Here is a 144,179-nt window from a genome sequence, read left to right on the forward strand (position 1 = left end):
ACAGCATGTTCAGAAAGTTGGGAACAGATGTAAACTGTTTGTAAACCGAGCTGCTCGAGAGGGAACGTGGACGATTCTGAATACAAATGAACTACAATGCGAGCGTCTGCCTCGGTGGCTCTATCTCTGTAAACCAACGCTAATACGAGGTTAAGTAGACACACTTTCCATTCAAACATTTGAAAAGAATAAGAGCAATGGAATCACGTCCTCAGAGGTAGAACACGTCTAGTGAATGAACGCCAAAAAAATGTGGTAAGGTTGGATATAAGTGGACAAATGATGAGAAAAAAGCTGCTCGCAGGCAGAAGGCTGTAATGAGAAGACTGTTTGTATGAACGAGACTTTTTGAGATAGTTATTTATGAGCCTTCAGATTACACTACTGTACATGTTGTATAAATCAATTATATATAAATCTAACACATCCTGTTACTGATAAATCAACATCATCTGGTCTAGTTATTCTCACAACCTCGATGTGTGTTTTTTATTGTAGGCTTATTTGTTTGTGTGTGGGTGTGAAACATGATCTGAAGTTAGTATATTAGATAAATAAGACTGATTATATCGCTTTTCTGTTTGAGGACCTGTCCATGGTGCTGAAAGAAGAGGTCTGGGCATCTCTCACTACGAACAGAAGGGGGCGCTGTTGCTCATCTCACGAAGCTCGAGACAAAAACATCACATGTTACAACTCACTGCCAGTTCCAGCCATTTATCTGGGTCTTGAAGATAGTATTTTCATTTAGAGATGTTGATTTGCGAAAAGGGGCTCAAAAATGAAAAAAGTACAAAGATGTCGCCGTCATAATGCAAAACGGGGAAACAATACGCACTGTTTGTACCGTGGAAACCAAAAAATATGCCCTGTATTTAGGTATTCAAGCTAAATCTCATGCAAATGGATTCAAGCTGGGGGTCAAATTGCAGCATTGTGAGCGCTTAGCTTATTTGGCACAAAGATAGATGCAGCAATTCCAAGACGATGCATTGAAATGGCTGTTAAAGCCTCAAACTTTTATCCTAATTTAAAACAGGAGGATTCCACAATTTCACGGAGGCAACATTATGCATATACATTAATAACCTAATGTGTGCTGTCTATGAATACAGAGCTGTTGTAAGTGGTTTTCGTGGTGGGTGGGTGGGGGACTCTGAAGACACCACCCAGCTCTGGAGGGGAGGGGGGAGGGTCGTGTGGGAGGGAGGGTGATGAGAGAAGGGGGGGGTGAGATGCTCTTTTCAGCACCGCGGACAGCTCCGAGTAACAGCAGCCAGCAGCGGGTCGGTCCTCTCCGCTGCTCTGGAAGAAAAGAATCTAAACTGAGGTTTGATTAGATTTTTTTTTAAACCTCTCGAAGACAGAGAATACGATACGTTTTTTCGAGGAGGAAAAAAAAAATCGGGCGACATATTTGTAGTGGCGGGGTAAAGGCAAAGCCATCACAGGACTCCCGAGGTTTGCGCGTCCAATCTCGGCGAAGTTTGAGAGGGATCCTGCCTCCCTCTCTCCCCCACCTCACCCGCTGGACTGAACAGCCCGGAGGATCAGCTGGAAGTTGAAGAGAAAAGTGACATCATATCAGCGCCTTCTCCACGTCTGGACTAAAATAAGTTGTCGGACTTTTATTTTGGATTTGTTCTCGTTTGCCCAGCTGCGTAATTCATCTGTCTGTGTGTGCAGAAGGATCTGTTTGTTGGATACTTCTAGTAGCAAAGAGGAGAGCAAGTTTCTCTTCCCATTCGCTGCTATACGCCCCCCCTCCCCACCTTTACAATGCTCTTACAATGTACCACTGACGCAAGGCTTACAGCACGGATACTCCACAGCTGATTATTTCCAAGTCGCCGATCTCAGCCTTTCTTTTAATTGAACATTCACAGAGGGACGCCCCGGACTGCCATCTCCCCCCCCCCCCCCATGTCCGCCCACTGCTAAACACCGGTAGGTGATAATGGCCACGGATCGATGAGTAATGCTCATTCAGATTGTTGTAGGATGAAGTTGGAGGTCCTGCATCAGCGCAGAATCACCGAGGGCGCAGCTTAGGAACTTTTGACGTCCCGATCCGTCTGGTTCTCACATCTCCTTCCCTTTCTGAGACTCTGTGCGGAAAGAGGCGCGCAGCCCGTTGCGTCCATGACGGAAACGATGGCGCTGAGTGGGAACTGTAGGACTAACCCCAAAGAGCAAGCGTCCGTCCAGAACAGTTTCCCAGATGTTGTTGAGCTAAACGTGGGGGGGCAGGTGTATTACACGCGTCACTCAACTTTGGTGGGCACTCCGAATTCGCTACTCGGCAAGCTGTTCTCGTCCAAAAAAGATGCTTCTAACGACTTGGCGAGAGACCCGAAGGGCCGTTACTTCATCGACAGGGACGGGTTTTTGTTCCGCTACGTGCTGGACTACCTCCGAGACAGGCAGGTCGTCCTCCCGGACCACTTCCCGGAGAAAGGGAGACTCAGAAAGGAGGCGGAGTACTTCCAGTTGCCCGACTTGGTGAAGCTGCTGACCCCCGACGACGTCAAGCAAAGCCCGGACGACTACTTCCACAGCGACTACGAGGACGGGTCTCAGGGCAGCGACCACCGGCAGTGTCCGCCCTCCTCCCTCGTCCCCGCGGACAGGAAGAGCGGCTTCGTCACGGTGGGCTACCGGGGCTCGTGCACCACGGGCCGGGAGAGTCAGACCGACGCCAAGTTCAGGAGGGTGCCGCGGATACTGATATGCGGGCGGGTGGCCCTCGCTCAAGAAGTGTTCGGGGAGACCCTGAACGAGAGCCGCGACCCGGACCGGACCCCGGATCGCTACACCTCCCGGTTTTACCTCAAGTTCAAGCACCTGGAGAGGTCTTTTGACATGCTGTCCGAGTGCGGCTTCCAAATGGTGGCCTGCAACTCGTCGGTCACGGCCTCGTTTGTCAACCAGCACACGGAGGACAAGGTCTGGTCCAGCTACACGGAATACGTCTTCTACCGTAAGTGACACCTTTTTTTTTTGTTGCTTTTTTTTACGTTCGCGTGCGCAAAGTTGGAGTCGCCGCTAGGAGGCGCGCTTGTTTTGCCCGTACTGTGTGTGTGTGTGTGTGTGTGTGGAGAGAGAGACAGCATTATTGATGCAGATGGGCGTTTCTAGAAGAGGACATCCCATCTTTTTGAATGAAGTGGGCGTTCTGAACACTTCGGGGTGATCAAAGCTGCTGCCACCTGTTTCTTTGGCCTCTAGCTCCTGACATTGTGCATTTTTTTTCTTCACTTTTTAAAAACAGCATCGGCTGCAATTCCACCAAACACTAAAAGTCACACCTGTCCGTACCTGTGGGTATAGCCTGTATCACCTCAAATGCAAACACAAATCGCATTTACATGAGCGTTTAAAGATGTGCAATTAAACCAATTCGAGATCACGCCTGTTCATTTGGCCCAAGAAGGTGTTGCTCTAGTTCTCCCTGAGCAGCGCTCACATAAACGACAGGCTACTTCATGTTCTGATCACAGTGTGTTCCCACGCATTACAGCGTGTTGCAGCATTCGCCACTCTCTTGCAGGCTAGTTTGCATTTCAGAAGATTTAATCAGATTTTTAATACATTTCACTCCCATCCGAGCCATAGCAATCGTCAGAGCAATGATTTATCAACGCTTCCCATTCCTCATCTCGGTGCAATTTTCTACTCCACCTCCTGTCTGCTTTCATCCATCCCATCCTTTCAACTTCTTGCATTTCCTTCTGGCCTTTCTGATTTCTTACATGTCTCCATCTTCGCTCATTGGCTGGTAGGATTCTGGTAAGAGTGAAGAAAGGAAATTCGAAAATGTGCTTCTGAAAGATTTAATAATACATGACAACAGTCCACATTTTGTAATCCAGTGGTGCGTAATGTATTCAGAAACTCTTTGATAGTTGCCATAAAAGAGACACTGTGAATATGCTTAAGTTCTTTGTACCTGAATAAACGTGCAAGTTATAAGCTTTCCTTTTAATAACCAGTCAATCAGTCACGGTGGCCATTTTTTGAGATGTCGTGAAAAATTCAGAAACATATAAAAAGAGACCTCTGAATGAAACCAAACGTTTTTTTTCCGAGACACAGCATCTGAGCACATACTGTAGGCCATATCACCACAAAACCATAAACTGTGCCTCTGAATCTCACCAACACAGCTGCAGTTCTTTGTTTTATTTTCGTTAAATGTCTCCTTTTGCCCACACAAGCTCTTTGAAATGTGTTTTTTCCCTAGCATGTATACCATGGCTTGATCCTGTTTTCGTAATAGCTATAGTTCCCTCGACTTCTACAGTCAAATCGTTTGGCAAATATGTGGACATTTGTGTTAGTTTTCTATATTAAATTGAATCAGATCCAGTAGGATGAAGCTCGAGAGGCTGCCAACAGTACAGAGATCAATGTGTCAAGGCAGCTACCATGATTCTGCTAATACCTAATCGTTTTTTGTCATAGTTACCGTGGTTTGAAAAACATGGTTTATTTGGCCTGTAAAAGATTATCATTCCAAAAGTGATCTGTGACACAGACTTCTCTCTCTAGCAACACTTCTATTACTGAAAACCTTTATCTTCTGTATGTGTTCCATTTGTCTTTGAATACTGTATGTAGATACTTGATGTAACTTCCCTTCCCTGTACTTTTGTGTATAGATGTGGTGGACACCGTTTCACATCCAGGGAACTGTTCCTTCCAGTCCAAAGAGACCCAGTTTGGTTTTTACTAGCATTGCTGCATTATTTCAGTGCCCACATGTCCAGATGTTTGGCAAGTTATGTTGTAGATGTAGAGCATGTAAATCAAACAATTGTGCTATCCTAGCATCATCTGTAAAATACTCACCTCCCTAATATATATTTAATTCCTCCTGATTCAAAAGTGTTCTTGTTAGGACTGGGATGAGGGCCAGGACCGCTGGTTAGAGACCACTGAGCCATGCGTTCCCCACCGCCCCGGGGAAAGCCACTGCCAGACCCATAAATCTCATAAGTCAAATGATCACATGGCCACAGAGCAAACAGGAGTAAAAAAAAGAAAAGAAAAAACACATGAGAGTGACTCGCTGAGCTGGCTGCAGGGAAAATGAGCTCTGCGTTAATGGCCTGGATGCAGCAGCTACAATGACTGGATGGCTCTTGGCTCTTCTAACCCCCAGAAGTAGTGCTAACAAGCCAAATCAAGTGGTGGTGCGGGCTATTGACACACACACACACACACACACACAGACACACACACCTTGCTTAAGTAATATCTGGCAGTGTGTCTGCTGGCTGCCTCTGCAGGCCTATTCCTTGCTCACTGGCAAACAACAACTGCTTCCTGGCTTTGTTGACAAATGTTCAGCTTGTTAGAGGGCGCCGCTCTCTGAGGCGAGGGCGCGGCGGCAGATGTGCTGCGCCTGTATCTCAACGAAGACTACAGGGGCGTTCACGCGAGCTAGTTGGGTGTAATCACGGCGGATCGTGCTGGAGTTTGTTAAACGCTGCAGTCGCCCAGTGGATTAAAAGTAGTCACTGACAGCCTCTTGTTTATCCGCCTGTCACATTATTTTTGGGGTGCGCACGTCTCTCCCCTTTCTCCCCGATCCTCCTCTCTTCCTCGTCTCCTCTCTCCCTCTCCTCCTTTCATGTCTTCTCATTTTCGCTCTAGTCAATCACGGCAGGCTTTTCTCTCCCCCGTCTCGGCCCCAGCCCTCCCTCTCTGTCTCCAGCTTTTATTTTGCTCCGAGCGCCGCGGGGGCAAGGAGCAGCGCGGCGGCACCAGTTGCCTTTACATGCCTCGCTGCGCCGTCACGCCTCCCTGTCCCGCTTCTTATTCATATCTCTGTATGTCTGTCTGCCTGTCTCCATGATTGTTTATTCACCTTCATCTTTTGGTGTCTGGTCTCCCTTTTTAGGCACTTTGTGTTTGTGCCTCTGCTTACAATTCATATGCCAGGGAGTCTGTCTTTCTAGTTTGGTAGCCCTCTGTTGGCCATGTTGTACATCCTTAGGAGTTTGGCATGTTTGAGACAACATTAGGATTTAAAGGTAGTTAAGAGAAGGTCTTTTCCTGTTCCAGCGTGACAATGCCCCTGAGCACAAGGAGAGGTCCTTAAAGAAATGATTTCCCCATCACTCCCTGACCTCTACCTCACTGCACATCTGAGGATTAATTGGAACGTCGGCTGCGAGCCATGCCTTATCCCACCATCAGTGGCCAACCTCATTAATGCTTTCGTGGCTGAAAGGGAGCGAATCCCTGCAGCCAGATTACAAAATACTGTGGAACGTCTTCCCAGACAAGTGGATGCTGCTTGGTATCACAGTAATGCCCATTATAATGAGATGAGCAACAACCACATATGGGTGTAACGTGCATCCGTCCAAATACTTTTGGCCATGTGTGTATCGGCCTTTTTGTGACACCTTTGGTTAAAAGTGGATAACATCATCTGCAAGAAGCTAACATTAGCGTTAGCGGCTGTGAGTCATTGGCTAACCCTAGCGTTGCTTTGCTAAAGTAGCTAGTACAGAAATAAGGAGATCCATGTTTCAGCTACGTAAACGTGAACATCAATAATCTGCACAATCAACACAACAAACTTTTTCATCTCATTATTTTATATTTAACACACTTCTATGTCTTTATGTGGCCTCTATAGCTATGTTTTGGGTAAAGAGCTGAGGGGCACAACAACAGCAATTCACTTTATGTTTCCGTTTTGATTGACACAACTTTCCCAAATTCCACTTTCAAGTTTCATGTTTTCTTCACGCCAGAAGCCTGAACCACCTCCATCGCCATGCTCTTTTTCCCCCACTTGTTATTTCCTGCCCTGGATCCTACACTCCTCTGAATGGACCTATCAATCTGGTTTTCTGTTTGGGGCTATACAAATGCAGGATGGCTTCTAAAACCCCAGAAGGCAATTCTATTTACCAATTTGTTGCATGGCTGAAGTGACTGATAATTAATCTCCGCTGTTGACAGTCGGTTCTGTGGTTTCCACCGCAGGGCCTGACAAACCATCGGACAATACCGCGGCACCCGTGTGGCAAATATGGGAGCGAATATGAAAGTCTGCTGAGAGGATAATATCACATTTTTGAGTTAGGATGTATTTCCCTCGGCAATATATATATACATTTTTATACCTCAGCTGAACATAGTAAAATGTGTGTCATTACAAATGGCCATTTTCATAAGACCATGTGTGCTGGTGTGTGACACACTGTGCCATTAGCTTGTTACACACAGATGGGTAACTCCTTGTCTAGAAAATGTGTTCTGGCAGGTGGGAATAAAGGGGCTGTGGTAATGGTGATGGTGTCTGCATGTGTGTGCGTGTGCATGTTAATGTGTGGCCCATGTTGCACTACCTGAGGCATTTGCACGCCCGTTGAGCCGCTGGCTAAACACACCTGGAGACCAAGCAACCCCTCACACACACACACACACACACACCGCCGTATGAAAATACATCACGCTCATCCTCTCGGCCCAGTCGGTGACGACATTAACAGCGGCGGCCGGGCGCTGCAGGCCTGTAGGAAGTGATTAGCCGAGGAGCAGACAGGCCGTGACAGCTCTGAGGAGAGACTTGATAGGGACAGCTGCTACCCTGGCCTCGGCTCCACAGGGGAGTCCACCGCCACACACCTCAACGTTGTATTATTCAAGCGGAGACAAAGAGGAAGGGGAGAGGAGCAGGTGAACACTGTTTGATGTATGAAAGACATCAGGATTATCAGTGTACCATTATAATGCTGCTACAACCGGGGGTGCTTTGTTAATCCAAGTACTGCTATATTTAACGCTGCGCTAGATTGCTAAAAGTATTGCTACTGCTACAGGACCATTAATGTAACAGTACTACTACTACTACAACAAAGAAGAAGAAGAAGAAAAAGAAAGAGCCCAGAAAACGATGGCCCCTTCCCCATGTCCTACGTCCTTGCTTGGACCACACCCATCTTCAAACTTCACTTTTATCTCAAGTTTGTGGTGGAAAATCGGGCAAGGGGCGTACAAAATTGGGGCATTTATGTGAGCGAACGGTCCCTTTGCCTCCCTTTCTTCGACCATAAAGTAGAACTTCATTTTGATCCGATCGAACGTTTCACAGATGGAAATACAAACACTTAATTATTGAAAATGCTAAGTGAGAATTTGCAAAGATGACTCATATTTAGCCTTGTGAGTGTGTGCTTACCATGTAGATGCTTTGGTACGTATTCAGGTAGTAAAATCCTTTGGATCTTGTTGCTGATACATCGTGATATGTTGCTAAATACTAAAACTGGTGTGAGCTTCACTTTTTTTTGTCCAGTAGGAATCAGACCTGCTGCATTTTGTACAAGCAAGCAAGAACATACTTTTGACTCCTGGGTCAAGAATAGAAAGAGTTGTTCAAAAATAAACGCACAGATGATCCTATCCCCTTCTCGAAAACAATATAAAACTGTTTTGCACTGGGAATATTCTTCAGATGAAAGAAACTACATTTTATGCAGTAACAGTTAAATCCTTTTTTACGTCAAGGACACCTAATTTCGAGCAGCAGTAGTGATTGGAACGGAGAGAGTGAAATGAGATACGATCTGTGGCTGGGAGCAATGGAAGGTGTGAAATTGAAACTCTGAATGTTGTTGAGTGTAAACAGAAAATGAACTCAATTTTGACTTTTGAAATAGAGTTTACTCACCTTTTCATGACGATAGAAAGTAAGCGACGGCTAAAGGAACAGTACGTACAATATTGGCAGTAATGGAATATCATGTTGACAAGGTGGTGTATAATAACCTGAAAATGAGAATCAATGTTTTCGTGACCTTAGAATGAGCCTACATGCGGATGGTTCATTTTCAAGGCCCTGGCCACCATATTCCTACGGTAGTCCAGAATGAACAAACACCGGCTCTACATGAGGCCATTCTCACATTTCCATGTCGTTCCTCATCTATTCAGTAACCTTATCCTGAAAAGGTGTGATTGATTTTGTGCAAGAGCCCAAGGTAGGAGGTGAAGGTGGGCTATGGAACTAAGGGGAGGACAGTATGGAAGATATCATGGATAAAGGGCAAGTGGGTCATATGGAAAGAAGATGGACTTGGCTGTTTGTCTAGCCGCCAATTGACCTTCTCCCTTGGATGCTTAGTGTAGCCACGTAGAGTAGATTCATAATCCCCGGTCTCTGGAGGCTATGGGGAACCACAGAGCTCTGGGAGGGAGGGAGGGAGAGCGTCAACAAGGTCCTTGAAGCCCTCTGCGCCGTCCAACAGTCCATTTTTCTCTCTCTCTCTCTCTCGCTGTTTTCTCTCTGCGGTGGCAGGCACAGTTGATATAATGCTGATGCTCTTCCCCCCGTAGTGTTGGAATAAGTGCTCCACAGTGCGACGAGGTGTGGAGTGTTGCCATAATGACAGAAGCTGCAGCTGGAGAGCCTCTCCACTCGCTCAACCCACCGGCTGGCTGCTGCAATGCATCAACGCTTTAATAGCGGGCCCGCTACGCGCGCGCCGAGATTGGCTGGAGACACGGCGCAAAAGGAGTGCCCAGAATTCCCCATCACATCAGTAATTGCATCACCCGATCACGGCGGCGGCTGTTTCCGCCACGGGAGTGCATGTCACCGCTGGGATTAATGCCTGCTTTAAGTTCCTCAAACAGAGGCTCTGATGCTACATCCTGTCTGAGAAATGATTTCTCGTTTCTCGTCCCCTTCATTCATCTTCTTCAGTCTGAGGACATTGTGACCGAACGTGAAACCCTATTCAGACTATTCATACTTAAACCCCATGATGGTTGGATCATGTTTTTGTGCGTATTCCTCGGTGGCTCATTAGGGTCGCACGTTGTCACGTGTGGTCTGATCGAGCATATGGTCATACGGCTGTAATTTTATTCCACGGTGCTTTATGGCTTCCTGGGGCAGAGAGTCAGTGGCATTTCATTAGTAAGTGGCAATGAAGTCCTAATGTCCATTAAGAAAGCTAGAGGCACTAATATAGAAAACTCTAGAGGAAATTAACTGCAGAGGAAATTACTGACACCGCCGATGGTCACACATAAAGTCCTGGTGTTTCGTATAAAATATAATATCATGTTTTATCACATGTTGTAACGGGGAGAGGACCGTCATTTTTATTTGTACAGTATTGTATTTTACAGGCAGGGAAGGGCAGGGTGATGGAAACATCGGGGGTGGAGTTGGGAAATAATTCAAATAATTGAGACCTGAGATTGATAATTTGGTATTACAGTGTAATATTCATCGATGACACTCAAAACTACTGTTAAAAACAAGTTAATTAGTCTTCAGCGTGATAGCAGAAAGTACCTAAAGTTATGCCACTGCAGAGGATTATTCACAACTCCAATGGTGCGACTCATTAGTAATCCCTCGGTGTCATTTCAGCTACTTGCTAGTACTCAGCTGCTTGCTAGAGCGTACCGTCATCACCATTTCATTCTTAAGTGGCTGTGAAGCTCCCTGTCCATTAAAACACACAGAGAGAAAAGTTTCTAGACCTATAAACAGACTATCTGCAATGTTAAGGTATCACCCATATCTCTCATGAGCCATTTCTTACCCTGGATTTGTTTAATTCTTCTGGATTCACTATTATTCATTATTATTCTATTCATATGCAACATGATACCCACGAGTAGCTTGGATACAAAGAGCGTTCACGTTGGATCACTTTAATAGAAAGGAAAGAAGACATCTGCAATATTTCATTACCCACATGAACCTGGAAGTGCAGGTGAGTTAAATCTACCGCTGAGCCACTAACCTTGGAGCGGAGGTCTCCAGAGGTCTAGTCGGCTCACTCCTTCCCAACATCACACACTCCCCTTTTCTAACTTGTCGTCTTCAAACCCCACTGACATTCTCTCGAGTCACTTCAGGCAATTTGTCACATTCTGTGCAGCTCTCTCTGTGAAGCCACAAAAGGCTTCGCACAACAACAAGGCTGACGCGGGCCCCGTGTGCCGGCGTGTGCACACCCCCGGGAGAAGTTAGCCTTCTGGGCATTCTGCCAGGAATCACCTCAGCTTAAGTAAACACAACCTACTTGGTTAAGTTTAGGGAAAGAGTATTTTTTAAGAGTGAACCCTTTCTGCCAGCAATCTCCGTAGGTTTAGTCAACCAACCTACTTGGTTAGGTTTAGGAAAATATTACTGTGTGGGTTCAAATAAACCCGTTCTGGCAGGAAGCCCTGAAGGCAAACTACTCCAGTGTGCCATGTGCTCGTTTCTGGAGTGCTATGCATCACCTATAATCAGTACTAGGGCTTCAAGTTAGAATGAATGAAAACCAATGTTCGAATCAATTTGCACACAACCGGAACCAGGTCCACCGGGTTTCTACAGGACACAAAGGGGGTACGGTCAGTCCCAAAATATCGTTCGCCTTCACTTCATTCATGTCCCTGTCAAAAAAGTTGCATTTCATAAAGTCAGCCTCACTTCTATCCCAGATATTTTTCCCCGTCCACACAAGACTTCTGTAATGGCTGGGTGAAGCAGGTTTCCATTCAGCACGGCTCGTGAGCTTTCTTCATTTGGCATTAGCAAAGTAAACAACAATAGGGCTACACAGTGAGTCAGAAGCGCAGTGCATTTTGGGAACTCCCCCTGCTGCAGTACAAGGCGTCGCCTGTTGTGCGTACACAGTTTGAAATAGAACAGATCCTTCTGGATAGAATATTAGATTTGTTTTTCTTCCCCACTCACATTTCAACAGCAGTTTGGATTTTTCTTACGAATTTGCTATTTGCCACCTTTCATGGAGATTCGCCTGCATAAAAAAATAAAAAAGGTTTTGAAAGTGAATCATTGCTTAACAAACTGACGGTTTCACAGTTTCATGTGGAATTACTCTCCGAATACAAGTCATTTAACAGATTAAAGGAGAAGAAAAGCATAAGAATTAGTTTTTTGTGACATGAGTTGAGGGTTTTTAACATCCGGTAAGATTTGCAAGAGTTTTGTGTTGTCTCACAGTGATGATGGTTTAAGCTACAGAAAACGAGAGCGTCCGCTATCGTACCATCTCGGCCGGCTGCTTCTGCTTTACTATTCACGCTGCAATGAATAATTGAATGCTGTTCACAGAGGACTACGCCGTCTGCGGCAGGGGGCTGGGCTGTTTGTTTGCAGCAGTAATGGGTTGCTACCTGGGGTCCTGAAACATACTACCTGTATTATGTTCTCTTAACTACACACGGCTGCATTAGCTGTGTGTAGATAACGATTCGCCGGATGTGAACCCTGCGTGATTATGGTCTGCAGACGGGAGGTCTGTCGGTAAATTGGTTTTGCAAGACAACAGCAGGCGCATCAGGGCAGAAAACTGTCGACATGACTTACACACACACACACACACACACACACTATGCAGATACGATCAGACAGCGCTGTCTAGCCGAGAGACACATTGTTGACCACACGATTAACCTGGCCAAAGCTTTGGAGGGATTAGTAAGCCGCATTTGTCTCTATACAACAACACAACCAATTTTCCCCCCAATCTTCAGACCCACGTCGGTGTCTGCAAACACCACGCGGCTGAACCATACAGCGGGAGTCCGGGTCTGATCTCCGGAGTTCGGTACGCCTCATTTGTACGAGAAACAAGCAAATGGAGCAAGACAATTATCAACATCCATCACCTCAAAAACTCATTTAGCCAATTAAATCCATTACAGGCTGACATTTAGGTGCGATCGTTAGGGTTCTCTCCTACAGGCGCACACACACACACACACACACACACACACACACTACACTACGCTTTCACGCAGGGATCAGAGCAATAATGTAGTTGTCTCATGATGTAATGACATGTGCTCGTCGCAGAGCAAATCTCATTCATCTTGATCAGGACTCCGTGTGCGCTGCATGCGTATGTGGAGGCGAGGTGGAATAGAGGACACGAGGCTTTTCAGATCTCACTCTACTGTTTTCATGTGACACCCGATAACAAATGTCACGTTGCCCTCAGACATGACTCACCCTTCCGAGAGGTCTCTTCCCTTCTGCTGCAGCCAGCTTCACTAAAGTAGTGTACAGTTGGAATGTCAGGTTATGCAGGCAAATAAACAACAAATTCTGAAAAAAATATGCATATCGAGTTTGTCGACCAGAACTGAAAGGTTCCAAATAAATATTCAGGTCGTGTACGTCAAAAAGTTGGCTTTGGAAAACCAAATATTTTATTGATCTTTTTGTTTTGCCTTATCTTGTTACGCCTGAGATTACTACTGGACCCCAAAGCAGAGACTGATACAGGTGGATGGTGCAAAAAGAGTTTATTCTTAGCACAGAGCAGGTTTGAGAGGCTGGGGCTGGCGTGAGGCAGAAACTACCGGGCGCTTCACGAGGAATGACGAGGAGCTGGCAGCGTGGCGAGACACATCAGAGGAAAAAAAGGGAGGGGAACCGAGAAAACGCAACCAAATTAATACCATAACTCCTCAAGAGGATTAGAGGGCTGTGCAGTGTTTGGTTTTCGATTCCGGGCTACTTTTTTCCTGATCAGGTGGTTTGTGTTCTTGCTGTTACACTCAGAGCATCACAATGCTGTGCTGTGAGATGCACCACATGGGCCTTCTGGGGATTTGTTATAAAGTGTCCAGCATACAGTGTGTAATATATTATATGACACATATTGGCACATGGGAAGGAGGAAGAGAGGGAGGAGGGGAAAACACACACACACACACACACACACACACACACACACAGTATGGGGCACAGCTTAATCTCTGGTGATGGTATCAGTGTATCTCTGTGCCTGTTGGCGCTGCAAAGTTATCAGTTCTTAACATTTCTAAAGCCACGGGCAGTGGAGACCGCTGAGTGTGAACAAATCCATCACGGATAACAAACAGGTTTGCAAAAAAAATAAAAAATACAAATAGATGCTTGGATTTGGCTCGCTAGCAAATGTGTTTTGGATTGAAATCTAGAAGTGGGTGTCGAGAATGCATGCCACGAGCGTGTTTTTTCCTGATTTTTTTTGTTTTGTTTTTTCTTTTTGGGTCGTACCTTCCTGTTCTGTATCTGACGACTGCTTGGAGCATTTGATCCGCTGCCAGTTGTGCAGATCAGATGTGCTTTGGTTTTCTCCGGAGCATTGGAAGCATCAAGGTGTTTTTGCAGAGAGCTCAGCCTTGTGTCTTCCATAAACAATCTCTAGCTGGTGTTTATTTGCTCATTTCAAACATCTCTCCTGGAGTGCACAGAGTGGTACGGCCGCCAGTGCAGAAGCTGCTATTACAGCTCTGAGCTTCTCATTCTATAGTCGTCCCTCTTATTAACACTCCTCTACCACTTTCCTTCTTTCCTTGGATGTCAGTGCTGCATTCACTGCTTTCCGTCTGTTCATCTTTCTGTGCCTCTTCTCTGTGATTTGACTCTCATTCTCTGTGATGGTTGCAACCACTGCTTTATCCTCCTGTTTCTTTTTCCTTTGCTTTGTGTCTCCGTCTCTTTTTCTGTCCAAACGCCTGAGGAGTATAATCAACAGCAGCCAGAACAACAGCCCTGCTGGTCCTTTTCCTTCGGTTGCATTTCATATTCTTCTCCTCTCTCACTCAACACTTTTGACTCCCGTTTTGTTGTTGTTGTTTCTTGATTAGAACCTCATAATTTCCATTGGTTACCGCTTCCAAGGACAGAGAAGGAGAGACTCACAGTAAGTAAGAGCAATGGAAATAGAGTCATCCTCAGCCGAGGAGATGCACTTCTAGGCCATTAGCCGCTCTTATATTTACCTATATAACATAAATACTCAGCCTAACTGACCATACATTTCCGTCGTCCGGGGGACCGTAAAATAAACCTCTAAAGGTCAGCACAAGAGGGATGAGTGGGACTGGGAGTCATTTGTAAGCGAGGCTGGGTACCTTGTTAGGTGTATTCTATTCTCAATTAGGAGGCACCACTGCCCAAGTGTGAAAAGAGAAAAGTTCGGGGGGAAAAAGGTCACATTTTCAACAATTTTTCAGGTCCCTATGGTGACTGTTAACGTTTCCATTATTGCATTTTAGCTTATTTGCACCCCAAGGCACCGTGCACTGCAAAACCACTTCATCAAATTATATTTCTGCTCCACAAAGCCATTGTTTTGGTGGAGAGGAATCTGACCTTCTAATCTGGTGACCTCAGTGTGATCTCTGAGCCTCTTATATCTAATAGCTGGTATGCACTCACGTGAAAAAACATCACCCAGTGGACTTCCTGCTACAAAAAGCAATCTTGAGCAAAGTCCCCAGCCTACCTCTGACCTTCAACCTCTGACACGGTAGAGGTAATGATGACCTGAGGCATGTTGAGTCCCTTGTGGTGTTTTAGGTGAGAAAGATCTTTCACACGCAAGCACACACGCACTCACACCTTTCAGAATTGAAAAAGGAGTAGAACACCTAGCATACATCTCAAGAGGTCCATGTGCAGCTGAAGCAAACTACACCACACACGTCCTTCCTAGGAGATCCCGAGGTGATCCGGGGCCAGAAGGCATACATAATCCGCCCAGCATGTTCCGGGTCTGCCCGAGGTCTCCAATCAGTTGGACGTGCCCAGAATATCTCCACAGGGAGGCGCTCCGACTGGCATCCCAATCACACACCCAACCATTCTAAGTGATTTCTTTAAATGCAAAATGCGACTCCGAGCTCCTCATCCTGTTCTGAAAGGTTAGCCTTGATATCCTGTGAAGTATACCGAGTGTCGGATTTCATCCACTGATAACACTCGAACACTCAAGCCTTGTTTTCCTTTTCTGTGCCCCGATATAACTGTTAACATTCTTAGAGAGCAACGCCGTGGCTTTGCTAGACATGTCCTCCTGAAAAGAGGTTGCCGAGCCTTTCTTCAATCCGCCTATTTTCATCTGAAATCCACCGTGTGGCTACATTTCTGGAGAGGTGCAGGGTAGCTATGGTGAAGATATAGCTGCATACCCTACACGGGTAGCCTCCCAAGCCAAAGTATGACTCCTCAAAGGGGATAGTACTGAGTTTAGACACCAGGTGTGGAGAATACTACTGCAAATGAAAATACAAGCCTTTTGTGGTTCAGCAGGAGTTGAGGAAAGTCTGATGAATTGCCTCAAATGAATGTCAGGCATTAACTAAGCTTCACACACTTAACTGGAGATCGGCGGTAAAGTTGTAATGTTAGAGGTACCAGGTTTGGATAAAGAAAAAGATTGTACAGATTTAATCTGTCAATGTTGACACTTTTTGAAAAAAACTTTCCATTAAAAGTCCATGTTTTATGAAGTGCAAATGCTACATAAATCTGCCCCACTACTCAAAGCCTGTGATCACTGAGGGTTGGAGATTGTTTAATCAGACCCTACCTGATTTACATGACCACCCTCCGGATGCAATCTATCAGAAAATCACTCTACACTTGATGTATTACCTCAGTAAACGTTGTAAATATGAGTTTATGTCTCAATCGCTAGTTTCAAGTCTTCTTTAATACAGCATGGTGTTCATTTTGTAAAGTATGGTCCCATTAAGAGTAAAATAGACAATAAAGCAGGGGATGCTTTAAGGTTTGGCTACCTTGTGATTGACAGGTCTCAGAGTTGTCTGTGTCTTAATGTTTTTGCAGTGTAATTGTAACATTTGTATTGCCTAAAAATGTCGATATGCAGTGTTGGGTTTGGTCTTAGCTCCACCCTCCTGTGACTTTTTTCGATGCAAAAAAACGAGATGGTGACGGCAAAAATGCTGAACTTGAGGCTTCAAAACCGTATTCCACAAACCAGTGGGTGTCGTCACGGTGACTGCATCCTTATACAGTTTATGAATGCACTATATTTGCAATGATGCAGACCTACCAATCTGATTATATACCGTATATTAAGCATTGGCTCCGAGCAATGGCCCGATGTTATCTTTTGATAGATTTCTATTGGCTTGCTTTGCAGATTTTACTGCTATTTTGGATGCATGTTAAGGATTCTTGTCTCAGTTTGTGTGGCCGTTTCCATTCCAGCCTCTGTGGCGGTGATTTATTCCCCGTCTTCCCTCCAACACATACAAATGCCTCCTACTGTAACCTTCAATCCCAGGATGAAATTGTCAGCCGGCGTACTCGCGTGCGTCCCTCTGTAGCATACACCAAATAACTGACCGGAGACCGTGTCAGTCATGTTTCAGGCTCGTCTGTTGATGTGTATTACATCTAGTGTATGTTTGCAGCTGTATATTCAGAAGACGCTGAATGACCATAGAAGGAGTCACAGAGACATCCTGATACTGACATCAAAACACTGCAATCATAACATCCAGAAATTGAGGGAGGATATTTGAGAAAAGTTTACTGGGTACACACACACACACACACACACACCCTAATGCTTACGGTAAGACAGGAATCCATTATCAATATGGAGTAGCCCAGAGAGAGCGTGAGTGATGTGGTATGAGTGGGTGGGGTGCTAATGTGAATGGATGCCTCTCATATACTGCACGCAGCTACCGGCCCACTGAAGTGATGACTTTGTGCATTCACGCTGAGCGGAGGACTTCCTGTGTTCAACTCGGTTACGGCGTGATGAATGCAAGTCAGCGCAACTTCATTTGGAAGGGAAGCGGGGCGCTCGAAGCCTCGGTGGCAGCCGGCAGGATGTGATGACTTTGGGTTTTTTTTTTGATTGAGTTGAGAACAACTTTGAAACTTTATTACGTCAACTGTGGAATATTAAAGAGTCACTTTATCGTAAAGTGTCTTTCATTAGTATGAGGTTAAATCTGAGGGCTTATTTTATTGCATGTGTCTGGTGACTTGAGTAATTTGTGTCAAATGAATTCAAAATTTAAGTTTTATACAGTTTAACGAAATAAATCATACATACCATGGTGCTGTAAATTTAGGTCAAAATGATTGTCCAAATTTGCGGTTGTGGTAAATTTCCAAAATGGTTATCATTCATGTTTTGAAGTGTTTGTAGCTGATTTACTGTGTAGTTTGACCTTCTGTTGTTAATTAAATGACCACCGGACAACAGTCTCAGCCTCTTAGCTGCTCAAAATGCATGATGGGATGCTGCGGTCTCGCGAGGGGTGCTTGGAATTTGAAAGTCGTGCACGGTTCAATTGAATATTTAACACCAAAATCGTTCGATGGTGAAGACTTGAGAACATAATAACTTGTGTGTGTGTTGTTTTTAGTGTATTTACCAAGTGAAGAAGTTTTAGTGAGAGAATAAGTCTTTTTTTTTTTCATTTCCTTGTTTTATTAGCTCCTGGGTACAAACACTCTTCTGCCATTTGCATCAAAGACCCTCCACTGGGGCTGTTATGAGTTACAAGCACGTCTCATAGGAACCTCAGCAGTGGGGGAGGGAATTAGTGATTCACTTACAACCTTTACTTTTTTTTCTCCCTCAGTTCACACAAACATCTGGCCAAGCCAATTTATATAATATCTGTCTCTCCTTGAAGTCCCCCCCCCCCCCACGCATCCCCGGCATTATATGCACTATAAATTGCAAGGTCATGTGTTATGAAAGAGGGGATCTGATGTGGCATTATCAAGCAATATTTCCAGCTCCACGCGCCGGCTTTCACTGCTGCTTCACGTGCTCGTGGATCATCAGATAAGGCGGCACTCTTGACAGGGAAGCTGGCAGTGCCTCTGGAGACTCAGCTCACTGGCACACAAACTGTATGTACACACACACACACACACACACACACACACAAAGTCACACCGATATATAAAAATCCACATGTAGAACTCAGAGAGACAGAATAATGTACATATAAGTGGGGAGGCTACGGCTCAGGAGTCAGAGCGGGTGATACATTAATCACATCGTTTGGGGATCGATCCCCAGCCCCTCCTTTCCAAGTGTCCTTGAGCACGACACTGAATCCCAAATCTTTCCACTGCTCCAACAATTACCAATGTAACCACTATAACATTTGAACTGTTTAGTTCTGTACCAAATGTAACTTTTTTTTTTTTTTTTTACATTAGAAGCTTCAGATTTATGTCATCGTATTTTATGTCATCACCCCTAAAAATGGGGGGAAATATGCTTTGTGTTACTGCGGTTACATAAATGATATTTATGGTGCTGCTACACTGCCCTATTAATATGCCTCCCTTTGTTTGTGGCAAAGCCTGAGAGCAAACAACGTTCTGACTGCAGTGAAAAGGGCTATGCCAACAAATAAGAGAATATTTTTGTGAGATAAAAAAAAAACATGTTATGAATTTTGGAGTTTCTTCTCTCCATCAAATTTTGACTTTTGGAAATGAGGATCGAGTGCTGCATTGTGCACTGTGTGTGCGAGAGAGAGAGAGAGAGAGAGAGAGAAAGAGAGAGAGAGGAGGTGGAAGATGGATTGCACTCAATGTTCCTGCAAGTTATTAATAGTAATAAGAACTCCAACGTCGCCATTATGAATTGGTACAGCCCTACCTGTTTTCCCGGCACATGGAATGTGATATAAGCAGAAAAAAATCAAATCAGGCTGAAACATCTTTACGAATAAACCCTGCATAAACACACTCACACTTTAAGTGGGAGTCTACCAGAGAGAAAGTATCTTTACATATATCTCATATGTATCCCATATCTCATTGGAGTCGCAAAGTTTGAAAAGTAAAACTTCATCAATGCACTGCCCTCCCGGGTCTCTTGGAGATTGGAAATGTTTGATCATCCTACATGATCAGGGATCCGGTACAACATTGTGAAAATCTTGTTTTCACCAGAGCTCATTTTACGGCAGCCTGGAAGCTTCCATGAGAAACTTGTGGGTACTGAACGTCTCGGAGAGACGTGACTTTGAGGTTCGCCTGGAAATGATCTTTCACACTCGCTTCCAGGGTGGGGGCCTTTGAAGTCGTGATTGTTCTGGCGGAAAAACATACTTTGTGTCTTTCTTGTACATTATGATACCAGTGCTGATGGCTCCAGGAAATGTCTGGTCCCAAATGGAATTCTCCATTGAATCAAATGTATGTGTGTCTCACTGCGCTCTGGGGACCTCTCTTCATAGCATACAATGAAAGAGATATATAGTACGGCTGTTTCATCCTGATTTTGCAGCACGCAGCTTGGAGCCCGGAATTAAAATGAATAGAAAGGATGATGGCCTGGTGCATAAGTAAGCACGCTGTTCCAAAGAGTTACTGAGGAAGACTGAGTTTTACTCCCCTGCATGTTAATTAACACGTCACGTGATTAAATATGTATTTTGCAGCAGCTTAGTGTTCATCCTGTCATTACGCAATCACAGCTTACTCAAAATATTTAGCTCGAGTATGTGAAAAAGTAGAGACATATCATAGTGTCACGAAAGTCCGTGTTTTGTGTAATCGATTGCAAGGTGCTCTGTTAGGAGAGCGAGAGTGGAAGAAAGATTCGGGGGAAAAGAGGCAGATATTTGATTGAGAGTGGATGTTTCATTTCATGGTCCCTTAAGAAACGATGTGATACTTCATCCGAAAACACGCAGCTTTATTCAGTAAATTGTGAAGGTAGATTGGAAAGCTATAATGCACTCTGACTGCTCTCATATATATATTACACTTCCATTTTTCCAGTACATTTCTGCAAATTAAATTGGCAACTGATGTGGGAGGTCATTAAATTCAGCGCTACTCTCACAAATTAAAGAGTTAGTAGTGTTTTTTAAAGTCTCACAGTGAACCTAATGTTCTGGAAGCTGTTATGCCTCAGTCAGTTTATGCCATTAAGAACAAATGCAAGCTGTAATTACTGTGTTGTCACCTCTGCATTTAGCGATTGTGTGATGAGCTAAAAGGTTGGTTCAACTAATGAATATCATCTGAACTTGATTTGCACAAAAGCACGCAATTACACAAGACACCGGCGCGAACGGACAAACTCATTTGCATGTAAGTACATGATTGGACATGCGTGACCAGATTACCGCATTTGATGAAAGCTAGCCGGAGTTTAAAGGTGCCATATTATACCGTTTTTCCTCAATTTGACACAGCTGTCAGAGGTCCAACAACAGTATTTTTGATATGCATTGCCCCAAACCGATCCATAGTCCTGAATTTCAGCCGTCTAAAAGTTGCTCAAATGAGCTCTGCTGAAAACAGGCTGTTTCTGTGCCTGCACCTTTAAATGCTAATGAGCTCCGTCTGTCATCGCCTACTTGGAGAGCCACGGAGACGATGCGGCTTACGCTAGCGGTAGCATGCGCCGATGTTTACAGTGGATGTATCGCTATGACTCGCCTATGTGTCTCAGGTGAAGTTGCTGGTCCCGTAAGGTTGGGAGAGATCCTTTTACGAGGGTCAGTGTCGAGGCAAAGCCAGCTTTATACTGACCCTCGTTACTGAAGCAGTCCGATATGAAGTAGTTAGCACACACATACAAGCTAACACGGACCGTAGCCGGCACATTGTCATTAAAAATGAAATCAACCACTGTCTCTTCTGTTCTTCTGTAGCTGGGACAGAATATAAGCACAACGAACTTCACCTTGTGATGAACGCCCCCTCTCGGAAATCTCCTATCATCAGAGGAGTTCGGACTATGCAAATGCATGCCTTCGCTACGTAACGATGGGAGCTGAATCTGAACAGCCTGTAGGCCGTTGTCCCAGTGGGTGGGCTGCAGAGACCATGCAGGAGTCGCTTGTTTTCCTCATTCTGGGAGTTGACAGGCTCAGGGACGACCAGTTTATGGGTGTAGAGACCAGAGAAAACCTGTTTTTCATAATATGGGACCTTTAAGACTACGGGGCCACAAAAGACGCGATTGGGAATCTTGAGAGTGCTCTCTTCAGAGAGAGTGCTTGTTAGCGACAATTGGTGAAGGCTAGTTGGACAGAATACGTAGCGGTTTCTTAAAGGGCAGTCCAACCATGGCGTCAACGTGACCTAAGGAGGAAAGTGACCTTATTGCATGATGTTTATGACATCTCAATGTCAATACATACCTAAATGAGGCATGCACTTCTTTCTTTTCCTTTACCGGATCATTACCGGATTGTCAAGCCTCATCAGAAAAGATCACATACCCCTTGAGGCGGTCAAGCCTGTTGCATAAATCGCATCTTAGAAATCGATCTGGCATAAGTCGATTTTGAGCACTCTAAAGTAATATAAACAGCCACATTTTTATTTTATTATTTCTATTTCCTATCACGAAACAATTCAGTGTGAGTCTTCATTTCTGTGTGTTTATCCATGTATGTAAAACCATCACTTAGCGAAAGACAAACTGAACCTAGCAGCGACTACACCGACGCATGCCTTCTCATGTCGGTGGGAGGAGAGCTAGCTGCTAACAGTGGGAGTCCCGCAGTGTGTTTTGGTGTCAACACGCAGCAGGACGGCAACAGTTTCTGTTCAGAGGAAGTGTGTAAGAGTCAACACGAGGTGTTACTCAGTGAACTTCAGTCGAGCTGCATGGAGCCGGTACAGACAATGTGTGTGTGTGTGTTTGTGTGATGGGTCTAGATGAGGGGATTGTCGTTTGTAGTCATTTAATCAAACATTACAGCAGTAGTTGTTGCAGACACACCTGGCGGGGATCTACACTCTACTGAGTGCACTTTTCTAGTTAATTTTGTTTTACAGCCTGCAACTACAGTGTTTTGATTCACTCCCATGGCTCTCATCACAGCTATCTATCAGCAGCTGGCAGCTGTTTTCAGCAAAAAAAAGCTCTGATTCCATTATGAGAGAAGAGAGAGAGAGAGAGAGAGAGAGAGAGAGAGAGAGAGAGAGAGAGAGAACCAAAATTAGCATCTAGCTGGCAAATAAAGTGACACATCTTGCAGTTAAAGAGCTGAGTATTTCCCCCAAGAGTCGGAGCTAAGAAGAGGATGAGCGTTGCACCAACATTCATCAGGTGGACAACATCACACCATTCCAAATGAATAGCATTGCCGCTCCATGTCTGCTGCAACAGACAACATGTTGCCATATCAACGCCATGCGTTATTGGTAGTTTCATTTGACGTTCCCATATAGGATACGCATGTGCACACGCACACGGGCAACTAATTTAATACACACTATTAAAGCTCCGAAGATGAATTTGAGCAAGAAGTAGTTAATGTAATAACTATGTAGCTAATGTTCAATCATTTCCCCGACAATACCACAGAAATATAATTGCTACAGAGGCTCGGCATCACACACAATGGGGAACTCTGGGTGGAAGCAATTTTACAGTTGCATGCTATTAATTAATTAGACAGTGCTCTCAATAAGAGGGACAGGGAAACACAAAGGCAGAGAGAGAGAGAGAGAGAGAGATGTATTTGAAACAAAATGTCACTGATAGCCTTTGTGACTGGAGGGTGAATCCTCTCTCTAGAACAGTGACGAGTGAGCGAGGCTGTTGTCCCTTTACAGCAACATATTCATTTATCCCGGGAATTCATCTTAATTTGTCCTCCTCAAGCATGCTCTTTACAGCAACACGCTTAATATTCATATTCATATCCTCACCTCGTGAGTTTTCCCAGAACAACAGCTCTTTACTGAACAGCATCCTTGGAGCAATATGCCTACATGCCTTGCTTAAGGGCACTTTGAGGTTAACCACCCATCTCACCGTTCACCTCCAGATGAAACACTATTAATACCAACTGGTTAGGTGTTGGGACTCGTGAGCAGGAGTCCCCGTGTTCCTTGCTGTTCATTGACATGACTGAGATTCTGTCCTGCAACCCCCAGACCAGTCACTTCCATTTCTCCAGTCAAGGCTGTTTTGTTTTTTGACGCCTATTTATAAAAAACTCAGAATTATGAAACTTCAAAGACTTGGACTTGAAAGACTGCTTGAGGCTTTCAGGCTTAATTTGATATATAGCATGTCCCGGAATTTGTTTGCTTCACTCTTAATGCACAGAAGGACAGTTTTGAATTTCAACGCTGCTAAAAAAAAAAGAAGCTTTTACATCCTTTCTTCTCTGTCCTTTTGTGATAATTTGCTCACATCAATAGACATACTGGTGAAGACATTCACATTATTAATGAGCCTTGTACTGAAAAACCACATCTATAAAACAATCTAAGTAAATTGGACAATATCTGTTTTAATCAGTGGTGGGAAAACAAACATAAATCTTAAATTAGGAGGTGCTAAAGACACAAAACAATAAAGCAACAGTAAAATAAAGCAAAACCTAAATGAACAAATTACCAATAACATGAATTCAAATACTAATTGTTACAAAGGCTGTCAAATACATGTAGTAGAATATAATTTAATTAGCCTTCTGAAATGCCATAATGTAGAAGTAGACTATAGTGCCACTGTCACTGTGTGTGTGTGTGTGTGTGTGTGTGTGTGTGTGTGTGTGTGTGTGTAGGGGGAGGATGGGGACTCCTGAGTGACAGTTCAGTGCTCTTTGGGACGCTGCCTCCAAGCAGATGTTCGGTAACACAGGGAACGCAGAGCCGAGGAGAGTGCACTCACTCCCCAGAGGGACAAGCACCTTAACTTGATCCCTGTGCAGGACGGAGGCGTAACCAACTCCGACATATGCGACCTGACATGACATGAAATTTAAAAGTTACCACTGGCTGATGTGTACTGCAGAAGGAGAGATCTGAAGACTGCACTAAATCACTGGAAAATAAAAGGTTTAAGAACCAGCCAAGCGGAGAGGAGGCATCCAGGGAGAGCAACCCTTACTATCTCGCTTAAGTCTGAGCAGAAAGCAATAAGACAGAAGCTCCCACAATGCTACGTTGCTCCATTAGATGAGTGAATGACTCCCATTGTTTTGGTAGACTTTACATGCAGATATAGGCATAATGAGAACACCCGTACATGCGGATTCTTGGTCATGGACATTTCCTAATTCTCCTGATGAGTAAAGTGCCGTCGTATAATGAACACACAATTGAACGCTGAAGCTAATTTCCAGTTTCTGATACTTTATAATGGGACTCATTGTTATCTAACGGGAGTCGATTATGTCATGGATGACATCGCTGGCATCACATTATCATTTTAATCGTGGTAAATGCACTACATAGACTTAACTAGTTTGGAATTGGGGCACAGCTCCTTTATCTCTCTCTGTCTCTCGCTCTCCATGGTGCTGAAATATTCAAACTGTCTCTCTCCGTGGTGCTGAAACATTCAAACGCTTTCTCTCTTATAGTGTCTAAACACGCATACCGTTCTTTCTGTATCTTTGTGTGTGTGTGTGTGTGTGTGTGTGTGTGTGTGTGTGAGCACACAGATGGCATTTTACCGTTTCATTTAAAAATCTGAGCGTAAAATTAAAATATGTTTCAGATGAGCTGCACAATTATACCATTGATTTCACCGCATTTATATTACAGAATAGAATAGAAATCATTTTTGCTTTTATAGCCAAGATCTGTGCTTTCCACTCACCCACACACCATTAGGCAAGTTTGGCTTCTCTCTTCAAACGCTTCTTCCGCTGTTTGGGGGCCTTTGGAAGGAGATGAGGGTTTTTCTTTTTTCACTCGCAGACTCACGCACATCAAAGTCGTCAGGTTACACACAGATAGAAGACGAAGAAGAGACACAGGAAGACAGAAAGAGGAAGAACCAACTGCAGATCTCATCAGTTGGATGTATTTCTGTTCCCACATTCACTTCGCATGCCGAGGAACGGCACACCGCCTCTTTATTCCACACCATCCACTCCTCCGGTGTCACACACACACACACACACACACACACACACACATATATAGACTCACATAACGATAAGAAGTAGAGTAAAGCTGAGAGTCTCCCAAATGTCTTTGGTGATTTAGGTCTAACAAGTAGATTCTTCTAACAAATAACACAGTTTCTTCCTCACTTGTGTTTTTTCACACTTTAGTTAACTTTTCCCTTTTCGCCTCTCATCTATCCGTCTCCCTATCCTCCCTGTCCACTTCCACCACTATCCTATCTCTCTGTCCATTTTTCTCTTCGTGTCTTTCGTGTCTGTTTGTTTTCCCACCTTATCTACACCCAGTCTCAGCATCCCCCTTTTCCAGCTCTTGCCCCGTCGATCCTTCTTTCCCCACCGCGTCCGTTTCCTCATTATCCTTCCTTCTTCTCCATCACCCACGATGCTCGAGTTCAGCCCACAGCACCAATTTGCTCTGACAGTGAATTGTGTCAAAAATGATTCCTTTTGCTGCGCGGCCCATCCTGGGCCGGGGTTCAGACAGATAGGACGTGATGGGAAGGGCCATCAGCCTAGAAAATGTGCGGCCAGGGAAAACACAGAGCCAGAAACAGGGCAGAGGAAAAAATAATAACACTGCCGGCTATTGGTACAAAACAGCAACAAGAATATAGTGCCCCGTATGAAAACAAGTACTTTATTTATCAACTGTGTAAAGGAAGCATTACGTTGCTGTCGGGGAGAAATCTGACATCTTCTTATTTCATCATTTCAATTTTCTTTATAAATAGATAAAAACCAATGCTCTTGGTCATTATCTTCTCTGTTCATGTCTGTTTTACAAATATGTAGCCAATGAAAAGTATTACACACGCTTGTGACTATGGCTGCTTTCACATCAAATCAGGTTTTTATGGAAAAATATTAATAATATAATAAACATCTCTGACCATATATAAAGACACAATACCAACATGGTCTGCAGTGTTCTGTTATTTCAGATAGCAGGGTAGCTTTAAGACATACGAGGTCTCTGCAGCCTCGATAAGCGCCGTTGTATCTGCTGATTAAAAATGACTACAAAAATGCAGAATTAATTGACGTGTGCTTTGTTTATTTCATTGAGTCTTTGACAAAAAAAACGCACACCGCACAAGGCTCCCTTTTGTAATATTAATAACACTGAGGGATGAATAAATTGAAATTCCATGTTACCCGCGCTGTGTCCTGCACATTTAAGAACAATGCACTCCACAACTAGCATCTTATCTCCTTTCCAACACAAGCATTACAAAAACGCAAAACTAATTTATATAATCCACTAATCTCCCCGAGGCAGTGTTCCCATCACAGAGACACACACACACACACACACACACACACACACACACACACGGATACAAAAACAGGCTCATACACACACAGAAATGGCATTGATTCACCTGACAACCTGCATTCTCCCCAATTCACTAGTTGTGCACACACACACACACACACACACTGTTCCCGGGGTGTTCCCAGCCACCATGTTGTCTGGCTGACACAGATCCAGCCCTACTTGAGTGTTGGATGCCGAGTGCGTCTGGTCGTAGCCAAGACGGCTCTGAGGCCAAAGTCTAATTCCTGCACATTCAATAGCAATCTGATTACAGCTTTAAATGGCTTTTCCGCTCAACCTCTTAGCTCTTTCACAGTTTCTCTCCACCCCCTCCCAAACCCCCTCCTTTTCTTCTTGTCTCTTCTTCCACATCTCCCTTTCTTTTCTCATCCCTCACTTTTACTACGACTGTACGTTCTCTAATAAAGCTGCACATCTAACTTCCCTTTTCCTTCAGAATCTTCCAATTTCTTAAACCCTGTCACTTTATCTCGCTCACATCGCCTATCTCTCCAATTCCCCCCCCCCCCCCCCCCCCCCTCCTCACTTTCATCTTTCCCCCCCTCATCACCGCTACCTCCGTCTCTCTGGGTTTTTCTCTTTATATGCACCAGTCAGAGCGGAGGCCGGCCTCCATTCTTTTTTCCCCTCACTCAACCCCATTAGCCCATTAGGAGCTGCAGCAAGATGTACATTATTCTGGTGCCGGGGGACAGCGTATCACTTTCACTGCAGCCAGTGAAAATGGCCTGTTCTCCTTGTTAGGTGTGTCTCAAGCTTGAACGATTAGCAATTACACTGTCTGGCTGAACTTCTTGATGGAGTCAGCACTCCTGACCAATCAGATAGCAGGATTCGGCCAGTTTTCCCACCCAGAGTGACTAAGCATCCGGCGGTGGGTGCTACTGTGTGTTAAAGTGGCATGTTCAGTTTTTAAGTGGACGACATTGCTTGTTTGTCTGGAGAAATTGTGGAGCTCAGTATGCAAATGTGAGGCAGCTAAAAAAACATAATCAATGTTTTATTGCCCCTGTCTGAGAGCATCAAACACCACGCCTGTATCATAGGCCTCCATGTGACTCATGTTTGAGCTGTACAACACATTTATTAATTACAAACATTTCCGCTTCATCCAGCTATATCCAGGGAGTAGCGAGGGAGGTGGAAGATCAGTCAAAGAGATGCAAATTGAATGAGGCATAACACTGTTTGAATGTCACCCTCCACCAAGTTCAGAGCTCTAGGTATTCTGCAAAAGCAGAGGAGAAGAAACTTTTAGACAATCGTACCTTTTGTGTCATGCTAGAGAACATCTAAGCAGCCCCGTTCAATGCATCACACAGGAAGAATCGCTTTGCATTGGCCAGTGGACGTCTCTGGCAACTGCCAATGTGGGCAAACGTCTTGGCAGCCTTACAGAGTGTGTTGTAAACCACTCTCAGTAAGACCCTGGGCTGAGACATCAGGCGTTTTCTCAATCAAACGCTGCTGGGACTCCCTGAGAGAGACTGCCCACTGAGAGCTCCCCCGGGAACGGCATACCTTCAAGGGATTTCTTTTTGTTCTGTTCCCACTGCCAATAGGGATGAAGGAAAGTTAGCTTGTGGGAGCGGGCAACTATTTTGCTCTCTTAGCTGTTTTAGCAATACACGAATACATCAACAGCTTCGGTTACATACCACAAGCATATAAACTGGAGCCAAACAGCTGTCACTAAAGCACCTTTTGGGGTTTTAGTTTGAACTATCTATTGTTCTTCACCTCGGCGGGTGGGCTTTGTGCTCACCGTTAAATCACTTAAATCACGGTTCCTCTTGGGATGGGAGAGTACCTGCTATGAAATAAAAAAAAAAGGGGGAGATGTTCAAACTTCTCTCCAAAAATGTCTATCGAGCTTTAATGTAAGTGTGAATGTGTGCCCTGCTCTTGGAAAGACTTTTCTGTACAAACACGATGACGTGGGATGTGTTTGAATGGTGTTAAGTGGCGTTTTGGCTCATGTTTTCCCTTGTTATCCCAGATTACGGATCATAGGATCATAGGGAACTCTGATCACAGGAAGAGGATGGCCAGGCTGCGATAATCTCCATCTTTCTTCATCCCCCTGACTTTAAACAGCCTCGGCCTGCTGCCTTTTTTCTGGCCAGCTCAGCCTTGCTAAGCATCATTCTGCCACCACACAAATACACAAACACACAACCTTTCATCCTTGCCCTCCCCGTCCCCCCTCCCTTCTGCCTCCGTAACCCAAAGCCCTTCTGTGCCCCGGTAACCCCTCAGCTCTCCGGCCAGCTACCCGAGCAGGAGAGTGATGGATTTGTTTTCATCAGACCTTGTGACCTCGCTTTTGGCCATGCACTGGCTACACTGCCCAGACTGTGAATGACATTTAGCGCCCCCCCCCCCCCCCCAAGCTCGTCTCTGCAAATACTCTGGATGACCTTTAAACTCCAAATCACCGCCAGCGTATTTACTGTGCTGATACAACACATATAAAGGCAGAGTGGGAGGGAGGGAGGAGAAGAGGAGGGTGGTAACTTTAGAAGCAGAGTTTAGAAGCCAGGGCAAGTTCATGCTGTACCCATTGATCACTGTCAGCTGTTTGCTGTGTTGATAGAATCAGACATCTGTGCATCAACTGAAAATAAAGAAAGTAAAGGGGTATCAGCATAAATTCTGCATTCAAAGGGTTTCTTGATTTGCTCTATATTTGGTAAGCATGTTTTCAGTTGATGTATCTTAAGGGTCATGTTGTGCCTCCATGTGGCTGGCTACTCTATAGAAGCAGAGCCACTCCTTTTGGTCATAATCATCTTGATTTTTGGCATCTTGGCTTTTTGCTTTCTGCATTTTTTCGGAGACAGAAAAGGTTGCAGTTGACTTTCATGGAGTGCAAACATACCGTGAAAGGGTTAAAAACACAGATAACTGCCAGACCAGACAATGACGAAGGTACCCGCGCTCTAAGGCATACCCTGCTTTATCGTCTACTTTACTCTAAATGGGACCATCTGAACATCACGCTGTATCGATGAAGACTTGAAGCTAGTGACTGAGACCATAAACGCATGTTTACAATGTTTGCTGAGGTAATAAATCAAGTGAGAAGTAGGGTCATTTTCTCATAGAAAGTCTCTTCTATGAAACAAGGGAGCAATGGCTTGAAACTGGCCTACAATTTCTCTAGTGGACAACTTGTATGGTTTCTTAAGGTGGACTTCTGCTGATTTTACACATTGAAACATGTTTTCTCATCGTGGTTCGTAGTACTCAGCATGTGGGAATGTTGTATAATGCATTCTTGTGGCTCTGGAGGGAGATTTATTAAATCTGAGAGAATATCACCAAGGCTGCCTGGGCTAATTAATAAAAATGAAGGCTGTGTTACAAACCGGGGGTGTGAAATTTGAAAGATTTGTGTTGTGTGTGTGTTGGGGAGTTTGACAGGCACATAGAGACTAATAGTCAGGGTGTCTCCATCAGCCACTTTATCTTAATCCGTCTCTTCGGACAATCATCAATCAAGTCAATGTCATCTCAATTTAAATTAGATGAATGAAATAAACAGTGGGTGCAAATTATTGTTATGCTTAGCTATATTTTCTCCTTGTGAAACAAAAAAAAGTGGATATTAAAAGGCAGGACCAATTACTGACATAAAAGCATCGTGCTCCACTGTTGGACATGTTATAGTAACAGAATACTTGTCAGGCTATTCACCTACACCGTAAAGCGTCTACCCATTGCAGGATGCACGCTTTTATAACCCTCGTACTGCCCCCTGCAGCGCCACACGATGCGCCCTTCACCGTGACGAGCTCTTAGACCATCGCAACTGTTCTGGCGTCACTTGAGCTGTCTCTTCGTCTTATTCCGTCTCTCACTCTCTCCCCTCTGGCCTGCACCGTTTCTCTGTCTCGCTTCCTCGCTCTGTGCTTCCGAGCCACTGTATGACAAGTGGCCCCGCCCACCGGCGTGCTTTATTGGTCCAGGCAGGCCAATGCAAAGCTGCCCCAAACAAATATTAGAGAGGGATGTGTGGAAGCAGGGAAGAGGAAAATAGGCTTCTTCTATTCCATTCCCTAGGTCTCCTCATAGAGCAAAACACCAGAAATGTCAGACACACACTCTCTCATTCCATGTGTGTGTGTGTGTGTTTGTCTGGCTCTCTCAGCATTCTCTGCATTCCCCACTCATTTCTTTTTTTGCCAACAAACTCCCAGTCCCCCACTGCCCACCATTTTGACACGCACCAAGCTTGTTAAGGCCAATGATAAGGATGCTTGTCATTGATGTGCGGTCAAAGTTGTTTCTCTGTGGAAGTTAGAGGTGGCTGTTTTGACAGCAGATAAGGGTGGAAGGTAGGCGCCTGAATGCTAATGCCTGCCAGAGAAGTCAGCAGCTCCTTTCATCTATAGAGAGCAGAGATGAAGCACAGCTGAGCCACGTCGCCCCGGTACAACACGGAGCAAGAACTTCAGGTGGTGTTGTTTATTCCTGCACATCTCCCAGGTGCTCTTTGACCCACGTCGACGCTGGAAGTAATATATGAGCTCATTGTGTGCTGTGTGTGAAATACCTGCTGGTAATCAGGTATCCCCCCCCCCCCCCCCCCCCCCCCCCACATATAGCTCCAGTGTTATGCAGAAGCCTTGTTGACACTGATTCACGCAATACAGGCTGAGAAGATTTAATGGATGCAAGCCAAGGCAATCACACGTTGCACACACACACACACACACACACACACAAAACTACATCACCACACAGCAGCATTGACAGAATCCACACAGCACACTCTGCCCTCTCTTTCTAAGACACACACACAAACTCAAACCTGACACACCCACACACACAAACACACACACACACACACACACACACAAACTTGTGCATAGCCGGTCTATTGCAATTTGAAATTCGGACCATTTGCAACAGTGCCCCCCATGGACAAAGGCCCAACCAGAAACAACCTAGTAATAAGAATATGTATTCTATATATATTCTATGTGTGATTTTTCCAGAGAACCCCCAGTATTTAGCTGCTTTCAGGGAGTCTAACGTTTCAGTCAAGGGGTCTCAGACCCAAATAATGGTCTGCTGTATTTGTTTTTTGTGTGCACGTAGACATCCATGAAGCTGGGCACGTTGAAGTGTCCTTTGTAAAGACAACACTCCCCCCGGCTGTGCCATCGGTGTGAATGAGGATGTAGATCACAGCCTGATGAGCAGGTGGTACCTCTGCTGTCCACGTGAATGCTGTAGTGTCGACTAGAAAGCCACTATATCGACGCAAGTCCATTTACATGTAAAAGCATCTCAGTGTTAATTACACACACAGATCAGCCCTATTCAGTCCCATTACTTTCTCTTTGTATTTTAGTCAGTTATCCCATTTCCCTGTAACATTCGGAGGAAGCCAAGCCAATTAAAGAGGCGCGCTGTTCCAATTACATAAACACTGATATCCAGCTTTGCAATGGCGGCTTGCTGAGTGATGTTCCTGTTACGCTTAGCTGTTGTTTCATTCCTCTTGTCACTAATTGCATCCCTAGAAAAACAGGAAATTAAGAAGGTCAAGCCCTCCTAAAATAACCCCTTAGATCCCGCCTCTTAATGGTAAGTTAGCAATGAGTACGCAAGCGTGAAGGCCTGGAGAAAAGGAGGGAGTAAAGCGATAATAAAAGAAACAAATGAAGGAATATGGGAGAAAAGAGCTGGGGATGGAGACAGACAGTGAGCTAAGAATGGGCACAAATTGAGATAGATGGTGGGATGGGGAAAAAAAGACCTGCTTGGCTCATCGAGTCGCTCCCAGCAAACCTGCAGGTGTGACATCTGAACGCTTACCATTATCACTGCAACCCTGCTTCCCAGGTCCACTGATAGCTTCTTGAGGGCAGCATATTGGGGTCAAGGAGGATGCTGTACCACCGGTAGGAGGCTGTGTCTGTGGCCATACCCCAGGTGTGCGGGGCCCGAGATGAGCCCGGGGCCCGGCACTCGGCGGGGCTGTGGAGAGGTTAGCAATGAGGGTGACTCCGGGGAGACGGGGATCACAGTGGCAGGTTTACTCAGTCTTATACAGCCAGTCGATGGCTTCCCCTCACGCTACTCTATCCAAACACACACACACACACACACACACACACACACACGCTGCCTGCACTTCTTTACTGCAGAGAAAACATCATTATAACCCCTAGTTGCCTCACAAGAATCCATTTTCACGTTGCGGCTGCGTGAAGAAATAGCTCATTCCATTTCCTAAATGTCCTCATCATTGATCCGGGCCTTGACCACTTTCTGATAAATGGCCTAAGCTTGTGAAGTGCATGCTCATACACACACACACACACACACACACACACACACACACACATGGAGGTCATATTTACCATGTATTTAGAATGACAAGGCAGTGAAAGTAAATCCATTCCAATGAAGAAACGACTCAACTAAAAAAATGAAGATGGAAAGGTCTTTTACAGGGTGAATCATTGAGGCTTTGTTTTTTTTATGTGACTGGAAGATGAACAGCAGTTCTATGAAGGAGTTAGAACTGATGGTGCTTGAGCAGTGAGTATTCCCTGGAATAAAGTCCCATTACTGTAAAACTGCTGCAAAGAGGACTTTTGCTAGCAAAGGTAAACATGCTGGAAGTGGTTTTTACATTAGCATATAATTCCTAGAAGCTTTGAGACGAGTGCACTGAAAGAACAGTGTCCATGCTCTGCAAATCAATCCAGCAGATTCCCTGAGAAACCCAGAGGAAGTGCAAATACACGGCGTAGAGGTAGATAAAGACCGTTGATCTTTCTTTTTTCGTTCACTAAAATGAAACTGCAGTTCAGGCAGAAAATACCCTGCAATGCACTGCTTTGTTGCATTACAGCAAAGAAGAAGTTTGACTCGATTGGCGAGTGACACACATTTCAAATGCACATTACCCAGTGAGTTCACGAGATAGTAATTGAGAGGTAGAGAGCGGCGTGATGAGAAAATTGGTAATTCCATTCCTGCTTGAACTTGCATTAAAAGCTTCATTCACACGATGAGCGCTGGTACATCCAATTTGCCCACCAAATAACATGAAAAGATCGGAAATTAAAATCCTAATTCAAGGTGCACTTACTTTACTTTTTTCTTTTTTTTTACTCATGGACAACTTGAACCTCCGTCTGCTTAAGAAAATCTTGACTGTTCCATTCCATGCATATAGTATAATTGATGTTCTACTCAATCATTAGGCAACATTTTGTACTTTTTCGACTTACACTTAACATCTGAATTGTGTCCAATAGCGACAGGCTTTCACTGGGACTGCCATACAACCAGTGTTTTCAGTCACTCCTATTAACATCCAAAATAGTTGATGCTCAGGGTCTAACTTCCCGTCTGTACAACCCTGCAACCTCAAAATGGATAATAGTATAGAAAAGGGATGATTGTACATTAATACAACATGCCAAGAGCGACAATAAATTGTCATCACATAAGAGAGAGGGAAGTTGAAAATGATGAAATACAGTCTTCATTATCCTTCTTAGAAGTCACAAATGTACGTTATATTATATGACATTTTCCTCCAGGGGGGCTTTAATTATGTAGCATGCAGAAATGAAACTACGCCAATATTCCAAATAGATTACTGTAATCATACCCAAAGCCCCCCAAAAAGGTCTGTGCTATTACGAATACTCAGTTTGATCTGCCTGGTGTGAGATGACGAACGTGTCACATGACGGACGGCAGCTATGAGCTCCCGTCGGGAAAACAGCGCAGCACACACTAGTCCGAACCGAGGCTCCGATCGCAGAACTAACAACTGGGTGAAGCACATGAATACACAGTAGGCCCGCATCTAAATGGAAAACACCTTGAGCAATTTAAACTTGTGCCGCTGTCACAAACTCAATATCTGTTCTCTGCCTCGAAGCCAATCCCTCTGTAAACAGTTTCAATGTTGTGATAAAGTCTGTGTGGGGAGCTCTCTCTCTCTCTCTCTCTCTCTCTTTTTTCCATCCCCCCGTTTCCTTTTTTTCCCTCTCATTTGCAGAATCCTTTGATTTTTTTCAGCGCATGTTTTCTCCATTTTCTCTTGTCCACTCCCTTTCTCCTCTCTTGCACACATTCTGTTTTGAATGAATATGAAAAGCTCTCCCTCCGTCCCTCCCTCTCTCAGGCCTCTGTGTAGCTGCTGAAGTGAGCCGAGCGTTATTTGCATTCTTAATGAGCACCCTTTGAAAGGCACTGTGCTGTAACAGCACAGGCTGGAGCAATGAAGAAAAAAAAATACAATACAAACAAAAGCGTACTTTTCTTTAAGAAAAGTCCTCTGTCTTGAGTCACTCGGGGGAGGGGCAGCGCCAAGATGCTCCTTTTACAGTTAATATTTGCAAATTTTGTTCAATTATTGTTTTGTTTTTTAAATTGGTGCATTTTGGCTTCCCTTGCTGTCTAACTTGAACCTGAATCGCAGCCTCCAAACTCCTCATTTACATCACAATACTCTTGGAGAGAATACACAAAAGGATTATGCGGTTTTCGCGGCTGCTAAAACTGCACCCGTAAGACAAAAGGAAACCGCGTAATCCTCAAAGCGCCCGCAAAAAGGGGTGAAATGCAAACAAAACTTGCACCACCAAGCACATAGCATCACGCTGAAATATGGGAATAATCCTACACTTGGCCCAAAATGTGCCCCTTCCTACACAAAACGAGCCTCGCTGCAAAAAACGAATTCACAAAGATTAGCGCTAATCGCTATAGTAGCCGCATATAGCTGGTGGTCAAGTGCATTTAGAAGGGGTGTCGCACCCAGACCCAGAATCTGGTTCGCTCTGACACACGTTTCGAGGAACGCCTCTGACCTCTACCTGGTGTTGGCAAAATATCAGTCTTCTCTCTGCCGACTGTGTTCTCTGCACGAACGCAGCATTTATACCTCGTCACAAATTGCACTTAGCTGCGAAACTTTATCGGCCTGTCTGCGCTGTAATGGCATTAGCGCACTCTCTTTTGTGAATTGAGACGGGGCCGACAGCGATGTGCAATTGACGGCGCTATCAGCCGTCCCAATTCATTGAGTCTACCCGTCCGTGACAAACAGAGTCGCAGAGGCCCGAAGAACAATACGACTGGCTTACAAGATCTAAAATGTTCTCATGCCCCCGCGGGGGAACTCGGTTTTTAAGCCCAGCAAAGAAAACAACGTGAGTCATACGAAACACGAGACGACACACACACACACACACACACACACACCTTGCGAATGGTAAACAACATTCTACTATTTCAGTTAAGTAATGCCAGCTCACTCATAAGCTTATTTTACAGGATTATTCCAGACATGGTGGATGTTAAGCTCCGTCTCCTTCACGGAAATCCTGTTGATTTTTTTGGGGTAATTCTACCTTGAATGTTTGTATAGATGTTCTACATTTTATTTATTTTAATGATGAAAACATTAACATAATAAATTGGTATTGTAGCAGTTAAAGCCAGGCTTAACTGCAAAAAAAGAAAAAAAAAATAGATTCAACACACGACAAAGAATAAAACCTTCTGAGCACCACATTGTAATAAATCATACTGGAATGATGTAAATGATTATTCCTTAGTTTGACCTTAATGCTACTTTCTTTCCTTGTAAAGGCCTAAAGACATGATGGTGATTGACAGCTTTATAACGTTTATAAATGTTGTCTTGTTCTATTATTGAATTATTTTTAAAACACTAGCGAACGTCTTCAATTAGTTCAGCTGAAGGGAGCGAGCGTTAAATTCAACCAAAGCATCATGGAGATTAGCTTCAGCTTTTATTCATGATGAAATACAAAGCCTTCAAAATTAGAAGAAATAAATAAATTGGCTTTTTATGTTAACAATGGTTCAAATGTGCGTGTGTTTGAAAAGTGTCCATATAGAGACTTAAAGAACCAGCAGTGAAAACAAGCTCTTTAGGACATTTCCTTCATGCGTCACCTGATAACAAACGGAGACTCTAACTTATTTAGAAACTGTATGATAGCAAACGGATGCAGGTGGGAAAAGGGACAAACACTTAACTACTGGCAAGATGGGGTTTATCAAACAGTCCCACATTTTATCATCACTCTCCTGCTCAAATTCATTTTTCACTCCATTTCCCAGAGTCCATCCAACCAGGAAGGAAGCCTTGACCTCCTCTACCTGTCATAAATCAAGACTGGGTAGAGTGCAAAACATTTTATAGTGATGGCCTCATAAATGGCCCAAAATGTTAAATACATTGTTTTTTATCTTTTTATTTGACAGTAATTCATCTTGAGAAGAAGAAGAACAAAAAAAAAGACTGTTCCTTTCTCCATTATTTTCCAACTTTCTAAAGCAGCAATGCGAGGGAGAGGGAGGGGGAATTGCCCTGCAATTTGTCTATTTCCAACGCCATGCATAATTTAAAACACGGGGCTATTTTAGGGGCATTGTGCAGGCTGGCAAGAGTGCGGGGCAGAGTGTGAGCCAAGTGAATCTGAGTACAAGACTAATGATGGTAATGGCCACAATTATATAAACGGCCGTGTTCTCATTTGGCTCTCAAAGTTACTGCCTCCTGCATCCCCATCTCTCTGCCCATCTCCCATTACCTTTATCTCCCTTTGAAAGACAGACACCTTTCTTTTTATTCCCCATTCCTCGCTTTCTCTACAACTCTTTTAGTCTGTTTTACCATCTGTGTCGGTGCAGACAGGTGAGGAGAAAAGGCTCTAAGTTGTTTCACTTCTGCTAACCTATTTAAAGCCACATCGCTGTAGCAAAGATAAAAAATCCTGGAGTGCATGACGGCAATCAGAAGGAGCCGCGTCGACATCAGCCGTCAGCCGGCACACTCATTGACTTCTTGAGTGCTCTTTTTCCCCCCCGGAGGTTTAGGGGGGAAAAAGCACTCTCCGGAGAGACTTAAACATTTTTCAAATTGTCATAGCCATTTTGAGAAATACTTTTTGTTACATTTTAGAGGAGTTGTACTTCAAAAGTACACCTTATGGGGATTTGTGTGGGGAAATAGTGAGCAGACGAAGAGAAAGAGCCATACATTCATCTCATCTGCATGGAGAGAATCGAGCTGTTTGGTACAGTCTAAAAGTGAGAGAGGATATTATATTTTAAATTTAAAAGTTAGATCTACTAGAACTTGTTTACATACTTAAATGTTCAAAAAAACGACATTTTTCTCTGTTTGAATATACCTTAATCACCCTCTGCTGTTTTTGCGCTTCCTTCTTTAAGCCCCACCTCCCAAAAAAGCTCAATCTGCTTTGATTGGCTGCTAGAAAAATACGGATTCCTTTGCAACGGTAGTTCTCAAGTTATGTGTGGAGATACTGAGAGTCACGGTGGTAAACATGTTGTGCTGAGTCGGCTTTAGCAACTCACTTGGTAACCGAAGTCCTCGACTTTAGAGAAAACCTGCAACTTTCAATGTTTCCTAGAGCAACTTTGATTTCTCAGCTTGCCTAACTAGCGTTCCTTCTCCTCTCCGGCCTCGTCCAACTTCCTCGTCATTATACTCATTATTCACATGTAATTTAAATATCTTAATCTGCTAAGAGACATCTGCACTCATTTGCCTATTATAATACTGCATGTGCTCTTACATTAACCAAGTTTCATGAAGTGTAAACTATGAAACGTACATGTTTGTCCTGACGTTCACTCAAAACTGACGCTAGCAGCAGGGGTGACACACACACACACACACACATTCATATTTCTTTCTCCCTCCTTCAATAGGCATCACATGCTGGTCAGGTTGACATGATTGATAGAGCTCTTTCTGAATAAATAATCCAATGCAGTCCCGTGGAATCAGGAACGGGTGATGCATAGACTTCCAGGAGTGGGAATGGGACAGTATAGAAGAGGAGTGGGATGATGAAGGTTGGGTAGACTGAATGAGGTTGTTGGTTTACTTTTTAAAAAGCTCTTTGTCTCTCTGACAGTCACTTAAGATTGTTTTTTTTCTTCACAACCTATGAAATAACCACTAGTCCTGGATTAGATTTTCAATGTTTTTACACATGCTAATCTGATATATTTAATGCAAAGATTGTTTTAACTTCAGGTACACAACGGGAGGAATCAGAAGACCTTATGCAGCAACATCAAAACTTCTTTAAAGGCGGATCTCACAAAAAAAGGGATCAGGAAATCTCAGCCTCTGGAAATCTTTGCATAATCTCCAACAGTGTTTTTTAGTCTTCTGCATGTCATTCATGACTGTAGCCGGGGGACGTGCAATGTGAAGGTGCACGAATGAGCAAGGTTGTGAATGAAGTGGCGTGATGAAACTCGAACACGTGATTGGGAAGCGCTAAGTAACGAGGTGTGATTAATAGAGTACCAGGTGCCAACGCCAGAGATAATAGGACACATTATGTTATTCAGGTTTTTAAATCAATTTTACTCTCTCAAGCTGAAACTTACACAGCCTTAAAAGTGTGTAGTAAAGGGTGACAGTAGTGAGCAACGCAAAATACAACGAAGCACTCGACCCACACACACGAAGGCTATTTTTGCTTCGACGTAAATACATTCGAGGCACGGCTGCTGTTTGCATGGACGGTTCTGCTTCTACTCACATCCATAGGGAAGCTGCAGGTGTTTGGGCTTTGTGCATCAATTATGCATGTTACGAGGGGGTTTGCAAAGCATTTATGCAAATGAGACTCACGTGGACATCTGCCTGGTTGGAAGGCAGCCACGGCGGAGGTGATGGTGGGTGGGGGCCTACATCAGTGGATAAAGGATGATGGGAGCGAGGGAGATGGAGGCCACTTATGTTTGTTGACGCTAAGTGCCTAATGAAAGGCAGCTCCGTCTTCCTCTGAAATGAGCACTACGGCCATATCTTTGATGTCAAACTGAGCCCTTAAACTCTGCAGTGGTTTGCATCGCAAATACAACCAACACGATGCCGGATAAGATGCAGGCCCCAGTGTGCAGCATTCGTTGACAGGTCCACGAATGTCATGACTTGAGTTTATTCAGCCGACAGCACCTAAGGCACGAGCATCGAATAGAACTATGTTTTAATCCTCTCCAAGTCTGAAACGCCGTATTGCTTTTTAAAGAGTCTGTCAGTTAAATGGAAATAGAAAAATGTCTTTGTGAATGATGGAACGCACAACCTGAACCTCCAAACAGGAGTAGTGTTCCAGATTTATTATTCAATACAGGGTTTAAAAGTGATGCTATTGCCTGAGTTATTATGTCCCAGAAGGAGTTATTCATCACACTAATTTATTAGAATTTAGAAGTCCGGATAACTAAAAAAGGCTCTGAGAGAGAATGTGAGAATGTTAGTTTTTTTTCAATCATTACCAGCTGGATGTGTCTGGGAAGGAAACAAAGTCAATTAAGTGGTGAATTTGTGGTGAACTTACATATTTTAAGAGCAGTTTTCTTGGTTTCTTGGGAGGAAACCAGTGCATGGTGATGGGAGAGTATGGGAAATACAAGACAGCGATATTTCCTAGCCTTTTTCAAGCTAATGCAAGACAACTATCACACTTTGGATGGAGCATTCATAATACGCTGATAGGTGAATATTAATCCGTGGCTGTAAAATGATTCCCCATCCCCTCCCTCGTCAGCGACTGAGTGCAACTTTCTGATTGAATGCGCAGCAATTATGTAAGGGCTTGTCGTTTAATGTGGCGGCCCCCTCCGCTTCTGAAGTCTCTGCCGGGACCTTAAACGTCTCCGTTATCAGTCAGCAGGAGAAATTGTCCCACATTTGCCGCCACGTCTTCAGGGAGCCCAATCAGAGTGGTTTGGGTGTCTTCTAGTGTCTCGTTACAATGACAGAAGACCGGATCAATCTCTCTGTCCCCTACATCATTATGCAGACTTTCTGATCCCGGCGCTGCCTCCAGACACACTATCGCTAACGGTCGCGTCCAACTAATCTCACTTCTCTAACTTCCATCATTACGCAAAAGTCATCCGATCAGATCGCCGCATTTCAAACAAGTCTGGCTGCACAGATATCTGAGAGTCGCCCTTGAAGAAAGAATTGCACATATTGCTCCAAATATTAAGACACGACTCCGTTACGTGAATGAGCACCTAAATGTTGCATTGATGTGAGGAGGAGGATATGACTTTTTTTATTTATTTCTGGATCCGTCAGCACACAGTTACACTGCAGCCGCTCACCAGCAGCGCCCACCGATACTGGATGTGATTTAAATTCCCGGATGGTTTGACCTATGTTCCACGTTCAAGCTGTTATTGGAGTAGGGGCCGCAATGCATCACTGGGGAACCGATGATGTCGGCCGGGAGCACCGGCGCATGTTAACATCAAACTGAAAACCTCCCACACTGACCCACCAACACAAGGCAGGAGGGGAAACTGGGGGTGGGGGTTTGACTGTGGACCAGGAGGGATATAATGCCTTCTTGTTGTCCTTTTATCTCCCCTTCAGCAGAATCCCGTGTTCTCTTTGATATTCGGCCCACGTGTTCTTCAGATGAGCAAGAGTGGAGTGAAGAGTGCGTTTGAGAGTCCTCTGTGATTGTCTGTTCGGCTTTGTCTGACCCACAATCCCCCGTGCATACACACACACACACACACACACACACACTCACACACTCTCTCTCCATCTCGATTGATTGCTGTAATCAAACAGCAGCATGTAACCAGGTCGTACCAGAGTGCCGTGCTATTTTCCACTTCTCCAACCCAGGCTGGATGGAATACACACATTTTCTGCACAAGCAGGTCACAGAGTGAATGAAGTCACAGGTCAGCGGGAGAAAGAGGAAAAAAAAGGCAGACACAAAAGCATCACCTTTGAAAAAATAATAAAAGCCTAGTTCCCTGTGGTAAAGTCGGACAGATGCGTTGGGATAGAATTTATGTGAGTGGCAGAGAAAATGAGACGGAGAGGGGCAAATAGAAGGTAAACAGTGTAAAAGGCCTCGCTCTTTGTTGATTTATCCAATCGCATAATGACATGTTTTTTCCTTCTTTGAAAGTGGGAAACTATTCCTTCCTGGCACGAGGAGAGACGAGTGACAGTAAGTGCAGGAAGGTTAATCGGTTGGCAGAGACGAGCCGGCAGACAGGCAACAAATAGGAAGTCAGAGCAGACGAGGCGCTTCACAGCAGAGACGGACAGGCTGCGTTCAGCCTGCAGACCTTCAGGCTCGGGTTAAGACTCAAAAGCTCACGGCTCATGCTTGTGGACTCTTTTTTTGCCTGATCTTTGATGCAACCCATATGTCATACAAAGAGGCAAGACACGAGTCAAAGTAACAAAACACATCACACGGTTGTTGTACGCTGTAGATGGGCCATGAGCAAGTTTCTGAAACCGCCCTTCTTTATGCACAATCCATAAAAGCCCGATGAAAATTCAAGGGGGATGTTGTTTTTTTATACGTGGGAAAGTTGCTGTTTCGATAAAAAAAGAAGCCTAAGGAAGAAAATAGCAGAAGATGGTAACCTTGTGTTACAAACATATAAAACAAATATGTGATTAAATACGTATACGGATGGAAAGCACCAATGACATTTCACAATATGCGGTATATAAAGTTATAAAAAAACATTTTGCAGGAGATATTGTTTTTTAATTTTGTGACAGCCTCTTCTGAATGCTGAAGCAAACACATTGATGTGCATTGTCTTTTATTAGATAACAAAGGGATTTTCTTTTGTGGCTGAAATGCACCAATAAGCACCCAAAGAATGATCACTTGAGGATTTTATTCGCTCAAAGCTTTTTTTTTACGCTTTTATATTCTTTTCTTTTGCCATTGGGGCTGCAAACACGCTGAGAAATATAATTATATATTATTAGATTCTCATACATTGAAACTGCATTGTGACACAAACACACACACACACACACACACACACACACACATTTGCATGGCTAACTGAATCTCCCGTCATATTAATAATAAAAAAAAAATCAATAATTCAAATCAAATGCATTAAAACTAAAGTAACATGCCTGTTTTGAAAATGTAAGGAGTAGAAAATACAGACATTTTATTTAAAATGTAGGGACTTAAAGTAGAAAGTATTTATACTTCCCACCTCTGCTGATTGTTAAATGTGAATTTAAAGAACTAAAACTGGTTTAAACACCTCTTTAGAAGTATCACAGCCCCACCTAGTGGTCAACAAATGTGCCAGATGCGTCCATGGACACAAGCAAATGGAAACAGACAGCCAGGAATAAAGTGAGAGATTTATTCTTTGTAGAAAAATTTAAGTCATGTTGTGCTGAATTATCTTCTGCAGTAAAGGAGAAATATGCTACTTTTTATAAGTGCATGTGTGAAGATTTTTGGTTTGCTGCCTAGCGCCTTTCCCCTGTGTCCTTCACGCAAAGTAGTGGTTGTTTGATCTTGTGAAATGATTATAGGAATCTGCGTGTTTGAGAGGACGTTGGTGTGTTCAAACGAGGGCAGAGAGAGCAGCAGCAGAGTGGAGGGGAGAGGCAGAGAGAGAGACAGAGAGAGAGACAGAGAGAGGTGGAGGAAAGTCCGAAAACGGCGTGAGGACATGAAAAAAGATGAAGAAGAGAGGGAGAGAGACGCAACAAAAAAGTATGAGTCAGAGCCGAACTGAGAAAAGAGAAAGAAAGAGGGAGACGGAGGAGTGAGAGCGATGAGGAATGTGTGTGAGACTGAGTGGAGGCGAGATTAGGGAGGCAATATCAGACTGTCCATCAACGTCACAGCGCTCGTGTCCTCTGTAAGCCATTTTATCCATCAGCCTGGAAGGCCCGGCTGTGTGTCGACAGCACTCCCCGCCCGTTTACCTATTTTACATCCAGACACCCAAATCCCTTCCTCTAATCCCTGCTCTAGTTCAGGGCTTTCTGGAATCAGGCTACGGGTGCTATTACCGATAAAGTATTGAGGGAGCTCCCCAAATCAAAAATGAGAATATCTCTGGAATAGGGGGAAATTATGTCTTGTGTTGAGTGAGGAATGATGGAAGACAACGGCTTGTCTCAATGCAGGTTGAGATAGCTTTGATGTTGGTTTGGTTTGTTGGTACCAAACCTGGCAACTCTGCAGTGTGAACAACCAACTCCTACTTAAAACCATAAACATTCCTCTTTCTGACCGAGTTGAACAAAAAAAAGTATAAAAGATGAATTAGTGAGTTTTAGGGGGGCTGGTTGAGCCACGCTAGCTGTTTCCCCTTGCTAGCTAGCTAGCTAGGCTAAACATTCCCAGCTAGCTAGGCTAAACATTCCCAAAGTGCAGCTCTGTATTAAACACGCAAACACAACTCTCTCAGAAAAACAGCACAAATGCATTATGAATTATTCCTTTAAAAGGTCTGAAGCTAAAAATAAAGAGCAACAATGTTCATTCCTTTACTGCATGAGTCACACCTCAAAAATGAAGATCACATTTTGAATGCTAATTCTACAAAGTGCAGTTTTTATTATTATGGATTATGTCAACTCGCATAGAGCTCAATTAACAACACATTCGGTCATCATTTTCTGAAATTTGAGGGGCTTCTCCTCCAAAAATCACCTGTGTGCCGCTGTCTAAAAGTGACATTGCTTTGAAAAGGGAGTTTGGGCTTTTTTGTAGGTTACCAGTGCTACAGAGTGAGTCTGGGCTGATCCAGCATGCCCTCCCTCCTTAACACAGACGTGCTGGCTCCATATCAGTATGATAATATCTGTTTCCATGCTCAATATGTAAATATTGTCCGCCCTGCCAGATACGTTTTGACGGTGAGCCTGTCGAGCACAAGGCGAGACGACACCTAAAAGGCCCTTCGAGGCCGTTTTGCACGCCGCATTTTAATTGGTCCGGAGAACAGTGGGAGCTTTTCAGGAATATTCACAGATTACCAGGCTGAAAGTTAGACAATGTCCTCATTAAAAGACGACATGCAAGCAGGAGTTTCAGCAGTCTGTTCCAAAAAAAACAGAGGAGCTGCTATTCTTAGCTATAGAGATATTACGCAAAGGTTCAACTGTAATTCACGCCAGGAACGTCGGCTGCTTTTTTTTTTACACTCAGCTCTCTCCGACCATTTATCATGCTGTTTTGAAGGCAGGGAACCATGTTTTCACCTCTGGCTTGTTTGTTTTATCAGCATATGTAGGACAATCTGCAATGAAGGGCTTGTTTCATAGCAGGGGATTGACAAAATCACCATAAATAAGCCTGAGCCCTTTTTTATTATATATCACATTTAAATGATAGATTTAATTAAACAGGTCAAACCGAAAGTGTATATTTATAAATGTTTTATGATCACAAACTGGTTTACATGTACAAATACATTGACGTTGACAGATAGTGACCAAAGATTTAAAAGAAAAAAAATCCTTTTCATAAACTTTATGAATTTCTCCCTCACTCTCATCCATCATTTCATTCTTTGTTTACTGGTATTTGCTCGACCATGACGGAGCTTTATGAAGTTCTGCTCTGCGCTAGAAATCACTGATTGTCACCGTTCTCTGCCTCCGCTTAGGAGAATAATCTGGCGGGACCGCTCACTGCAGGCTTCAAATATGATTTTCAACCCTACATAATTCCACCCGTGGGAATTTATTCATTTTCTGCCCTGTATGCACGCACATATATTCGAGGAGCGCAGACGTGACAATAGCTCAGAGAAGTGCAGTCTACTCACACAGCTGGGAATGAGACGCTGTGTGTAAAGGAAAGACGGATCATTGTTTACTCACAACGAGGTGCGACTTTTTTTATTCGCCTCTGAATGTATGATGATGATGATGATGCTCATGGGGATGATGATGTTCATTTGCTTATTATAAACTGTAGAGAGGGACGAGCAGGAAGTGGAAATGATGAGAGACTCTGAAACCAGCAGATTATTTTTTCTCTCTCTCTCTCTTCCAATCAGCTCTCCTCCCTCTTTGTCCGGCATGATGTTCCCTTCCATTTACATCCGTCATCAAAGTCCATTAAAGGAGTGTTCGTCAAACGGGCCGCACTATGTCATCCAGTGACACACAGTGAATAATGCACCATGTGAGACCAGTGGGGCTGATTACTGGCAGTGATTGAGAACCAGGTTTCCATTGATTACCTCCAGGCTGACGGAGCGCACAGCGACGGCTACTTAATACGAAGTGCATATGAAAATGTGGAAGGAAGGTGAAGAAAAGAACGACGGGGCAGTAATCTAGACAAATTAAAAGGAGCGTTGGTTTTCGCTGCCACGTCGAGATTGAATGGCTGTTGCCTTGGATACCGTGAATGCACAACTCAGAGGGTGACGGTGGGAGCTAAATGGGCAGAGACTGAGAAATAGACGGAGAGAAATAGACAAAGAGAGAGAAAACAGTGGGACGCATCACTTAGCGCTGCGCCTCTCGTCGATTCGGCCCCGCCATCGCTCAGGTAATGGCCGGGACTAGCTACCAATTAGAAGATAGGGATGTGGTGTATCTCACGGAGACAGTGTGGCGGGGCAGGGGCAGGGGGGGAGGGAGCCGGGAGCAGAGGGCCGGCGAGAGTCCTCAAAAATCCAAATGGAAGATGAAAAGCAACATACTGTTAACGGAGCAGAACAGCAAAAGGGGACGTGACGGGAGATTTTCATTCCCTGCGTTGTCCTGCTGTGTCACAAGTACTGCTGAAGGGAGCTCACATCTGGCACATGAAATCCATCAAGCACGCATGTGAACACAGCCACCAACACCTGCCTCCTGCAATCAACATTCACGCTGCAATTTGGAGATATTCTGAGCCTTAGCAACCGTCAACTTTCTCTGCTACGCATCTAGAAGAGAGGCACAGGAATAGCTGTAGGGGGAGTATTCCCATCATTAGAGACACTATGAAGAAATGTTGAATTTAAAGATTCATACTTGGATTTTGGGGCATTGAGACCCCACCCAAGGGTGAAGCACCCAGCCATGAGCAGGATATGCAGCCTATTTTCTCTCTCTCGTTAAGCCAGAGAGGACAATGTGACTCCATATTATGTCTTTAAATATGTGTATGTAATATTTGGAACAGAAATCTGACCATTGATTAAAGTCAAGGTTAAGTTCAAAATTCATTCATTTTGTTGCCATGTTAGACTTAAAGGTTTTTACAGAAAGAACTGCGGATACATCATTTTTTTATCACTCCATAACTCTGGCAAAGGCTATAAGCCATGACAAAAAAAAATCCATTTCCCCCATGCTTTTAGGAATAAAATGTTATATTAATCAAGCTTTGAATGATATATGAACAAAGCCCTCTGCAAAAACTTTCAGAATGGAGATAGGAACGAACCCGGGGAGTTGGAGTGGAGATTTCTGGCTCAGAGTATATGAGAAAGAAATCATACTGGCTGGATGAAATTCAGACATTGTTAATGTTATTATTACGTCTGTCAGTGGAAAAGGCCTATATTCCAGCCAACGTCACATGGCATATGTGTCCAACGTCTTTCCTGATGAGAACAGAAAAGCAGCTTTGCTTGTCTCGCCTCCCTGAGAAAGCTGCTGCTGCTGCTGTCGGGGGTAGTATGATGTGCTGTAAACGCCGTTACCCCCGGTGTGGGGGAGACGAGAGCAGACCCCTCCTACTGTGCCATCTGGGCTCATTACAAGACAACGTCTGTGTGCTGCAGAACAGTCGTTTACCTGTGGGGGAACAAGCACAACTGTGTGTGTACTGTATCCGCACCTGAAATAACTGTATCGACAGGAGATGCATCTGCATAGACAGTCTTTTCTTTTTTTTTACAATGCAGATCTGATTGGCAGCAACATCTGAGAGCTTTGTGAGCGGCTTCAAGGCATAACACACCTCTGAACTGCTTTTCTTGCAGATGCTTATGTGTAGTGGTTAGAATACATTCTGGACTGTTCCATCTAAATCTAGAGGTATTGGTGATACGTTTCAATGCGAAATAACATGCGTCAATATAAAATATTGGTGATATGCATAACAACGATGGGCTATTTGATTGGATGTGACACGTACCTGTTTTAATGAGAGACAGTATATCAACTATACACCAGCATGTGGACCTATATTCCATGTCACAGTGTGGAAACAAATCAATAACTGAAGTTAATATCCCTAAAATTATATAGAATACAATGCATTAAAAGAATATTGCAACCATGGTGAGGATTTCCATTTACCATGACTTTTCTCCAGGATCCGTCTTTAAGCAAGTATATTCGTCTTTTAGCAAGTATATTTGAAAGCGAGGAGTGACGGGGATTATGTGCGAAGGAGAGCAGATGATTATGTGGGTTGGATTTAATCTTTGACATAGTGAGCAAATGATAGCGAACACTCATGCTTCAGCTTGCTGAGCCAAAAGAACTCTGTGTCATTTATTAGAAATATGATATTTTTTTTCCCCACAGGGGATGAGAGCAGGTATTGTCCTACGTCGATGACTTTCTCTCCAGCTGTGACCTACATGTGCTTGTTTGTCTCCTTTTTTTGAGTCACCACCACCACCAGCAACCCCCGAGACAAATGGTGAGTTTTAGGGAGGAAATGTAGTAGTTTTTTTAGCGCATCATTAATGAGTGGCGTGTCGGCCTGTCTCTGTGTGTGTGTGTGTGTGTGTGTGTGTGTGTGTACGGGGAGCTGCATATCAGGAGAGCGTAAATCACACATTGTGTAGGGTGTGTGAGGTAGAAACTGGGAGGCACCATATGGAGCTCCGTCAGTGAGCTGGAGAAGAGCTAAATGTAGGGTGTCGGAACACAGCCTGCTCCCGGTATATGCACACACACACACACACACACACACACACACACACACACACACACACTTTGAGACGTACACACTCATGCACACCAGCTGTGTGAAAAGACAAGTGGCTTAATGACACTTAGCGTGAGATTAACAGTGGAGACGCCCTATATTCACAATGAGCCAAAGCTGTTGAAGGTAATGACCCCCCCCCCCCCCCCCCCCCAACACACACACACACACACACACAGATGTCTACACGTGAACACCCGTGAACGCCCAACACAAAAAACACCTTTCATTAATTATCTAAACTGACACCAACGTAGCTCACAAAAACACTGGGGTTGCAATTAGCTCATTTTGGATTTTGCTGTAATGAAATTTCAAGCGACGCTGTGACATCCCCCCCCCCCCTTTACATTCGTCTGATCTTGTTTTTGCGCTTGGGGTCCGCGGTCCTGACGCATCACTTTGCTGCCAATTACGTTTGCACTCTGTCATGCTCTACGGCGCTCGCTCGCCCCCCTGCACCGGGCCTGCATGTATGAGTGTGTGTGGGCAAGAGAGAGAGAGAAATGCGTGTGTGTGAGAGAACATGCGTGATTGTGTGTTGTGTCTATGTGTATGGTCGCTGTGCCCCACTTCCTCCATCTACCCACGAAGCAGAGTCCCTAATGAGGCCCCTGGGAAGCCGACCAGGGCTTGTGGTCCTCCCAAACCGCTCCTGTTCCAACTCTATTTCAAAGCTGTTCTCGTCGAGGCTGCGCAGCCTTTGAACGGCCGTGGTTGCTAACCAGCTGTCCAGCTTCGTCACTGTCCTTCCTCGCCGACATAACCGTCAGATCAGGCCTATATGACGATGTTTGATAGAACGCCGAACCCCTCATTCGGTCGCAATTTGCACAAACTTAGAAACAGCCTCGACGGGGCCGAACCAATGCTCAGCACAAATTGCTCGGAGCCAGTTGCGTGATGTGGATTTTGTTTTCCCAAGACGGTTCTTTTTATCTCTCCCAATTTTCCCTCCATTTCTCTCCTCGTTTGTCAATCATCGCCTCGCGAGCGGCACTCGGGGGGGAAATCAGTGGTGACTTCAAACAGAGCAACCACACAGGGAGAAAAATTAGGTCTCTCGTTTTAACAAAACGCCTGCAAATGGGCAACCCAGCGATGACTGGCAGGGAAGCAGAAAAATGCAAAGCAGCATAATAGATGAGGAAATGAAGGAGGACAAGAGGCTGCTAATGTGCAGCAGACAACGGGAGGATGAGAGAGCGGTAACGTGGAGGGATTTACAGTAGGTTATGTTAAAGAATGCCACATCCCCTCGGGGGAATCTCCACATTCCTCTTGGTTCACCAACCAAATGCTTTTTTCTTGCACATCCTGTCCTGTGCTGTTTTCTTTAAACCCGCCCTGCCGGGAACACTTCAGGTAAAATGGGACAACTGCGATGAGCCTTTTACAGATGATGCTCCAGTCTGAGGCACTTAACATAGAGCTCGAAGTGGAGTGTAAAGAGGGAAAAGGCAGCTCTCGAGTCCGGGTCGTGTTTTGTTTTGGTGTTAAAATCTCATAAGCATGCACTCGAGCAGCCACCTGCCCAGAGAGGGAAGCATTAAAGAGGGAAAATCCACGTGTCGTGGTGAAATCCTGCCTAAATGCCTGAATTGAAAATTAGCCTGGTCTGGCCTCAGACCAAATCCCTCCAGAGCCGACCGCATCTGTTTCCTCTCAGATTTCCTCACAATAAAGAGAAATTATTCCGGAGCATGTGGCCGCCCGCTTAAAAAGAGTAAAACAGATCGAGTAATAATAATAAAAAAAAGGGAGCACGATGGAATCGGAGATAAAGAGGCCAAGTACAGAGAGTACTGCCAGAACGTGAGAGGATTTAACACCGAGATAAGGTCGTATTGAGCCTTTCAGTCTGTATACCTTTCACAGCCAACAACAGACTTTCTTAATCTTTTGATTCCTCTACTTTCCAGTCAATCCTTTCATCACCGCCACCATCCATCCTGGACATCCGCATCGATCCTCTCCGAATCCAGAATTGCTTATGTTTGCTTTAAACTCTTACTCAATGTGTGAATGTTGTTAATCAGCAGTGAAGTCACTTTGCAGTTTGTTTCCTGGACTTATTAGTTTCCGTGTGCGTAATATGTCCAATGTCGGCCTGGTATATTCCCAAGAGTCCAGCGGTTCTCACAGCCCAGGTCACAAAACAGACATTTACTGCCCAGGCACTTGCGATGTCTGGCTGCAGACTCCTCAGAGGGAAGTCAGTGGCCTTCCTATGAATTGTTAAATCCAAGTGGTCACATGGGGCCGCGGTCGACTGTTGATGGACTCCTGCGAGCTGCAGGAGGCAGCGTAGCAATCATACGTTTTGTATCGTGTGACTGTGAATGATGCCCTTTCATAATTTCCATATTAGTTAATACCTCAAGTGGGTGCTTAATTTCCACCCCGCTGTAGAAACAAACATCTGTCGTGCAGTCACTAATGCTGACAGTGTTGAAAGAATCAGCTACATTACAACAGACAAGATGTGTGACTTAATTAACAGACTATGTTATTATCACTACCACTCAGAAACAGCATGCCTCCTGATATTTTCCATCACTGGCTGTCTTGTGGATGGAAAACGTCTAAAAGAATGCTAAATGTGAGAAGGGGAAGCCATGATTCTGCAAACAAAATGTGTGCCTGCAGGCGAAGCGGGATCCTATCTGCTGCTAAGTACGTAGAACTGATACATGAGCGGCCGAACACAGGAGGAGGCAGGATTCTTTTCTAAGTTGGATTGTGAACAGATTCATACTGGATAGTGCTTCATGGTTCCAATGGGGAAGGTCAATGCTGACACCCAGAAAGGTTGTCACATAGCTTACTGCTGCATCCAGCATCACAGCAGCACCTGCATTCTCCTCCTCGTCCACATTCCCATTTTGCAAAGGCACTAGGGGTGGGTATCAATACGGCAATATATTGCGATACTTTGCCTAAAAAAAGATTCATGTTTAGACGCGTTGTGAATGCAGTACTTTATCCTTTTTACAATTACTTTACAGTCATTTTATTTTCAATATTTATTCCAATGAATTTCGTGGGAATTAATAAAATGAGTTTTGAATGAAATAGTTTTGACTCAATTTGTCCTCTGATCAATATCATCATATCATATTGTACATATACAGGTACTTGTCTTTTCATCTTTATTTATATCGCAATATCGTGATACGTATCGTAACCAAACTATCGTGATACATATTGTATCGTGACCAAAGTATCGTGATACATATCGTATCGTGACCAAAGTATCATGATACATATCGTATCGTGACCAAAGTATCGTGATATGTATCGTATCGTGACCAAAGTATCGTGATACGTATCGTATCGTGATGCGTATCGTATCGTGACCAAAGTATCGTGATACATATCATATCGTGACCAAAGTATCGTGATACATATCGTATCGTGACCAAAGTATCGTGATACATATCGTGACCAAAGTATCGTGATACATATCGTATCGTGACCAACGTACCGTGATACTATCGTGAAGTTCTTGCCAAAACTCACTCCTAAGAGGCACCGTTGCCTCATTCTGTGCTTAGCGCCCAAGACGGTTGTGATTGGTCGAAAGGTTTATCACGTTTATTTCCCCCTCTATCATAATGATAATTTGTGGAGACTGACCTTCTTTTAGCCCTGACACAGTGCTGTGGAGATAGGTCTGACTATGTGAGGCAACAGTAAAAGTCGTAGATCTACAGAGGACGGACTTGGAGCAGGAGAAAGAGAAAGCTGTGAGACTTGGACAGAGAGAACAGTCTGAAAACACACTCCCTTACGTTGGCAGAAAGAGGTAAGAGGGGTCAGGTGACAGATGGGGGAGATAAAGGGTGGAGATTGGCTGAGAACTGATGAAACATGTGAGTGTAAACTGAACAAACTGACAGTGACCAGAGGGAAGAGGAAAAAGGGAAGAAAATGAGAAACAATGAGGCTCGATGCTGCTAACGATGAGAATAAATAAGTCATTTTCCAAAAGATAAAACATGGATGATCATTCTTGCAGAAGACGATAATGGAATTAAAATGAAAGCACCATTTAAACCCCAGATTCAAGAATTTGCAATTTTCCAGATACGACCGAAACCATCACAGAGTCGGATTTCTACAGTCATGGGGAAACATTCAATAATCTGTAAGTAATTACATTTTAGAAAGTAACCTTCCCAACCTTGTGTGTGTGTGTGTGTGTGTGTGTGTGTGTGTGTGTGTGTGTGTGTGTGTGTGTGTGTGTGTGTGTGTGTGTGAGTGTGTGTGTGTGTGTGTGTGTGAGTGTGTGTGTGTAATAGATGGATCGTGAGTGAACGTGTCTGACAGAGATAGGGGTTGGTGAGCGCTCTGCTGGACAGTGATAACGTCGCTGCGATTGTTTGCCGATTACAGTCCGACTTGTTTGCGGATGCTGACATCATACATCGCTCATCACTGAACACTTTGTGTGTTTCTCCAGAGAAGCATTGTTGCAAAACATGGTTTTGTCTTTTCATTTTTAGCGCATTCTTTTTCATGTCGTACCAATACTTATTCTAAGGCAAAATCAGAAGTTGCATCATTCCTCGTCCACCCCTCGACTGTGGAGAACATCGTTTTAGTTCTGGGTAATGCGTAACTCTCCTGCTTGTGTGGTCAACATTTCCTGCTGCTTCAGGCTGGTCGCATGGTTGCTCTCAGTTTAAAAACCACTCTATTTTTCTCACAGTCAAAAATCACCTGGTCATAGGCTCTCATTTATCAGCCATATTGGCCCACAGGGGACACAGTCACATTCACATAGGAAATATTTGAAATGGGTACAAAAGAGCGGGCCGGGAAACTGCCTAACGACATAAATGCTGTCGTTTTTCTCACCCTAAAGGGCCACTTTTACCCTTTACATTCATTTTGTGTTGATTATTTTAAGCATGTTTGCTGTATAAATGACATATGAATGATTGATGAATGGATGGGTCAAAGAGAAGTCCTAATGGAGAAACAGTAGATTGATAGATGGCTGTGAATAGACAATAATATTTGAGGCTCCCAAATAGATAATAAGCTTACATAATGTGACAATCACTATATATTTTACATGTCTGGTTCATGCAATACTCGTGTATTAAGGCTGTGAAGTCAATCAGCAGGATCTTTATGTATTCTGACCAAAAATGGAGAATGCATTTAGCCATTGATTCATCTCTACAGTTATAAATGTAAAGTGTTCTCCTCTAACATTTATTCATATAAGCAGGCTCATGAAAAGAAAGTTGCACATATAAATAGTATTAGTGTGAGCACTGATGGCCTGGCACTCTGCGAGCTGTGAACAGCAGACCAGAGTTGGTGGGTTTTCTGGAGAAGGATCATAAATTTGTATCATGATGAATGTTTAAGAGAGCCGTCTGGGTGGGTTGAAAGTGATAATTTGCAAGTATTATTCATGAATGACGACAGAGGCTGGTGCCTGTCACACAAAAAAAGGAAACTTCTTGAACATTTGGAGAGGAGGCTTGATTAGTAATCAGTAGAATTGGCCATCAGGAGGAAAATGTCACCAGCTCAGCTACACTGATGTGTGCATTGTTACAATTAGGCCACCGCTGGTCCATGTCAGACATTAACAGGTGATTTTCCCTCCATGTTCAAATCATCTCGAACAGAGGTCTTCAACGTTTTCAGGCCAAGGACCCCCAAGGCTTACAGTGACCCGGTGGAGGGACCCCCTATTACATCCATCCATCGTCTAAAGCTTATCCTGCATTCAGGGTCTATCACAGGGCTGAAATGTAGATATGTAACCAGTATATCTGACAAGTAGAGACAGACAGGTCCCCATCCCACATGTGTTTGGACTGTGGGAGGAAGCCAGAGAACCCACGCTCACACAGGGAGAACATTCATACTCCACACAGAAGGAAGTCCAAACCAGGAATCAAACCCAGAAATACTTTGAACTAAGAAATAGTTTCTTCCACAAGAACAACTTGAAATGAGAATAAAAGTGGGAGTGAATTTGTTCTCGGAACAATTTGCCAAAACACCGCTGGATTACACGTGCCTTAAATGCATCGTTAGACGTGCTGTTGTCGATCGCTGTGGCTTTATAATAGACACACTGAGACTTAAGACTCCAGAGGAGTGGAGAGAATCAATAGACAGACAGGAAGAGGGACGGGAAGAGGGGAAAGAAATGCGCTGCGAGCAATGGCAACTCCTGTCACCGCGCAGTGTCGCCCTCAGAAGTGAAACGTAACACCTGCTTGTAGGGGAAGAGAGAAATCTGCACTCGGGAGACATAAGCTCCAGAGCCGAAGCACACTCATCGAGGCATGCAGCCCTTAAATACGGGGGCCGAGAACAGGTTGGCATAACACAAGTGGCTGCTTTAAGACGCCGAACGAGTCAAACGCATCACGTCACGCTGCTTTGCGAGGGGACTAATTATGCTGCATCAGGAGATAAACAGGGAGAAGGAGAGGGGGAGGGGGTGAGAGATGCCTTGTTCTCGTTATCTATTATGCCAACCTTGCAAATACAGCTTGAAACGTATGTTCGAAACAACACAATCTGCTTCGGAGCACACGTCTTTTTGCATTCGGAATACGTTGAATTTTCCATTTGGCAGCTGACATCTTTGTCCAGAGCTCATTCCGGGGGGGCAGTTCAATCAATACATGAGCGAGAGAGCTTCTCCCCACAGCTGAAAGCCACACAGCCGGGATGTAAAGCAGGCTCCTGCAGGTTCAAACTACTGACTGGACCAGCATCCATCACGCTGGAGCGTCCTTGGGCAAGACGCCTCAATTAGTTGCTGTTATTTTGAACTCTCTTTGCCCCCTCAAATGTAATCTCCTTTCAGGGATAAACACACATTATCACATTTTTATTCCACTTAACCTGTGGTGACATCAGGCTGGAAGATGCTCCGTTAATAACAAAATAAGTTTGGTTTTGGGGTCTGTGTGGACCCAGAGAGCTTTTTGAACTGAAATAATAATCAATTTTGTAGCACTGATATCATCTCTGAACCAGAAAATAGACTCACATGCTCAGAAATCTGTCATTTTCCTTCTTTTCTGATTGAACCTCTGTGCTACACATCGGTCAAGGTCTGTTCTCTCAATGGTTTTTTTTCCTTGAGCTACTAAACACTCATATAATCACAATTTTTGGGGGGATTATAGCAATATGAGGGTTGAGTTCATTCATGTTTCACTTTTTATTGTAATATTCAGTGTAGTCGTGTACCTGATAAAAGCGCAGTAGAACCGGTTTATGCAAGAGTTGAGGCTTATACAGAAACGCTCATATTTATCCTGTTTTGCTGTTAAACCAGCTGACATGTAGGCTCAGACATGAAGGCAAACATTGTGGGCCTGTTGTCTTCCAGTCCGGTGCCTTATGAAGGTCCATGCGAGCCCAGAGTCAGAGAAGTTTAGAGGGGGGAGAAACACATGATACATTTAATTACTCTAAAAATAACGTTTGTTATTTTACAGCTGCATCCTGAAAAGTGTCTGCATGTCATGAATCCACTGGAGGACAGTGTGACACAATGACTACAGTGATAGAAGTAGAGGAGGGAGGCTTGGGGGAGGTGGATATATGAGAAAAAAAACACAACACTCATCACAAAGTGAGCTTTGTTGGTATATAATAATTGGCTGAATGCATATGTTCGCCACATTATTAAGCCAAAACAGATGATAATCATTGTCTTCATACATTTCCAATCAGTGACTATGTTTGCTCGCGTTTTTTTCCCCCATCCAGAACTGTTGTTGGTGTTGTTTGATCTCCAAAGTAATTAAGTTATTAATTATTTCCAGAAATTACAAATCCTCCACTTTGTTCTCTCTTCAGTACATATTTAACTACAACACTTGGATTAAATTAATGATGATAGAACGCTTAGGAGCCTTTTATCACGGCTGTTAACTTTAAAAAATAGGGACATTAAAGAAAGAACAGAAAGGCGGAATGAATGGACAGGAAAAAAAATGGCAAAGTGACGAACGGATGAGAAAAAAGGCAAAACATCAACCTGAGCAAGAAAGACAGGAGAAGATGAAAGAGACAGGAGGGCAGGAAGAGGAGGCGTATGGAGCGAGACACAGTGGCAGAGAGTTGAGCTGGATCACAGCAAAAAAAAAATAAACTGATGGAGAGGAAGTGATGGATAGAAGGGGTTTATTTGCTTTTGTTGTGCCAACATCATTTATCTCCGGTGAACAGTCCCCCCGTGCCGAGAGGCTGTTTGACAGAAATCAATCAGAGGGCAATCGTCCATACACTTCCTGTGATGCGGCAACCCATCGATACAGGCATTACGAGAGGAACCGGGGGGGAGAGACACATTGGGAGAGGAAGGTGAAACGTAGAGACCAAAATAGAGAAGGAACATGAGAAGAATGAGTAAAAATAGAGAAGAAAAGCAAAGAGGAGGGGATGCATTATCCCAAAATGAGTGTCGGTATAAAGTCCTTTCGTGTTTGTGTGACCAAACGCTCTAGCATGTGCTGCTTGGAGGAAACATACTTATCTTTTTGCCCAAAATAACCCAACATGATGAGATAAATATCAGAGGAATTTGATGTGCTTTTTAGATCTCTGCATTTGTTGACTTTAGGTTGTTGATCTTAGTCCCTCAATGCCTTTCTGCTTACAGTATATGAGTAGAATGGTTAGAGAAAGGTCGGTGGTTGGGGGCTAAATTGTGTCAATCCTTGCAAAGGATTCAAAATGTGAAAGAAATGTGAAAGAAAGTATCTCCTGAGAGTCTGAAAATCAAGGTGACAAGGGCCCACTTATCCACCAATTATGCAGGTATACTAAGTGTGATGTCAGCCTCCATGGTAAAAGGGGAAAAATAACATGAGATGAATTCATTTTGAGGCATAGAGGTTTGTACTGTGTGTGTGTGTGTGCGTGTGATATTTTCAGCACAATGTTCTATGTAATTGTGAGCGCAGTGCAGGTCAGCCAGGTCTTTTTAGTGGCCAGAGCTAACACAAGTTGTGAAGGTCCCCGCTGAGATCAATATGCCCTGGAGTACCTGTCAGGAAGCATTTGGTGTGTGTGTATGTGTGTGTGTGTGTGTGTGTGTGTGTGTGTGTGTGTGTGTGTGTGTGATTGCATGTGACAGTCATTAGACTTCAGTCAGACCTCCTGCCCACCTCCCTGGAAGAGAAACAACATGAGATCACATGAATCAACAGCTGCACATACAATACAACACACACACACGCACACACACACACACACACACACACACACAGCAAGGTTGCTGCTGAGTGATGCTGGCCAGAGGCACGGCCGACAGTCTGACACCTCTGATGACATGAATGGGAACCCCACCTGACATCAGCCTCCCTTTCACTGCCCAACGGCACACAGATAATAGTTCCAAGGCCAATGTCACTTACACACTGAGGGATGACCAGAGGTGTACACACACACACACACACACACACACACACACACAGACACACACACACACACACACAGACACACACACCATGTATAAGTAGCCTTTGTGGTGGAAAGGAGGCTGCAGTGAAGCACACAACCTGCCCCACATCAGGCTCTCGCTTGTGGTGCCTCATCTATCACATGTAACATGCATGTGCCCACACACACACACACACACACACACACACACACACACACACACTGAGCCCTGAAGATAAGTGTGACCTTATTCTCACATGAGAGCACAGCATGCCACATCTACTACAGTAGACCTACACATATGCTGTGGATATCATGAACACACACACACACACACACACGCTGATGTATGTGCAGAAACACACGTCAACTGAGAAAAACACACAGATTAACTTCTTTCAAAAGTATTTTTTCTTCACTACTTTTCTTACTGAAGCACATACATGTGGTATGCATGCTATTTCATAGTCGAGGAGTGTATGTTTTAAAGACAAATATTGTCTGAACGTATGCAAGACCTAAAACTAAGAGTATATCTTTGTGTATTCAAGGGATCTGCTTTGCTAAAATGGCCCTTTTCCTTGCCTAAAATGCACACAGTTAAACACTTCCTCGGCCCGGGAGCAGCTCAGTACAGTCAGGTGTCCTTCTCAAGACTCTCAGTTTTAGCCTGAGGGTCCAGGGTTGAGATCCTCTTCTCTTCTTTGGGGCTGCAGTTTTTTGTTTTTGATTAAATCTACATCTACATTGAAAATGCTGACATGCATGGTTGGCGTATTTGACAGGAAGCGGGGATGCACTCTCCCCAAGATACCTCCTGCCTGGGACGAGCAATGAACCTCAGGTTATTTTGAGTGTGTGGATCATTCAGTGGCGTCACCTACCCGTCATAGTGAGAAACTGTCAAATGCATGGCATGTAGAGTGTTTAAATACCTCATCCATGGCAATGACAGGAAATAGGTCCATTTCAAGATAATGCCCCGGCAAGTGGATACCGCTGGTATGATGCAGGGGAACGTGTCGCTGTCACTTTAAATGACCTCGGGTGCAGAAAAAGAAGCAAACTTTCAATTAAAAATATTCACTCAGCGTGATGGATGCGGTAATGCTTTAGGGCCGCTCGCTAGTAGCAAGATGCATCACTCCTCCAAACATAATTAAAATCAAAAACAGGTTGTGTGGCAGCTATAGCCTTTAGACTTGGAAACCTTGACCTTTAATTAAAGCAACTCCACCGGTTTACATTTTGTAAAGTCCAGAGCACACCGCCAAAATGCATCATGAGGCAAAACTATCAATGAGGCAAAAGTTTGGAACCTAAAATGGACAAAAGATAGCGTGTTGTATGTTGCTGCTAATACGGTATAACTTGAGATTGTATAAACGATACACATGGACATGAACCCTGCATGCGTTGGGTCCTTTGTGGTTTCTTAGGGTTATCCAAGAAACAAACCTCAATAAACATAACAAACAGTGGTTCAATTTCACCTAATTAGCAAGATATTATAAGCATAACCAATGAGATAACGCAGGTCTTCATATTTACACTTCTTTTCCCTTCAATTAGCAGGGGAAATTGGTTTTTACCACTAACATGACTCAATGTGCCATGAAGCATCAACACTGCACACTGATATATCCTTCGGGAACCTCATTAAAGAATCACTGCGTAGCTGAGAGCGGCGACATCACTCAATGACTTATTTTACAAAAACAGCGCTCGCATTTTAAAGTCCTCGTACGTGGTGATCTCAGTCGGATTAGGCGTCGGACAATTTGTCACGAAGGTAAAGGTTTAACGGGATATGCAGCTGGTCCAATACCATTCCTGCCTTTAGTGTTTCATGTTAGTGAGGCTAATAGCTATTCGCAACATCTGTAAATTAAAGCGGGTGTCACTTTCAAGCTGTACAGTGTGAAGAAGTACACGGGGGTAGATATAATTACGAAGTTGAATTAGAGTGTCGTATATCAAAACGTACAGCTGCTTTAGCAATCTCATCACGTTAATGTTATTTGGACGGGCAAATTTGCTACCGACTTAACAATTCACCAGAGTCCAGGGCCATTTTTCAAAACACCAATTACGGATCTGCAGCCCATCGATCAGAGGGCTAGCTATTTACTCACAGTGACATAAATTAACTCATGTGTCCCTGAATAAAAGGCTGGGAAGGGACATAATTGAACCCCATCACGGGGGTTAAGTCCTCCATCCTGCAACCGCATAACGAACACATCTTTTTGGTCTAATTGTGGAGTACCTTTCCATCGGGCTCCTATACTGTAGCATGATAGTGTATTCTCTAGTGTGTTTGCGTAGGTGAAAGTTGTAAATGATGGTAAATCTTCCCTTTTATGGGTGACACGACACGGTACGTGTTTATGAGCGGTACTTGGAAGAACAAATATTGGTTGGATGAATTGATTTCTGTTGCCTCTCCATCAACAAATATGTTGCAGAGGACAGAATGCAAAAGCAGGGGAAGAGGGGGGGGGGGGGGGGGGGGGGTATTTATTTTAAGCAGCATTATTTATATTCTTGTACTATCTCGTTTGAAGTGAAATACTCAGCGGCAGATGAAAAGAAACAATGGTGCTATTGAACTTGATGAGTAGAGGATGCATCAAAAGCAGGAGCCTGTGCTTTATCGGAGAGGGGCGGGCGTTTCGTGTGTGTGTGTGTGTGTGTGTGTGTGTGCGTTTGCCTCGAGGGTTTTGATCTCTCTCCCCACTAAACAGAGTGGAGTCCATCAGCAACAGATACCTGCTCAATTATTCAGGAGGTTAGCATGAAAAATAAATGTCTTCTTCCTGCAGTGAGAGGTGTATTGCTGCTCTGGTTTCTGCGAGTCTTTCAAACTTCCGCTGTGCACTTGAGGTTTGGCCGGTCAATTGATTCCGTTCAGCTATGACTGCGGATCACTGCATTTGCCTCTTTATTGGTCGAGACCGCAACATCTGGGGACAAACTTTTTTGACACAAACGCCTCCTCGCAGTGAGCGCCGCGTCAGGGGAAAAGTCGTGCTACTCAAGTCGAATGATGGTGAGTTTGAGAGAAAAGCGGTTCAATCGAAACTCTCCTCTCGACCACCTGAATTCCAACGGACGGAAACAAAACGTAGCAATGGAAAACCACACCAGAAGGTTCATAGAAAGAAAAGCTTTAGCAGGATTAAAATGTTTCAATGGTGTTTATATGACTACATGCTAACATCAATGCTCACTGGGTGGTTATCATTGGGTTTAGGTTTCAATTCAACCTCTGTTACTGTTATGATCCCAGTAATGTTGATTTGAACGTGTTTTTATTGCTTGATCTGAACAAAAAAATACAAATAAAGAATGTATTGCTCCTGGGATTAATGCCCCTTGCTTCAGAGAAATGAAGCTGCACGTACAGATGCAAATTAACAGAATACAGTTTGTATTCATTGCCATCAAATCTCCTTGTGCACTCAAAATGTTGAACTGCAGTGGCTCCTCCAATTTAAATGACACTACCTTTAGTGTTTGACTGTAAAGACATTTATAACAGCATGTAAATCTGGACCTTCTTTGCATGTTTGCAAATGGTTTGAGCTCCTCCACTTGTTCCATGTGACAGCATGGATCTATGAGGGTAGTCCTCTGAACAATATAGGCTTGTCACACACTCAGCGAGCTCACTCCCATGATTAGACTGGAAAATGTCCCACGTCTCTGCTGTCAAGTCTCTTTGTTCTAGGTGATCGCCATTTGGCATTAGCTGACCTTTTCTTTTTGTCTGTCTTCAGCGCTTCCTATTTTACATTTCTTCTCCTGTCTGACTAATTTGTGGCTGTCTTTGTGTCGCTGTCTCCTTTTTCTCTTTTTGACGACGGGCTCAGGAAGAAAACAAAAGGTGGAATAAATAGCTCTGCACAAAGTCTTACATTAGCTTCCTCTCTGGTTCTCTCCCTTTCCAGGTGGTCCATCGCGTTGGTCCTCCCCTCCATGCGACTGCTGCTGCAAGAACCACAAGGGAGACGGCGAGGGCGAGAGCGGCACCTCCTTCAACGAGCTCTCCACCTCCAGCTCCGAGAGCCAGTCCGAAGCCAGCTCTCCCCAGGGAACCGTCATCTGCGGGCCGGTCAGCCGCCAGTCGCACCCCCACGCCAACGTCCAAACACTGGACAGGCCGCCGAAAAAGGGCCCGATCCCCATGCTCCAGCAGTCCGACCAGCGGCGGAAGAGTGACTTGCTGCGCACGCTCACGGCGAGCGCCCGCGACACCAGCACCTGCAAGAAACGGCCGGCGAAAGAGAAGCTGACGGTGGAGGAGGAGCTGGACAAGTGCATTCAAGACTTCCGCAAGATCAAGATCCCGGAGAGGTTCCCCGAGAGGAAGTACATGTGGCAGGCCGACCTGCTGAGAAAGCACCGCGTCTGAGCCAGGGGAAAGCCGGCCGGACAGGGGAGCAAGACACGCAAGGCCAAGGATCAGTTTACATGTTTTTTGATCACGACTTTTGCAACAAAAAGGGAGATTACACTAAACACATTTGAATCCAGTTTCTGGTGGGAAACGTCACCTTCACGGCAGTAGGTTGAGAACTCCACAGAAGCTAGTAAGAAGCATAAAAACCAGACTGTTCTCTCATTGACATAGTGCGTATGTGTGTGTAGTTTAGGCCTCCTGTATGTACCGTAAGTATGTGCTGTACCTCGCTGAATGCTTCGGAGAACTGAATCATTTATCCCGAGTGGGTGAAAGACATCCTCTATGAGCCCATCAACCATCTGAAAGGCTTCCTAATGGCTACGATGGGGGTTACCAAGGGTTACTGGACTGCACACACTGTCATCCGTCATCATTTCCCTGGAAAACCATCACAGGAGCCACCGTTTTAGTCCACAAAGACAAACTGATTTAGTATGTGAATGTGTGTTAATGTGTGTGTGTGTTTGCACCCAGGTGGCCTAGAGGTCACGGATAAATCTGCATCAGGACCCATTAATAATTCATGCTGTCCTCACAGTCCTCTCACTATAAATACACCCGGAGCTCTGTGCTGCCATGGTGGTGTAAACAGCTAGGTCAATTACTTTTAGGCAACATTTTGGGGACTTCTGAGGCAGGAGGAGGTACAATTTCATCAGCGGCATGACTAATTTTCTTCTTCTTGTATCCAAGTACCCCAAGTGACTCAAACCACCCTGCGTCGCATTGTTTTTTTTTTTCCTTTTTGCTGTGTCGGCGAAATATGGAGCAATTACCAGGTCAGCGTGTGAAGGATAAGTGAAGGATTTGAGTGTCAAAAGCAGGGAAATACAGAGGTTACATATAGAAAAGTGCTGATTTAACACACACACACACACACACACACACACACACACACACACACAGTGGTCCGTTTACATCCAAGCAAATTTGGCCAATCACACCAAAATGAACACAATACATTGGTTCCAACACAGATGGTGATCAACCACGAGGTCGTTTCATCCACGCTCAATATGACAGTGAATACAGTGAGAATATCACGACAGAGGCGAACCCAACAGAACAGACTGTTGACATGGTGATGTATAGTTATTGATGATAGGGTACGGTGGAGGAGCCAATAGATGTGGTTTACAGTTATTAATGAAATGCCTGGATTACATAGAAACACGAGCCTGTCGAGATGATCATTTAATTGTTTATTTAGACAGAAAGCGATATTGGCATCCCGATCTCTGTTTTAGGAGAGACATATTTAAGAGAAAATGTATATCAAACGGATTTAACATATTGTACAACAATCAAAACGACTATGGGAACAAATACATCATGCAGTGAGAGGAATGCAAAATTATTTATGAGCAGAAGAAAAGCCAATTTAAATGTTGATGGGCGAATAAAAAGCAGTCCAAAGCAATGTGGAAGGAAGCTTCCCAAACCTCTACATGTCCAACGTGTGAGACAATAATGGATCACATTCACTTTAAGTTTCCATAAGAGGAAGAAGCCAATATGACTGCTAACACAAACATTTGTTTACTGGTCACAGCTTCAGGAAGCAAAATCATGTTATTTGTGAATAGTGTGATAGACAGACTAAGAATAATGATGCGGTTTGGCTTTGGAAATTATAAATATTAATGGATTTATGTATAAATGAAAGACAGTGTAACTCATTTTCACAGAGAAAACTTAAATTATTTGTTGTTATTGCAGTTTATGAAAGTGCAGAGGAATGGGCTTTAGAAACAATCACAGCTAATTTAAAGATAAATTAAAAGCACACATGAGAATATAATATGCATAGTATGAACTTATTCAAAGAGCAGTTTATTTAAAAACAAATATCCCTTATATGTTATTAGAAATGGAAAATTAAAAATGTTCTATTATACTTATTTTTCTATCTAAAGGCCTTTAAATTGATTGTGAAATGCCTTTATGTTGCCCACAAAAATGGATGAGTGGTAGAAAGGCAGTGAGAGAGTAATGATACATCTTCAGTGGTCTGCTGGGCTTTATTATAGTATACATTCATACGGTTGCAATAGGTGCTAGATACAAACCAACCATTTTCCTCATGTCAATATATAATGAATATGACTTATTTTTCTACATTGCTGGGATATTACATTTTCATTTTAAGGTCATTTATCTTATGAACTGGAGTTGAAGTATGTTAATCCAGACTACACATCATATGTAAATAAACACCATAAATCATAACCAGAATAATGTATTATACTCTCTGTAAATAACATGCAAATCCACCGCTGCCACACCATTTTTTTTTAATTTTTGTGATGCAGTAGACTGACGCTAATGTAACACAGCCATTCTTGTTTTATCACTTAGGAGTGTTGGGCCATCAGAGACGAGGGGGAAGATATAATACACACCTATAACATATTATAGCCCGTGTTTACCACCATAACAAATGATAAGCTACCTGCTCTCCGAGACAACGGCATCATAAACGGCCTGTCAGCACATTTGTCTGGCGGAGCTACAGAGGCAGCCGCTGGTGACCGAGACGTTTTTAGCGACGCTGAATTGCAATCAATAAATCCGAAGATCCCCCGGCCTTAAACAAACAAGAAAAACAGCAACTAAAGGTGTGTACGAAAACTCATAATGTACAAACTGTTCAACTGTAACCCTGAAGCCGTTTGTTACCGTACAGTGGAGTCGCGGACAGTGATTGTTTTTTTATTTTTGGCTCCGTACTTCAGAACATTGGATTTGAAATGAAACAACTATGAGGTGAAAGTGCTGACTTGCAGCTTCGAGCAGTGTTCAAGGGTGTTTGCAGCCACACTGGGTGAAAAGTGTGAGATTCACAGCACTTATTCCAACAATTGTAGGACGATAGATCAGGACAACAATTCTAAACACACACACGCAAGCAACAAACACGTTTTTATGGTCCAAAACTTGGTTGAACAAGTCGGTGTCTTGACCTGAATCCCATGGCCATAGAGGTCACGAGGTATGAAATAAAAGTAGTGAATTAATGACCTATAAATGATCTTACTGACCTGCTTATGATGGATGATCTTGATCAACACTTTCCCCAGAAAAGGCAGTTGAATTCCTGCAAAGCATCATAAAAGGTAACTAAATCATTTCACTCATGGAAGCCTTTAGTTCAGACATCAGCTGACGGAATGCTAAACATTGAGCATCCATCGTGATGATCACATTTTTAATTTCATTGCAAGATAAGCCGAAGCCAGAAGCATTTAGGTATGAATATCAAATCGACCCTGTGTTTTCTTTCTTCACTGAGACGGACAGAAATTAAGCGACTGTCAATCAAAGCTCCATTTTGGGAATATAGATATAGGACAAGATGAGGAGACTGAGGGAAAAGATGCTGACATAGTTTTAAAATGCCCCTAAACTGCCTTAGTTCAGTTTGTGGACCTCATTCAATCCTAGTTAAAAAACCCTGCGTACGTCCAGGCTCCACGTTATCATGCGTTTTACTGCAGAGCAGCAGACCGAATGCAAAAAGCCCCTAAAACTAGCAGGAAGTGGCGACAGCTGCAGTATAGGCTGCGTTTTGATTGCAAAGGATTTGCAAACCAAATATTGAATAAGACAACTTGATTCCGGGGGTTGACATTCCCCACTTTCCCCAAACAAGTTGGAGCTGAGAATGGTGGGTTTAACATCATAGTCTGTTTCAGTTTACATCTCATGCGCTGAGTAGAGAGCCAACACACAACAATCCCGACTGCTCTGTACACATCTTTGTACAGGTATTGTATTGCAAGTGTGCGGTTAATAAATAAAGGAGGCAAAAGCTGAATTTGAGCATTTGGCCAGAAAATAGTTTGCCTTTGGTTGAATTTTGCTTTAAGCTTTCTGAGAACAGCATGCGGACTGTGTGATGATTTGTTCTCCTACCCATAATATAATCATTTGTGTGTTTTCAGCTGCTGGGACAACTATTATCTGGCCAAATGACCCAAACACTGTAAACAGAATAATCATGATTCACGTGAAAAGTCTCTGATTGTCGAGAAAGAATTATTGCATAGCTTTTGGCATATTTTTTCCTGGACATCTGCAGTAGTTAGTCTTGGGGCTGCGTATTAAGGGATCGTGTTTACTCGACTCTGCCTGCCATTTTTTGAAAATGTGTCGAGTCTGTTTATTTGATTCAACAATAAGGTCGATCCGAGAGCATTTTTCACACGAGGGGAAATGTATACCAAGACACCCGGTGGCCTTCTAGAGTAGAATGCAGCTGTTTTTTGCACAATGTATAAAGTTATGAAGAAACACAAAAAATAAAGTATTTGAAAAGAGATAAATATGAATAATCACCTAACATGCACAAAACGGTCACAAATATCGTGAGCGAGGAAGTTTCCTGGTTTTCCCCTTCAGAGCACATGAGATGAGATTCAGTTCTTTTGGTTTGAAAAGAACAGTTGATGTAAATTGTTTTAAGTCAAATGTGATGTGTGAAAAAGAAGAGAGACTGAACTGATGTGAAGTTGTCTTATCTCGGAGTGCCCTACTAAAGGTTTTCTTTCCTGAAGTTTTAGTGATGCCCTGCAAGTGAAGCCTGACTGCAGGCCCCGTTATTTTCCTCCTGCCTTTGATGAACCTGTGAACCACTAAGGGAAAAAAGAAAGAAAAAAAATCACACTTTTCCAATAACCGCCTGGCACATACTGTTGGAAACTAAAAAGGGCGTCTGTTTTTAATGTATGTTGTTCTGACACTTAAAAAGAAAAAGAAAAAATGGTTCAGATACATTGTGAGCATGTTGGTATACAAAACATATAACAGATTCAGCTTAGTCTGTTCTTGTGGAAACGATTATGTCAAAAACAGATATTTAACAGAAAAAAAGAAAAACTTTGCAAAAAAAAAAAAAAAAAAAAAAAAGATAAGCACAATGGTGTTAATAGTGTCTGCTGTTACTTCACAGGTGTATAACATTATCGGATAAAAAGTCAACTCTGCAGTGTGAGCTCCTGCAAAACAGAGTGATTCTCACCAGGGAACGTATGCACTTCATGGAAATACTTCACCATGAAGATATCAACTAATATTCTGGGAAATTATGGAATTCTACATATATTTATGTCCGGGAAATAAATAGCATTAATATTTCAACCAAACATCTGTGGTGAGAGTTGCGCTGTATTCCAGGTGTTAATCCGTCTGCCTTTAGAGACCGTGCACATCATCTGGGAGTCTTTAGATACAAAGCATATAGTCATTTTGAATATGTATGACGACAACCAATAAACAAGACATTCTGTACAGTGACCTAAGGCTTGAATTTATTCACGGTTCTCATCAGCTCTTGCCCTGGTGTTCATTGATCTTCTGTGATCAAGAAAGAGATAATTGATTATTCATTTGAGATTAATACTTCACAGGTGAGTGGATGACCGGTCAGCTCCACCTCGGCTCATACCAACCTACTGCATTTATATACTGTATGTTGTGGCAAATTGTTCATGTTTATAGTCGCATTATTTTTTTTAATTGTGGTTTCCTGCAACTGCATCTATCAGGGATGCCCTCACATTACAATACACATGCCCTGTTTATGTCCTAACACATGAAAATGTCTTTTATTTAGTCCAAAACCCCTCACTATTGACCTTGTGTGTAGTGCGGTATAATATGGGTGTCCAAATTCTGCGTGAGAAATATGATCTTCCCACAAATGACTGAAGAAAAGTATGCTCACTGTCCCACAATGCAACACTCCTTATACACTCAACAAAAATATAAACGCAACACTTTTGTTTTTGCTCCCATTTTTCATGAGATGGACCTAAAGATCTAAAATTCATTCCAGATACACAATATTACCATTTCTCTCAAACATTGTTCACAAATCTGTCTAAATGTGTGATAGTGAGCACTTCTGCTTTGCTGAGATAATCCATCCCACCTCACAGGTGTGCCACATCAAGATGCTGATCTGACATCATGATTAGTGCACAGGTGTACCTTATACTGCCCACAATAAAAGGCCACTCTGAAATGTGCAGTTTTGTCTCACAGCATTGAGGGAGCGTGCAATTGGCATGCTGACAGCAGGAATGTCATCCAGATCTGTTGCTCGTGCATTGAATGTTCATTTCTCCACCATAAGCCGTCTCCAAAGGCGTTTCAGAGAATATGGCAGTACATCCAACCGGCCTCACAACCGCAGACCACGTGTAACCACACCAGCCCAGGACCTCCACATCCAGCAGGTTCACCTCCAAGATCGTCTGAGACCAGCCACTCAGACAGCTGCTGAAACAATTGGTTTGCATAACCAAACAATTTCTGCACAAACTGTCAGAAACCGTCTCAGGGAAGCTCAACTGCATGCTCGTCGTCCTCATCGGGGTCTTGACCTGACTCCAGCTCGTCGCCGTAACAGACTTGAGTGGGCAAATGCTCACATTCGATGGCGTCTGGCACGTTGGAGAGGTGTTCTCTTCACGGATGAATCTCGGTTTACATTGTTCAGGGCAGATGGCAGACAGCGTGTGTGGCGTCGTGTGGGTGAGCGCTTTGCTGATGTCAATGTTGTGGATGGAGTGGCCCATGGTGGTGGTGGGGTTATGGTATGGGCAGGCATCTGTTATGGACGAAGAACACAGGTGCATTTTATTGATGGCATTTTGAATGCACAGAGATACCGTGATGAGATCCTGAGGCCCATTGTTGTGCCATAAATCCATGAACATCACCTCATGTTTCAGCAAGATAATGCACGGCCCCATGTTGCAAGGATCTGTACACAATTCTTGGAAGCTGAAAATGTCCCAGTTCTTGCATGGCCAGCATACTCACCGGACATGTCACCCATTGAGCATGTTTGGGATGTGCTTGACCGGCGTATACGACAGCGTGTACCAGTTCCCACTAATATCCAGCAACTTCGCACAGCCATTGAAGAGGAGTGGACCAACATTCCACAGGCCACAATTGACAATCTGATAAACTCTATGCGAAGAAGATGTGTTGCACTGCATGAGGCAAATGGTGGTCACACCAGATACTGACTGGTTCTGAGTCCCCAGACCCCCAATAAAGCAAAAAAATGCACATTTCAGGGTGGCCTTTTATTGTGGGCAGTATAAGGTACACCTGTGCACTAATCATGATGTCAGATCAGCATCTTGATGTGGCACACCTGTGAGGTGGGATGGATTATCTCAGCAAAGCAGAAGTGCTCACTATCACACATTTAGACTGATTTGTGAACAATGTTTGAGAGAAATGGTAATATTGTGTATCTGGAATGAATTTTAGATCTTTAAGTCCATCTCATGAAAAATGGGAGTAAAAACAAAAGTGTTGCGTTTATATTTTTGTTGAGTGTAATACGCATGCAGAAATTGCGGTTAGGTCAGTGATTACACAAAATGATTATTCAACGTGTCTGAAATATCAATTCACTGCTCGCTATATCGAATAAACTACTCAAAAATGTAATTAAATTACTCGATATAGTAGTGAATGATGAAGAAAGTGATCCTGGACACCGAGTCACAGCCAACTTTTCTTTATATATATATATATAACACGTATGTCATTGATTGAGCTCGGTGGGTGTTTTTTTTTTTCTCTCCACAGCTTATACGACAGAACTCGGATCAGCAAGCAGGCTGTCTGGATGAAACAGGTACAGTTAAAAGCGTTTGCTCAAAGGTCAGTCAGGCTTACGGTTGGAAAACAAATCACCAGTGCGTAGTGAGGCAGAACAGTTGGAGTGCTGAGGCCAGTCGGAGACTCTGACAAAGAGTGAACCGAGAGGCTAATGAGGAGATGAGAGGCAGCCGTGCAGGCAGGTGATTGGATGAGGTGATCTGTGAGAACGGTAAGGCTCGACAGTTCTGTTTGCTCGGCAGGTGAGGAGGGTTGGAAATGACAGGTGAGTACACAGAAAGCTGGGTCTTACATCCCCACTTTACTATATACATTTTATCATCATTATAAAGTGTGTTTAATGAGTCTACAAGAGATATAACACGAGTAAAAAATGACTTCATTTACTTACTGTAATATGGGATGGAGTCTACAATGGTGCAGAAATTCACAGCATTCCAATAAAGAGCAGGCAAGAACAGAATACATGGAGGATAATGTTCATAGCAGGAGGTTCTGTGCCTGGGCCTCTGGGGGAATGATTATGCCTGATTATGTTAACTATTAACACAAATGGAATTATTAAATTCAGAGGGAAGCAAACAAAGGTCATGCACTTTCCCCCAGATTCATATTCAAACTCTACTTTTATAGTCTCCATAAAGCAACCTTTTCCACAGAAGCACTTTTACTGAAAATGTCGTTTATTAAAGTCCATGAGGGTTCAGTTCTCGTGGAGACCACTGGCACCGGGCCAGAGACTCATCAGATAGGAAATGGGAATGGAGCAGGAATCGAGACACACACTGTTAAACCAAAACTCCACACGAAACCATTAAAAACTTGTCTCCGAGTCCTCTGACAAAACTTCAAGACAATTAAATCATCTATTCGGCAACAGCATATGGAGAGAAATCTGCTATTTCCGTCACACTGGCTCGTCCCCTGACAATGCAGTTAATTATACTGATTTCAAAGTCACAATCAGGAAGAGAACGTCTGCTTGAGAGGGAACAATGCATGTTTCATGTCCCTCTTTGTGGCTGCCAGCTCTGCGTGGAAGGGTGAGAGGAGGGAGAGTATGCATGACAGGCTTAAAATAGCATCAGTGGGATCAGCTATCTGCTCGAGATCAGGTGATGGAGGGGGGCTACATGCGGCTCTTAGGGTTGGTCAGAGCCAGCCATGAAGAGTCTGATGAAGTGGGAAATGGGCGGATGTGTGGTGTGGATGGAAGTGTAAGGGAGAGGTGATAAAAGTGTTGAAAGAGGGGGAAAAAAGGTATTAAATTGGGATTAAAGGTGAGAAAAGGATGGGAAATCAGGCAGAGGCAATGGGCAAAGGGAGGGAGAGGCTAGTGGATGGAAAAAGACAGATGGCAGCTAGGCTGAAGATGGAAAGAATGAAGGTTAAAGGGGAGGAAAAGGGTGAAAGTAAATGGTAATAAGTGACAAAAACTGCGGATAAGAAAAGGCAACTTGTGGGAGAAGAAGCAGGTGTGTAGACAGGTGGAGGAATAAGGGAGGAAGCAAAGGAGCAGCAGCGATGGGGATGGAGGAAATAAAACATTAGGCGCCAGAAGTAGAAAATAAAGTGCAGGGAGGCTGTGTTGGCTGTCAGCATCCATCTCCCAGATAAGAGCTCCAGCTACATGATCTGTTTTCCAGCATTACGGATGAAAGCGGGCGCTGCAATCAGATCAGCCGCGTGTATCGCCATTGTCGCCACGAGCCGGGGCCGATTTTCTCAACTACACAGCTGAATGATGCACACTGCCAGGCATTGTGGAGCAAACAATGGTACAAGCCTTTGTGCACAATGGGCTGATCCTGCTTTAGCTGTGTCCTGGAGCCACCATCACACTGACAGGATAAGTAAAAGGACATTTAATGCGTTATCTCCTTTTTTTTTCTCTCTCTCTCTGTGAAGTGAGCCGAGCCAAACATTACTTGAGGTCCTGCTGTGCGGTGACGGTCACATAATAGATACAGTGAGCTTTTTTTAATAAACAGTACAGAAGTCACGTCAGCGGAGGGCTAACAACGGCAATCATAACACAGGAAGCTTTGTGAGATTAGGGAGCTGCTGAGCTACTTACAGGGCTGGCTCAGATTTCATTTGACTGAATAACAAATTAACATATATTTAAAAAAAGTGTTGCGATTAGTGAATCATTCATTGGATTACAAAACAGAATAGGCTCTCATCTGAAGACTTTTGGATTACTTCAGAATTGCACCTTATTAAAAAAAAAGGGACACAGCATTATTTTTTCTGTTTAAAACATCTCAAAAATATTTGCAATGCAGATAAAATTTATTTTATTCAGCATCCAGGATAAACAGTAATGGTACAAACTTCAAGTGGGATGCTGTTTGCTTTTTAATTGGTTTAGAAAAAAAATGCATAAAAAATTCCACCATTCATCAATCATCATTAACAAGCAAAACTCAATATTGCAAAGTCCGCCATTAAAAACAAACTGGCAAGCTGATATTCAGTATTTAGAATTGGCCAAATTCAACAACAACAACTGGTCTTGAGTTGCTCCTTGGTTTTCTGAGCAAATACAGACCAGAGTGAATAGTACTGCAAACGTTAGCTCGCTAGTTAGCTAATTAGACGCCTGTATGCACACGCTGGCTGGCGGTAGCATACACATACAGCAGCCAATCAGTGAGTCTGTTATGGAAAGAAAGGCATTCCACATTTGTGTTAGCGTTTGTTTTCAAGAAAACTCCACAGGGAGCCTTTAGCACGCCTGTTATGTCTACTGGAATAAAGTTTATTATCTCTGGTATTCCACATTCTGCTTGTTTGAAATAATTAACGATGTGGGATGTATTCATTGTTATTATTTCTTTTTTAGTACACAAGTGATATTTTCAGTTCTTATTAACTACCGACTGTAAAATGCATCCTTGTGCACGTTTATAGCTGAAGGCCGTGGTAATTTCACGAGCCACTTTTAAATTGGGTGTGTTCTTTTATCTGCTGGTTCCCTCTCCTCCCTCACCACTACTCGTATCGTACGAGGACGTATCTCTGAGGAACACATGGGAGCACAAAGAAAAAAAACCCAAGTGAAGAGAGTAGACAGATAACACCAACGCAGGACAGTTTGCCAAATTCTTTAGAGCTCCTGTTGCTGCAGATTTCAGTCTTAGTTGACACGTTGCTCACACATGCGAGAGTTGTCAATGCAGTAAAGTAGTGAGAAAATGAATGGAATATGATAGGCATGTATGTTAAATAAATTGCTTTTGGTTAGTCACAATAATTTGTCATTTAAAAACTGATTTTTTTTTCTTTTTCTGCTCTTATTCTTTGTTAATGCTTCAATTAAATTAACATTTGATGAATATATTGATTTGTTATGATTAAACACAAAAAAGTCTGCAATTATTCCAGTGGCAGACTACAGACTGCATAATGAATCAGTCAACTGTAGGATAAAGTGCAATTGTGAATAACATGTTTCAATAAAACGTCTAAAAGCCTTCATTTAAAGCAGTAATTTGGTATTGAGAGTAGCATTCTGATGTGGCTGAGCATTTGCATTGATTTAAATGATTTCCTTGTGAAATTCCAAAACATTTCTCATCCCTGATTCCCAAGCCATAAGGATCGTTTATGGCTGTTTATACAAAAATGAAGGTAATGCCATTTCCAGTTCGAGTCACGACCCCAGTCCATTAGCCTGCTGTTGTTCATACTGGTGCAATTACAGGGTGAGATGTGCAAGTGTTAAATGCATCTCCAGTGCTGCTGATGTGTAAATGGATTTTCTTTTTCTGGTCTTGAGTTTGGCGAGAAATAGAAGACGATGTTCTGGGGCTGTTGGATGAATTTCTCTGTGATTCGTTCTTCATCTTCATCTCACATCACCGTCTATAGGCTGATATTGAATTCAGTTAGAAATATTCAAACTCACAACTTAATTGTCTAAAATGTAATTTAGAAACCAATTCCAAGAATATTGTTTTTATTATAATCTTTAGGCGTCTGGATTTAAGATAACATACGCCTAGTCTCTGTTGCTATGAGTTACTGACAGTTTTTTCAATTTGTATTAATTGTTTGAATGCTTTCTTGAAAGTTGAGATGAACTCTAGACTAAGAAATCTGATGAGTTAACTCATTTAAACCTGTCAGGACTAAGATTAACACAAAAATAAACCACTGTGAGAGTACACAGTCATTTCTTCAGTCACACTCCAAGCTACTCTCTATTTTTATCTCATTTTTGACCTGGCATATTTTTAGATATGTCGACTCATAATATTTGGCTGCCTCTGCTGTCAACAGCTTGTGCATCTTCACTGCTGATGCCGGATCAACGGAGCCAATCAGCTCATGACAGCTCAATCGGGAAAACATGTCATTAGCTCCGTTTGAAGGCCTTGGATATTGGACCGTATTGTTATCCCACAGAATGTGCTCTATTATTCCATACCAAGACCAAATGCCAAACTTCACAAGTGCCAAAACCAAATAAAAAATTAAAAAAAAAACTAAAATTAGCCGCCATTTTCTGTGGTGCTTTTGGCAGTTACCTTTAACTGCAGGAGACACTTTCCAACAACTCATTAATTTGAATAATTAAAGACATTCAAATACAAACATATTTTATATATGCATTAACACACAGACACAAACACAGTTAGCCTTTATGCACACATCATCATTGGGGGAGAGGGGGGGGGCACTATGTGTGAAAGATACATATTGCACCACCTTGTAATATTTAATGTGTTAATTAAAGTCCCCTATGGGAATAGGATCTAACATGCTTCATCAACTTGGTGCAAAATCACCTTTCAGCAAGGTATGTGCATCCTTGTGTGTGTGTGTGCGTGTGTGCGTGTGTGTGCGTGTGTGTGTGTGTGTGTGTGTGTGTGTGTGTGTGTGTGTGTGTGTGTGTGTGCGCGCGTGCGTGTGTAAACATATGATACATTTAGTTTGTTTTGCACATCGTGACGGGGCCCTGTTAGTTACGCTACACGTCTGTGACTATTTATGCAACACTCTGTCGGATTAATAGAGAAAGCTCATTAATACAAGCACTGTAATTAATTGTGCTATGCATGGCTCAGCTAGAAAACAAATACCGTATCACACATAAGTATAGTCATGTCTTATATAATAAATCACATTAGTTCTGTGTGTGTTTTCCGTCAACATCTCTTTAATTTAAAAAAACTAAAAAAACAACAGGACAGCATTGGAGTCCTCTGTATGGAAATAAATAATGTTCATAATCTGGGCCTGTGATTAGCAATGTGATGCATAGATTTAAACATAAATATGCTTGTTAAAGGGTACAGTATGTGGTTTATGTGATGCTGTGAGGTCTGGTCTGTGGATCACTTGCTAAATCATTGTGGTCCAGCCTCGTTTTGTTGCACTGCAGCCGTGCAGGTCGGTTCCTCACATAAGAAGTAAGACAAAGAACAATGTCCACAGCTGTTTACAAAGCTGTTTGCTCTTCAACAGATGCCCAAACAAGCTGCCAGTGTTTTAATGACCTTACTCATCATCACACCTAACAGACCTGCTTAAATGTACTGTGTTTTTGAGAAAGTCCAGACATTAATTTAGATTTTGGAAGATTTGGGGAGAGCTTGTTAACTTCCTTCCACGTCCTCCATTAGAGCCGGCTGACACAACTTCCTTCACAACTCATTGTTGAGAAGGAAGCAGTAAATGACTGTGTCATCTGCATACAGTTGGATTAAGCACTTGGTCAGCTGGAAGGTAATTCATAGATGTAGAACGACAAAGGCCAAAGTAAATATACCTGTGGGATACCACATGGTATAAGGCTAAACAGGCAATTTTGGAAGTGTGACTTAAGCCAGTTTATAAAGGGAGAAATAATAACAGGGGGATCAACTTTAACCTCATTTACAACACTGTGACAAACTGTTCTAATGCTTTGTTTCTGAAGATACACCAGAAGAACTCATTTATTGTGGGGCCCAGAATGCCGGGAGGAAAAACAAGAACGCTAAATATAGAGAGCAATCCTGCACTGTACAGGCTACTGATGGGCAAATCAATACCTTTCAGAGAAAAGATATAGAAAACAGAGGCTGGTGGGGGGGATCACAAGGGGACGAAAACAGGATATTTGATTGACTCGCGAGAGGAAAAGTAGCAGCTGTTAAGGTAAAAACAATCCCCCAAAAAAGCAGCTCCCACCATAGAGGCTCATTACTCCCAAAAATATTGAAGTGTTGGAAGTTATTTTTAAAAACATCCGCTACAGAATGGGACCCCGAGGTGCTCCGTAAATGTGAGGGTAGTGCTAGATTACAGATCTTTAGGAATCTTTTTCTTGGGGACTTTTTTGGGGTTCTGCACCACGGCAAATATTACTGTCACCCATAGTGAAGGTAGGTCTTGTTGCTAGTGAGGCAAATGTGCATCTGTAGTTTACAAATGTCTATTCCTGGATTTTCTTAAAATTTGATTCCCAAGTTCCGATGTTTCAAATACTTACACATTGCCTTAACACTTGCTGAGCTTGCACAGTCCCATTGTACAGCTCTTACTTTTGGAAACTGAACTAAAAGCCTACAAATCCCCCTTCCTCGGCAGAGTGACAGCAACAACAGCCTAGCCAAATTATTGTGTGACGCCTGAAGGCCAACATCTTATAGCAACAGAGAAGCAGCGGCGAGAGCCTGACAAGAGAGATCTGGAAACGGACCTGTTCTTTATGTGGATACCTGTTAACCGCTGCCAAGGAGGCCCACAAGAGATTTTAAATGGCGGAGAACACTGGAGCCTGCCAACATGGCAGTCCAGTTATTATCACGCGTGAAGCCTGAAAGCCGAGCGTGGCTCTGCGGAGTGCATGAGGGGGGCCTGTATTAGGTTGGCAAGGTGAGTGCTGTTGAGATTAAGAGACGCTCAAATCCCCGAGCATCAAACCAGGGTCAGCAGCTCAGGGCTGACAGGTGCAAGCAGACAAATGAGTTAGTTCTTCATGCATAGAGCTCATTAGTCAAGCTCGCTCCCTAACCTGTAATACAGGGGTATGAAATCCAAAATGAATGTCAGCTCAAAGCCTAACAAACTGTATTCGGAGTGTGAGGCCACGTTTCTCTACACTGTGACTGAAATCCAACAAGGGGCCAGAGGGAACCATGATGTTGCTATTGATATAACTGATCAGGAACGCTGCATTAGTCCGTTCTTGGTGAAAATGACTAATAAATATAAATAATAAACCCAGAATCAGATGTGGATCCTGATAAAGCATTCATACCTTTGCACTTTTTACCTCAGCACTATTCACCACATATAGTATAGCTGCTACTTAGCCAAGAAAAAAGGTCAAGGGCATGTATATGTATATATATTTTGGAAGGATACATATTAAGTGGACCACTATACAATAAGGTGCATGAAATACAAATGAGCAAGGACATCATTTGAAATGACCTAATAATGGCAACAGTACAGTAAAAAGTAGTTCCTGAATTGTCATTAAGTAGTTCTGGTTACTGAAAAACCAGTCTCAGAGATGAGGTACTGTTTTAATAAATTACTATGTACGTTTTTTGGTCTAAGTGTGAATTGTCTTTGCTATTATAAATAAATTCATTCCGGAGAGATACAAGCGGTATGCTTTTAAAATACAGCTAAATCCATTAAAAACTGGAATTTATGAGTGTTTGAAAAGACGCCCACATGTTTGAGGTTGAATAATATTAGGTATGTCTTCATTTCTCTTGGCCTTAGTCAACTTTAATCGAAAAGGAATATGGTACCCGTCTTTAAAACGTGGTTTATGTATAACTTCTAGTCCAATTTTTAAAAAGAAAAAGTAAACACAAAGGACGAAAACTCTGTGTCCTCAACGGCAGCCCTGCCAGCAGTCCATCCCTCAATACATCGCTGGATCACATCAATATGTCTGCAAGCTGTCAGTGGCTCTGTTTTATCTGCAGCAATAACAGAATAGGAATGGGCATTGCTTTTCATTCAGCGCTCATGCACATGTTATTGAAAGTCGATATTAACTCAGTGGCTGGGAAAGAAAGTCTTGCAGCGCTTTCATAATGAGCTTGTATGTACTGTAGCTGGAGGGTATGACCTGAGTTGTAATGGCAAAGGACATGCTTTTATATATTTTAAAGCCTTTGGTATTACTGTTATTTGAACCCGGAGATATGAGAAAATATCTACATGGCTTGTGTGAGCCTGCACATACTGTAGTATCCGATTTGTGTCTTTTATCAACAATCAACACAAGTGGGAACAAACCTGCATATGCAGTATGCAAACGTTTGCATCCCAGTTAAAACAAGCACGGAGAAATATTTGCAAATGTTGAATCTGTGTGTTTTCTGATAAGGACGGGAGATTAAGGGCAGAAAGCTGCAGCAGGATTACGTGGAGATGATAGTCAAATACTTTCACCGAGGAGGACAGAAAAGCAGGCATTTTCCATCCAATATTCTGACTGTAAAATACCTCGTAAAATAAATATTTAACTGAAAATGAAAAAAAAGAGAAGTTTGGTTTGATAAGAAGGAGAAGTGCTTTCAGAAATTGTTGTTTGAAAAAGTAAAATGTTAACTGCTTTAGTGTATTTTGTCTTTGTCTTATTTCCGACCATGACTGAACCTCAGTTCTTTTGACATTTTAAAATGGCACTGTTCCACTTTGAATATAAATGTGTGCCACAGCGCCACACAGTTCTGCCTTTCGATTCACCGACTGTGTTGATTCCATTCGGTGATTACGCTGCGGAAGCTGGCGGAGAAAGACAAAGAGAAGCCTTTCAGCAACGTGTGATGCTTATGCTGCCACTGGGTGACAAATCGGACATAATAGCTTAGTTTACTGTGGCAGAGATCTCGCTTTCATCCATCCAATTAAATTGGCTCAGTCATTACAGGAATAAGATGTAATGGAGGTTAGATGCGTCTGCACGGAATCCGGCCAATCACATTTAATGTATTCAGTGATTAGGTCTGTACCCTAAAGAGGCAGGAAGGGATGGGGCACTTCTGTTGACGGGGATTCATCTTTATAGGAGAAATATTATAACAAGGCGCAATCTTATGATTTCCATCTGAACGCCTGGGTCGCCGCCGTGACATCATCGTCACGACTCTGACTCCTTTGCGAGCCATCACAGGGGAAGTCCCAATCTTTCCGCTGCAGCAAATCTACTCCTTTCAACTATTGTAAGCGACTAATGCACCGTGGCACACAGAGAATAGAACTCTTTTATGGCTCTCTATAAATAGCCATCTACTTGATCTATCCAAGATTTCATAGATTTATTTCAGACGAGGGCAGGAGCCCATTGAAAATGGCCAGATTGCTTGGCCTCCGGTATTGTTGCTTGCAGCTTTCTGGAGAAGCGCTCGTCCAAACAGCTAAACGCTGCGCCCACTTGGGCCCTTGGATACATCTCCCGCCATATACTATATTAGCAGAGTACTTTTAAGGAGTAGTCAATGTCTACTAAATGACTACTTTTCATAAAAGAAAAACAGCTGAAATTAAAATTCTTATCCTGGAGTTACTGTACACTAGGAGAGGACTGTTGACATTATCATAATTTGATCTATACGGGCCAGTAATAATAAAACAAAAAATAATTAGACTATTTGCCTTAATTATCTCTCCCAAACAACGTCAGCCAGGCCCGGATTTCGATTATAAAGGGTCTAATTGAATGGACTTTCTTGCTCCGTTCCTATATCCAAGCCTGCATTAAATGTACCATGGAGCCTGGGGCTAAGACGCCCCCCCCCCATTCTCCCAAGCACCATCCCAACTCAACCATTTCTCTGTCCAACCTGCATAAACATCAGCTGTGCTTCATTTGCATATAACGGCTGCAGCATCAACAGGATACGTAATAATTATAAGCCCACAGTAAAGCATGCGATACAGTGAAAGGTAGGCCAATATTCATCTCTCTCATACATAATGCATATGTGCATTTACACACACACACACACACACACACACACAAATATGCATGAAGAGGAAGAGAGATTCTATGTAACCCCATCAAGGGAGAACCCTCCCTGTAATTATGAGCATCAGTTGCCTCTCGCCGTTCACTCAGTAATAGAAAAACCTGCTGTCGTTGCATCTTTACGTGCGGAGCATCGCGTTGCTCTACGTTATCACAACCAAAAACGTGAAAATATGAACCAAATCTTAAACTGGAATTATCCTTAAAACTACATTTTTCACAGTGGAAACTTAAGATAAATAACAGTATGAGAACATGTCAGCAGGAGGACATTGGCACATTTTTCACCATAGCAGATGTAATATTTAATATGCCTCTTGCCTCTGATGCGATATTTATTTGGTATTACTTTTTTTTTGCAACATCATCGCAGACCATATTAAATGCAGCCTGGACGTTGCTGAATGAAAACACTGAGTCCATTGCTTCAGTAATAAAGGCTTGCAGTTTTACCAAAGATCTGGGATTTCAGACGCCCATATATCGCCGTACCTGCCATCAGAAAGTAGGACATATTTCTGCTTTGTTGTACAGAGAATGGAACGCCAAAAGATGAACGGTGGAGTGTATGGTGTTTGGCAGCGGGTGACAAATACATTATTGCCTTGCGCACAGGACCAAACAATCCAAGTGCTGCTTTGGAGAGTGAGCTGTCACAGTCCCCGCGCCCAGACGGCATCGCGCCATAAATATCAATAAAAGAGAGAAAGCGAGATGTCCTCAGGGAGACTGCAGCGAGGTACATGAATTAGAAATGTCACCAATAAGTTTGGGGGGAAAGGAGAGCAGGTCTACAGCATGGTTCTCAATTCATTCCTGCACAAAAAAACACATTTTACCTTGAGGGAGATCACATCACATGATAGCAGGCTGTGGACTCCAGTCAGCCGTAATGGGAACACATGGATAACAATCTATCAAGAGTCAATACAAAATACATAAATAAATAAAACACTTTTTGAAAAATCACATAAAATAAACCAAGGTTACAAAAACAGGGTCGTGTTCTACACTTGTAGAGAGTTGGACGTTGAAAGGATTTATCATCACTTTCAGTATCTGCATTTTCAGGGACAACATAACAGTTTGTTTGGCGTTATGGATTTCATCCTTTAAATATCGGTCACCTCAGATGTTGGCAAGAATTTTAACCGGTTTTAAATCATGCAAACACTTTCAATCTTTTAGATAATTGCTATAAACCCTCTGCTATTTTGTAATATTTTGCATATTTATTCTAAATTATCATAAACCCCATGTTGTACACTTGTAGAGAGCTGGACGTTGAAAGGATTTATCATCACTTATACAGCTGTAGTTTAATTCTCTGTACATCAACTAATTGATTCATGACTAATCTTCTCATACAAGTATATAGTATTCAAGACTGTTATGCAGCTGAAAGCTCTGCAAAAAGTCAATTAGTGGACTTTCAATTACGATTGTTATGTGTTGTTTTTTTTTTCAAATAAGTATCAGCATCCAAACCTTGAGAGATTTGACTTTTTTATGAATACACATGAATTAGATACAATAAAACATATTGCTTATGTTTTCAAAAGGTATTGTATTGCTTGATGGGTAACAGAGTTTGTAAATGCAGACCCTTAACTCCAGCCTGTAGTCAGGCTTACACATCAATATATCATCCTTACATTCATCGACTCAGGCATTTATTAATAGCATGTTTGTGGTGATTTCCTGCATCTCTAATGGGTAAAAATATGCATCCAACGACGACCATTGAGATGTAAGAACCGTTTGAACCTTATAAATTAGTCATTTCCTCCGAGTCACCCGGTAAGACGGACGACTGTGCGAGGGCTAAGGGTGTCACCTTTTCTTGCCTTCACGTCTGAGACGGGCTCGTAAGTGAGACGGATCGGCGGGTCAACTGGTGATATGTCAGCTGCTGTCTCCCTGAGAGGCGGTGGAAGCTAAACTTTAACCCGTCGTGCTGTTGAGCTGAAGACTGATGTGTCATCATTCTGGCTCGTCCTGCTGTGCTCTTGTTGAAAAAGATGGCAATAAAAAAAAAAAAAAGATGAAGACTACATAACCGGCTGGCTTTGCTTTTCTTTGGGAAATGCATTTATTCTTGCCAGTTGGGACGAGATGTGAAAGCAACTCTTGGCTCCCGGATTTCTAGCTTTGTTTCATTGGCCTACACGAGTGTTGAGGGTCTGGAACGCCAACCTACATTAAAGCTATTACACGGCCAAAATACAACACGCCTATATAATAAAAGTACTCTTGACCTATTTCACAGTATTTTCTCAGGAGCTGCTCATTTATTAGCCATCCACAGCAGGAGAGCTAGCTGACCTGTACACATTACTGCGGTGAATTACTGGGCTTTGTTCCTTTTCATGAGATCCCTCCTCCGACGAACCGAGTCATTTATTAAGCCCTGGACAGTCTCCCATTGGGAAAGTGTGCCAAACACCTCCTGACCTGCAGCTCATTTAAGCTCTATGGGTTCCGCTCTCAAAAAGAGCCGGGATGCATAAAGCCATAACCGAGATGGTGCTGGTAGCTGGACGGCCATTCATTAGGCCCATTGTTTCCCCACATGGGGAGAATCGGAGGAACACCCTCCTGACCTGTAGCCTGATTTCACTTTACAGTGCCTGCACATAAAGATCGGTAAATGTGCCTTTGGATAAAATTGAGCTCAAGTGAACAGTGCTTAGTATTAAAAGAATTGGTTAATCCAATCCGTCATAGGAAGGAAACAAATGACAGGTGGGACCAGTGTTTTTCCTCTAATAGACATGTTTTTCATGAAGATTATCCCTGCAGTGCTTCCTTTCCTTCCCCCTCAGGTAATGCACTGCAAATGTTCCCTTCTATGGTTCTATTGAAAGTATTGTAGGTGGTATTTGACCACTGCGGGTCTGCATTTTCAGAGACAACATAACAGTTTGTTTGGCGTTATGGATTTCATCCTTTAAATATCGGTCACCTCAGATGTTGGCAAGAATTTTAACCGGTTTTAAATCATGCAGACACTTTCAATCTTTTAGATAATTGTTATAAACCCTCTGCTATTTTGTAATATTTTGCATATTTATTCTAAATGATCATAAACCCCATGTTGTGCTCATGGAAATTTGGTAATAGACAATACACGTTTACTTGAAAACACTCAGCTGGATGTGTCATTTCATTTTGTAGCCTTGCGCAGCAGTCACTCTCCCCCCACTTCAACTGATGTGCAGCAGCCAGTTTTCTGGCACCGAGGTATGTAATTATCTATTTTAGCTGCCCGGGATAGACGAGTCAAGACAGCACCAGCGTCGGCCATCTGGCCGTGTGAGAACTCCGCTGGCAGGAACACAAATGTGTTTTCACCCTGGCTGTTCAAACACTCACCATATAAAAACCCTCCGCGGTTCTTGTTTTACAGATTGCATATTTGTCATGGTCACTTGGACCGCTGTCTCTGTGATTTTTGTGTGCTCCTTTATGCTGCCAGTCAAATGGCCAGCTCGTTTTGCTGTTCTTGGCCTGACAAGTATTAATAGAGCATCACTGTATTTTTCAGATAATGCTTTTTCAAATCTTTGTAATTCTCAAAGGCTCTCTGTTAAACATGGAAACAGGACATTTGAACGCAGGAACAATATGCTACATTGTTGACGTCCCAAATGCTATAATGTGTGTTTTTCCTTTGAGCATAGCTAACGGCAGCAAGACACTGACCTTAAGTGACCTTGTAGCAAAGCCCCCTCTACAGCATTTGCACATGTATGCAATACACCAGCAAATACAGCAATGTTGTTGCGTGTGATGGGAGGACTTTATCATAGGGCATATGCATAGGTCATAGCTATCTTTAGTTGAGACTGAAGGCCCATTGCAGTTGTTATCTGTGTGAAACAGGGCCAGATGGGGCCTAACCTTGGCTTCTTCCCTGCTGGGCATTCATCTTAGCTCTAATTAGCTGCTTTTAGAAGTTTGCTATATCGCTCTGGACACAGACACCTCTCGCCTCTCGCCTCCTTTGCTCACAGCGGCGTCCGCACTCGTGTGCCGAATGAGAAATCTCTACAGTTTTGGAACTGATGACATTCATTGATGAAACGAAATGTAAATGGGCGTGACTGGCATTCATTACACTCGTTAAATGGAAAGGCAAATGAAAGATTTATTATTTAAATTAATGAAAATCACGAGGATGTTTAATTCATACTGTACGGCCTATTTTTTTTTCAGTTTTAGCAAAAAAAAGTTATCAATGCAGTTTCACGAACTTGAAGGGTAATGTGACAAAAACCTTTATTACTCTCGTATAAAACCGATATTAATAGTAAAAAATGGTTCTTTCTACATCATCTGTGCATGGCAATTAGGGCACGAGATTGTGGCTATAGTTTATGAAATAGCAGTAATGTGACAGGAAACACATGGCACATGATACAATACACAGCCATCCACCCTCTGAACCTCCACTGGCTACACAAAGGGCACGTCGCTTTCTGCATTGGCACTGGACGTTAATCGTGAGGTGTAGGATCCTTCAATGTTAATGTAATTCCTCGGGAGAGTGAGCTGCAGTAAAACAGCCCTGCAATAACTCCTGTGAAGCCAATATTGTTCCGTTTTTTGCTGACATGTCAACTTTCTGGTAATTTTTGTGACTTTGTCAGTGGACAGCGGCCTGTAGGGACTGATGTACTGATTCAATAACATCTTGGAGAGCGGTGTGTGAGAACATCCTTTTTTTTATAAGATCTAACACACCTGCATCAGGAAAACCGTATTTTTCTACTCTAAATTATAAGAAAAAAAAAGACATATTTCAGCATAATGCAGTCCGACACCATCTCAATGTGCAGCCTCCAAAATCTTGATCTTTGCTGCAGGCTGGCTAGCTGAACTGAATGCATGTAGATGGTTGATTGGCTGTTGCATCCGAAGGTTTAGATTGGTTCAGGTGCACCGACAGTAATTAGTACAATAAAAATAACTTTAACCTGAAATATCATTTTAAGACTAAAGAGGTACAGAGGGCGTTTCAACTCAATAATTATGAAAGTCAAAAGTCGTACTATGAACTCACTAAAAGTGACTAGAAGAAATGTCACCGAGGAGCAGCGAGATGATGACTCATTCTTTAATAGTTTCATGTCATCGGGGTGAGAAGCAGAAGTAGCACAGAAAGAGACTCATTCACATTTTTTTAGATTCCTTGTGATCTTTTCCTTCCCTCAGAATCACTTGGTTTACCACACAAAAGCACAAACTGTTTATCTGGCCGCCGCCAGCAGCTAGGGCAGTATCGATCCTCATTTCTGCACCTAATGATGGATTATGGATCTTATGGGTTTTAGCCCTCAGACAGGCGAGACATGACAAGGTATTCTGTTAACATGGAGAAATCCATAGCGACATTCAATTGGACACCTCCCTATCGCCCTCCTTCCATCCATCACCCCTCCTTTACTTTCTGTTCAGTTAGGCTGTCTTCTTCCATCTCGTTATTCTCTCTTCCGTGTTTGTCTGCATACAGCATGTATCTTCCCCTCCTCTCCACTTTCTTTTCTTCCCTCTCTTTTCCCTTCATGCCCTCTCATCCGAATATTTAATTTTTTTTGCATAATACAGCTGCCGCCTCAAGAATCTGAAATCTGGTTTGAAGTAAATTCTCCGACTGTCTTTATGCATGATTTCCGATAGTGACATTTGCACTGTTTGCTGCTGTTAAAATAACCAGTTTGTTTCTAAGATATCACCTGTCTTAGTGTGAGGGTTGATAGGAGGAAGAAAAATGACCATGTGTCTAGAAAGTAGGTCCCTTGGTTTGGTGAAGGACAGCATACTGCTGGAAATGTCCTGGCAATAAAAATATGCAGAATAGCATGAGAGCAGCGGGAAGCGAGAGGGAAAAGGACCGGCCGTCATTTCGTCTCTTCGGGATTCAGATGAGAACAAAACAAACGGCTCATATCTGAGCTGCAAAGAACAGAAGCCAATCATGTTCTGTCATTTTAATGAGGCTGGATTGGTCATTGATCCATAACTTACAATAAGGGGTAAAACACATCACAAACTCCTATGCAGACGTCATGGTGATGAAAGTGAGGCAAGATAAATGATTGATATTATGTAAGAAAATGAATATGGGATTACCTTAAATAACCATGAATAATGGTCTCAACAATTGTCCACATGTTGCCTCCTGACTAACCGATATGTAAAACAAATGTCTTAAATACAAACCAAATTCCAACATACATCAAACACAGCTCTCATATGTCCTATCGCATGTAGACGGGGAACCTTTCAGTGTTATTACAGTTTGGTTCAAAAGGTGAGCAAGTCTCAAACCACAGCGGTGTTTGTATTCTACTCTTTAATGAGGATGTGGTTTGTTTGAACCAGACCTGCTGTGCTAACAGTAAAGCTTTCCTTCGGTCAGATAATGATCTCTGCTGTTCTAGACAGTTTGCCATTTCTTTACGATAATAAAGAAAGGAATTGGATTGCATTGTTTCGTGTGTGCTCACAGGCATCTTATCTTCATCATAGTTAGTGCCTTTTGTTGGGTGAACAGTGGGAGACTTCTAAAAAATGGCAATTTGAGAAGAAAACAGACAAACAAGCGTAGAAACAGTTGGAGGGAGGTCCTAAAATTTCAGTGGGAGAACCAGAGCAGAAGAGAAGAGAGCAAGATAAGAGTGATAAAGATAATGTCTACATTACATAAAGTCTCTACATATTTACATTCTCTTCTACTTTAAGACATGGTGCATCCGTGGGCTTTAGATGACAAAAACGTATGGATATAATGTCACCACATACCCTTGACGCTATAAGGATCGCATGCATCTTGCATGAACAACCAGTCTCCAGATGCAACTAATGTTACATTAGCGTTACATTTGATAAAGCTCATGCTAACCTCCTGGGTTTTACTGACTTCTGTTTTACTAATGTTTACAACTGTTAATGGGCGAGTCATCATTTTCAATGTACACAATGTAGCTGGAGACCATTCCCCGTTTTGTTGCTCGTGTGAACAAAGCTTAGCGGTTGATAGATGACTTACAACACATTCGGGGTACGTTAGCATAACACTATTGAATCATTTACACAAATGTATAAATGTTTTGCTGATGATCCATCCATTGTTAACTCAAGGCTTATAAATGACTTATGATGGACCATTAAAATAAAGTGCTAGCCTAATTAGTATAGCTTTTTCTAAACAATTACATTATCCGTGTTCAGATCGCTGCCAGCAACATTCAGCCTATGACAGATGAAGACTTGGAGATTTACTTCCATCATATGGTGAGCAAGTCAAAGCTTTTGGGGCACCAGAAACATAAATTGGCCAAAATAAAACCAACTGCTGAGACAGCAGCAAAAACCAAGGGGAGCATTCCCAACCAACTCTCAAACAAATGCTCTGAAGATAATGAGAAAAATCTAAATAGGACGGATGCATAATGATGATGAAAAAGAGGCTTTGAAGAAAGCGAGAGCCAAACGAGGAAGAGGAACAAGAACAATGACATCTCAAAGGATGTGATGCACGAAGCAGTCGGCCTGAAATAATCTGGGGTCCTTAATGGATTTTGAGATTGATCCCAGAAATCTTGAGAGGTGACGATGTAATTACGCAATTGTGCACAGGCATTGAACTAGCTCTTCTTCAGTTTTATTTAATGTCACAGTGCAGGTTTGGCTCTGACTCTGGACAAACAAGAGAGCTCTACCAGCCAGTCTTCCACTACAGCCCCGACATCTGCTACATTTGAACCAGTCGACTCTGAAGTGATGTTTCTTGAAAGCACTACAAGCGAGGCAATTTTGACTTTTCCCGCTATACTCCACAAAAAAGGCGGGAGTGATGTTTTACAGGAGCAGCAACATTGTTGGTTTTTATAGGAGACATTTCTGAAAATGAGCAACAGACTTTGGATGATACATTCGCCACAAACTGTGCCACCCGGCGAGAGAGGGAAGAGGGCAAGGTAGTGCGAGAGCTCAGCACATTTCTGTGATGATGGACTTCAAGGGGGTCGTCATCGTCATCCCAGCTTCTTCTGCCGGATGGAACACCTGAGATGAGGGTGTGATGAGGAGTTGTGATAGACTGGAATTAATTCCACGAACAGTGCACATCGCAAAAATACTTTCTAAGTACACTTCCTAAGGCATGATTTTAGACTGAGGTAGTGGGAGTTTGGAGGCCCAATAATTGCTTTTGGATGGGCAAGGGAGCAATAGCTTCCTGTGAAGATTGCACCTGTCATATTAGAGCCTTGGGATACAGAGCACTGTAGTGGAGAATGTCCTCAAGTGTAAGCCTGAATCAAGCGCACAGTGTTCGGATCACGCCGTTGAGACTTTAACGGCATTGACCGAGAAGAATTAATAGAGATCCTACAGGATAGCACCAGCCAGCTATGTCAATGATACCCTCCGGGAGATTGGCCACAACAAGCATAAGCAAGGCATAAGCAATCGGACAATGGGCAGTGAGAAAGGTTGTGAAATCCCTCATCTTCCCAGAGACAGTGAATGTCCACCAGAAGGACATTCACAAGTACTGAACCACATACTTAAGGAATTCTAATATGTCGCATCTGTCTTTGCTCCCCGGTTGACATCAGTATAACGTCAGCAACCAAGTAAGTCCTACGCAAGAGTGACAATACTTTCCTGCTGTTATCTAGAGCCTTTGATAGATAACAGCATCACACTAGTTTGTCTTTTGTTGGCACTTTTATGTCACTGAAATAATCTGGTGCTATAATTGCTGATGTGTTCTCCTCTCTGGGAGCAATGTGTGATGAAGGGGGATTAAGTTGTTATAGAATATTCAATTATCAACATTATTCACGCAAAAACCACCATGTTGTAGCTATCTGTTTTTAAACAGTATAGATACCAAATAATCATGTTTGTAGACTCATAAGGGCAAAAAGGAATATCATTAAAAAACAATCTCTAGTCGTCACAGCGGCGAAGATCCCATGCATTAAGGCACCATTGGATATGTTAGGATTTAAATCCACGAGACCCACTACCTGTATGTATTTGTACATGCAAAGGATGGAAAAGTATTGTGTTTTCATCTTCTAGTGGCACTTTTATCAACATCTTTTTTTCCTTTTGCATATTTGGTTGCAAAAGGCATTGCATATTCAGTCACAGATCACAGTACGTCTCCTACTATACTGTACAGTTACTGTTTCTGGTGCAGAAATCACACTTCTTACCCTCGGTTTGCTGCAAACGTCTATGCATTTCCAAGGTATGATTTGTGGGGTGAACAAAACATTTTGTTCTCTTCTCTGTAAGTATTTGATTCTGTATCATTCCTAAATAATTCTTGACTTTTTCTGAACCAAAAACTGAAATAACAAAGTTCCACACCTGTTGTAAGAGTGAACATTCCTGTCGTAAAAAGTAGCTTTGACTATAAATGGTCATCTTTATTAAATGGAAATGTTGCTGGTTTTCAATACTTTATGTGCACATGATGGTGTTTGGACATAGAAATTCATGGCAATGAGCAGCGAGCGGCGTCCTGCTGGCTCCCCGCTAACAGCACCAGAGGAGGAGGGGGAGGGACGGATGCTTCCTCTGAGCAGCATGCATTGGGATGACTCACACTATCATATATTTGCATAATTCTTGCTTTTTTTAAAAAAAGCCGCTAAGAGGGTCTAAAAAAGTCGCTAAATCTAACTTGCCAGTGTTGCATGGTTACCGTTGCCCAGAGCTCCCCACCCACCAGATGACGCAAAATGATGCATTTGAGTGGGGAGCATCACCATCACCATCATCATCATCATCATTAATTTTCACATCCAACCCATATTGCAATAATACAATGTCAGCTGAAAAACAGTTTCTTTTTAAATTGGGAAAAGTTTTGTGTACTGCATCAGGAAAATAATGGTATATGATTTTCATAATAAGTCGTACGCTGTCATGCATACTCAAAAAGTTGGCATTTGACAGTACCTTGAACTGCAAAAGTACATCTATCCAACCTCCTGGCCAGCTTGAACTTCCAATACACACAACCACAGCGATTTACATAATTACAGGCACTCGTCTGACCTGGTGGAAATGGTGTGTCATCACACTGTCGGGGAGTGATTTCCATCTGAAGGACCGATAACAGGGGGGAAGGCAAGAGGAATAATAGCAAATTATACAAAACCCTTGTAGCTAATTGGATAGAAGTCACGCTAAAATAACCGTCTGCACTGATTTATAGTGGATTAAAAAAGTGAACTTGAAATGAAGGGCATTTGACTAATTACCATAAAGGGTGTCATAGATGGCCACATTTTAGAGAAATGTGTAATTAACTGAACGATCTGGGCTTCTCTCTATGGAAAAAGAGAGCAGAGGTTGTTTGAACTCTTAAAGGAGCAAAGAAGGAAGTAGTGCGACGAAGTTAAGCCTAAGTGTTAAAGTGCATAAAACAGGCATAACTGCAATGTCCACAATTCCTTTTGCCTTAAACCTCCCTCACCTCATGTTTCCTATTTCTCTTCCCATTTTCAAATAAAGGCAAAAGGCCATACATGTTTTTTTTTCTATAAAAACGAGCCACAAAGAGAAGAGGTTGAGGTGGATGGATGGATCATCCAAAGCTGGCAGCGGAGGAAATCACAGAGCCAAACTGACATCTGTGTAAAAAGGACAGCTGGCATGGCGAGATGACGTGCACACACACACACACACACAGTCGCCAACGCCGCTTTGTCACTTCACGACAGCACGCTGTCTAAAGTCACGAAGCGTTGCACTGGCTTTGTTTGGATCAATGTAAAAAGGAAATGGCAGATATTGAGGGGTCAGCAGTGTTGAGGGACCTCTGTATGAAAGGTGCTAATGTGTCTAGAAGGAGTGGAAGAGGCTGCACATGTTGCCTGCCAATAAAAAAAAACTCCTATGCCTGACAACAGAATGGAAATATGGCGGGGTAGACATCTCCCACTAAAGGAGCATCTCAGATATCAGGAGGCTGGAGATAGCAGCGAGCTAAACAGAGCTATGCGCCGAAACTTGAGTGTAAAACTTCCCACAACTGTCAGACTTGTGTGGATTCTGGTTAAATGCAGCCGTCATCCCGCTGATTACACAGTGCACTGTTTGTAATGGCGGCGAGCGCCCTGAGGTTGCTGCTGCTAATGACTCCGGTTCAAAAGGAGCGACACTTTCATGTCTCTTTTGATTAGTCAGGTTAGCAGTGACTCAGAGCTAGAAAACACTTCGGAAAGTCAGCAGTGCGATGACGTGGCGACCTGGATTATTACGTCCTTCTGCTTTGGCCCCGGAAAGAAACCGTCTGCAAAAGATTCTTCAAAGTCACACAGGATTTCTGAAGCGATACGCAGCCATCCCAGCATGAATAAGCGTTCCGTCTCTTGTGGAGATACTGATCACATCTATTTTCTCACCCTTTCTTCCAGTATTATTTTTGAAACTTCAAACCCCAAGGATCACATTTTGATCAGCCGGAATCTTAATACGTTTCCAACATGAATTATTCGATTTTTTAGGGGGGGGGGGCAGTCTCTCGCCCTCTTCCTCTGCCTCATCGTTCCTCTCCGTCTTGCTCTCTCTTCAACCTTCCACCTCTCTGCAATATCAGTAACGATATCGCAATAATAAGTTTGTATTCATTGATTATTTGCATTTCCTCTCATAAATCTATGATTTTTCTTCTCCAGAAACAGATAATGAAGAAATGCCCAGGTTTGAGGAACAAAGCCTGCACTCACACAGCAGTAGCCGATGTGTGAGCAGTTCTGCAGTTTAGCTGAATGCATTTGATTTAAAAGGTGCTCAGTCATGTCAAGTGATGAATCTTTCATGGTATGAATTCATTTTGGAACATCTAGCCATACATTTGGGTTACTTTGTGTACTTGGGTCTGGTAGCGAAATGCCACCCACTTACCATCAAACTCAGGCATATTTCCGTTTTTTTCCACACTAACTGGCAACCCCAAAGACTCCTGACCCCTGACTACGCAGAGATACCACGTTATACCAACGTCGTTATTCTATTGGCTCACAAGCCTTGCTAAAAGCCACAGCCACACGTCACACATCTACACAGAGGTAAACAAAACATTCATTTTGGAACATTTTTTCAAAATTATTAATTCACATTTTTTCATGAAAAGTAATACTGTGATTCTGCACCTTTCTAAAAGCTCTGTGGATGTATTTTTTTTAATTATTTGTTTAAATAAAAATGTGAATGACTTTTAAAAAAACTAATAAAAAAACTTAGGAAAAAGTTGGTTTTATTGCAGCTCTTGAAGAATTAGTTGATTTTACAACATGAGACAGATCCCGATGGATAAATATATGGTGCATAAAAACCTAACTTATTTCCCTCATTAGTGCCCTGTACAAGGGCGTCATCAATGAAACGCCTGAGGGAGAAAACATTATCCATTCTATGGCCGTGGGTAGAGGTCTCTCTTACGGGTTGCCTGTATTCCCATCAGGGTCAAAGGTCTATGTAAACTAACGACATACTCAAAATGCAGAGCACCAAACTTCTCCGGTTGTCTGGGAAACGTTTGCTTTGTCTCCAGAGTCAAAACTAAACATGCATCTGGAAAATAATGGAAAATGTAAAACCTGTATTCTGGAATTTCTTATTCTATTTTAACTTGGTTATATTTTCTCTTAGTCTGGCTCTTAAATTACTTTTAAAATTGTATTCAAATGTCCTTTCATAATACCTTTCTTTTGCACTTTGTCTTTTGATGTTTAACGCAAAGCACTTGTTGCTGAAATGGGCTCTATGAATAAATCAACATGCATGGCCTTACATTGCAGACCTATGATTTGAACTACAGCCATGGCTGTGATGATTTCGTCAAAGTCCCCTCGTTTGCAGAAGAAGTTTTTAAATTAGGCATCTTAGGACTGGGAAGTTCATGAATTATTCTTACACAAGATGAGTCCTTAGAATGAATAATAACACCGTGGTAAGGACAGAGAAGGTATTATATTAACTCTAGGCCTTACATGGTATTTAATTTTCTTATGTGGACATGACAGCAGGCTCGTTCAGTACAACTGGAGAATGCAATTTCATGGAGAGAATAAATGGAGATTCAATTATTCCTTATTACATTTTATCCCAAGATTACCTGAACAAGCAGAACAAATATAATACATAATAGCGTCCGATTCGTTCTCCTCTGGGCGTCGGCGCCGCGCTCATATTAGAGAGTACGTTTTGTGATAGATTGAGGCCACAGGGCCATAACTGCTTCTTTCTTGTAATGGAAATGCCAAAAGGAAGAAAAGGAGACAGGAAACAGAAAAGTTTACTTCATTTATTGTAGTGTTTTTCTAACATTGCTCTTGTGGGTTCCTCCCGTTGTAACTGCTATGGAAATTGCCATTTGGAGATTCATCACCCTTAAATGTTTAGTTTGAGTCGACCTCTTGACTGAGGATGTGTTTGTCGCAGCTCTTTCTGGCCATTAACTTCACAGCGGGAGTGCAGTGCATGGCCTTCTCACTTTGTTTTAGATTTCCGGTGTTGCCCATATATTTCCTCTCTTGTTCCGTTTCTGTGCAGGTTTCCAGCTAGTGTCCCTTAGTTCATCACAGAATGGACCATTCTTTCTCCTTCATTTCCACTTATCTTACTTGCGTTAGCGCGCAGCGAGGTACAATAGTTGAGTGTGGCTTCCATCCAAATGCAGCACCTGAATGTTGATTCACGTTGGTAGTGAGATGAGGTACTCACACACTCGATTGCCACTCCTGAAGATGCCAAGTGCTGTTTGTGTGATAGCCCGACGCGCAGAACTGCAAATGGGGAAATATCTCACATTTAAATGCAGGCAGCCCCGAGAAGGTTATTGTACATGCATCAATGATTCAGTTCCTTCAAAAGATGGACGGGCAAAAGACGAAGTGCTGGAAGATCAGCGAGGTTGTAAAAATGCATCTGTTCCATCTAGAGATGAAAAAAAAAAAAGAAAAAGAGCTGTTCACACACATTCAAGCAGATGGTTCAGTTTTCCTTTGCTGCTAGTTGCCTCTCGTGGCATTGAGGAAGTTAATTGGAAACAACAGCACAAAACCATAAAAAGCTTTTCTTGTGAATTGACTCGGTTTTCGTTTTGTGTCTCCACCCGGCTGAGCAACTGTAACCTTGCAGCAATGATTTGTTTTTGGGCTGATAGTAGCATGATATATCATTATGTAAGTTGGCATATTTCAAATGGTAGATTGTATTTTTTCCTCCATCTATAAACGTCATTACTTTTGGTTTGTACACAGGGTGCACAATGGAGTCCCATTGTTAGTTATTAGAGTCATTATGGTCATAAAATATAAGATCAAACTGGTTTAAAATAGTTTACAGCAAGAAAAACAAAGAAGAACTGAACACTGCTGAATTATTCTATAATATTTCACACAGGAGCCTTTAATCTTTAGGAAAACAGCTGGATAGGATCCAAAGAAATATTCTTCTACTAAAGGTTTTTGTGTCTTTTATACAACTTTCAAATAGTGTGACTCAACTTGTTCCCCTCACCCTAAACTTCACAAATCTCCCCCTTTCCCCCACCCCTCTCACCCTCCTCCTCCCTTAATCTTTACAAAAACCCCATCAAACCCTTCATAAGCTTTGATCAAAGACATCAGCCCATGCATTTGATAGCCCGCATACATACTGAATTAACATCAGCTGGCGAAAGTGGTCATCCCCCCCCCCCAACTTATTACCGAGCTATAGTCCCCAGGAGGCAAATGAATGGAGATTGATGTCTTGGTAATGGTCATTCAGGTATCACTCTGCATTAAGGACAGCTGAGGGGAAGATATCAACTCTGCAGGCCCAATCTGATAAGGGTCACACTGGTGGAGGCTTTAAATTGATCCTGTTAGAGAGAAACACCTGCTGACTTGAGAACAGTCAGATTGCTGAATATGTTGCGGTTATTTTAGGGGGTTCGGTCTTCTAATTTTCACATGCAGTAAAGTTATACTACTTCCACCATCACGCCAGTTGTGTTTGATGAGACAATATTTTAATATAGAAGGTTATAAAAGCAACACTTAAAAAAAAAAAAGACTACTCATTACAAACGTGTAAAACTTGTACTCGGCTGTGTTCCAACGTTTGTTAAAACAGCTGCTCTGAACGGTGGATAGAAGAGTGGCAGTGATCTCCACGGCTGCAGCACATGGAGGAACCTGAGGAGAAAGCCATCAGGTTGGAAGAGCTCAAAGTCCTGAAGCAGCGGACGGACGGGCAAGACTGTAGCTTTTGAGGCCGTAAATGCAAAAGACTGGAGAGGAGATGGAGGAAGGTTGTTTTAGTTGTCAAAACCATCAGATTGTTCAGGAAGAGAAGGCAGAGCTTGGACTCATAAAAGGTGGGAAATCAGACCTGGAACTCCTGCAAATGTCGGCCATGCTCTGTTCGGGGAGGAATTCAGAAAGGCGTGTAAATTGAATTTCTAGTAGTAGATATCATTTGAAGGAAGGGGGATCTAAAACGTTTTTTAGGATGACCCAATAATTCTCTTGTAACACCATTATCATATTTTATCTGGATTACCAAAATGAAACATTGACTTTCCAAGTGTTTCACTGTCTGTCGGTGTCTCCACTCAAGGAAAATCCACGTCCTAAAAGGAAACCACAGCTAACCGCATACACGTCGACACGTTTTGACACTTCAGCACAACGATAATCAAAGACAGATTTTAAAAAGAGATTAATTTGTCCGATGTGACAATAGCAGCTGGGTCTCCGAATGTTTAAAGCGAGCGAGAGGTTCGTCAGCGGCTGAAGGAGGCAAAGCAATTCAATCACAAAACACTTTGGTTATCGGAGAGAGCTTAAAGCTGAAAAGACCGATTATCTGCAAGAGAACACTTAACAGCCTCTGCAGAGTTATTCTCAAGGGAGGGGCGGAAAAAAGTATGAGCCGTGCCAAGATTTGCACAAAAGCCGTTCTCCATTCTAAGAAGCCACGTAGCTTTACCTAAAAAAAAAAAAAATGTAATGTACCCTTTCTAATTGACCTTAACAATTAATACAACTAAGAACATGTCAAGAGCAGTTAAGGAATAGGAACATTTCCTGGACAATTATTTCAGATAATGCTAATTGAAAATACCCCAAAAAAAAGGTTAGATAAGGAAAACTTTTACTTTTCAATTAAATAAGCCGAGCCGTCGCTGCAACAGGAATATAAATATGCATGTGAAAGACACCTGACACACCAGAGCGTAGGATGGAGTGAGAAGAGGGCCGCTTTGATAATAGATTTAGTTACCAGAGCAAGAGCGCTACGTGATGACGGCAGGAAGAAAGTTAAGAGAACAATGAGTTGGTGGCACGAAGGACTGGCATCACAAAAAACTGGCTAACAGAAAAATGTGTATATTTTGTCAGTGAGGTGCACCCACTCCTTATTAACCTCTGACCTCTGAGTCGCTGTGGGAGGAACCTTGTTGAAGTGTGTGCCGATGGGATGTGTACTCCCTGTGTAGACGCTGAAACTGTTGCATATGGACTGAACTCCTCGGAGCGAACTATTGATTTCAGTCGAATGTATTCCCAAAAGGGGAGCCACGAGTGCAGATGTTTTATTTATATTGTGAACATGACTTTATTGGTTAACACGGACACAGATTGATCCTTTTGTTTCTTGTTAGACGCTGAATGTTGTTACGAAGGGTCTGTAGAGATATTACTGTTGGATATGTTTAGCATTTTTATTTCTCTAAATAGGCAAATTTAAACTCACACAGCAGTAACTCAGGGTTAGGTTCACTACACAGTATTATTGATTAACAGATGTGTGAGGAACCAGACTACATGGTCAAATTAAAATGCATTTAATATGCAATAATTGTGACACCTCACAAATGACACAAAAGACTGGGATGTATGAGTATATTTCCTATTACTTTCTCCATCTTGAAGGTCCACAATGACTTTCCCCAATAAGCATTGGTGTCCTCCATAATGCTTTCAGGAAAAGGATTCACTACCAAAGATTGAGCACAAATGAGGATGGCTTAAAGATTCACGTAGGATCATACTGTGTGAACGGTCAGCTGACAAAGAACGGAAAGCTCCAATTATGTGGCAAAAAAGGCATCATCACCAAAGAAAGCCACAGCGTGCTGGCATAGAAAAACAAAGCGAAAGAAATACCTGTGAGGCTCAATTAACAGAGCACAAAGCTTATCTCAAACTGTGAAGACACTTTGTTCTACTTCTGTTTCCCCACGATGACTGAAGAGGAACGCTCCCTCTCTCTCGCCGTTGACTTGGCACTCCATAATTACCTTCCGTTAAATTCCAACCAAATGTTACAGCAACTGATTTCACTAATTACCTTCCTTGAGGCTTGGTGGTTGGGTTAAGGGGTTTGACATCCAAGACACAGGTTTCACTGCACGTCTAGTACATTTTAGAAGTCGGGCAATTTAAGTGAACACTGAAAAACTCTCGGAAAGAAACGCTCCAAAGCGTCTCAAATGGCTGACTGTCTACACTCGTTTTGGATTCAAGGTAACGGTCTTATTGAAAACGCAAAAGCTCCCAGCGCAAATGTGAATTTGCGAACTCGATAATTGCCATTTGTGATGTTGTGTCCAGGTTCAATATTTGTCCTTAGCCAGTGCTGCGTCCTCCAGATCTTCCAGAGGGACAGAGGCAGGTGTCAAGGCACGCAGAACAACAGAAGGCCATCTTTAATCTAAATGCCAAAGATGAATCAAGTTTAGAAGCAGTAAAAAAGTGGCCTTCAGGGCCACGAAGTAACTCACAGAAATAGGAGTGTAAACTTTGAAATCATCAGGTTCTGATGAGATGTTATGCTGTATTCCTGATATAAATATGTAGTGATAATAATACAGATACAATTATAAGACTGTACTAAACACATTACATTAAAACATATTTGGGCTGCACAAAAATAACTAAATCTACAATGTGCCTAAAATGCCACCTGAAAATCAAACGTGCATTTCCGTAGCTGCCTTAATAGCCACTTATCTTACAGGGGAGGTGTGACGCTGTCTGATGAAATCTGCTGGTCGTTGATATACAGCAGGTGTTAGCAATGCAGCCTTTTACCATCTGTATCACACATTAGACGTCATGGTGGGAGCATTAGCTGGACAGCAGCACCAGTCCTGAAATCATTCCGTATGATTCATTATTCCTATTCATGTTATTCTCAGTTAATTGCTTAAGCATTAAGGCCTCAGAAGCCAGGAGATTTACAAGCTTTATTCCCACATGGTAATTGGAATTGGTTTTTCTGCGTATCTACTCTAAATCCACATGCATTGACGCCATAGGAATGTCCATAGAGTCGATAAAGTAGTTTGGTGTGTGCACTTACTTGCTTTGGGGACAGAAAACGTCTGAATATTCTGCAGCACTGTGTGTTTGTGTGGATTTGTGGGCTCATGTTTCACCTTTCACTTCTGCATATTCAATTCCAGGTGGATCAATGCCCAGGGGCAACGTAGAGGAAATGATAAATAATAGGTATTCTGCATGTTTTTCTCCAGGAATTAAATTAAAGAAAGAAGATTAGCCACACTTAATAGCCCAGAATGAGAAAATATCCAAATATGAAAATATCCAAATATGTGCCCAAATAATATGTATGTATTTATTCATTTATGTCACAGTATTCCCAGTATTTGTGCACTGAGGATGAGAAGTGTGGACGATGCGGTTTAGCCTTCAAAGAACTGGATCCCCATGGACTACTTGCAGAGAACTAATAGCTGTGAGCTTCTATAAAAATGGAGGACTCCGCCAGTGTTTTGATGGCCCACTGTAAGAGGAGACGGGAAGTGGGAAATTACGAGTGAAGGTACTAAAAATAAATGCTCGGAAATAATGCTCATACATAAAGTAACGGCGGGATCGTTCTGACCTTCCTGGGAATTTATTTGTGATGTTATGCTGGGTTTCTCAGTGACCAGAAGAACATCTAGGAGATAATGACAGACAGGTGCAAAGTAAATAGACGGGTCGTGATATGACATTGAATTAAATTGAATTGAAGAAAACAACAAATCCCCCCTCTATCAATTAAGCTCCAGAGCAGTTTTTCCTCTATTAATCTAATCACAACATCTTCCTACCGACTTTGTACACCTCCACTGAGTGAGAGATATTTCCGTATACAGTAACACACAGTATTGGTGGTGAGAGTGCATTTTCTGCCAAGTAAATGAGACTAATTTCCAAGCACGTTCCATCAATTAGGGATGGCGAATCCCTCTCATGATGATGTTTATGAACAGCGAAGTTGCATCCCCGGCTGCGAGCTAACTGGGTAACCTGTTCTTGTTCGCTCACATCGAGAGTGAATGTGGAAGGAATTTGCAGTAACAAATTCAATTAAGACGCGAGTCTCTAGTCAAATAGTAAATACTGATTATTTCAAAGCCGTTTTTACAAGAAATTACAATGGTAGAATTTGCGATGGGGACATTTGACAGGCAGGATTTAATGGTTACAACTTTTAGTTTATTTTAATTAGCAGGTCGATGTTAAAGTTGGGCTTAGAGCCATAGACAGATACATTCACTGTAGATATGGGCATGTGTACGACATGGATCTAACTGATATTATTTTAAATGTGCATACACTTTCTTTTATTTTTACTGTATTTAACCTTTAATTAGCCAGTATAATCTCATTGCGATTTGGAATCTCTTTTACAAGGGGACTTGATCAAGATGGCAGCATTAAAGTTTCACCACGTAAAAACACTAATAACAGACTAGAGATGCACCCACTGCAATTTTCCGACTCCCATCCGATTTTTGCAGACACATTTTTTTTGTCTAAGAACTATAATCGGCTACAGCCAGGCTCCATAAAAACCATTTAATTCTTCGCCAAGTCAGGGCAAACTGTCAATGGTTATATTATTTGATGGTTATTTGCATAAAACTTACATTTACAGTGGTTAGGAATACATTAGGCTGTGTTTATACTCATATTGTAGTGCTAAAGCGATACTTGCCAATGTTCATAGGTCATAGGCTTCGGTGGGTCGAGGGGACAAAAGGGAGACTTTGGCAGAGAGAGATTCTTCCCATGCCTTGGGGCACAGCTACAGCAGTCAGCTAGTGGCATTTGACAACTGTATTTTAGAGAAGACAGTGAATTACTTCACTTTCTATGACACGCTGCCAAAGTGTTGGCCGCTTCTTTGAGCCTCCGTCGATCACTGAGAGCAACAGGTGGCTGTGTTCGAGCTTCAGCTCTGCTATGCTATGTTTTGATGAGTCGGCGTGGTTCAGTGGATTTCACCTGGTGGTTCTTCCAACGTATACCATTTACAACCAACAATGGTGTCATTTATTACACATTTTATGGCATGTACAGCATGATTATTCATTTTGCTCCTAATAAGACAAAAGGAACCGTCGTTTCATTGAATGTTGGGTTTGAGTTCAGGAGGTGAACCCCCCTATTGTTCCTTCCTCTAAAACCTGACCATGAAGCCAAACGTTTAAGCCAATAATGATGCAATGATCCATGTTTCCTGTGAACTTAACTTCCCTTTGCCTTCTATATGAACTATTTACATTTGGTCCGACTGTAGGCTGATCAAAGGCCTCGGTCTTGAGAAGGATTTAATGAGAGCTCCCGGCAGCCAATAATTCAGAATGCCCTAATTGCATGGGATGCTTCTACCACACACACACACACACTCCTCCTCCTTTGACCTCTATTTGTCTGCCCAACAGTGTGTTTCTGTAGGTCTATCCCGCCTTTCCTTCCCTCTCTCTGTGCAACATGCATTCATTGTAGGCGGGGCCAAAGAGAGAGAAACGTTGATTGATCTGATCACAACAGACATGCATCACTACAGAGCATGTGACCCATTGATTCCAAGCCAGTTCACCTGCTCCTTACAAACCAGACTGCAGCTGTTTGAGTAGTTTTGCTGCGTTCGATTAAACACATGCAAATAAAGCAGCTTGCGTTTTCAGCATTTTGGGTTAAAGTTGCACAGAAGCAGCGTTTTGGTGATGTCACTTTTCTTAGATCACTACACCTCTGAATGATAAAGGATGTTATGTCAAGACTAAGTGTTACAGGGAATAAGAGAAGAAGATCTCTTAAAGTCCAACTGACGACACAAAATCTTCATTCCTCCATTTGTTTCATTTTCCATCACAGGTCTTCGCTTTAACCAGCTTGATTTCTTTGTCTACATTTACTTCCATAATAAACTACATGGGCGTCATCTAGTCTGTATTTAAGCCCCGGATGTTTTATTTTTGGCTGAAAGCCTAGAAAATTATAGAGGTGATGGAAAATACATACAAAAGGACAGACACCTCTAATAAGTAGTGAATTCATGTCCACCTTTCTATATCACAGTTCAGGTTTTCACACTCTAATCAGGAGGACTTTGCAATTATCCATCCATCCATTATCAATCACCCCTTATCCTGTTCCTGGGGGGGCACAAGTGTTATCTCAGGGCTGACACACAGACAGACAACCATTCACGCTCCCATTTACAGCTACAGGCTATTTAGAGTCATCAATTAAGCTTTCCTGCATGTCTCTGGACTGGGAAACCCCCCCCCTGCTGACACGGGGAGAACATGCAGTTATAATGAATATATTTCAACGAGTTTCTTTTTATTTTTAATGAAAGCCAAAACCACGTTTGGAAAAGTTAGCTCTGCTTTCCAAACCTCCTTTTTAAAAACTTCCCCACACATTCCCTGCTGCTTGTGTAAGTCTTAATAAAGCTGATGAAGAAATCATTGAGCTGCGTGTTTTTTTTGCCTGTGAGCTTCTTCACAGAGTCACACATCATTGTCTTTTACCACAGATAATTACTCCCATTGCTGCCCTTTATTCTGTTCTCAAAGTGATTGATGCCTCTCTCCTTCTACAGATAACAGCTCTTTTTGGTTTCTCATTCCGCCGCATCGTGGCTATAATTCTTAAATCATGAGAGTGCAGCTCTGGAATAAATAAAGACGCGTCTGTAATAGTGGCATGGGAAATGGCTCTGTGAGCAGCAGGATGGAAAACAGGGAATGCATCAAAAACAGAGGGAAGACGTATGTGTTTGGAAGCTGCCCTCTCCCTCTCTCCTTCAGTGTGTAAATACAAACGTTAGATATGTAAATGATATCCATATGTATGCAAAGCTCAGTCCAACCATTTGTTTTCACTCTTTGTGCCGACACCAAAAAAGACAGCTTCAGTGGAGGTGAGCATGTGTATGCATGCATGAATGGGCATGTGTGTGTGTGTGTGTGTGGGAAACAAAGAGTGCTGCTTTGAATAAAGAGGGTCGGGGTTTTGTGAACACAAATCTCCCACGTTTGACTCATTTGTCAAGCATCAGATGTCAGACAGGCCACCTGCCCCGCGTGTTTCTCCGACCCGAACAACCAACGTTGGGCAGAATTACAAGTGACAGTGCAAGTCTGGCACATCATAATGATGGAAATGCTTGCGTTCTGGGTATTCTCACTCACTGATGTGATACTAGTACTAGAACGTACACATGTTCACAACAAACCTGGTGAATTAAGAGTTTCACCAAATTGTTGGAACGAACCACGACTATTTTGGTGAGTTTTGTTTCTGTCGGGTTTTAATTAAGCGCATTTCAAAGACACACAAACACACACACAATATTTTTTGAGACGATACATTTTTTCCCCTTCAATAACTTTGACAATGATGACCCATCCCTCATATTTAGTGATGGTTTGAGCCAGCAGTGAGCCGGGTTCGGGGTATCAATGTGAAAGTAACAACTGCTGTGTAGAACTAGATCAGCAAGACTTGAGACCCGTGCTATAAAATTTTGCATTAGCGATGTTTTTATTCGTTTGTTTGTTTATCAGCAGTTTTTTAATTTGTTCATCATCTGCTGCTGCTGCTATGTTTTTCCTCTTTAGGCTTCGCCAGATGCCAGCCGGCTCTGCCTCGGGCTAGACAGTGTTTCAACATAGACAGCTCATCCAGATGATGTACAGTATGTGTTGAGAGTCGGAGGAACAACAAGCAGATCTTTTTTTTTTTCCTCACTTGCACACAAAAAAGGCAACGTGGAGGACTTTCATCTATCTGGTATGATGGTGTGTCATGACTAGGCGCTCTCGCATGATGATTCTTCAATCTACATTTAATTATCTCAGCAGCTCCCTGATCACTCTCAACGTGCTTTGCTCCAGTGTTTAAGACATCTTCTCTTCAGCCACTCTTCATTAAGTTGCTCTGATGTGTTTTTCTGGACCACATACTTGTAACATTCTCCCGCATTTAAACCGACTCCAAGCCTGCGTCATCTGTCAGTTTCCTCAGCCGTGTCAGGATCCTAATTTCGTCATCCTACACCCTGCTGTCACCTGCCAGCCATATCTCTGGTTTACCATTCTGCAGCCGTCTGCAGAGCTTGTTTCACACGAGCCCCTCCACTTCTCTGACTCTTCAGGACAGCATCCTAAATGTTCTGGCAGTATTGTGGTCTAGATTCACAAGGTGCTGATTATATTCTGACAGCCTTTTTTATTCAAGCGTGCCGTATTTTACACACTTGAGACAGCACTGATATTTTTATTGTCTTAAATGTAGAAATGTCATCTACAATAAGTCTGAAAAGCATGCAGATGAAATAGATATGGCAGCATTTTGGGAGAAAACATTTGATTTTTCAAAAAGGCTGAATATTAAACTTGGTTAAACGTTACATTATGATTCAGTTATTTAGTCTTCAGGCGTGAACATGTCTGTGAAAGTGAGATGTGAAGCTGTGGTGGCTGGGGCTCTATAGAAATTACTATTTAAACTGGCAAATCTGAGTGAGTGGGTTTCTGTGTAAATCATGAGCCTGCATTATTCATTATGTCTATTACTTTAAGAGTATTTCCACAGGTCTCATTGTGTCTGAGAAGTAGGATCTGAGTCACAATCCATGAGGTTTAAGGATTTTGTGGATAGTTCTGTTCAACCGAGAGATTAATTACAGTGGAGGAGAAAAAACGACTGTTTCTACCCCCCCTGTTAATTATGCTTCATTATTGGACTCAAATGAGCAGTCAAAAACGACAATCCCATCCATTATCATCTTCAAATAGACTAATTACATGATGGCTTTGACACTTTTCCCCCTCACTGAGGTCCTGCTGAGCAGATCTCAAAAGTACTTTAATGTATTCTTCACAAACTGCAACGTGACTTTAATTGATTGGCAGAATGATTGATTGAACTACATATTAGATGCTCGATGTGTGCGATATGCCACTGCAGATACCAAAAGTGCTTTATTAATATAGTATACAGTATGTATATACAGACTTGTAGTCAGTCTTACTAGTTCCGATATAGAACTTGTTAGTTGGGTTGAACTCTCATTACATTGAAGCTATTGTGCAGGAATGGCAGATTCTGCAGAATAACACAATCCTCTTTCCCCCACACACCGTTACAAACAAAAGCATGACACAGCAGAACTACCACCATTATGATTCCCGCTCTATAATTCAGTTCTGTGTTGAATCTCTAACCTGCTATCAATCGTGATGGAAATTACTTGCTAATTTTTTCCCATTGTAGCATAAAAAAAACGTCTGTTCCTGTGACAGTCAGATCCTATTCTCTCCCTCTGCCTCATTTCACATTTTCACACTCTGATATATTCATATTCTCTAATGAATCGTCTGCCCGGACCGTTATGAAGCAGGAAACATGTAGGAATCTGACTTGATAGCTAATAAACATCCTCGGAACAAAAACAGTGAGACCACAAACGCAAACAAACACTCTTGTTGGCAGAAATATACCTTCACATCACTTCTGCAGAGAGGAAGAGCACTAGTGCTGTTCATCGTTTTCCCACAAGCCAAAAAGCATCCAAATGCTTTAAGCAATGCCTTGTTTTCTGTCCACTCTCCCATAAAGCCCAGCTCTGTGGAGTGAACTGCTTAAAGTGGTCCTATGGACAGATACGCCAGTCTCCTCTGTGGAGCTTTCCAGCTCCTTTAGCGTTATCTTTGGTGTTTTTCTTGCCTCTCAGATAAATGTCCTCCTTGCCTGGCCTCTGAGCACCGGCCCTCCCTTGGCAAGTTTGCTGTGGTGCTACTTTTATTTTGTAATAGCAGAGTGCTCAGTTAGATCATGTGACACTTAGATTGCAAGGTGAAGGTAATTGGTAGCAGCGGATCCTATTCAGGAGTTTCATAGCAGAGGGGGATACATATGCATGCACAACTTATCAGTTTTTTATTATTATTGATTTTGATTAAATCTATTTTTTATTTTCTGCCAAAATCCTATATACACATGCAGAACGCAGAATTACTGTTGTTTCAAAGTTGTACTTTTGGAGCTATGACCGCATTTCTTGCATTTAGAACTAAACTGAAGTCACCAAATGTGACTCAGCAGTTTTAATTAGGCACACAGACAGCCACTCCGCTGGAGCCCCAAAGACACCAGCAGATCCCGCCCCCCCTCCGTGACCACTTCCACTGCTACTTATACTAATTAAGTGATTCTTCATGACTTCTTTAGGGATTCTGTTTGCTCAGCTGCAGACATCAAAGTTCAAAGAAATGCTGATGTAGTATATAATAAGTAAATAAGAAAACAAAACCGCCGCAGACTTGCAGTCTGTAAGTCCGGAGTGTCGAGGGCTGTCCAGATCTCAAGTGGACTGTCCAATACCCCCTTCAAACCAGAGCCACCCATTTGAGTCAGTATCAGACCGATATCTGATCAGCATCTCTAGTTTTGGGTGATCGGACGGCAATCAGGTAGGTGGAAATGTAATTGAGTTTTTATCCACATACAACAAGTTCATATTAACTGGGCAAAAATGCATAATTGCGTACGATGGGGCCGACACCTTCTGGTCGGTTCATCAACTGATGAGCAGATATCCTCTATGTTAGAGAGAAGGAGAGAGGGGAGGGGAGTTAATGTCTTTAATCAAGGATCACTTGCTTTGCTGCCATTATTCAACAATAAAGAACTTTCTCATTCCCAGGTCAATCACCTAATTGCATATGGATATGGACATGCAAGACAATCATGGATGAAGTCAAGACGAGACCAATTGTCTGATTTGTTCTGAGGAAAGTGCAGAAGCCACACTTGGCAATTCAGATGGCAATTCTCATTTGGGTAGAACGTTTAAATGGGGTTCGAGGCCCATGAAGACGACTTTGGATGTGAAATAAAAGCATAGAACTGTGGATGTGATGTCAAAGCGCTGGACATCCTCAGAAACCTGCCAAAGGCAGTGACCTTACAAGCATATGGCCACAAAAACGTCTTCTCATACACAGCACTCACAGAATTCTTCAGAAAACGTTGCCTTTTCTAGTTTAATGCCACGTTTGTTGTCGTTGATGGACATCCTGACGTGTTGCCAAAAGTGCTGAACTGAATATGGGGGTAGTTTGTGTTCGTCAGAAATAACTTAAAGTGGATTTAATTCAAAATGAAAAAAAAAAAAAAAGCAGAATGAGATGGATTTGTTTGTGTTCGAGACAGAGATACAGTGTGGGACATGCAGAGAAACTCTGCAAGTAAAAGAGAAAGCTGGGAAGGAAAGGACGACAGAGAAAATGAAAGAAAGAATCAAAGGCCAGTATCTTCAGAGTAGCTGAGCAGCAGGTTGTGACAGAGGCAGCCTTCTGAGACTAAATGTGTTCTCCAGGTCTGGCGCCCTGACTGCCCGCCGTGTCAGCCCACACAATGTCTGCCTGGTCAACCATGACATTCTTCTCTGGACACACACATCAACACATGACCACACACAAGGTACACACACACACACACACAGAGACTTCACTGCTCCTCTGACTTTGTGGCGTCGCATTACCTCCAGCTTCCACCATGATGACAACCAGTGAAGGCTTTTGTTCACACAGGGGAGTTAGCATTCTTCTCCTTCACTGTTCTCTCTCTTCTTTTTTCCCCTCCTCTCTTCCCCTTGCTAAATAAATCCACAGTAAGTGTCTGCAGTCAGGATCAGTTCTGCTCTTTTCTTATTGATTTATCCAGCTGTCTCCGTCTCTCTTGCCATGGCTCCTTCTACACTATACCTTATGCAACCACAACTCATCCCTTACAATGAAGAGAGTACTGGACGTCAACACGTGATCGGCTAAACTACCGCCCAGATGTGTTATTCTGCAAAAATGCAGCACGGACAGATTGGAGCACCAACTCCAGCGAGCAGGGTCGTGATTGGACGGGAGCCTCTCAATGTGAGGTGACACCGCTAGCCGGGACAGCGAGCGCTAACATGACCAAAATAGACGTTTCTTTGTGGGTAAAATATAATAGTCTTTACACTGTGAATACGCGGTCATTCTGTTAAATCCGCTGTTTTTAGTCAGGGACGTGTATTGTCAGGGGATAGGGACATGTATTACCACGTATTATGCCTCATGGTTTTAATGAAATTCATACTCTTAACCTGCAGGTCAAGAGTATTTCATTTACTGCCTTCCTCAGTATCTGCCAGGCGAAGGTTGAAATGGTCAGAGGGAGTTGATTTTTTTGAGAAATGTGCTGCGCGTGTGTTGGAAATGTGTAACCATATTCATAACCTCGGCAGAGATTATCCCGTCTCCCCACAGACCCAGAACACTCGGGATTTCAGGTTTGTGTCTCACCACATTTTGACTTCACAGACCGAGGTTTATATGTTGGTGGTTGTGTGTGAACTGCACTGTATGTGTGATGCTTTTTTTCAGATGAGAGAATGCGGTCTCCATCCCCATATGGGCCCGGCCCGCCCCCCCCCCCCCCCAGACAAACAATGTGAAAGAGGCCGGTGCACATCAGCAGTTCGGTAAACAACCTCCTAATTAGACCCGTTGATTACGCACACCCGGCCCAGCCGACCGTGAGATGACGGTGTTTGATAGGGCAGCCGGCATTCTGTCAGTCGGAAAGCTTTCATAGTGTGATACGATGTCAGAGAGAGACGTTTGATAAAGAGGAGGTCAGACCAGTAAAAGTCATTCTCATAGACTCCGTTAGGTAAATGCCTATTAGCTCACTTCCTAATCTTTTATAAGCATTAGACCCTCCATTAAACTATCAGTACAAATAACAAACAGAGCCATTGGAAAAATGGATTATTCATTAAAAACACCCGACCGCTGTAACCACGATGACCATGTAGTCCAGAAAGAAAGAAGAGAATGTGCCATACGTCATTGTCTTCCAAAACAACACATACAAGCAGGATGGGGGTTTTTTTTTGGAAGGGTGGCATCGTTTGTCAGAGCCTTCGAAAGCTACAAAGAAACGCCCGAGTTCACCGAGGTAAAAGCGACGCAGTCTAATAGACCAGCGGTGCTATAAATCCTGCCTTCATGAAGGCTTTAATGTTTCTGTTGTAACGGTTTTAAAGAGGCGCTGATTCCACTCTCTGATTTTGGAGGCTGCAGTTTGTGTTGCTGCAGAACTGTCTTGCATTATACCGACGTTCTCTTGTCTGTTTAAATGAATGCCGGTACCGACAGCAACAACCTCTCACCTAACAGTTACGACATTATTATTACTTTTTCATAGTTGTGCAAGAAAAACAGACCCGAAAAATGTTTTTGTATCCAAAGCTCTCACGTTGCTCGAGTATCCAGCAAAGGTGGGAGAGGTCAGGTCTGCATATTTACCGAGTCATCACACCTTCTTCACATCAAGGTCAAATGTGTGAGAAAAGACTGCAAAATAAGAAATATGTTGCTTAGAAATGTGTGCAAGTTCCCAATATCTGCTGGGGTTGCATGTGCATCATTGTGCGTATGTGTGTGTGCGTCAGACACGCAGGTAATTGGTCCATTGTTGTAATGTAGATAGATAGCCGGGCTGCTGCCCTGAATAATTACCCATACGAAACAAGTCACTGTTATAATCAGTTTGAAGAGTGCCACTGGGAACAAAAAGGACTTTGTCTTTCTGTCTCTCACAGAGATGATAGTCCTCGTTTTGGCAGAGGAAACATGGCTGCACTCCCAAATCTCTGACATTCAGGGGAGGATTGCAGCGCCTGCAGGAAATCAGCCGGCCCATTTCTCCCCGTTTCTGGCCACTTCCAGCTGGAAGGTGAAGCGCAGGCCTTCACTAAAAAAATGTACATTTTGCCAAAAAAGGTTGCATTGATAGAAAACATGCTTTTGAACGTGCTTCTAAAAACGAGTCGGCATACTCTCGTGACTTTTGGAGGACAGCGCCACAGAAAGCATTCCCTCCAATTAAAACTTTGCCCATTCTTTGTAAGTAGAACATTAGCGAAAAACTTCCAACATGAGAATTAGTGAAGAGTGAATTACTATGTAAATCCACGATGTAACTTGCATCCCTCCTGCGCTCTGCTTCAGAAACCAATAACGTACGCATAATTACTGGAGTCACTTGGAATGGCTTATTGCGATCAATTTAGCTTCTTCGGAGCGTGTGTGTGTGTGTGTGTGTGTGTATTTTACAAATGGCCTAAATCCATAGGGACTTATCTTTTCCTCCCTACACTAATAAAAGGGCAAAGCACTTGTTGCAGCACTAGCAGCATTTTCTTCTCATCTATCTAAACTGAGCTCCTCTCCTTCCCCCCTTCCCTTCTGAATATTTTCCATCTTTAACTGTCTGACATTTTCCCCACGTCAAATCATAGAAACAGGTTTTAACTAGCGTACTGTATAGCTTGCAATGTGTTTCTACCGCACTGACCACGTGTTCAAGTCACATCTGCAACATTACTATGCTTCATCCCCTCATATTGCACTGCCCCCACAGTCTCCTCCTCCTCCTCCTCCTCCTCTCGGCCGTCTCATCACCGAAGCTAAATTAACCATGGCGCGTACCGTCAGAGCATGCGGCGGTTTCTTTACAGCGCCATTGGTCTCGCCTCACAAATACTCCATCATGTAATTGAATATCAAGTGTACCGGGGCTCTTCACAACCGGCTGATCCTCTGCAGAGGCATAATTGCACAGATGCATCTGTGTAAACAGACACATGCAGATGAGCTGATGCTCTTATCTACGGCAGCTTGGCTCCGACACCAAATCAGTGCATCTCCCAGTGAGGCCACACTGCTGCCAGTCCACCGCTGCATCTGGCCAAGCACGCCGACGGCAGGCGAGACGGGAAGATACTTTCAGTGGAGTTCATTTGACAATATAATAGAAATAAAATTACCTTTTCTCGCAGAGGGCCTGCTGAGTGCCATAAAAAACAACATCCCTGGTTTGATTCCGGTGTTGGATGTCTCTCTCTCTCTCCCAGCTTCCTGAGGCAAAAATGGAAAATAAAAAACAAATATATACATGGTAAAAAAAAATATTTTTTGCTTAAAATCTACCTCTTCTCAACTTCCCCTATGGTTTGAAATGGTCTCACCCTACCTGTCTCACAAACATCTTCGACAATTAGCAGTGTTTGAAAAAAAAAAAGGCCAATACAGGTGGATTTTAATATGCTTAACTAACTTAGTATGTTACAGTCAAATATTAATCTTACAGCATCCTTCAATTTAACGTTTGTGTGTTCTCCTATATAACAGTCATCAACATATAAACATGCTTTCAGCACAAGCAGTAAATGAAGATGTCACAAATAACAGAATATTTCTAATTCTGAGGCACTTTTACAGAAAATAAACCAACAGCATCCAACTAGGTCAACGTTTTGATTAAATACTTACTCAATGTTTTGTGACAGAAATTAATAACTCCCTTCATTGTTAATTCTGCCTGCAAGGAATGACCTACTGTTCTGTTCCTCTTGGTATAATACACTGCTAGTCGGTACTTAGTAAATCATGTGTTGAGTTGTTTTGGTCTTCACAGACTATTAAACACATTTTATCTTGCGGATATATATTATGGTTGTATTATTCAAATGTGCACCGACGTTGTTTTTTTAGCATTTTAAATACTTTAATTTACATGATTTCTTTTTCTGTGCACTGAGATATTTATATGAAGTATTTCATTTGCATTCTTTTCTTCCCTCCACAATTCAGTTTTCTTTTTCAGTATTCTTTTGGGGAAACTCAAAAATGATAATCCACAGACAAAGCCATAATCAGACAGCCTTATCGGGCATTGGCATCAGTTAGAGGAAACGTGTGTGCGGCTGTTGAAGCAAATGGTCTTCAGACAGCCCACCCCTTCATGTCATGTTAGATTTGAATTAACATGAGAAGGTATATAAAACGGTAAATGTCAAGCCTGCGACTGAATCTGCCTGCATGGTGAAGACGCCTCGCTATGCAGACGTATTGACCGTTTGTATTAGCTCGGACATATTTGCAATCCCGGAATGCCCATACGAATTAAATGTCATCCACATCTATATGCTGCACTTCGACCCTGCTGGAATGACAAAAGGCCACAGTAGAAGCTTGCCAGCATACGATCTCCGTTTCAACATCGAGGCGCCCTCGATTCGGGAGTTTGCCGACTTTACATATTCCCGTTACCTGAGGTTTGTCTTTGTTTTCACACCGTCTTCTAAACGGCTTCATAATATCACAAATCTCAATCTCTTTTGCCGTTAGCTGTTGATGCTTCTTAGCGGTTTCTGAATTTGGATGTATCAATTTTGAATTTCCTAAGTATGTTTTGAGTTGAGGATATTTCACAATAATCTAGCAGCAGAAGGAAAATGTTACTTAATCTGAATTAGATGTATTATTATAGATATTTTACTTTAATTTTAGGGTTTTTGTTTGGCAGCCGTAGCTGCCAGTCATTTGACTGTTTTTTAAGGTGTTTTTAACTGTTATTAAAGGTGTTTGATTGTAATAATTTAGGGAAAATCTGTAGAATAACTGTATTTTTCTGCAGAACTTTTAGCATTGTCACTTTATTAAAGGTGTTTGATCATTTAAAAATAGGAAAAATCTGTAAAATAACGGTATTTTTCTGCAGAACATTTAATGAAATTTTCTGTAATAATAATGTTTTTGCACTTTATTTGAATTAGGGTATTTTACTTTAATTTTACGGTTTTTGGTTGGCAGCCATAGCTGCCAGTCATTGACCGTTTTTTAAAGTTTTTTTTTCTTACAGTGTGAGGTTTGTCTTTGATTTCACACCGTCTTCTAAACGGCTTTATAATATCACAAATCTCAATCTCTTTTGCCGTTAGCTGTTGATGCTTCTTAGCGGTTTCTGAATTTGGTTCAACACGTCTGGCCCCCAAATCCCCAAACGCCTCCAAGGCTTCCTGGCGCCACATGCTGCCCCCTACCTTCAGCCTCCTCTAATACAGCCTGAACAGCCAGCTGTGGTGTAATTAATTTCTCATTAGTGTAGGCAATAATGACTATCTCAAAATCTCGCTCGCATTTTCTCTCTCTCCCTCCCACTCTCGCTGTTTGTGTATCTTCCCCCCCCCCATCTCACCATCGCCACCAAAGCCCTGCTACAGGGATGTGTTTGCACCCCCCTGAAACAAAAAATAAATAAAAAATAAAAAGACAGCAAACAAACAACAATTAGCTTCCTGCTGACATGGAGAATGGTAGACTCATCTCCTGCAAATTACCCCTCGCTGAGGAACGGCAACAGAGACTTTCACTTTAGGTGTTCTTTAATGAACCGTCTACACCGACGCTAATCATCTAGAGTGCTGGCACGGAGCGGCATCGCCCCCTGAAAGCACACGCCAAACACGCGGCACGCAGAACCAGCGGCAACTCATGGCCAGATGTAGCGAATATCTATGCAATTATAACCGCACAGTTGGAAACTAAATGCTAATTCAACTTGTCTCCCTAATTTTTGGGCCGGAAAAGCGTCCCACACAAAGTCTTTTGTCTGGGACAAAGTCCGCTTTTTTTCTGTCAATCTTGATCATTTTTAAAAGACACTGGGGGAAATAATAATAATAATTTGGAGTATAGAGCATAACAGTCTGTTCATCCTGTGTATCATGCAATAATGTGCCTCTTGCTCCCTCACTGCACCATATCCATCTGCTGCATATTTTATCTCTTTTTCTATGCCCCCCCTCCCCTCCCCTCATCCATAGTGTCATCCACAGTGTCCGCCGGTCACACTGCAGTAATGTGCCACATAAAAGTTGGGCTTTGATTGCTCTTCAAAAATCCTCATCCACCATACCAGAGTCTTAAATCAGATCAGCTCAGAGCTTCTGTTCCACCGGTTCATTATGAATGACGGAGAGCTGACGAGCACTGAGCAGGCTTCTTCCTGGAAAGAATCGTGAATCAACAGAATCGTCTCACTTGTGATGACAGCTGTGATCTGGCTATGGCATTCCCTTTCCAGTCTTCTCGTCATCTCTGACCCCAAATACTATCTTCAATTCCAAAATGTGAAATGACGTTCTTTGGTTTGCTTTTCACTTCCACGGCGTACATATTTCCTCTCCTTTCCAAAGAAGTAGCACTGCGTCCGGGCAAAGTCTGAATGATGTATGCGATACAATTAAAAGTAGCACTAGCATGCCATCCTTCCTCGCTAAGTAGAGGAAGCTGAATAATTTAACGCCAGTCTTATTATTAATCATTCATCAATTAAGCGCAGGCCCTTCCACTCTTACGTAATGCAACCTCCAATATTACATGACACTTTGAAATTACTGATTCTCCCTAATTAGGTAAACAATAATTACAAGAAAGATCAACCTGTTGAAAGAGTCAAAAAGATGTGTTTCCAAAGCCTGAACACAAAAAAATAACACCATATGAAGTCAAATCTCTTTTTTTTGCCACGGTAAAAGGTCTTAGTTCACATTGTGGTCACATTTTAGGGGTGAGAGGCTGAATTAATTTGTGTTAATGAGTCATTTGCAAAGTCGGTCGCTCTGCAACTCCACAGCTGGTTTGCACAGCCGAGGAATCTCTGCACGAACCGTCAGAAACCATCTCAGACTGGCACTTTGGAAGTTTTCAAAATGCACATCTGCACATTTTAGAGTGGCCTTTCATTGTGACGAACCAAAGGCAAGGTGTAATAACCTGCTGTTCCATCAGAATCTTGCTAAACCACAACTGTCTGGTAGATGGATCATCTCTGCAAAGGAGAAGTGCTCGCTAACACGGATTTAAACACATTTGTAGACATCATTTAAGAGAAATAAACATTATGTGTGCACAGAAAAAGTTGTAGATCTTAAATTAAAGTGTTGAGTTTATACTTTTGTTAAGTGGAGAAAGCACAACTGACTTAATTATGAGGCAGACGAGACATATATTTCAAACCCCATCCAACTTTTGAGATTGCCCTTGCTGTAAATTATGATTATTCTTAAAATGTTAAGCAGGTTTTTGTACAGAAAAGTGCATCCAATCATTTTTGTGCCATTATGAAGAGCAGCGGTAGAGAAATCATCATTGGAATGTCAGCATTCTGCTGCATCCAGCCTTTCATTAGAGCAATGGAAATACTGCAAGAAAACAAAAAATTACCAGAGGATTATCTTTTTTTTTGAAAATGTGTCAGCTGCAGAGTGCTGAGAAATTAAAACTGATTAAGGCTCAATCCTGTCAAGTCTTTTACGCACTCGTTTGGCTGAAGTGCCGGGAAAATTAGGTATACATGAAGGACCGACTCCCAAGAGAGTTAATCAATTCAGCCCATAATACTCAAACATGAAAATCCATATTTCACAGCTTGTAAATCAACAGCAAAACAGATGATGCAGACGTCAAGCAACCAAAAGGAAAATGAGGTCAGCCATTAGAAGCAACTAGAATCAATAGCAATGCTAATATAAAATATAGGTAGCTGTAAAAGATTAGCTCTCCTCTCTAATTAATCCTCAAGAGGCCGTTGCCTAACAAGGAAGTGAGGTGACCTTAACCACGTCTACATTACCCTTTACGTCCACTAAGTACGTACTTTTAAACCGTGATCTTTTCGTAAAGCTAACAGTCTTTTTTCTTTCCAAACCAAACCAAATCTTGACCGCGTGTCTTAACAATTATAATCAAATATGGAGTATAGTTCAGAACACATATTTAGGACGGGTCTTCCTTGATGGATGTCCAGAATAGTACAGTTCTGGACCCCAGACCAGCTTAGAGTTGAGTTGTGCTTTGTTTTGGGAAGCTGTGTACACTTGGCTTGCACTGAGATTAAAAGAAGAAAGAGGAAAAATAACTGTTTCATCACCTTGAGAGAAATTCATTCTCTTCAGATAATACAGAGCAGGGTTTCCTCTTCTACACTAGATCCCAGAGGTACACTGTAAATAACCACAGACCCCCATCAGATAAAAGCTCACAAACCGCAGCACCAACACCAATTAATCATTTACCACCAAAGCACAGGAACACATGCTTCTCAATGTAGATATATACCATCGGGCACATTCATGTTTGTAGGAACATCTGTCAGCTGCGAAGCCACGCGTCAGTCTGACTGACTTACGATCGACTATCAGTCACGGCGTCGCGCGGCCGTCGATTTTATGCGATCCTGCTTTGCATTCCACCCGGCTCCCAGCACAACTTGGGCAGGTTAAGTTATTCATCCAGCAACTTCTGCAATCAGAACATTCCCCCCCCCCCCCCCGTTATTGAGTAAATCTTACAGCTAAACTTGTAATCCGCGGTGCTCCATGTGAACTTGCGAGCATTAGAGAACACGGCGTTCTGACTCTGAGCTGAACGCGGGGTCCCTGTTCTTACATTAACCGGCTCTGCTTTGCTGTCTTGGAGGTAATGGGACAAATAAATGATGCATTAAAGGGTTTGTGGGGAGAGAAAAAGAGAAGCTGGGAGTATGAGAGCGGAGTCTCCAGCGTACTTAACAGCATAGGTCGAACAGTACAGGTCAGAGAGGGGAAGGGATGGGGGAGAGTGGCAGGATGGGCAGTTGATCAATTCTTGGTTTATCTCGGGGACGCTCGACAGAATAAGAGAGTCGGCGGACCACAGATCCAGCTATGAGACTCCACAGTGCATATCCTGTGATCCACTTCTTCTTTTTTTAAGTTGATTTGAAGAACCAAGGTGCCCCCAACTTTCCACCCAAACTTATGAGAGCACTTTTTACTGATGCAAGCAGCATGCGGTGGACTGTATAGTTTCTCCAAGCAATATTTTATTTTTTATTTGACATGTTCCTTTTCTAGCAGTTTCACCACGGTGAGACCCCAGGAGCAGCCAGTGTGTAACTGTATAATGTTCTCAGGGGGAAGTATGGAGTGTACATGCAGGTTATTCTTTATTGTTAATGAGCAGGGACACTCCAAATATCATAAAACGTGCACATTAAACTTTTTGAGTATATAAACTTGACTCTGGGTCTCCAGCACACGCCATATCTCTCAGAATACGTATACAAACTGATCATGGAAACATACATAAAAGAGTAACTACGGATGTTGTGATTTCCTGAATCGCAGTGACAATAAGACTGGTTGTCATTCATTTGCATATGTTAATGAAGAAGAACCAGAATGAGGGAGTTCAGGTCGGTGGTACTATTTCTTCTGCCCTCTCCACATCAGGTTCTCTCAGAGATCCACGGCATCAGCGTTTTAGCACCGCGCCTATACAAAGTCGTATACATGAAACAATGTTGAGAGCAAATAGATTGTTACGAATTAGTTAACTATTCCTCATTAGTTTACGTAACTAATTATTGAAATAGAATTTTTATGTTTTCTGAAGCTGCTATTTTGATTTAGCCTACATAATATAATTTTACAGGGCATAAGTAGAAGAAGTAAAGGTTCAGATAAAGGCAGTATATAATGACATAACTTTCAGGTATAAAATGCTTTTTCTTTAAGCTTTTTGGGTATCATGTATGATAATGGTGCAAAATTATAAAAAAATAGCATAATTTTATGCCAAAAACCTTTCAAATGTTCTTGAAGGAAGACCCCAATATCTTGTATTCACTGTAGAAATTCAGAATGTGATGATTTCTGATGACATGTGACAGAGGTAAATCCAACTAATTAAGGGAAGGGATCAGAGTAAGTGTGAATTTATTTCAAACAATGTTCTTTAAAATATATTGTTTTTTTAATATTGATCATGACAACTGTTTGATTTTTCTTCTTTTTGTTCTCTTTATGATGTAAACGTTGCAGTTCTGTCCCAATAAAAAACATTTCTTTCTTCATTAAGTGCCATTCTTCATCGTGTCATAAAAATATACCAATTAACACACTCAATAATTTCATTTAGGCTTTACTTAACACACAGTACATTGATTGAGTACTTCTCATGAGCCAGTAGGCTCCATTGACGTGATCTCCTCCTCCACCTAAGTACCACCTACTCACACGATGCACAGCAGCCATTTACTCAGTCTTATGGATGTGGTGAGAACGCGGCTGTTGGCTGTAATAGAAATGCATAAGCACTTGAGCGTGTAGACACTAGCACAGGAAATAATCGCACACATGAACACACCATAACTATATTCTCAGCACGATCCCGCAAACACTCGATTAATAACCTGTGTTCCTGTTCGCAGTGACGTCCCGATCCTCCGTGCTGTGACTCGCTTCACGGGGAGGCTCGCATTAAAAGGGACCAGACAGGGAATAGGAATCTGCTCAACCAAGGCACACTGGAAAATTAGAGTGTCTTGCCTCTCTGCAGAAACTGCAGCGTTTGAAAATAAGGTTTTAAATGAAAATATGATAGGGAGCGGGGGAAGCAGACAAAATGGGTAAATGCATTGAAATCCAAGAGACTCTTATTTATTAAGCTACATTTTCAATTAGATTTGGACCCAAATAAGGAAATGGTTTAGGAATAGAAAGTGTGGCTCATCACAGTATCGTGGCTCTGAAGAACACATCCTCGTTGTGGCACTAATGTCATCTGCAGCACATTTGTCAGTGCTGTGAATGGCGTCTGTTTTCTAGCTTCCTTTTACCATCCAGACCTGGAAGTCATTTGTGCCACAGTGAGCTTTAACCACAGAAAAGGGCCTGTGGCACAAATGATGCATCCTGTCGAGGAGAAGAGTAGCATTCAGTATTCATCACTCAGAGTTAAAGTAGAATCAATAAGTATCCGTCTAGTTGGAGTGAGAAGAAATATTTATTGTAGCAAAGAAAAACAGGCTCCATGCAAGACATAAGCTTACGATGGGAAACCTCCGGTCCTATGAGGTCATTAAAGTGGAAAAGATGCAACCCGCAGACATAAATTTAGCATCCAGCTATGAATTGAAGACAGGCATTTCTTCTGCGATTTCTGCGTTTCCCTCTGAGAAACAGGGAACAATTCTGGCACTGACTGACTGATGATGATGCCCACTGTAATAACCCGGGACCTAAGGGCTCTCACTACATATCTATGTATATATATATATATATATATATATATATATATATATATATATAGATACGTTGCTACGTATATATATATATATATATATATATATATATATATATATATATACACGTAGCAACGTATCTGCTGTTGAAGTATTATATATACACCTCAACAGCAGATACGTTGTAAGCAGCTTCCAGGTGTGAATATTGCAGTCTCACAAGCTCAAAACAAGTATTTGTCCGTTCAGTCCATAATGCCCAATGACCTTTCAGCAAGCCCTTTAAAATACAACACACAGTTCAAGCCTGTGACATGATAAACATGCTCTGCCCGCAATTTTTCCTACAAGTACCTCCAGAAAACACCGATTGGTTCTAAAAGGCCAATAATGAAGTAGGAGCACCGTGTTCCATCCCTCTAATGGACGACACTCCCTTTATCACAACTATTTCCAGCCTCCGCTTCAATCTTAAAAAAAGGGACACAGAAGGCACATTTCAAAGAAACTGCAGCTTGATTTCACTGTGGATTGCAGAGTTTCGTGTGCCTTCATTTGATTTCCCTGACAGTGTTAAATGGTAATATGCATCCCAAAGGGAACGGCATCAGTCTGAACGGTGGAAATCACCCCGAGCAGGCCCTGATAGAGCGGTGCCGAGTCCAGTGCTGCTCCCAGGCCAATTGGTATGATTGAGGTGAGGCTACTACCCCAAGCCTCGCTACAAATGAATGCATGTATTTATCCAGGTACCGTTGGTAAGCACTGTGGCACCCTGTCAGAAGTACCCATGAAAGATCGCCGCTCCCATACCTTGTTTATACAATTTGGCTGGCACTTAGATCTTAGTGAAAGCAGCAACTAAATGCTCTTCTTGCTCGTCATGTGATGCGGCACTGAAACCACCGCGTGTTCTCAGCTTTAGCATGTTTGGCAGCAGGAGATTACCTGCCTACGTGGGTTGTTTCCCCCTCTGGTCGTCCTGAGATCTGCTCCTTCACACTTGTCAAAAGAAAGCCCCGAACGTGGTCAATATGAGACAATTTTCTAGTGTGCATCACTCTTCCTTATATCTTATCTCTGTGCTGTAGCTCAAGGACATTCAATATACTCTTTATTTCACTCCTTCTCCCCCAATCACAAAAAAATACTGCAGGTCTCACGGCATCTGCATATCAAAAGAATACCATTTGCTGGCACCTTATTTATAACCATTTTACAGGAGCCAAATTGTCCTTGGTTGGCCACCTAACTCAATAGGTGCATCACGTGCAATGGATGCATTAAATAAAATGTTCAAATATAATAGGCTATGTCAGCCGATGGCTCCTTGGTTGAATTCCACACCAGTCCTGCTCTCAGCAATAGCTACTCCACTCTTTCAAGCCTCTCACTTCAGCTCACCTTGCAAGTTCTGTGCTTGCTGGAGTTAACTTAAAAAAAAAAATCAGAAACCAGAGTCAGCACAGCGCCCACAGCGTCTCCACATCTCCAGACAAGAAGTCCATTTCTAACCTCCTAAAAAACCTGCATCTTTCACACTCACAACTGCAGATGAACCTTAAACCAAACGTTGACCAAAACTGATTGTAGTTTGAGGATGTGCATAAAAAGGCCAGTTTTTAGCATTTTGCATAAAATGCATAAAAAATATACCTCAATATTAATAATGCATTAAGTAATGCTGAATTTCTTAATGCACTGTTTTTCTTCTATTTCATTGCTGCACTTTTTTTCCTGAAAAGGAAACGCATTGAGGCAGGAAACTAATTTCCTGTCTAAAATAATAATAATAATAATAATAATAATAATAATAATAATTAATATTGCTATAACTGAATTAGTATCTACATGGAGGTCATGCAGGCAGATAAAGGCAGCTGGGGACCTGAGCGGTCTTGAGGACGTGTAACTGTTGATAATGTTGACTCAGAGCTGCTAATTAGCAGAGACGTTATTATCCTGGTGTATCTCGGTGCTTTACACAACCCGGTGAAAATAAACAGTTACTGCACTCTCAACTAAGACCTGGTTTATCCAGCACATGGGAGAGGTTTTGCCTCCGGGGCTTACTGCCAGAAAGGGTTTATTTTAACCCAAACCATGATCTTTTCCTAAACCTAACCATGTAGGTTTGTTGTCTAAACCTAAGGAGATTCTGGCAGAAAGGGCTTTCTGGCAGAAAGTCGATTTCTGGCAACAAAAAAAAGGAGGTTTCTGGCAGAAAGCCTTGAAGGCAAACTTCTCCCATGTGCATTTATCCATCCAATTGTGCTACATTTGCTGAAACCCACACACACCTGAAACCCACAGGAGACAAAAAAAAAAGGAAGCTGCCACGAAAAATCATTACATCCGTCTCCTTGTTTGAGTTACCTGTTCAGTTTAATATTCAATGTGGATGTGAACTACGACTTCAAACAAATATTAAGATTCAAAACTTAAAATGTTGACTTCAGGAGAAGCATGCCGTGACTTTAGCCTAACTTACGGAAGCAGTAAACCAACTTTTCAGTCCCGATAGCACTGGCTCACTGTGTGGAAGTGACTGGGCTCAACAAACATCGCTTTGTTAAATATACATAAATGTACGTAACGTGTTACTTTTATCGAAACTTGACTTTGGTGAAATTGTTGCACACCTGATCGCAGTTAAAAGCCTTAAGAAGAGCCACAAGTTATATTATCAGGTTCAAGGCCGACTGACCTTAAGCGGGATCAGTGGTGTGATTTCATTACAGATACGACACTGACTTCACAGTTGAGAGCATTTTTGGGGGGGATGAGGGGATTATCCACACAATGCGACAGAAGCTTGATCATCTGTATCATAACATCTACATGGACGTCTTATTAAGTTGTAAACCCTGAGGAAGAATGTACACATGGAAATAGTTTGAGGTAGATGTGGAAGGTGAAAAACAAACCAATATGTTTAATAGACATATTTATTTAGATTATAATTAGTAAAATACATATTTAGAGCACATTGCACTGCAATCATTTACATCAAAGTATGTTATATTGAAATATGGAGTCACAGATGTCACATGTCCAAGAACCAGACAGCAAGAGATCCACCCATGTGCAAATGGATCCAGAAATACATTCATATCACTTAACATGTTAACCTATGACCTTTTTATGCGTCTTCTGTTTCAGATATTAAAATAAAAACTAAAACTTCCATAGTTTTGGACCAATATCCGATATCTCTTAATGCCTGAAGTGAAGTTATGCTTAAGTTTCAGCTTTGTATTCATTTAACAAAAAACTGCAAATTCCCTTTGTAAAGGAGGTCACGTCAAAGAATCTGTGTCAGCAAAGGGTTTGATCACATGGGGCATAAAAATATTATATGAAAAGCTTAGGGAACCACCGACTTTACATTATGTACACATGAGCGCCGGACACAAGCCATATATACTGGAATCTTCCCGTCACACAACAAAGTTGGTGGAATCAAAGTTTGTGTCCTCACTCGAGAGGATCTTTGCTTTTCTTCCCATCCGTGAAAAGAGCTTTTCTCCTTTCGCTCTCTCCGAGACACACAAACAACCATGATTCACACCCTTCCTCCCAAAGGAGGCGTTAGACAGATAATGAAGTCAGCAGTCGCGGGATAACTAGTGGCTCTTCAGTGTAAACAACTCACTGTCTCTTCTGCTTTAGAATTCACTTTATTCCATCAAGGGTGTCCTCTGAAGCCGTCCGCGGGCTATAACGTCGGCAGCCTAGAACAGCTCCAAAATTCGCTTCACTTCAAGTCAATTGGACCAATTGACAAGAGAAAACACAAATGCAGCGCACAGCAGAGTTAAGAGCAGCCAAACCAAACACACTAAAAGGTCCAGTGTTTCCCCTACCATTGTACAGGCCTGGCGGGTCGCCAGGCCAAGGAGACCTGCCGCCAGGCCAAAAAAAAAAAAATCAATACGCCAAAAATAAGCTACCTATCAATTAATTCATGAATCAATAATCATTTACATTAGGAGCGCCTCCGCGCAGCACAGTAGACTTGCTCCGCAAGATGCGCGGACGCAACAATCCTCGCCGCGCACTCCCGCTACGTTCTTCTTCGTGTACTTTACACGCTTGATGTTGTTCTGATGCCGTTCCGCCTCGTCAAACCACCACGATGTCGCTTTCTACTTTGAAAACACGGAAAGTTGACACTGTATTTTGACAAGCTGTTGCACTCTTTAGACTCGTGGTGTGAGCGGAACCGGACCGGTACCGGAACCGGTGCATTTATAAGAAAAATGCCGCTGTGTTTCTCCGTCCGAAATCCGCTTTCCTCGCGCTGCCTGCTCGCACAGATCCGCTCGTGCGCACATTCGCTGATGCAGGTCGAGTGTTTAATATAAATATATGCGCTCCTTCAAAACAACATCAAGCCATGCGTGTGTAGTATTAGGACCGCGGGGGACCCCCTGGGGCAATCGTGCCGAGGCACGCTACTGATCGCGCCCTTAGGCAGCCTATGTTAATAAAATAAGGATTGTTTTTGATAAGCTGTGGAACTCTGAGTTAACCTATTTCTACCTGAATTTCTATCAGGCTGTTGAGTAAACCTATAACTTATATTTTACTTGATAAAATAAGACAATATATGCACTCATATATCGTTATAGTGTTTTACAGTATCTGTAGCTATTAATGTGATGCTCATCATTTTCCAGACATATTTTTCCGGACCCTAATTTTGGATCATTTCTATCAACCGGCACCTTAATAAGTCACTCTCCCCTTGAATCCTTGAAAACCTTGAATACACTCTGGTTGAACAAAAATGTTCAAATATAATAATTGCAGAATTGCAGACATCTTGCTGTGCCACCTGACTTAATCCAACTGCACCAATACACCATCCCACGCGTCTCGTCTGTATAAGGTTTTTTCGGCGGGCACCACCGGGCCTGAAAAAAATTCTAGGGGAAACACTGAGGTCCAATCCCAACACACCCCGAAGCCCCAAAGCCCTACACCTCCATTTTGCTCGTTCAAGTGTGGGATAGTGTCTCACTGTGACAGAAGGCTAGGGCGACGTGATAAGGATGCATGGATCTCCAAGCTTTTTCAGAGGCACGCTCCAAAATAAGTATTTTTGGTCGTTAAAAAAAAGTTTTGAAAAATATGAGAACTTCGTATGAATGTAACCCCACAGTCGTCCAAGGCCAACAACACAACGGTACGGTATGACGGGAGATGTAATTGTAAAAGTGCTCCTAATGCACCACTTCCTGTCAATTACCTCCCCCCCCTTTCCCGTTTACTGGATGTGAGGCCCAATCAGAAGGCGACGGGGGACTCGCCACCTCCATGCGCTTGTAACGAGCCAACAAAGAAGAAGGGAATAAATCACTTGGAGACGTGGCACTAAAAGGAGCCAGCCGAGAAAGAAGCAGAGGGATCCAAAGAACGGGGCCGGCACACAGAGATTCCTTTTTTATAAAAAAGACTGGAAGGAATTGAACCCTCTTGCAGAGCAAACGCTATGAAAACGATCCATCTCAGGCTAATTATTCACAGTCAAACGTGGTTTGTTTTAGACGTACCAACAAAGAAACTGCAGGTGGGGTTAAGATTTGCCTGCCAGCAGCTGCTGAAACGGTTGGAGAACATCACAGGCTTGTCAAAAAATGGCAACCTGCTCGAATGGGGTCGTTACTACATCGCCGACATTATAGGCACCTAATATAATGAAGTGCACATTTGACAGTATTGCTTAGTGTTAGGAAATGATTAAACAAGAAACGCTGTGGGGAGAGAAACGATATATAACAACAAATCTATAAAGCTTGAGGCTCAAAAGCATCTAGGAGGTGACATACTGTTAAAAGGTTATAAAACCATATTTATGAGCAATAAAGAAAATGGTTGCAAAAACACACAGGAGGACAATAGTCCCAAAGGTGTGAAATGACAGACCCCCACACTCATTCACACCACACACACTCACGACCACAGCTCTCAAAAACTATTCTTACAACTGCCATTGTCATCCAAATTAACCATCCTTCTGTATCAATCAGCCTCTCTCTCATAATGTAATCTACTGCTGCAGCTGCCTCCACCATCACAGCATCTCTCTCTCTCTCTCGCTCCCTTTCCATTTCCATCAGTCCGTCTCAATCCAAGATAGTTTGGAGAGCAGTCCTAACGCGGTATAAATCGATGCCTCACCCCCCCCCCCCCCCCCCCCCTCCATCTCCTTCACTGATTGGACTCCAGCTCTTAAAAAGATGAGCACCTTGCGAGCAGCTTGGCTGGAGCCGATGTGGTGGGATTATGGTGATTATTCTGTGGCACGAGCAGCCGGTGGCAACTGATACCCCGTTTGACACGCTGCCTCGCAGATAGACGAGTGGCTGTGGTTAGGGGATTGTTTATGGGTAAAACTTAAAAACAAAAAACAATTAACTGGAAAGAGACAACAGTGAAAATGATTTCGAACCTCACATTATTTATCCTAATTCCTCATTTCCCTGTTCTCAGCTTGAAACCGCCGTGGGCGAGCAGGCGACATTTGTTCTCACTTTGTCAGGAAACAACATTTCACAAGAAGTCCACACGGAAGCGAGTCCTTCAGGACAGACTTCGGTCAAAGCAATCCCGGCTCGTCAGTCACATTAGGTCTCATTAATACGGGTCATTCAGTGTCGTCACATTTCTAAACTAACCCAAAGGCCAATATTAGTTCAGTGTACGCTATATTTAGAATATTTTCCTATGTTCAGATCCCCCTCAAAAAGCACAGCAAGATAAAGCAGTGAAAACATTCTAAATATAGCGTATACACTGAAAGGAATATCACTTTCTTCTGAGCCCTCGTTTACACGGACCCCCTCTGCCTGCCATTTCTATGAAGTAGCTTAGTTTTTCTTCCCATTGTGTCCATTAGAAGTCGGATTGCCTCCTAGTGTTGCTGCAGAAATAGTTAATATTGCCATGAAATACGTTCAACTGAGCTGCATGTAATGTTATCCGAGTTCCGAGTTCAAGACGGATTTGTACATCCATATGTACAGCACATACAGAGGGGCCCGCATTATGACTTTATAAATAGATAAGATAGTAAGTGGGCCTCAATTTTACAGCCATATCCTTTACTATTGATTTGATTCCAAATACTTTAAATTCTTAATGTGCAGAGGGCTATTCATGGTTATGATGGATGCATTACCATATCTGCAGGGATAAAACGTTCCATTGTGAACTGCAGCAACCTCTATGTTATGCATATCAACTTTTTGAGATGTGACTTCTCCACCCAGGAAGGAGCCACGGCTTGCATCCGTCGTTCCCAGCAGAGAGACAGCGATTTCATTTCTGGTGTGTTACACATTTCCAACCGTAATAATTGGAATTACATTGTAAAAGGAGCATAAAATGATGCAGAGTGAAGGGAAACAGCTGCGCGGTGCTTCAATCACATCCTACAGAGATACAAATACTTTAGGTCTACTGTCGTGAAAGATAAAGAGGAATTTTAAAATATTGATCATTATTAAGACACAAATGTGTCTTTTTAATGACGAAATGACAAATCTCAGTTAGAGATGAAATTGTGTAGATAAAAGACAACTAGCCGAACTGCTTTAAGCATGAGAAACACCAAACGGGTAAGAAATACAGCAGAGGCTGATGACAAAAGAATTACGTCAGTCATCAGTCACATCAACTAAGGAACAAAAGCTTTCATATTTACGTTGTGCGAGACAGATGGCAATGATGTGAGCTCACATAATCAGCAGAGAGTTAATAAAACAAACATAAAAGCTGCTCAGGAAGTTCCTGAGATGATTACCAATGAGGCATCACAGTAATTCTGCACTGTAGTCACACACGCCTCCAGCTGATCAGCATCGGCTGAGTCACATTCACTGAAGACACTGAGCCATGCTTTACAGTCTGACCGGCACTCGGCTCTGCTTGTAATGCCAGGTGGCAACCTCTAGGTCTGGAGCCGATGCCCAAGTGCTTTAAACTTGCATTCGATGACTCAAAAGAAGTCCATGAGAAAATGACCCTTATTGTAATGATGAGTTTATGGTCTCAATCGCTAGTTTGAAGACTTCAAATACAGAATGATGTTTATTTTGTCAATTGTGGTCCCATTTAGAGTCAAATAGACGATAAAGCAGGGTGTGCTTTAGGGCGTGGCTTGTCAAGTCTTCGAGTTTTACTTTCCTCATCATAGTATGTTTTCAATTTGTGAAAAGGAATATTACGGTTGCCTAAAAAAGACACAATCAATGCTATAGCGTCTATGTGTAATGCTTTGCTGCTGCATACTGACTGGACTGACTGACTTCTCTCTCCAACATTGCCATCCTGCCCTCATTACCACAGCTCTCATTCTGTATGCCATATGTCATTTATGGGTCTCTTACGTTCCGATCTGGATAGCCCCATGTGGGCTTTTGAGCTTGCTGCTGGATCGTACACCACCGTTTGGATCCACGAGGGAGCACCTTCAGGAGCGGCGCCTATTAAGACCAAATAAAGTGTAAAACCATTTACGGGATGAATGGTCTTCTTCCTCTCTGAAATGATTCTCTGAAAGAACAACAAGTGACTGTCATATTTTATTTCCTCTCTACGATAACTTTGTTATGAAATATGAAAATGTCTATAAGTTCTTATCAGCTCAGGTGTCCGGGGGCATTAATGTGCCAGGAGACATCTGGATTATAATTGGTTAGATTTGATTTTTAAGTTTTTCAATTATGGTGTTTGTAAGTGAGTTTGAGCCCGGCTGGGAAACAGCTAAACAAGGGAAACAAAACGGAACACGATGTATTAAAATGCCTTCACACTATTTCCACCTTTAACATTGTTTCAGAGAGAAATAAATTAATTCCAGTTTTCTTTTGGATAAACCTTTTTTTCTACATTCTACCATCCATCCACTTGGGAGGTGTTTTTCTTTGCTTAGACGTCCATTTTGACTGATGAGTAATTAGTGTTTGATGAACAGCAGCGCACAATATGGTGGTAATGAAAATTCACAAATATGCAATTACCTAAATTGCACTCATAAGTCAGGTAACACTCTTTTTACCATGTTTTTCCAGCTGACACATATCCTGTTAAAAAACCAGACTGTATAACGTCATAATGTGATTACAGCATCTCCCAAAATATTACGGTTGCATACATTTGTGTTTTCAGTGAAAAAGAATAATCCGGGCAAGAACTGGAGCAGTCGGTTTTCCTTTCGTCCACTTTCTATATTCCTTTCATGCTGCAACATACTCCCACTGGAGGATACCAAAGTTGAAAAATCCTCCAAAAAAACACATCAAAATAAAAAGAAGACGATCGTGCCACATCTTTTCTGTACCCTTGCCAGCTCCTTGGCGAGGGCTTTAGTCATCCTATTCCAAACCGGGCTAGCATACTGGAGGATCGGACGAATGAATGTCAGCTACGTTTTGTTTTAGAACTTCACGTGGGAGGACAACACTGAGATAATAGATCTATGCTCATTTACTTAATGTGGGCATCCCAAGACAGAGCAGATCTGCAGCCCAAGCAGTTAAAAAGATGGTGACTCAACCAGAAACTGTTGGAGAAGGAGGGGAGAGGATGTTCTCTCTCTCTCACTCCAAGGTCTTGGCAGGTTCTGAGGCCTTCTGAGTCAGGCCCGGGCCAGGCCATCAAGAGCTCCGTGAATGTAAGGTCATCAGCATATTTCACAGGAACAACAGAGAGAGGCAATCATGCATCTCAGCTGTTGATGCAAATGACAGAGAACAACGGGGACGACAGCCCCCCCTGGGGGACGCCGCCGGATACTGCGCAGCGATCAGGCACACAGGAACCCCACTGCAGCCTTCGCTCTCTGTCACCGAGATATCGCCTCACTGTGAGCCGGAGAGGGCGTCTGACAAACATGTCAGCCAGCGTGTGAAGCTATGGACAGTGTACAGGAGGACATCAGCCAAAACAGTGTGAGCATCCATTTTGGGTTACTATGGAGTGTAGCGTGCCAGCATTACAGGATCTGAATCAGAGCAGTGACAGTTGAACTGATGGGGCTGAAAATGTGTCTCCTAGGAGGGCTTCCCTTAGGATCTTGTCATACACTTTGCCAACACAACTGACTAAAGAAATGTGATGGTGGTCATCTGGAAAGAGCTAGTTTTGATCAGGGCTTCTTTCCATTGGTTTGGAAAAATAATGTGTTAATATTAAAAGCAACACAAAACACAGGCGCCAGCTCCTCCTGTCTCTCTTGTATGAGTTTTTTTTAAATTGATGCTCCTCCTGTCTCTCTTGTATGAGTTTTTTTTTTTTTAATTGATGCAGTCATCCAGGATTTGTCATTGTCAGTAATTAAAAGAACCTAAGAGAAAAAGGGGTAAGGGAGGGTGAAGAAAAATGTATGATAATGTTACATTATATGATAGATTTATTGAATAAAACACATTTAACATAAAATGCATTGCCATGTGTATGAATGTACAGCCCACACAATCACACCACACAGCTCTGAAGACCAAACAAACTATAAATTCCTTTTAGATGGCACTTTGCAGGCACAGAATACCAATTATACAGCTGCTTTCTTCAGGGTGGCCTTACTAGAATTAATCAGAAAAACTCAGGACAACTAAAAAACATGAGCGACAGTAAATAACATGTCACCACGGCGGGTGCAATTAAGCTGCAGACATCAAATTCCCTGGCACTGCTTACCAAGTGTGCATTCGTTGGTGGTTTAAAGGGTTAAACCACCAACTTTCAAACCAGACCCTATTTCACCATGTTCCTGTGTCTGATTAATGGGGACAACCATTTCTGAGGGCGTGAGCGTTGTAGACGGGAGCTGCTCGTGGGCCGTGAATTAATCTTATCGGGGCAAGCTGACGCTGTCATTTGAGTCCACTGACAGGCTCTGATTTTTATCATAAACGTCAGACATTATGGAAGACAACGGTGGAAACACAAGCACCAGCGAGGCAGCGTTTCTTGTGATGGAGTGCAGAAAAACGGAGCTTCATCTAAAAGATTTTCAATGCCATGGCAGAATATTTGTCTATGATGTAGATGAGGTCTTTGAGTTGGATGGCTGCCTGAGTTTACTTCAGCTAGAGTAGAGCTTGTGAATGGAGAGCTCCAACAAGGAGATAGAGTACTGGGCCAATGGTGGTGGTTCTGTGGGTGCTTTGACCCTGCCAAAGCAATCGACTGATTGATGTTTTGTTAGGTTTATTCATGAATAATGAATTCAAAACTAAAATTTAAAACACATCCCCCCCCTTAAATGAACCGTGTTTATTTTCATTGGTTAAGAGTGCATTTAGGTTTCAAGTAAAACAATGCATTAAACATCATTTGTGGCATGTTTCCATAAACCTTACAGTAAAGGTGTCAATTCAAAAAGAAGCCAATTATTCTCATATTTCACTACCATTAGCTTTTCAATAAGGTAGGAAACCTCCTTAAAAATATGTGATATTTTTGTGTAAATTATGGAATATTGGCTCCAAATGTAGGACTCTTCCACACTTATTGTCAGCAGTAAATAAATCTGATAGTATAATTTACTTAATGATTAATACAAAGCAGACAGCACAGAGAAACAGAGAGGGAGAGGCAACTGAACAAAACTATCTGAGAGAAATCACGATTCCTTTAACATGTGAACACAACTGTCCAACGCGGTCCTCAACATCATGTTCTAGATGTGCAGATTTAAATCAATACCATGGTCGCCTCCGCAACTTTACAGTGTAAACACGCGCGCGCACAACTTTACTTACCTGTGTGTGGGCCTCGCGCACCGCCACATCCTCGTCAGTCTGCTCCGGGTCCTCAAGGGGAACAAACAAGTCCGCAAATCCCCCAGAGTCCTCCTCGCCGAAAGCCAAAAGCTGCTCAACAGCAGAAATCACCGTAGCGTGAGCGGTTAGCATGTCATGCTAGCTGGACCCAGAATGCACCTGTTCGGTGTGTTTGATTTCAGGCACGTAGCCAGGCGCGTGAACTAGACTTTTTTTCTTTTTTTTTACTATACAATAATGCACAGTGTTGGCACGTAACTGTACATGTACTCAAGTACTGTACTTAAGGTAGTATTTTATGCTATGCTACTTTAGCTATACTTAAACTAAGAAGCGCTACATGTATCTGACAGCTTTAGTTCAGATTACAGTTCATTCACTTCCTGTCCAGTGAAATCAATGTATCTCCAAACTTGGTGTTTTTTTTTTTTATATATAATAAACTGACTTTGATTTAGTGTGCTTTCATGGTTTGAGAAAATACTCACACTGTAGAGCTTTTTTTAAACAAATACATTTAAATGCCCCCTGGTATTAGCTGAAAATTGCTTATTCAGTTTGGTGTTTTTGCTTCTCTGAAAACTAATGATTTTTCATTTTATTGCGTTATTTTACTTATTAAAAAACTGAAAGGCCAACACTTTTGTTTTTACTTTTGTTGTAACTCTATAACATCAAGTAGGCCTAATATGTGAGATGAAGAGTACTTAAGTGCAAAAAAACCTAATTTGTAACATATAATGTGCTACCTTCCCCCCTTATGATAAGTGAATTTGTGGGACTGCCTTATAACGTATTAATTCATTTTAATGCTGACTCTCTCACCTAAAGGGTGCTGCATTTCATCAGGAAGACACGCCATGTCAAAGTGTCAATGTTCTACAAACACGGTGATATTCAATAGAGTGATCTCATTTGTTAATTCAAGGTCTGGCCCGAGCATCCATAATGCATGAAGTACAATTATACCACAAGTTAGAAAACCCAACACCCCAGAGGAAGAAAACATCAAGCCAGGACTCGCGTCTCCTCTTACATCCGAGTGTGTTCTCTGCACTCATCAACAATATCGATCCAACAAATACTATGAGGAATTTGCATTTTCACGTGTGAAATCTGAAAAGCACGTGTGCTCGGAGAGTATGTGTATTTATCATGTGTGGAATGGTATTGCTGTAGATGTGAAATTGATATTCTCATATGGGATGCATTCAGTTCAATTACCCCATGGCCCGACGTGGTGTACTTGACCACATTTGAAATGTCTGAAAAACACATACTGTAATCGATTTGTTGCCCCTCCTCGGTACGAGGTCAAAGAGGTCAGGGTCAGCTAATAGGAGCGATGCCTCAGTGGGGTCCAAGCTTGCTGTGATAGAGGCTTAAAGCCTGATCCATCCACGGAAGGGCAGTCTCTCTAATCACTACACCCCCCTGCTGCTTGACCCTTGAAGGGAACCGGCTAGGATAGAACTGGTAACGTGTGCAAGGTCTGTAACTATCTGGAAGACCCGTAAAATTAGTATATTTAGCTCTTTTTGTTGTTCATTCTCTAGACCAGTATTAACACAAAACTGTGCAATAATGGCAGATTGTTAGCTCGATAAACTGAGCAGCTGAGTGATGTGCGCGGGAGAGATTCATCCATTGTGATGATGTTTTGTGGAGAAACAAAAGGAAAGCGGTGGAGAGGGAGAGAGTTAAACAGACGTGGTTGCAGATTAATCGTGGCTCACTTCCCCACGCTGCAAAAATATTACTGCGTGAGCGTTTATGATTAATGTATACCCAGTGTCTTCCCGGTCTGCTTCCTGTGTTGTATATTACAAATGGGCTATAAGAGATCACAGATATATCTATAAAGCAATGTAAATGATGATGCTGCCACCAGGGGAAAGTCTTTCCCTCTGTATTTATAAGCCATTGTTTGCTGGTGTGATTAAACAGGCCATTGTTTGATAATGGAGATCTCAAATAAATAACAATTGCATGTGATGTTCCACAATAAATGAGATATTGTGGCTTTACACGTGTGTGGGCAGTGTGTCCGCCCGCCGTAGTGCCTTAAACAAAAGCAGAGGCAGTGAATTGGTTTGTTAAAGCCCACGAGGTATTTGCTGCATTGCTTAAGATCTCCGTGTTACTAATAGACAAAAACAAAACATTCTGATATATTCAGGCAAGTCAAATTCATAGATTTTTTTCCAGGTGCAAATACAACAAAAATGCGGAGTATCCACACTCACATCTGTTTTAAGGGGCAAAAGACAGATATTTACTTTATAAGGTTTTTTTTCATATTATATCATATATGCAATAGGAGATTTAAAGTGACAGATAATCAATGATGGTACTGTATTGGATGGCATGCAGCAGAACATACATTACAACCATAACAGACTTGACTTTGATTTAAGCTCAAAGACTTAAGAACTGACTTATGAGCATCTTTACTGTAGGAGGCTTTTTATGAACACTCGCCATTAGTCTCGTTTGAGGCTTTTTTTATTCACACAGGCACCTACGTACATTTAAAGTAAAAAAAGTCCCATAGTGCACCAATTTATCTTCATCTTGAATTAGAAAGTGGTCAGCAGGTGTAACTAGATTGGGCCGACAGGCTGCAGGTTGAGCATCGCTGCTGTAGATCCTATGGGACGGAGGTCCACGACAGCTCCGTGACCCAATTTCGCCTCACTTGTGAGAATGGGAGCTGAGATGACAACGCTGGGTTCTAAGTTGAGTATGGGTGGCAGGTTTTTAAGAGAGGGAGGGAGAATGTAAAGGGAGATTGGAGATTCAGGTTCCTCTTCTCATCCCAGAAATAGGCATTAGATCACTGATGGGGCTTTTTGGCCCAGGCATGCCGATAAACCATACAGTCTGCTCTTTAACCGAGTGTGAGGCTTTCTAATGTAACAAGACAAAATAATGGAAATGCCAGCACACAGATAAGTGAAGGGGCTGGGATAGTGGACTGTAATGGTCTGGGGGGTGCTTGTTCTGGCGTGACTTTGGGCCACCTACACCTGAGGAGGATGTGGTCAGCGCTTTCAACTGCTAACACTGATTGATCATCTCTGCCTCGCAGCATAAGGATAGCGGTGAAAAATGGGCCACTGCAAAATATCCTCTCAGCTCTGTGCGGTTCATATCTGATGAGCATTGTTTTGAAAATGGTGAATTTCTAACTTCATCAATGTTCAGAAGTCAAATGCACAAATGTTGTGGTTACTATGTTTAAACATCATGGGAGAATTTAGGCTTGGGTTAATGCAATGATTAAAAAAAACAATATTACAGGCAATATTATTTAATTTTGCACATTCTTTTCTGGTAAATCATCCTGAAATGGTACAAAACATTGTGGTTGATTGCAGTTGTAATGACTTGGAATTATGCAGTGTGTTGTTGTTGTTGTTGTTGTTGTTGTTTTTTTATTGTCACGTTTCATTTCGTTTTCAAGCCGGGAACACAACAAGCATCCCTAACCAAATGTGAAGACACATCAGACATTTAAGTGATGACTTTCACACATTATGGTCACAGACTTTGCCGTCGGAATTATGATGCTGCTCCGACTGTGGCGTGGTTTATATTGGTCCAGATTACAGTCACAAGAATTATGACTGATCTGAGGCTCAGTGAAAGAAGAAAGACGATGAATCCTCATCACCGTGGACATTTCGAATGATGCTGATATAATGAACCTGTTAAAACAAAATAAATAAAACATAACTTTCAAATGGACGCGATAAAAAGAGGCACTGAACATTAATTTGATGTTTTATTTAATTCATTTACCCAAACTGTGTGGATAATAATTTGAAAACAAGTAACCTGAGAATGTGATTATTAATAGAAAATACAACACTATTGCATACAGTAATAGTGCTATTTAACTATCTATCTCATGTCTTTAAGTCAATATTTTTATTGATGTAAATGTGGCTTTAAAACGTGTGCACTTCCTCACCAACACGCTTGAATTGATAAACACTGCCTCTGCCATCGTTGGGAGGAGTGCACTTTAACCACTGATCAAATGAGTTATTTTGTTATCATCTATGCAACCGTTTCCTTTTGAATCCCTCACTTGTTCTGTATAGATCCTGTTCCCTCTTTCCATCTCTTACTCTTTATCTCCCGGTCTATTCCCCCCTCTGTTCCATGCAGTACATCGTGTTGGGATCTAAAAGGTGTTATTCTCTCTAGTGAATAGCGAGGGAGATATAGGAACAAGGCAGCTTTCCCAGTAGATAAAATAAACAAAATGTTTGCATAATTTTAATAAAACTGATAACTGTCGTGGAACCCGGTTTTATCAGGAAGAAGGGAGCAGATGTGAAATAATGTGACAACAAAAAAGCCATTATGTGTTTGTGTTATCGCAAAGCCATGTTCACTGCACACCGTAATTGTTTTATGATTTTGTGCCCACTGCACAGTTCATAATTCCCCTTTTCCAATGATGGCTTATGTTTTCCTAGTAGTGCTTCGAAAAACCCCACCAATAACACTTTGGATTAGAGAAATATCGCTGCTGAGACAATTGTGACAAACCCGTAGCACACCGGGCGCACACTCACTCAGAGCTACACACACTCTCATTCGCTCGCTCACTCTGCGTGTGCCAGACATGGGCGACGGCCAAGAAGTGCTATTTGCCGGAGCAGGACTGGCACTTCTCCAGACCATGAGGGTAGCAGGCTTGGCAACGCAGATCACTGATGGACTCATTGAAGCGGTTCGCCAGCATGGACAGCTTGCTGCCGTGACACAGGGAGCAGGGAGCGCAGCCCGACCCGCCACAATGCTGGCAGCTGCCGGCCTCCTGGAGACACAAGAAACACATTAGAGGAGGAGGAATGGGAGGAGAGAGGGGAGGTGAAAGAGGGGGACTGTAAGGTTAGGAACATGGTAATAAATAAATACAAACGTAAGAGGTTGAAACGGGTGAGAAAGACAAGTAACATGGCTTGAACTAATAAAGGAATTTGATGTTTTATCACGAAACAATTGCTGTGTGCGTTGTATTTAAACGTGTCAAATGTACCAATAAAATATAATAAACCACCATTTTACATTAAAATACCCAGGACGCTTTTGCTAAGCTGTCGTGTGCTGTGATTCTGTCATTTAAACAGCCAGCTGGTCATTCCAACTATGTGTGATAACAAGCAGCTGCCTGTAGATTATCGATGACATGAGGCCGGATGCCAACGGGAGAGTAAATCTTTACAAACTACTGCATGTCGTAAATCGGTAGAATTTGTTTTTTAGTGGCAACTTGGCACAACCAGGGCTGTAAATTATCCTGAGCAGCCACACTGTTGAAGTTTCAAGTGTATTGAAGTATTTAAGTGCCACAAATGAAATGCCATTCACATCTGACCCTTGAGGATTCCCTTAAGGAGTCCCAATAAAAGACAGAGATAGACTGCTTAGCAATGCAATGCTACACAATGCTAAGTATGAATAAAACACGGCACAGAAGAAGTGATTCTAAAATCATAATAATAATAATTTTACTTTCAAAAAGAAAATAAGAAAAATATGAATGACGATGGTTATACTTTGATTCATATAATAATAATCTACCCAACAAGCAAATGTTGCACACAAGATATGTCTTTTAGCAAAAGTTGACAATTTGTCTCTGAGTTATTGTGCATCTAAAGGGCTTCACTGATATATTCAAATATTGCACTGTGTTTACCCAGATTGGGTAAAGGGTTGCAGCATTGCACCTACAGTGAATAAATCTAAGCCTGCGGCAGAAATAAAGAAACAAGACTGTGAAATATTAACCAGCGTGGAGTTTGGGCAACAAAGGCAAAGATGATAAAGAAGAGAATGCAACAAAGAAGGATGACATTGCCAAATAATGAAAAAAAAAGAAGCTGAGAATGAACTTTTTTTTTTCCAAGAGGCAGAGAAAATGAGAAAATAACGAGAGTGGTGAGAAAAGAATGGTGGGAGAGAGGGGGGGACGGGAACAGCAATCAGCCGAGGAGGTGAGAGGGAGAGGATAATAGCGGGCTGGGTATCCTTGCTGGCTGGCAAGTGGCAGGCAAATGCTGCAAGGGCAGAGTAAAACTGTGGACTCATCAGTATGTGCTCACAGTTGACAGATAACACTAGGATAATGGGGGTGGTGGTTGTTGCGGCGGGGAGGGGGCAACAGGGAAAAAGAGAGAAGGGGCACAAATACCACAGGAATAACACGGAAACAGAAGATTGTGGGGTGAGAATGAACAGCCCTGAACCGTTTCAAATAACAACATGGCTGCACCCATGATCCCAGTCGTGTAGTAGAGAGAGAGGGAGGACATGGTGAGGCAGAGGATGAGACGCAGGGTGATAAAAAAAACCTCCACCGTACCACTGAGAATAATTTGGCTAAGGATCATTACCTTGGTCTCCGTACCGCTGATCTGTTTCACCTGTTTCACCTCCTTCTCCTCCCCGTCCTGGGCACACAGAGCTTTGACTCTCCTCCTGCTCCCCCTCTCCCTGACCTTTGGGTATTCCTCCAAGTCCACAGGAGGCACTGCGTGGTACCGCGGCGCTTCGGGCTTCCTCTGCGGCGCTCTGATGATGCGCAGGTTGCTGGTGTAGATGATTATCTTGCCAAAGTCCAACACTGAGGACTGAAGGAAACGGAAAGTGTCAGATAATCCCAGGTTGTGTTCCATGAGCGCGCCCACGTTTAGAGAAGAGGTTTTCTAGCTGAATGCAGCCGAGTTGCATCGCTTATGCAAAACAAAATGTGCTTTGTAGCCGTTTTCTGGCTTCTGTTGGGGGAGAAACAACCTTACCGGTATTTCCCCCTTTTTTCCAAATGTGAACCACATTTGCTGAATCGATCCAAAACTGTTTGGGTCAGCAAATTTCCCTTTACTACCCTGAACTCATCGGACCTTGTCCTTTAGGACCGCCGTGCCATCCTTTTAATAATGCCCTAAAAAGGACCTAAATCCAGATTGCTGTTTTTTACTGAGAAATGTGATAAATACTGGCCTCGGTCACCGGGGCCAAGCGTGTTTTTGTTTAGGGGGTAAAAGAATGAAACTGACACTAAGCCAGCGGGCGATGCAGCTGACCTCCCTCTCAGCCCATGCACTAATGAAGCCACTGCCACAGCAGCTCGGGACGGCTTTTCCCCTTTTAGTTGGACAATTTTGTAGTTCAACTTTAATTGTTGTACAATTTTTCACGGAGCAGCATGCAGTCGGTGCGTTAATTACCCGAGGATTCTTCTCATTTTCTATTTTAAATCTCAAATGCTTGTTGCGTTCTGAAATATATGTGAATTAATTATTAAATGACTTGTCGGCTGGTTATTATGTACGTGTTTATTTCGGTGTCTGTTTGCTTTTCCGCCCATGTACCATGCAATGCTCTGTGGGGTATAAAAAAAAAAAAATACCAACTCTTCCAAGGAGCTGTGATACTTTCTTATTATTATTCCCTTTTATTTAAGCATATCCAAAGAGATCACACTCCTAAAATAGTAACTCACCATATAAAGGCTTAAAATCATCATTTTAATGGTGTAAACTTTTTCTACAAGTATTTTTTTTTTTCAAATAGCAAACACTAATTCTAAACATCAGATCTATAAATATAAATAGCGACATATGTTTTGTTGAGGATCATTGTTGCCATGATGGACATTTTAATTAACATTAAGCATACATTATTGTTTTCGATTCCAGCTAGTTAAAAAAACAGCTCCGGAGAACAAATTCATGAAAATAGGTCTCAGTACTTGACAAAACTTGACACCGCTAGCGGAAAATCTAATCTGAGTTGATCTCGATGTGTTATCAAAACGTAGAAAATCAAAAACCGGCGAGCTGCGTTGCTTACTTTGGCATCTCCCTCTGCTTCCACAGTCTGGCCTGCAGCAGGCTGGTAGCTCCCCACTCCCCTGTACACGTTGATTCTCTGGGCAATGAGCCCCGTTGGAGGATAGACACCTGGGTACACAACCAAACATGTGTCAGGATAGATAGGAAAGCAGACATTTATTTTTCTTACACTTTTATACGTCTAGTCTCTAATTGTGGCCACCCAGGCTAGCTGTTAGCATAGCATCCTAGCCTTCCTAGATCGTCTGTCTTAACATTTTACTTTCTTTTTTTTTTTTTTAGCAAGTGGTGCATTTTCACTAAAAACATGAACAAATAAAAACGTTTTTGAACTACCAGCCAGACTAGTCGTTTCCCCATCTTTATGCTAAGCTATGTGGCTGCCACTAAAGTAGAAACTTTAAAGAAAGATGACATCTTAAAGCTTAGCTCAGTGTTTCAGCGTTTAGTTTGAATCGGTATTGTTCACAGGATGATGGACCTGGATCATTTCTTGCATTTAAATAGTAATATGTTATACCATTTGCCCTCAGGAATCAGCTACATTTTAGCTAGATGGTTAACTCTCTTATCATCAGGGTGAGATAAAAAAAAAATCTGGTCAACATGCTAATAAACATGCTATACCAATTGTATATCACAATATGATCAGTACACATGGATGGCTGTCTGTAAGCACACATACACACACACACACACACACACACACACACACACACACTAAACAGCAGAATCTCAATCATGCACTGCCCTCATATGCCAAAACAATTGGACACCACTCAAACAGAGGCTGGAGCACCATATACAAATGGAATATATCTGGTGGGTCTCTCTGGTTCCCGTCTTACAGCCCACACAAGCAGACCTCAGAGCAGCCATGCATATAAAAACAAAGCACAGTACTAGCGTGTTACACTAAGATAAAAACCCACCCGGTTGGTCCCCGTGGGCATCCTCAAACCCACAGAGCTGCTCCACCTCCAAGTGGCTGGGCGGGATCTTCCGGTGAACGAAGCTGTGAGGGTATTTCTCCTCGGGGCTGTCCAGCTCCTGACCGTCCTCGTACACGTGCTTCAGCACCCGGCCGCTGTAGGACGACGCCAGCTTGAACCGCACCTGTGGGGTTGAAGGTGACATGTTTTGACTTCAAGGATCTACATGCGGAGTAAATGCACCGAGTCATTTCCACAGCTTAATAGAATTCTGAAGATTTATGAGTGGAGAAAACTGCTGTTCTATAAGACAAGTTCACACAGACATTTGCAGCAAACCGTTGTGAAAGCTATGACATGCTGCTGATTTCAGTTTGTAGTTTGACATCAGGTGCAATTAGAAGCTGAGAGCCATCTTCAAAACACACCAGCTATCAGCTAGTTCTGTACTATAAGCAATATGCCACTGATATTAAAGCAACTGCATTAAAGAAACAGAACGCCTGGCAATGACCTCAATATGTCTTTAACACATTTATTAAAGCACTAGCATTCATAGACTTTGAAAGGAAGCAGCGCTGTAAATAACTCACCTTCCTGGGCTTGGCCCCTTCATAGCGTTGATTCAGTTTTCTCTGGACTTCCTCCATGATGGCTGCTCGAAGAGGGGGGAGTGGGGGGCGCTGCCGAGAGACCGTCAGTCCATCCAGGAAGTTCCTTACCTGGGAATTGACCTCAACTGGCCGCCGTGCCTGGTGCGATTGAAAGAACGTGGGGATGGATGAAAGAATGGATTGATGTTGAGCTTGATTGAAGCGCAGAGTAGAGTAGTGAAAAAGCCCGAGTGAGGAGCTGTGTGTAAGGAGTGGGCGGGTTGACTCGGTGAGATGAAGCTCTCTCCGTGTGCCCTGCCTCCCGAGTTTGGATGTACCTGCTGTTTTTAAGAGACCACCTTTTTTTTTTTTTTTAGCTCCCCGTGCTAAATTATTCAAACACTAGATCGTGTGTACAAAAAGGGTGGTTGAGAAACCAGAAGCTGCGTCATCAAATAATTATGATCGCCAGAATAGAAGGTAGTTGGAGCCTGTGTGTGTGTGTGTGTGTGTGTGTGTGTGTGTGTGGGAGTTGTTAGTTGTAGGATTGCCTGTCGTTGGACCGGGGTCTATCACCGTTGGAAACTAAAAATAACATTTGATGTCTGCTGCTGTCAAACTGAAAACTACACCAAAATACATGAATTCAAAAAGATGTCTTCGTCTATGGCATCGTGACAGAAATGTGTCTGAGGTTCGGCGCTCACAGAAAACATAAAAACACACTCACGAAAGACTCATGAAATGAAAATTGCATTAAAAAAAAATAGAAAAGAAAAAAAAAACTACACACACAAACCATGAATAAGTAAATAAATAAGAGCAGGGCTGCAAATTATTAAAAAGCAGTGACAGTCTGTTTGGACCTTGTTTAAAATAGATATTGCAGTGGGAATTCAAGAGTTTTTGTAAGCACTCTTTTCGGCCAGATGCACTCTGAAGCGGCTGCCTGAAGGGAGGAGATGAAAGGAGTGGTGACGGGGGTGTGAAGGGTCCCCACTGATGGAGGCCGCCTTTCTATTAATTGCATGACTGTAGAGGTCTGAGAGTCGGGTTTGAGGGGTGCCAGTGGTCTCGGATGCCTTCCTGATGATTCTTGAGAGTTTTTTCTTGCTTTTTTTTTTCCTGTGAGAAAGTTGTACCAGGATGCAATGTTGAATGTGAGGACTGACGAGTGACTGGCATGCAGTTGTAATGAAGACTTTGGTGTTTTGGAGCCTGAGTCGGCTTCTTTGAAAGGCTCTTCTAAAAGAAGTATCTGTTACAGTAGAACCTAAAACATCTAAAAACCTGAGGACAGCTGGGAGGTTTTGTCCAAGCAGGTTAGGGATCTTATACCAAAAATGCAAATACACAACACATGAGGAAGTTTCCAGACGTTAATCTGTACCAAAATGTATCTATAACTACTATATGTTTTGGATCTACACCAGCTGTTACCAGCCTGCATTATGCAAAGTGTAAATATTTATTTTTTCAAGTATGGCTCATAAGAATCTTAAAACTTGAAAAAACGTTAGCCTTTCCTTGAACTTGCCTCATCATTACTTATTTATTTAATATGTACAGAAGCTTGAGTCAATTGAAGTCACATTCATACTGAAATGATTAAATGTAGGATTCTTATAAGCATACCTTTCCTACTTAATGTTCTCATATCAAAGTATTGCCTACATCTTGTTTTCGTTTCCATAATTGGCCGATCTGACTTATTAAACCTGACAGAGTTCATGCTGTCAGCATCCTTTTAAGCTTCATTTTATCACCAGTTCGTACAAACATTTAATATTTCAATCACGTCTATGAGCGCCGGAAATCTCCATCACTTTCTCCTGACCTCACGTTTTGGACTTTTATGTCTGCGTGACTAAGAACAGGCATTTTGATTTTTTCCAATTTAGAGGAGGTTTGGAAAGTGTGACGTATATTTTGAAACTGCTGATGTCAACTTGTGTTGTGCGATAGCGAGGCCGTTCTATAGAACAAACACTAATCTCACAAATGGATGCCATTAGCCCCATGCATGTCGAGATCAATCTTACAATTATCCTTACAGATGACTGTTATTAAGCCGAGAGGGAACGGACGGTTTAAAGAGAGAGAGAGGGGAGAGAAAGACCCTCTCTTGTCTTTTCCCTGACCGAGAGTCGGCTTAATCAGATTGCAGAACAAGCAAGTACGGCTACTCAAGCGAGAAATTGTTTTGGGCGCATCCCCAGCGAGGGAATCGTTTAATGCGCCATGATTCTCGCTGCTTTTGGTTTAAATGATTGCCGCTGTAAATCTGTCTCTCTCTGTGTCTCCACGTTGAAAGTTCATGTATATTCTATCTTTCCCATTATCCTCCCTCAATACAATATGAAATATTAGCCTCGCTGCTCAGGTGCACCCCACGCCCTCTATGGATCTTCACCTAATCCCTTTTCAGCACTCTTGATTGCACGGATGGAATCTGACAAATAACAGTCTTGGTTTGGGTCGTGCTTGTTGATGGTCTGGAGGACAAGCATCATTGAGCCTCAGATTTATACACAAATGGGAGGTCCACTCCCCAGATGGCTTGATGCAACCTCCACCTGCGACATTGACGAGTACGTTAGAAACAAGACTCCTACTTTAATCCACTCCTGGACTGCGGAGCTACTGCACCGCGTCCTGTCTGACCTCTGGCATCAGCCGTTGTTCATTATGGAAGTCCTTTTGCATTTGTATGAGCATGTATGTGTTGATTATTTCCGCCCCCTCAAGGGTCCAATCATGCAGTGGTCCGGGGGCAGCATACATTCCTGTCATGTACTCCACCTATTCAGTAAAAATAGAAATTTAAAAAATAAAAAAGACACCCACTCATTATTTCTGCTGGACTATTTCTGATGCGTTCCCAAGGGGAATATTGACGGATTTATATGAACGACAGAGCAGAGATCAGTCAGAAACACCGGTTCAAGTCCCTCCAAAGGGGTCGTTATCTTCCAGGCACATTTGAGCCAGGTTTTTTGGGGAAAGGTGGAATTACTGTGTGCGTCACGCAAAGAGTTTCCAAATACGAACTGTCCCCTCGGGTCAGCAGACTTTGGCGGGGAGTTAATGATCGCCCTGTTGTTTTGCCATTTTAAAAATGGAAACCTCTCCTATTCTACACCCTCCCTCCCTCTGTCCGTCCGTTCCTGCAGCAACTTCAGAGTGTACTTTTCCACTCCCTTGTTCTGCCCTCGGGTGGCCGGCAGGCAGGAGGGAGGAGGGATGTGACAGGAGGGGAGGCAGGGGGGAGACAGAGATGGAAGGAGGGCCGAAGTGAAGGCTGGAATTAGAGATGGATGGGACTATGAGTGGGAACCAATGAGAGATAAAGAGAGGAGGGATGGAGCTACAGATGCATGTGAAAGACCATATTTGTCTTAAATCATATCTGAAGACACTAATGTCACATCCTCTCTAAAGGTTACAGACAAAAAAAAAAGAGAAAGGATCGGCGGCTCAGACGATATATTGAGGCTTTGGTCCGTCTAATTCACAGGTGTCTTTCTTGCTATAGTTTTATTACCTCTGTTACATCTGTAACCGGATGGAATATAATTATAATAAGTTGTTCATGGACAGGGCCCAAGTTTACAAGCTGTTCAGTTGTGTTGATATAAGATGCTAACCAATGAGAGCTAATCGGCTATTTTTCTGAATCGCCGGCATGCAGTGTTTTCTATTTCTAACAGCTGTAACACTGAGTGTGTTTGTGTGTCGCTGTGCGTTTCCCACTGAGAGAGGGAAGCAGCTGTGAGCTACACTTTATCATCACACAAGGTAACCTTTACGTGCATCAGCCACACAATGACGATGATCAAGAGCAGCCACTTCCCAAAAGTCCCGTCCAGATACACTCCCAAACAGGCTTGATATGATCTAGATGTGTGAAGGGAATACGACCATGCCTGCAGGACAATAACAAAATGCACTATAGACTACAGGGAAGGTGAAATATTGTGAAATATTATCACTTTATTCTTGACTTTGACAAGGTATGTGCAGAATGTGAGATATTAATGATGCCACATGCACATTTTAAGAGGTTAGGCCCACTTCCCAGGGAAAAAAACGAATAAAAGAGGAGGGAAGAGTAAATGATGCCTGCATGTGTGGAGAAAGCACCGATAACATTAAGTGAGAGACAGAAGAATACATATCTGAAAAGGAATACAGAACCCATGAGAGCCTTACATTATGTTCCATAACATTTTTATACGTAGCATTTTGCTCTACATAAACAAAGACAATAAATCAGAGCATACAAATTCCCCAGAAAGCAGGAATTGAAGTGTTTGATG

The 144,179-nt window shown here is 42.6% G+C and overlaps 2 protein-coding genes across 3 annotated transcripts; one reads left to right on the top strand and one right to left on the bottom strand.

Annotated features, from left to right (window-relative positions):
• Positions 1–2,123: 2,123 nt before the first annotated feature.
• Positions 2,124–63,781, top strand: kctd16b (potassium channel tetramerization domain containing 16b). Its single transcript, XM_084028060.1, has 2 exons — positions 2,124–2,980; positions 62,205–63,781. Exons 1-2 carry the CDS (start codon positions 2,143–2,145, stop codon positions 62,666–62,668), a joined length of 1,302 nt encoding a protein of 433 aa, XP_083884186.1. The 5' UTR covers positions 2,124–2,142; the 3' UTR covers positions 62,669–63,781.
• A 70,116-nt stretch (positions 63,782–133,897) lies between these two features.
• On the bottom strand, positions 133,898–140,169 carry grxcr2 (glutaredoxin and cysteine rich domain containing 2). Of its 2 annotated transcripts, XM_084028831.1 has the most exons (6): positions 139,861–140,169; positions 139,268–139,451; positions 138,334–138,443; positions 136,875–137,111; positions 135,082–135,292; positions 133,898–134,168 (listed from the first exon to the last, which is right to left on the bottom strand). In XM_084028831.1, the coding sequence occupies exons 1-5, from the start codon at positions 139,915–139,917 to the stop codon at positions 135,119–135,121; spliced, it is 762 nt and encodes a 253-aa protein (XP_083884957.1). In that variant the 5' UTR covers positions 139,918–140,169; the 3' UTR covers positions 133,898–134,168; positions 135,082–135,118. The 2 variants fall into 2 exon arrangements, with proteins under 2 accessions (XP_083884957.1, XP_083884956.1); XM_084028830.1 differs by lacking the exon at positions 133,898–134,168 and having other exon boundaries at positions 134,489–135,292.
• Positions 140,170–144,179: the final 4,010 nt, after the last annotated feature.

The sequence above is a fragment of the Eutrigla gurnardus genome (genome assembly GCF_963514095.1).
Source record: "Eutrigla gurnardus genome assembly, chromosome: 15".
NCBI lineage: Eukaryota > Metazoa > Chordata > Actinopteri > Perciformes > Triglidae > Eutrigla > Eutrigla gurnardus.

Coding starts and splice junctions, on each gene's coding strand:
- kctd16b (XM_084028060.1), top strand. CDS start 2,143: ATGACGGAAACGATGGCGCTGAGTGGGAACTGTAGGACTAACCCCAAA. Junction 2,981..62,204: donor CACGGAATACGTCTTCTACC/GTAAGTGACACC, acceptor CTCCCTTTCCAG/GTGGTCCATCGCGTTGGTCC.
- grxcr2 (XM_084028831.1), bottom strand. CDS start 139,917: ATGGAGGAAGTCCAGAGAAAACTGAATCAACGCTATGAAGGGGCCAAG. Junction 138,444..139,267: donor TGCCCACGGGGACCAACCGG/GTGGGTTTTTAT, acceptor TTGTGTACCCAG/GTGTCTATCCTCCAACGGGG. Junction 135,293..136,874: donor TCAGCGGTACGGAGACCAAG/GTAATGATCCTT, acceptor TTGTGTCTCCAG/GAGGCCGGCAGCTGCCAGCA.